Source organism: Sipha flava, unplaced genomic scaffold, assembly GCF_003268045.1.
Source record: "Sipha flava isolate LNK unplaced genomic scaffold, YSA_version1 108_pilon_pilon, whole genome shotgun sequence".
NCBI classification, from domain to species: domain Eukaryota; kingdom Metazoa; phylum Arthropoda; class Insecta; order Hemiptera; family Aphididae; genus Sipha; species Sipha flava.
This window is the reverse complement of record NW_020271725.1, coordinates 169,225-305,884: the sequence shown is the minus strand read 5'-3', so window position 1 is coordinate 305,884 and position 136,660 is coordinate 169,225. Positions and strand designations below refer to the sequence as shown.

Sequence of the window (136,660 nt, the reverse complement as noted above, 5' to 3'; positions counted from 1 at the left end):
ATATATTTATTTTGTTAACATATTTCGAACAAAAAGGAAAAAAAGACACAAATGTTATTGATGCCAAAGGCTCATGTTCCTCATAGTTTATTATCATATTATATAAATATTATTATTATTATTTATTGTAACTGTATATATTGTATTCATATTTTATAGTATTTTCCATTTTTATTCAGGAATAAAATTGAAATTTTATATTAAAATGTAATTATTGTTGCTTTTGTAATCTGGTTGGGTTCAACTGAAAGTTGGTATAATACTAAATCCATTTTAGCTTTATGCAACTTAATATACTAGTACACTAATATCATTATCATACCCTTTGCTTCCTTATTCTGTTCTGTATATAAAATCTGAAATCAAAGCCTGATTCAACGGTGTATTCAGTTAATTATTCTTTTATAACAATTTTAATACTTTAATTTCTAAAGAACAAATTTTTGAAAACGTTCATTAATTTTAGAAATGATTATAATGTATTTTATAAAGACTTGATCTCTGAAAAAAAAACAAATTGATGTGAGGTTATACTAATATTGAAGTAAAATATTATTAAAAACTACAATATTTTTGTAAAATGCATAAGCTATCAATAGTTATTTTCTAAGTATTTATTGAATATCAGATTTAGGATTATAATATGTATGATTATTTGTCACCATTGCTGTGTTAATAAAAATACATTTTAAAATTGATGAAAATTTTTTTATTGTCAGTTGAACGAGTTTTATATAAATTAATCCTCCTTAATAGATGAAGACAATTATCATAAGTATTAGAGTCGCAGTGAAATTAACTATTTTTATAAATAAATAAACATGTAATAAAGTTCGTTCATTGCTTTTTTTCACTTCTTACATTTTTTCATTGTTTTTAAATACACAATTTTGTAGTGTTTATAATCAATAATCTTATACACAGTACACATAGTTTATATTCTTGTTTGATAAGCAATCACATTAATTGTCTCTAGGGGTTCAGATCCCAGGTATTTATGATTTTATACAGAATTGTATTTAGATATTGTTATTCTTTTTCCTTAAGGTGCGGCCCCACTGGAAGCGATTTGCGTTTTAGCGATAACGTGTAGCGATTTTGCGTTTTAGCGATTTTAACAAAAGTATGTAACTCATTTATAGTGGGCCCACTGAGCGCATGTCGTGTGTAATCGCTTTACACGCGCGGTAATCGCTGAAAGAACAAAATAGTTTGATACTCGGCGATTAATCGCTGTCAAAATGTCTTCCGCGTCGGTTGTGTCCGAACAAATAGCTGCCGCTGTCTTCGTACAGGAAGCTATTTGGAATCCTAGACACCCAGACCACAGTAATAGGACTAAGATCTAAAAATGTTGGTCCAACGTTAGAAAAGATCTCGACATGGATGATAATTTACTTTAATGTCAATTAAAGCAGCACATTCAGCCAGCAACATTTTTCTGGACGTCATCTTGGTTGAGAATCGAATAAACTAATGAAAAATAAAACGAACACGCGTGACGTAAAATTGTAGAAACGCATGTAAAATCGCTAAAGTGTCCCCATCAAAATCGCTAGTGGACATCGCACGTGTAAAATCGCAGAAACGCTCGAAACGCTCGAAACGCTCGAAACTCAAAGTCGCTTCCAGTGGGGCCGCACCTTTAAGGGGGCTGGAGCGTAGCATGTTTTAAGGAGTAATATTTAGGCATTTTATATCACATGAACATTTTGGCTGTGTCAATGTGTGAGTAGTAAATGAACATTAGTGTGTGTAATCCGTTATCGCGTTTATCATACCACCGTACATCGAATTCCCGGAACTACAATAATAATCAAAATGAACATTTTATCTTTACATTATATTAATTTGCACAACTTCACGTTTTGATGATCCAATATTATTATAATATAGGCAGTAGTTAAGACAGTATAGTACTATAAAACATAAATAATACTGTGGGAGCGCATATAAATCTGGACCGTATATATAATGGAATTTAAAATCTGGATTGTATAAATATGGACTTTATTTATTTGGACTGTACAATCGGATGTACAAATCTGGATTTTATATATACATATATATTATTATTTTAGTACCTACCTCACCATTTAAGCCTGCTGAGAGCTGGTCGTTTTTTCACAAATTCGAACCAAAAAGCGGAAGAAAAATTCATCCGGTAACTAAATCCTGATTTTAATTTTGAAAACACATTTCTTTATTCTCTTGTCTATGTTTTGTAGGAAATAATTGTTTTAATTTCTTCATTTTTTATAAGCATACAATAAAAGAAAATTTAAAAAAAAATGTATTTGGTACTATGATAAATATACAATACAATATTTATACCATTTAATATACACGAAGAAAATACTTTTGAAATTTAAATGCTTATGAACAAAAATTGTAACTAACGATTTTTGATTTTTTTTACTACAATAAGTAAAACTTATAATAAACCTTTTATTATTATTATTTTAATTAAGTCACTAAGTTAGCTAAGGACTGACCAGAGGAATTTTCTATATTGTAATCAAATAATAAGATATTGACAATTTAAAAAAAAAACAGAAATTCATGTATTTTAAGTATTTAAGTACGCTATCAATTTTTGTAATAATAAAAATTCCTTCGAACAAGTTTTAGTAAAGATGTTCAAGATTTTTAATTTGTTTTCAAAATTAAAATCCGTCAAACCCAAGTCCCACAGTTTTGTCTAGCTTATGACCTGTTTTACGTGATTTTTTGCATCGTCTACAGCCCCCTTAAAGTGTAAAAACAAAGTAAAAGTGTAAAACAAGTGTCGTCAACTATTCATAAAAAAGCCTCTTGCAATTAATTTTCCCCGTTTCAGTAAAATATTACATAATATTTGTAATTAATATAAAATCCAAAATAATTGAGTTTTAATTACCTAAATAAAGTTGTAGAAAATTGTCTTTTATAAGACTAATTAGTGGTACCTTTTGGTCTAAATATCCTATCCCCATACAAATCAAGATTAAACTAATTACTATATCTCAATAACATATCATGTAAAATAAAATACTCTTAAACAGTTATAAATTGTATATGTTACTAATAATGTAGATCATTTTACATTATTACATTTATTTTTCATTTAATTTTATTTATTTATCATTCATAAATAATTTTCCATTGAGTATGTAAAAATCGATTTGTTTTTATTTAGAATTGCCTTAAAAATTGTGCCACTCCCTTAAATATCTCAGAGGAGCAATTTCCTCCCCAAACCGTTCCTTAAATACGGTCTTGATTGTATATCTGAGAGTTGCTCGTAATATAGTGTTTAGAATTATATTATTTTCTATAAATAATAATAATAATAATAATTTATTGTATTGTTTTATTAAATACTACTATGAAATTTTAATTTTGCGAAAAAAATTTTAAATCTTAAATTATTCGTTTATGTTTTTTATAAACATTTTTTTTAATGAAAATTGGACTCGCAATTACCCATTTCGAATAAAGTCGTCTACATGCGATAAGAATTTTTTGAATTATTTTGTTCCTTAAGTATGTTTTTATACGTTTTAACGGTGAGAAAGATCGCTCAGCCGTTGTAATCGAAACAGGTAATGTGGCCAGAATTTCAAAGAGCTTGAATATATATAGAAACTATTACATTTAATATAGAAAATATGGATGGAATTCCTAAGTCGGATGAGACAGGGACGGACGGGTGAATAATATTGCTGTATTGGTCTTTAAACTTGTTCTCGAAAAAACGATTTTAAGTGATAGTGGTCAGGTGGATCTGTTCATATTATTAAATATGGTTAATATAGTAAAATAACCAAATTACTTAATGAGGTTAGTTAAGGTTAAAGATTAATATAGGTGGATGAGTATTCGATTTTGTAAAATTGTTTGTACTCATAAATCGAGTAAATATTTGACTATTCGATTTGAATTAAACACTCCAGCTTATTTCATTACTTCATTGAAAAATAAATGTATAAACTAAAAATAACTGGGACGAAATCGACGGTATTCACCGTACTCGGGTGTTTCAATAAATTTCTTCTTACCATTATCATCCTGATAAAATAGACGATATTGTGGATATTATGATAGCATATTAATAAAATATTATCCAATATTGATATAGTATATCCTATAGAAAAGAGTTAATTGTTCCCTCTCTAAAATAGACACCTATTTATGTACCTGATAACAAAAGTAGGTTAAATGAGGTATTATAAAAGGTAATTAGGAGAGGGGGAATACTTAACGATTATTAACATGTGTTAACTTTTTGAAATGAGAGAGTTACGGGAGTATAATTACCTTTGTGCGGAAAGCATCAATTTTTTTTTGTAGATCCTACTAAAAGAGTTATGCCTCGGGCCCCACAAATTTTAGACTTGTAATTACATATATTTTAGGGTTCTCCTACAAATTAATACAGAAGAAAATTAAATCATTTGAAAATTCACCAACTTCACTAACCCCTCTCTCGGGTATTTCTGTAGGCTCCTCTTGTTTGGTGTACAGTGCCCTGCTAAAGATTTTACACATTTACACATCGATGAAATTATAAAATAACAAAGATAAAATTCAAACATTTACGAACCATCACAATACTTATGATAAGTCAATAGAAACTAAATTGGTACACTTTTAATATAATTTTATCTATCTATCTATCTATCTATCTATCTATACTATATATAAAATTGTAAGGGTTTTTCTTTGACCTCGCTAACCGAGAAAACTACTGAACCGATTTGGCTGAAACCCGACACTCTGCTGAAGGTTTTGGTACCACTTTTGTCAGTAAAAAAGTTCATAAAAGTTCATAAAAAATTAAAAACCTATATTGTGCGTGTACCTATATTATCAATATATATATATATTATCTAACCGAGATTGATTATTTAAATATTAAAGTACTTCAAATTGAACGAATGACTATATTATGTCCTAAGTGCCATGCAAAAAAATGGAAAGATGAAACCCATGGACTTTGCTGTGCTGACCATCAAAACAACTACGTGCGGATGATTATGTTCACCTCCGAGATGCAAATATTAATGCTAATAACGTGGGGCAACAAGTAATTCTTCCCTCCTCTTTTACTGGCTCCCCACGTTACATGCATGAAAAAAATCAGAATGCCATGACTTATGTTCGTAAATTTGGCCGTCCAGATTTATTTATTACTTTCACATGCAACCCGGAATGGCCGGAAATAAAAAATGAATTATTTCAAGGCCAAAAGTCGTTTGATACACGATATAATTTTAAGAGTTTTTCATCTCAAACTAAAAAAGTTTATGCATTTATTAAAAAATAAATATATTTTCGGAGATGTAAATTGTTATGTTTACAGTGTTGAATGGTAAAAACGAGGTTTGTCGCACTGCCACATTCTTTTGTGGTTACAAACGAAAATTCAGCCAGATGAAATTAATAAAATTATTTCTACCGAGATACCAAACAAAGACAGAGATCCTATACTTTATGAAACAGTATGAAAAAATATGATTCATGGCCCATGCGGCGAATTAAATATTAGATCGCCATGTATGAATAATGGAAAATGTAGTAAGAAATACCCTCACAAATTGGTCAAGGATACTCAAACTGGAGATGATGGTTATCCGACTTATCAACGGAGATCACCAGATGATGGAGGTAATACTGCAATATTAAAAGTTCGTGGTTGACAACCATTGGGTTGTACCGTATTGTCCAGTGCTATCTAGGTGCTTTAATGCGCATATTAACGTAGAATACTGTCATTCGGTTAAAGCGATAAAATACATATGTAAATATATTAATAAAGGATCAGATAGAGCTACTTTTTCTGTTAATCGTGGAACGATGAGATTACAAATTATTTGAATGGTCGATACATATGTACTTCTGAAGCGTTCTGGAGAATTTTCAATTTTGAAATCCATGATAGAGATCCAACAGTTCAGCACTTGGCTGTTCATCTAGAAAATGGACAGCATGTTTTCTTTTACCTGTTCGAAATGAAAATGCATCTGATCCTTTTGAATTCTCAATTTTGCGTTCTTACGATAATAACTGATTATAAGAATTTGTAGAAATCAATTTACCAAAATTAGTAAATGATCAAAAATATTATATTATATATATTACAGAAAGCGTAATGAATCATCAAGGAAGAGTTTTTTTTTTAGATGTTCCGGGTGGTACAGGAAAAACATTCCTGATTAATTTGTTGTTGGCTCAAATTAGATCCTCAGGTAAAGTTGCATTAGCAGTAGCTTCATCTGGTATAGCAGCAACTCTCCTTAGTGGCGGCAGAACTGCTCATTCGACTTTCAATTTACCGTTAAATGTATTATTTGATACAGAATACGTTTGTCCGATACGTAAAAATGGCCCTCTTGGAAAAATTCTTCAAGAAACCTCATTCGTTGTGTGGGGTAAGTGTACAATGAGTCACAGATCACATATCGAAGCAATTGATCGAACATTAAAAGATCTTAGGTGTAATAATAAGTTTATGGGTGGCATAACATTTGTTTTCGCTTGTGATTTCCGTCAAACCTTACCAGTAATCCTTAAAGGTACTCAAGTTGATGTCGTTAATGCTTGCTTAAAATCTTCCACTATATGGAACTATGTTGAAAAACTTTATTTGCGAACAAACATGAGAGTTTATTTATGCGAAGGGGACGATATTTTTCCAGCACAGTTGTTGAAAATTAGAAATGGAACTTTAGAAAATGAAAATGGTTACATTTCTGTAAATCACACGATTGGACGGGTTGTCAATAACGTGGAAAAGTTGATTTCTATAGTTTTTCCTGACATTTTTAATCTGTCCAATAAATTTTATCAGTGGTTATATGAAAGAGCTATTATCTCTCCGAGAAATGTAACAGCAGGAAAAATTAATAATATCATCCTTCTAAAATTCGATGGATACTCATTTGAATATCTATCTATTGATACAGTTATATCAACAGATAATGCTATTCATTATCCACAAGAATTTCTCAATTCTCTTTCTTCTTCGAGATTTCCTCCTCATAAGCTAAAATTAAAAATTGGTGCTCCAATTACATTATTACGTAATCTTCAACCACCGAACTTATGTAACGGTACAAGATTACAAATAAAATCGTTGCGAAATAATATTATAGAAGTCGTAATTCTTACAGGGCCAGCGAAAGGAGAAATTGCATTTATTCCAAGAATTCTCATGATTCCCTCTGACTTGCTTCAATTCCCGGTTAAAGTTTCTTTTGCCATTACCATAAACAAAGCGCAAGGTCAAACATTCAAATACGTTGGCGTAGATCTTCGTACAGAGTGCTTTTCACATGGGCAATTATACGTGGCATTTTCTCGAACTGGGGACCCGAATCATCTTATGATTTTAATTTCAACAGGAAATATAACAAAAAACATCATATACTCAGAAGTCTTATAAAATTCTTATTTTAATTCTTTTTTTTTTTCTTCATCAACTTCAATCAAATTCTTTATCAACCATAAATTATTTCTTTTTATCTGTATTTATTTTTATCATTTATAACGCTAGAAAAATTTCAATCCGTTTTCATTAACCGTTTTTTTATATTTACTTGCCGATCACATTAAACAATAATATTTGAATAAAAAATTCTACATATCATGATCCGAAGGCAAAATAAACAACCAATCACGGGCGAAGCTGTGACGGGTCGGCTAGTAACAATATATAATTGTAAAATATTTAGGAGAAATATGTATTTAAATCCTATTAAATACTGTCAGCTCAACTTATCTTTTACCTATAGAAATATAACGATGAATTGGACATACCATAAACTTCTCGTACATATCAAACACAATTGACACCAAAGCTGAATAGATTATTTTATTCCCAATCGCAATGTATAACTGTTATCTAAAACGTGACATTACTAGCGTATCGAAGATTTACTTATACCAATTTAAATTATTTCAAAGGTTTTTTTTTACATAAGCCTTCACGGAGAAAAGAGAAAGCCAAAGTGATTATCTGCAAAGGACAAAAACTTCAGTTACTATATAAGGATGCATATAAAAATATATTTACTATGTATGCAGTAAATAATATATAAATACAAACGTAAACTCTAAAAATGTATTCATTAACCATACAAAATATATACTGAATTTGAATTGACATTATCCTGCATTGATATAAATATTAAAATAGTTTAATGGCCTAATAATCATATATAAGTATGTGTATGTATAAAAATGAATCCCTATTTATTTTGGTCACGCCATCATGCGTGAACGGTTGGATTGATTTCGCTAATTATTTTTTTGTTGTGTTTGTTATTGTCAAGAGAAGGTTCTTATTTAAGAAAAAATTATAATAATATTTAATATATATTAATTAATTATATATTATTATATCTAATTAATATATCTATATAAGATGACTGAATTTCTTAGTACACATCACGATTAGTTCAGAGCCATCACACCTAATATTAACAAGTTGGCTGCCATGAGAGCTTTTTTGAGATCTCACTGAACTTCAACTCCTTGCCACGTGTTTTTTTCAAAAATTTCCATTAAATGATTGAGTACTTTTTTTTTAATTCTTTGACTTCAAAATTTTACATACACAATATTAGCATATAAATTAAGATTTTTTATTGGTTTATGGATTTTTAAAATATGAGATTCTAAATTAAATCTCGAATTGAACTGCATTCAATTATATGAAATATAATCGGAAATCGATTACAGTTTACACCAAATCATTGCTATTGGATCAATAAACATTGTGTGCCGATATTGCAAGGCATTTATTTTTAAAAATGAAGCTCCTAAATTGTGTTGCGCGAGCGGTCAAGTCAAATTGACGCTATTGGTACCGTCACCAGAGTCACTACACATTCATTGGTTTTAAGAAATGGGCCGGATTCTAAACATTTTTTGACTCATATCCTGCAATACAATAATTGTTTTCAAATTAATTTGGTGCAACAAAAGTTATTCAAGAAAATTGTATGCAAACTTTCAAGATTCAGGGTCAAATATATCATCTAACAGGTTCCTTTTCTCTAACGCCGAATAGTGAATACAAATTTTTGCAAATTTATTTTATGGGTGATTCAGCAAGACAAGTCGATTATGCGAGTCGAATTGCAGAACGACCAATCTGGAGAAGTTCTTTCCAAACAATTGTTCGATATTGGAAATGGCAAAATACCTGTTGACCCATCGTCTGGATACATCATATTTCCTAACAAATTTTGTCACTATACTGAAACTAAGACCGAACCCATCGAGAAGGTTTTACCAAACAATGCTCAAAATTACAAATATCATCATATTTTCAGATTCAAAATAAGATTGATGGAAAATTATGACATACAAATCGATTGATTCCGTTGCTAACCAAGATGATGTTGTCAACTATTCAACGGAGTTTTTAAATTCGCTGGAATTGCCTGGATTACTATCTCATAATCTGCAATTAAAAATCGGATCGGTAATCATTATGTTGCGGAATATAAACCAGCCACGTTTTTGTAATGGCACCCGACTTGCAGCGAAGAAATGAATAAACGACGTCATTGAAACCACAATTTTAAAAGGGAAGTACAAAGGCGAAGACGTTTTGATTCCACGGATTGTTTTGATTCCGAACGGCATACTATTAAATGGTTGCAATTTCCAGAGCGGCTAGCATTTGCAATATCAATAAATAAATCTCAAGGACAGTCGATAAGTGTTTGTGCCATCAATCTTGAAAATCCATCTTTTTCACATGACCAATCATATGTCGTCTGTTCCCGTGTCGGAATACCAACAAAACTATTTAGGTATATACGCGCAAGAAAAAAAACTAAGAATGTTGTATATCATAAAGCATTAGAATAATAAACACTTTTTTTTTAAAATATTTTTTTTATTAATTATACCGATTTGAATTCAATATTCATAATTAAGACAGGACAACATCTGTCGGGTCAGCTATAATAATAATAATAATTATAAATCAATACATTTTACTTTTCCATAGCATATGGTGCATTCAAATTTATTATAAATACTACTTATATCCTTTTATAACTCACGTGATTATATTTATATCCAATATTTATCTGAGTATGTCATTATATTATACAACTCTCGTTGTTGTATTATGACGGTCAAGTTAATCACGATCTTAGAAAAACATTACTTTGCTGTATTTACCTAATCATTACTTTTTTCATACTACTGAATACATAGAATTAGGTACATCATTATTGAGTGTCTTTTAAGTATTTTTTATTGAAGTTAAATTTATTTAATCATCAGCGATCTGTCATACAACACAAGGTACTTTAAAGATCGTAGGTAGTACTTGTCATGAAATCGTGTTGTTTGAATTTACTTACGATTTTTAATGATTTTAATATCTAAAATAATTCATATATGTTATCAAAAACATGTTTAACAATCTACAAGCACGATGATTAAAAAAAATTGTCATTAATATCTATTGTACTTTAAGCTTTAATCTGACTAGCTTCGAATATTTATTAAAAAAAATAATTTTCCAGATCAAATATATACTACATTTAAGGGGACAGGGAAAAATTTTATACATTTCTGACTTCGATCGAAATTTAATACGGTTATTAATACTCGTAATTGATGAAGTCAGAAAATTCTAGATACTCTTAGACACTTTTACTTATTCTAGGTACATTTATACTAATGGAATTGTTAAAACCACAAGTAATATAATACAATTTAATTTTGCACTGATAGTTAATAACACAGATAGTAATATGTACACGATACATCTTTAGTCAATAATTTAACGTACATATGTTTAACCAAACTACCAGAGCCGCTGCAACGTTATTCAAATTATCAAGTACTCTGCATAATATTTACAGTCACCTAAATAATAAAAACATGCTACAATACACGTCGGTCGCTTGTTTACAAACAATGATTTTGATGAACATGTTAGCATAAAGACGGAATCATAGGACAACAATTTCAAAAAAACGTGTTCGGATTGAAAAACGCGTTATGGTCATTCGTGACGCTCGGAAATGGATTCTATTACAACAGAATGTATCCACAGGATGACGTAGTTGTAAATGTTGATCCTTTGCTGTATAATAACTGCAAAATGTTACGCTATATAGAATAATACGTGCATAGTTCGAAGAGATATTTCCGTAAAAAACGATTCAATAAAATTATACAGTGTTTGAAAAAGGACAATTTTTCATTTGATTTTTTTTTAGTCACGCATGAAAACTATACTGCATTATAACCGTTTTACTACAAATCGGTCGCAGAATTTGGCGATACACCTACATGTTTTTCGCGAGGAATGGAATGTTTTATCTGAAGAATTTATCACTCGATTGCGTTTCGTTGTTTTACTAAAACATTTTTCCTTTTTATACGCACACTGTAGATGGACGTTTAAGTTTTCAAGTCTGTGCGACAAGGTTAGGAGGTTTGATTTGTTACGTGATCATTTTCACATCATATTTTACGATTAGACAAGCTATGTTAGCATGTATACTTGTTCATTTTCGATGTATAGACGAATTCTTGATTTATGTACGTAATATTAGTAATTCTACTATAGGTACCTCAACCATCGTCGTTGAACATGATAGTAAAATATTATTTTAAACTAAACCTACATACATCGTTCACACATACTAATTGCAAATTAGTTTTCTGTAATGTTTAAGAAGAAAAATCTAAGAATAATGTAATTAAACTTAATCATACTTTTTATTATTACAACAACACAATTCACTGGTTTCAGGTCAACAACATAACCATATTAAATATCGACTTACTCTGCCTTACGATGTTTATACATTAATGCTACTTAGTATATAGATTAAATGTATACAGTATAAGTAATCTATATTATATGTATAATATCTAAGTAGTAAATTTAATTTATGATACGTACTATATTGATATACCTATATATAATTTTTACTTAAGTTGTTCAAAAATTTTGTGATTTAAATTCTGTACAAGCTAAACGTAATTCGTATGTACATTATAATATATTATATAAGAACGATATTCGACTAATAAATAAACATAAACACTTATAGTTATGTTGTAAAAAATAATAAATCGCCCAAGTTCCAGAACTGACGTATGTAAAGAATAATAACATTTACAATAATTGATCAACGAAATTTCATTGTCCACTCTGTATTATATTTTTTAAATATTTCGAAATGATAAACATTGATTTTATCATACAATAGACCTCCTCCAAAAGTGGGTAGTTCGCTAGTAAGTTGATTACTTTGAAGTTACCGCTCTCTATTCGGTAGCTGAACTAACTGAAAAAAAATAATAAAAAAATATATGGCTGTAAAAAGCAGTTTGATTTTTACCGACAGTCAACTAAAAAAAATGTACAAACTTCAAAATTAAAATGGATCCGCACTGCGTTATTATCAGTATTAAAGTAAAGCGTTAATAAACTCACTATATTTTCTTCAAAAGTATGAGTATTAAATTCGTATCGATTTTTAAATGATATTAAACGTGGATCATTAATTATGAAACCAAATACATAATTATTTCATGATTGAAACACAGGTACGCATTTTTTCTGAAATATTTATGTTTATTTCTATTTTTTAATTGCATTTATAACGCATGAATCATTAAATCTGTCGCCCAAGCTAATCTAAAAATAATTTTAAATCCTTAAAAATCATAACCCAACAGTTAAGTACGGTTATGTACAGTTATGTATCTAATAGAGTAAGCGCAATAGATCACACTTCAAATTTGGTTCTTTAAAGCAAAACAATAATTTTTTATTCTATAATTTATATACAATTGTTGGAATTTTAGAATCCTTTAAACTAGTCCATGTTTTAGAATCGGAATTATGTAAAGCTTGTAAAAAATAAAATTATCACTATGTTTGATAATTTACGACATTTAGTGGCGAGAATGTAACAAAACTAAACGAGATAACGCTTAAGAGTAATATCAAAAATTAAGAGTTACGATATAAGCATGAAAAGTATCATTAAAGATTAACGTTGATATTTTTAATAAGCTAGAAGACAGCGATGTACCAAATTACAAATATAACTAACATGTGGTATACAGGTTGTAACCGTACTAAAAAAACGTCGAATTTCTTAAGATTATGAAAAGACGATCAATAATTTTGAGTCGTCGATATTTCACTCGGTTTAAAACATTCAGAATCTAACAATAATGTTGAAAGCACCGATGGTGAGGACTTGAAAATTAGCTTTTAAAACTAGCTGCTTTTTTTTTTTTTGTCCTGCGCTGTAACGCAATCGCCAACATAGACACCGCAAGTGACAAGTCCTAATATGGTTAAGAAATCTGTATTATCCATGTTTTCATTACGTCAGACCTTAAGTGTTCTTAAATAATTGTCGTTTCTTTTGAATATGTATAAAAATGTATATTATATTGGTACTATATCGCGCACCACTGTACATTCGGATTAGAAGATGTTAGTGGAATGAAGAAGAAACCAGTTCTGCGGTCCGTGCTCGTCCGTTTATATATGAACACTGCAATCGACAAAAACCCATGTCCGTGCACGCGCGCGTGTGTGTACGTACATCAATAGGTACAATCGATGTGACACCTGTCATTCGGACGGTTATCGGTGGTGAAGTCCGAGGAGAATGAGGTTAGTTAGGCACGGCAGGCGAACACAAGCCGGACCCCAGACACGCTGGAGCCGAGGATATACCGTGCACATGGATCTCTCTCCCTCCGTGACTCCGTCTCTCTCGCTCGTGTATTCTTTCTCCGTCTTTGTCACCTGTCCCGATCGTTTACGCACATACACACGCACACACGAGTGTTGAACAAAGAAGAACGATCTGACCAACCTCTCTTCGTACGTTTGTATGTGAGAATGGTGCGCAGTGTATACGCCGTTCTGTACGCTAGAAACCTTGGAGCTTCTCGGAAGGAAAAAACGACATACACACGATATAAAATAAAATGAAATAAAGTGTACGTATATATGTATAAAAGAAAAAAAAATAATAAATAAATATATAAACGTGCGTCGCACAAAAGACTATATCGTCGCGTATTCTCTCCTCTGGGGAAAGAACGTGAGAAACATCGTTATTTTTAATATTTTTTTTTTTTTTTTTTTTTTTACAAATAATAACTAGATAGAAATATTGAAGCAAATTATGTGACGCGTGTGCGTTTTCGAAAAATCTTGTCATTATTTTTACTCCCGGCCAATACAACAATCGATCGCATGATCCACGAGTTTAATTTATGAATGTTTCTACACGATCTATAGAAAATGTACGCGAGGACGTCTATAATATTATTATTATTATTAATAATAAAAGTGTCCGTGTACAATGTATATGTGTTAAAGTGATTATGTGTGTCTAACCGAGACACACATGTTAGAGTGTTGCAGCGCAATACATTGATTATAAAACGCACCATATTGATTCGAATTGGCGTAAACACTGCAGTTGGTCACTGGGTTATCACTAATCTATAATGGCAGGCACATTATACTAGTAAAATATAATGGAAGGACTATAAATATAGATTCATGAAATAAATATTAACATAAAAATAATTTAAATAGTGACTGATGGTTGTACTACAATTGATTGAAGTATAATATTTTATACAATATGTACACATATGACAGTAAAAATCTTTGGCCATGTTTAAGATTAATCACATTGTAGGTGATACGTCCTATCAGAAAACATCTACATATTTTTAGTTATAACGTAGTTCAATCGATATAAATAAAATAAGAATAAAATATTTACTTTTGTCATACTTTTAAGAATTTTAAACATTACTATTAATTGAAAAATATTTATCGAATAAAAAAGGTAGCTCAAAGGGAATATCCCTTCCAAATACACCACTAATCGCCGACGTCAAATAATAAATGTTTCATATACTTTATATAGTTTTTATATGTTATGTACGAAGTACGCTTGGTACGAAATCACTTTTAAAATCGCTTTTGAGCAGTTAGATTGTTTATTTGTTACACTAACTGCTAAAATAATACATTAGATTTTTTAGGTATACCTAATGTATACATTAATAATTATTGCCTGTACACCCTCTTTAAACTAATTAACGCTTGTTTTGAAAGTAATGAGTTCTTAAAATAGTATTTTTCATATATCTTTGTTGGAATTAATATGTGAATGCATATGACAGATACAGAAGATTATAGGCATCTTACGTCTAAGTAATAAGAATTCTGTGAAGGGTTTCAGGTAGAAAGTTCGTTTAAACAACTTGCCTTAAATGTTAAAAACAAGGTTGTCAAACATATCGAGAATAATGAATATATTAATTCTAAAAAAAATACAGTTTTATACAAACATAAATTCATCACTGAAAGTGCAATTAAATTTCTGCTTACATACTTCTAAAATCAAAATGTATGCCAAAATACTAAATATTATATTTAACGAATTTCTAAATCTGAGCAAACATATTAAAATATATTAGGGATAAACATCTACATAACATAACACATAATATATTTATTCTATATGCGTAATAAGTATGTACATACAATTTTATATAATTTATATTAAATCATAGTTTTAGCAAAATCACTTTTATAAAAAAAAAAAAAACCAATACCATATAGATACATTTATCATATTCTTACAATAACAATTGTGCATTATATAAAAATTTTAAAATGCAATGACGTCCTTGTTAAATTGAGTCCTATAGTTTTGTACATAAAGTTTAACCCATAGGTTCACCTACATTTAAGTTTATCACAAAATTAGCCTTGTAAGTAGTCAACACAAAACTTTAAAATGTTTATATACTTATATTATAATATCCTTTTCGTTTAATCTCGTTTTCTGGCGGTTATTGCTTTCTCTTTATTTTTCTGTACATTTAATAATATAAATAATTAGTTACTATTACACTACGATGTTGTTATAAACGAAAGAAATTTAAAAAAAAAGGCCTTTGTTTTATTTTATATTAAGATTCTCCCTATAATACACATACATATTTTAAAATGAATTCCTGATTGTTCATATAGAGTACATGCTAATGATGAATTTCACAGTTTTGAAAATTTGCCAACCATGTCATCAAAATTTGATACACATTCAATAGATTTTATTTCAGTACAACTTCTGCAGAGGATTGCACAACAATAATGATTCTCGGTATAAGACAATAAATTAGGTATTAAAAACAAAACTTATGTTCTCTCTTCTATGGATATTGAGTTAAGTTAATTAATAATATGTATTATGTAATATAATTAAAACGTTTAAGCAGTTTTATAATTATGTGTAAAACGTTATGGATAAAATAATGGAAAATATAAAAAAAATATATGGTGAAGAACAGAGAAAAGTGGAGAAATCATTTGTTGTGATTACATTTAATAAAAATATATCTTAGAATTTTAAGAAAAATAGAAATGGATTGCATTTATATAGCTACATGAATAAAGTACCTATCTCCCATATAAGAAATACCATAAGTCCTATAATTGTATCAAAAATGGGCGTAAGAACAAAATTTAAAGTGGACGGGAGCCAAAATATGACTAATAGTGCCGTGGTGGTATATAATAGTATATTATAATATACGACTAGTTGTGGCATAACAAATAAAAATTAAACATACAATAATAATTAATATTAAATATATACACTAAAAAAATCATACAATCGTTGCCAGATAAATTGACACGGCAGCGGTGGTACGATAACGAAAAACCACGGATTCTCCGTATTTGAATATTATTACCAAAAATATATAAATAAACAATAGCCTTAAACACTTTAAAACTGATTTTACGTTATTAGTTTAAAATCATAAATTCTGATAATGTTTTTTGTTTTTTTATTTTATAATAAAAAATTAAAATTGTATTAATTAATATTAATAATAAAAATAAAATAATAATAACATCTTCATACATTATAATGTTTTAAATCAAAATAGTTTGTTATGGCTGTAATGGTGTCACACCCAAATCATAGGCTTCATCTTCATTACTACTTGTATTATTATTATATTTGTACTTGTACTATATTCTCCGTACGTTACTATTAAATCAACAATTTCGATATCCATATAACTTTCATTTTTCCACATTTCTGCTTCTAACTTTTCACGTTTTCACAAATTACTCTCCACTCAGATTTATTCATAGATTCCATTTTTTGTTTATATAGTTCTGCAATTTTTTTGATGTTACCGTCATGATTTTCTTTTGCAATGTACTGTTTTACTTGTGACCAAATTATTTCAATGGGATTTAAATCTGGATGATACGATGGTAGTCTAATAATATCATATAATATCAATAATATGACCTTCTTTATTTAATATACTATCTAAAGAATGTTTAATCGAAATTTTTTTGTGTTCATGTAAAGCTTTATCGTAAAGTTTTTGTTTTAGCATATTTGAATCAAAACTTATGTTTTTTAACCTAACCTAACCAATTGATCATGTCATTTTTTAAGCTATTTGAGTTTGGAGTACGGTTTAATTGATGACAATGATAAGACGCATTATTCAATACCACAACTGAATTTTTACTTAAATTTGGTAGAAATTTTCTGTGACCCATTTATAATAATTATCTTTATTTATATTATCGTGGTAATCACCACTACAGCTTTTAGCTTCCCATGTTATATTAGGAATAAAACTTTCTTCTCCTTCAATATGAACAATTATTAAACGTTTTCCTTTACTTAAACTCTGTTTCATTGTATTTTCATCATTGGTGGAACTCTATGATTATAACTATGATTTATTAACAATATGTGATGATAATATATAACTTTCGTCAGTATACACTATTTTTTTTACTTTTTCTACAAAACTCAAGTATTTTTTTAAGTATTCAATTATTTTCAAACGCATATGATGTTTTTCAATCAACAATTTTCTATTGGTTTTAGTTTTACGAAATTGAAAACTCATTTCCGAAATTATTTTGTTTAATGTTCTAGTACTTCCTAAATTCATAAAATTTTTTTGTATTTCAAAAATAAGTTTAACAGTATGTAAAATTTTCTCAATCGTATACATATCTATGATGATTTGCTTTAAAGCAAATCTATCAAAATCGTCAACTGAAGCTTTTAATTTGAACATATTATTCCTTTTTTTTATCAGGAGAAATAAATGTAGCCAATTTAGAATTTCCAATTAAATCCGTGTTTTTTTTTACCTTCATAGACAATACGTTGAACTGACGTGGCAGAATAACCAGTAGCTCCTGCAGTCATAGTATACAACCTACACTTGGCTATATATTCAATTTTGTTTTGAAAATATTTGAAAACATTCCAAATTATTTCTCTTGGTGGACTGTGAGCTTTATGATATTTAATTTTTGAACTCATTCTGAAAAAATTATTGGTAAAAACATATCAAAAACACCCAATACAAAGCTATAGGTACCTATCTATTTTATAGCGTACGTATTTAATACAAAAGTACACGAACACAATACTACTAGCGTGAATGAGTAATCCATCTATAATAATAATTACTTTCATATCACATTAATCTATTAATAAAACCGCGTACTCGAAACAAACCACGATTAGTTTGGGATACACCTATCGAAAAGCGCCGCCGCCGCCACCGCCATGTCAATTTATTTGGCAATGACTGTAACATATATTTTCTATTCGGATATATTAATAATATGTGTGTAATAAGAATAATATTATTATGATTATATAATATTATTATTATCATTTAGCTTTTTGAATTTAGGTTTTACCCATATCAAGTTGGTAAGACAGATTTATTAAACACATGATATTAGTGATACTACATGCACTGTTTATATTGTAGGAATAACATAAATTGTGTTCTTTTAGTTGTCACTCAACAGGCTTTCTGATGAAGCTATTATAATTATTATTATAATTATTGGAGAATCGTTCGATAATGAAAACTTAGCCACTGAGGTAAAATCGAAAAGTGGTGTATCGTAAAAAACGAACAATCAAATCGATAAATCCACTTAAAACGTAACAACATCAAATCATGGTGGTCCTCTAAAATGCTATTGCCATATTATATACGTGGCGAGTGACATTTTGCCCAATAAGGCACAGATATGTTTATATTCGTGTAAGTTCATTGCCACATTATTATTGAGATTCGTTAAAAAAGTGTACCCAGAATTATAAGGCACCTCAAATACGTAGTGGATATCATGAATCTGATACGAGCAGTACGCAGCAATGACCTGTTATTAAGATAACAACCTATATGTATATATCCTTGACGATGCATTAATGTAAAAATGCATCTCTGACTGTTTATATAGGTATATATATATATATATATATATATAATATTATTAAATACATGTGGTGATGCTATTTTTACTCAAAACGAAGAATTCCAAAACATTTAAGAAACACTCTGACTATGGGCACAATAGTATGTTAATTTAATTTTAACGTCCAATAATATAACACTAAAAATATATAGTATAGATATATAGATTTTTTATGGAATCACGTACTTCTTTATCGTTTTAGCATATTTATAGATTATGTTTTTTATTTTATTTTTTTATATCAAAACCAAAAATCATGTAATAGTCTGTCACAAATTATAGGCACAAAATTTACAATGACAACATTCAAGAATATATACCATATATTATTTTCATTTATTTTAGTTTTAAATTCATGTTTGTAATTTATATTCATTATACATATCACTAAGATATTTTAGTTTTCTTATGTATTTATAAAATGGTATCCTATAAAATAACTTACGTCATGTGTGCTAAAGTTTTTTTTATTTCAGCTTATTACTATTATATCTAGACGATTATACTCAGATAACCAAATTATGTTGTTAAAGAAGACAGGGCACGCCATAAATTCTTAGATGGTCACCGTTAAATGACTCATCGCTTGTAGGATATTTATTTACATAAGTTGTGTTTCTCAGGACCTTGGTTAGGTTGATATTGTAGTTCAATACTCTTCAACTAAAACTAAATCTTATACACAAGAACAAACTACTACAGTGGACAAAATCGTTTCAAATAATATGTTCACTTACGTTTTTACCATCTATAATAATATTTGTGTTTAATTTTTGTGTACCGGTAATATTTACGCTTTTAGACTCAATGTGTATACAACTGAATATAATATTATTTAATTTTTTAATTTTAATTTAAACTCCAACTATCCGCTATACTTACTACTGATGTATTTCAGATTCGGATTTTTTAGGTAGCGAAATTTCACGACTAAAGATGTTCACAGTAAACAAAGTAATTAATTATTTTAAAAAATATAGAAACATCTTAGTACGCAAATAAACTATCATTTTTATATTAAAATGTTATGTATACAAAAAAAAAATGATTGGAACAATTTTCAATTCTTACTAACAAATATTAATAACTTAAAGTGCATTTAAATTAATTCGATATCTTATAAATAGATAATTATTTGTACTTTGGTTGACGATGTTGCTATTACATGTATAATACATAGTTTACTCTTCTATACTCATTTCATTGTACTTATAAAAACTTCTTGATGTTTAAATAAAGATACTTAATACGGAAGTTATAGTTAAAAAAACGTATTATGTGTTTAATATGTATCCGATGTACTCGTATGTAATAGTAACTGATTATCTTAAAAAATAATAAAATATCAAATACAAAAGGTTAAAAAATTTTTCATTCGATTATTATTTATGCCTTCATATTTTCATATATCTTAACTATCATATTAAACAAAAATTATTTTATTATATAAAAAAAAATGATAAAGCTCAAACTTTTGGATTATATAATTAAAATCCGGATCTATGTCACATCACTAATGTCTACGTATATATATTAAATTCATATAGACATAAACGTGTGCAAATCATAAAGGCAGGTAGGTACTACGTACAAGTAGCTATGGGACCACCTTTAATGAATTAGAACACATTTAGCAAAACCAAAATTAACAGATAGTACTTACATGAACGGGTAATATTCAAATCAGCATTCCTTACATAATAGTTTTCAGTTTCTGTAGTGTCCTTACCGAAATACCAGGTACTTCTTCAATAAAAGAAAATATTGTTTCAAACAAATATCTAGTTTTTCTAATTATACCTTATTCCATTGTAATTAATTATTATTATGTATAAATCGTAAAACCTTTGTTGGATACTGCATTATAAAAATAGTATATTATAGTTATTGAATTTAACATACCAATACAGAGGTTAACTTTCGTAAATATATTTTCAAATCCTACTTAATTATTAATTCATTCTCTATATTTTCAATAATTAATGATTTGGTAACCTTTGTTGAACAGCACCTAGTTAAAATAAATTTAAAATTGACAGTTAAATTTTATTCCAATACAAATAGTAAATTAAATAGGGTCCTTAGAAAAATGCATGATCACACACTCCTTATATAGCTCATAAACTTTGACATTTTATACTAATGGGTTGATTGAGATATTTTAAAATGCAATTTTCTGGAATGGGTGACAAAGGTATTTTAAATAACAACAGATATAAGTTAATTTCTAATTAATGATTTACAATTTATTTCTCAACAATACATGTGTTATATATTTAAGTGCTCAATAATAATTTATACAAAATACTTTAATTTTTATGAAAATATTCATTGACTATATCATAATCTTAACTATTTTATATTTATAATACTCTATATACTCTATATACTCTATATATCTATATATATAATCGATAACAATAGTATGGATAGAAAATATACTTTGTTAGCGTAATTTTTAATAATTCTACAATATTATTAAAATATAATGTACATCTTAAAAATTGTAGTAAACTAATTTAACTATTATGATTTTTACATTATTAATAATAATGATAATAATAATTAAGATATAGGATGTAAAATGTAATTAATTAAATAATTTAGTGTATGAAAATATACTATGATGAAACGTAACATTTTTTAAATTACAATCACGACTCAAAACTGTATTAATTAAACTATTACCTTTTACTCCTCGTAGTATATTTTTAATTCATCTCATCTATAAAAATGGTGCGGCGTCTACAGCATAAGTATACAATCAAGAATATCCATCAATAACACTTTTCAAAACAATGATGCAATACAATATGATTATTAAATAAAATAAACAGAAATGTATTGTTCCTAATATTTTTGTACGTTATTTTAATTTAAATTAAAAATAAATAAATACACATATATTTAATTAGATCAACTGAATTAATGATGTATTAAAATATGTTAAAATATTGAGCAATAGGTACAAATCACAGTGGTTAAAGAATTTTATGCTATTCGTCAACTTTTCTAAAAAAAGAAACCTGTTTTGTTGCTACTTACTGTTGGTAGTAAAGTGAGTAAAAATAAATACATTTTTATTGAGTTATTATTTAAAAAAAATCCTTTTAGTGGACATTGGAATACATATATTTTTTTTTTCGCTACTATCCCGTTTGATAAATTCAATAATAATAAATTAAGTCACAGGACGATAATTTCTAGGTTATTTATTGGCAATATTCATTAATTGCAAACGATTTTTCTTTTGTCTAGACATTCGGTAGTCGGGTCATTATTTTTCCCTAGATAGACCAAATTTCTATTATTCAACTCCGGCACGTATCGTTGATAACACCGTCGACCATTATTTCACTTCAACTAACGACGTAGCCAAATGGTCAAGTTTGGCGCCACTGAACAAAATTTAAAACGATCTTCGCCTTCCGAGTAAATCTATAAGGCTTCTTATAAAAACATCTTTATAGCAGACAATGAGAGTGTTAATGTCGCATGGCGCCTAAATTATAAGAATGTAAGACGGCTAGTGTATACTATGTAAATTGAAACTATTCCATATTAATTATATACTATTATAGTATCCGTTACATTATTATAATTTACTAATAATCGTGAAAATCTGTTAAGATCAAAATGTGTCAACTACTTATTAATGAGATAGGTGTTCCTAATGAGTTTGGTTAATGTAATTTTATCATGTATTCATGTATTTGATTTTAATTTTTTCAATGACGTCAACTACATTTCTTTTTCTTTTTAAACACATAAAAAAAAACTTGCTACGTTTCTAACTTTAAAAATTACATCGATTTAATTAGTGGCATAATAACTTAATAAAATTAGTTTGAAAAGTGTAGTGAAAAAAATAAAAATATATATATATATATATATATACAAAACATACGCACGATTATTAATTGCTAACTGAAAATGGCTATTTGTACGATACTACTATACTATAGTATACTACTTTTATACTATACTACGATGTACATTATACGTATAGTCGTTTATGAACCGAGAGTAGGTACCTTACCTACCGTAAAACTTAACGTACGTATAATAGTAATGTACATTCTAATTGCAGATCCTCGGGCAGACTAAGTCTGGTGTTCGATTTATTCGTGTCTATTAAACTCGTATAACACAATTTATTTGCACACGTAAATAAAGGGTCGAGAATTATATAATTTAATAACACAATTATTGATACGATACATAATTTTATAAAACGAATACTCTTCTAGAAATTAAAGTCAAAAATCGTGTATAAAAATAAGAGTAATTATAACTATCATTCAAATATTAATTTAGGATACGGTCCGAAATCACGGGAGTTGGAATAAAATATTTTTGCGTGTCATATGTGTTGGGTAGTACGTAATCAAAATTTAAGAACAGCTACAAACGTGCTTGAAGATCTTCTTGGCGAGTATTATATCCTAGTTAGAATGCTTTACGCCTACGATTCTATAAACTGTTACGCGCGATGTTGACTGCGAGTAAAAAGGGTGGTCGCACGAAAACGATTTCAATGATAATTTCACTCAGTGCCGGGTTAACAAATTTGCCGCATGGAGGAAGATTTTAAAATACCATCCTTCAACCCCCCTCCACAAACCAATATATATATATATATATATATATGTATACACAACAAGTAACAACATAGTTAAGAATGTTTAATTAATATATATATATATATAAAAATATTGTTACATGCTGTGACAATATATTTATAAATATATAATTTACATAACGTAACTTACTTCAGTAGTTTTAAATTTATAGACCTTATGAGGTACTAAATATAAACATTTTAATACAAATTTATTCGATATAAGAAATGTAAAACTATATTCTAGCTTTCTGTGCAGCAAACTCTTTAATAATATCATTCCAATCTATACTTTTTAGGACAATATTCTCAATAGACATTAAAGCCAACAATGATATATTTTCATTAAATAACTATGTTCTCTGGTATATGCAATCTTCAATATATGCATTTATATGCTATTTTCACTTGTATTGATTGAAAATAAAATATTAAGCACGTTTGTTTTTCAGTCAATCGTGATTCGTGAATCGAACTCGACAACGACGACAACTATAACCACGAGACTCGAGAGAGATCTAATAAAAACAATTGCTTGATAGTGTATAAATAAATTATTTTAAATTATTAATATCAAATTTAATAATCTGAGGATTATGAATTATAATACACACATAGAGATATTTAAGGAATACAACAAACACAATTGTATGTCAGTGTAACGAAAATAAAAATGCATAGGTCTGAGTGCTAAATAACAATAATATGATTTTACCGTTGAACGCCCACTGACGAAATAACTCAGCGGTTTAATATAATATTACTATTGTAATTTGATAAAATTGTTATTTATATTTTTCAATAATAAATTAAGAAATTTTCCTAAAAACTAGTATATATATTAGAAAATTTCAAAACTTTTGTTTACCTTGCCGCCCCTAAAATTGTGCTACCCATGGCAGTTGCCCCCTTTGCCCACTCCCTTCCTTACCCCGACACTGGTCTCACTACAATGGCACTCTTATTCAACATCGTGAATATATATATATACATACTTGTTACTATTATTATCTCGATGTTATGTTATACGCAGAGACTTATTATAATCGAAATAAAATAAAATAATGATATTACATTCTCCGTTTTAGGGATTCAACGCGAAAACCGATTGTGTGCAGTACCCTCTTGTGCGCGAACAATTGTTGTTATTTTCCCCCCACCCTCGTGGTGGTCCGCGGGACGTTCTTGTACCTAAATAATAATAATAATAACACATATATAATATAACGCGTCTATTTACGACGGGGGCGGTACAATAAATTTGTTGTTTAATACCTACACAGCACATACATACTCGGATAATACATATATATCCATAAATATCAATTGGGTCCGTGTGAGAGTGTGTGTGCACGTGTGCGCGCGTGTATAGGGCTCCGACACGGTGTGTGTAGGTACCTTTTTGATGCCGATCTGACCGCCACCGACCCGTTCCGGCAGAGCGGTGTGTGTGCTGCGTTTGTATATATACGTATACGGTTGGATACATTATGCGCGCAGTTCGGTTCTACTAGCTACACACGTCGTACGCGTCCCCCGACCGACAGTCCGCACAGCCGAGTAAACCACGACCGGTGGACACGAGCCCATTTTTTCCACCCCTCCGTGCCCATACTTATATAATTTTTCGTACGATTATATTTCGGGCCTACAGAGTTAATATGACTGACAGCAATCGTAAAGGCACGCACGTTGCTGTCGTATGACGATTTTCGATGATCTTTTTTTTTTCTTCTGTTTTTCTTGAGCTTCGTACATTCTACTGGATCCGTGTACATGCGTTTAGCTGATATCTTTCTTCTCGAGATAGAAGACCGTTTCGTTTCGTGTACGCGTGTGCTTCGTATTCGTGTGTGTGTGTGTGTGTGTGCCCGATATCGCAACAAGGTTTCTTCCATTTTTCCACCCTCTGCTGCAGCACTGTTCAAGATCATTACCACGCTATAAAAACTACACAAGTTCGATGTGGTGTTCGGTTCTACGAAAATCAGGTACCTACCCTAAAGAAATGTTAATATCTCGCAATGCTATATTAGATAATTATTATTTTCCGAGTCCGGTACACCTATGTATACGACGAGTTTTTTATATATTTAAGAAACACAAGCGTATTTAAATTGAATACTCGAAGATTTTTAAGCTTTTAGATTTACATACATTTTCTGTCATAGAATCGCATGAATGGAGTATAAAATAATTTACTAATATTTATACATTAGTAAATAATATATATATATATATATATACACACTGTAAATTATACATAGAAAAATAAAACCTACTCATCAAACTGTGTATTATTATAAAATGTATTTACATGGGTTAAATGAAAAAATTACCAGTGTGTATTATTTGTATCATAATAATAGTATTAACCATCAGGTGGGTACTCCTCAACTAGTAATGCAGCTAATTTCATTATCGTCACGATTTTATATTATTATTTTCTTTATTTTTATTTTATTTTATTTTTTATTTTTTTTATTTTATACTAAGTTTTGAATGTTACGTTGAAACTGCAGTGGACGATCTTATTAATTGATATCCAGTGAACGAAAATTGTATTGATATACAATATAATAATATGATCGATTGATCTGCTGTAGACATTAGACGGTGAAAGTTTTGATTCTATTATTTCCAAATCCTAATGACAATAACGAGTAAAACTAGGATAAAATACATCTTGGGGACGTATTAAAAGTAGGTAAAAGCCTACAAGGTACAGTGAAACAGTATATATAGTTGATATTCTGATATTCACAATAACATTGTAATATTGTATCTGTAAATGAATGCCTGTTGAAACATTCGGACGAGCAAAACCATATGTTTGATTTGTTTTTCCAATTTCAATAATGTAATCAAACGCATTATTATAATATGATCACGAATGTTTTTTACTTATTATTTTATTTTTTCAACTAGTTCCAGGCATGTGTCCCAGACGGTTCATAAGCACGTGCTAGCTACAGCTGCCAGTACATAGTCGCGGTGTATAGTATTATTCAAACACCCCTGAGGAAGAATGACACTACGATTGTCGTCATGAACTTTAATTCAATCGCCGAGCTATTGCCATGGATGTTGTTGTTATTCGTCTCGACCAGCTTATCAACTCACGTTCCCAACAGTAAGGTAAGGCGATTCGATTCCTATGCAGACAGTTATTTCCCCTATAACACACGCGCACCACTCTTCGGTGTAGCGTTGACGAGTACGAGCGGTTTCTGCTCACACTACATCGCTCATAAATAGGAAAACGAATATTACGATAAGTTTTCCAATGTTAACCAGTTGAATACAAATAATATATATTACATTATGTTTCTATGTACGTGACGATCGAATACTTTGCATGTAATTTAATGCAGCGCCGAACCGAAGTCATTATTAAAATATTCATATTCATATTTATACCTGTGCATATTCAAAGTCAATCAATCGAAATCCCAATTAAGTAAACAATCGAATAGTATTATCGTATTATTCCGATTTTATGATAATATAATAAACACATTATAACACCCTCGGTTGAATATAAGTAGGTTAATTATTATCCGCTTGTTTCTTTTTTATATAATATACTTGACGGGTGCATTCAATGATATTTCAAGATAGAGAAAAAATACCCTCAAGGATTTCGGCTTACAGGCGGCATATTGTCTGGTGTACGTCTTGGAATAGTTTTTATGAGGTCGAGTGCATATTAGCTGGGCGTGTCTCAAACACCTTTTCATTTACAATCCCCCGCGGGTAAAAGAAAAAATATACGTGTATTGGGTATAAAAAAAAAATTGGTGCCGGCAAGTCTAGGGTTGACTTCACAATAAGATCGGCGCACCTGGCTCGGACTGCTCGGAGAGTTGTTTATAAAGAACCGCATTATTTATTTTTATTGAATTCTTCGATTTATCTCTTAAATAATTTATGTCAATTGATTTTCTTTTTATATTAATACACCAATACTTTTACTTATATTTATGAATGTTTTCATACCAATCATATTTCATCTGAATATGCAGATGTGTATCCAGTTACAGAGTTAGACGGAATACTCGACACATATTTATAAATATTCAGTACAATATAGCCTTATGATTGACGAAATATTATATTAATTATTAAAAACTAAAAATTGATAATTCATTATACTTTTACCGTTTAATCATTCAATAATATATATTTTTATCGCTATAAACTTATAAATATTGATTAGTTTTTTTTAAACACTATACAGTATTTTATCATTTATCGTTTTGAATTTAAAGTTGTACGCAGTTTTTTTCATGATAATTTGTAGCGCCTGTCGTTTAAGAAATTCATTATGTTTGTACTGAAAAAATTTCACACGGAATTAATCGAAAGAAAACATATTTGAAAAATGAAAAAACTGATAAACAACTATTTACGATATAGTGATACTGAGTACAATACTATTCTCAATGTCTTTATTGTGTTTAATATCAATACACAGTCACATTGTATTGTATTACTAAGTTTTAAGTTATAACATAGGATATGATTGTCGGAGACATATGTCGATTATAAGACGATAACGGACAACCTACAACTGTAGGTGAAAAAAAAATTACCATATGCTCAAATATTATAATACGTTTAGATTGTCGATCAAAACTACTGCAGTCGACACGTTCGATAAAAATTATTATTATTTTTCCTCCATTGACCGACGTATTACATAAACGCTACGCACTTGCGCGCGTGACTAAAATATAGCAAAAAAAAAAAATTTTACAAATCATTTTTAATCGGATTTCAAAAAATACGGAAAATAATCGACGCACCGGCTCGCAATAATTGTTTCCACGCGTACGAGTGTAAACTATGTGGCTAGAATCTTTATGCAGACACGTCGATTAAACATTTATAACATATACCTCTATATTTAATCTATAACAGACATAATGAAAACTGGTGTACAATCACGTCGGTAAATTACATGAATTACACATGGTTAGGTACGTTTGAAAAAATGTACACGTGCACGCTTAATCGAATACTTTTGTAACGATCGTGTTACCAGATACGACACTGACGTCTGATGGCTAAACTCCTGGGCACACGCAGCACCCACAAGTATTAATTATTGTGTTAACGTTTGATCTGTACGGAAAATGTTGACCATCGTTTCCGTTCGAACTCTAATACGGTACGACGCGTTGTACACTCGGAAACCAGTTTCAATCCGAATCCGGAATAGGTACGCGGCAAATATCCCGAACCGAAACCGTTTTAGAACACTGTGGTACGTTAACGTTTTAAACGTTATCGTCGATTCTGCGGTCCCATTGAATCCGTTCACATCTCACACGGGTACCCGTTGACGTGCAACGCCCGATCACGCGCGCGCGTGTACATGTCGAGGATGATATAAGGTGGCGAGTACAATTACAATAGAAACCTTTGAAAACCCATGTTGTTTGTATTACAAAGCTGAACCTTGAAAAAAATTACCAATACTCACACGTGCGCGCATCTACACACACACGCACACACGCACGCACGAACATTTATACATGTATTATTATTATTATTATTATTATTATTGGACTCGAAGAAATTATCCGAAACGGTCGAAGTTACAGAAAAAAAAAAATTAAATGAAACTCGTTATAAGTTTTTTATGACACGTTGAAGTCGAATAGTGTATTTATGTACGTAAAGAGGTTCCGAACTAAGTGTACAAAATAAGTTAATAATTTATATCTGTATACAGAAGAAATAATCTATATTTCGTTGCTTTCTATCTTTAAATTTCTGTGAAGCTTTTAGGTCTTCTCGAAAAATCAGATATTATACTAGGTCTAAGAGATAATAAATGATTAGAAATTATATGTACATTTTTATTTTGTAAACGTACTGATAAAAGAGAATTTTTTAAATGGCCTAACTAAAGTAAAATTAGTTTTTTCATCACACCTAAACACACAAGGTGCATATAATTAATAGGAAAGTTATCCACTATATCAATATTAGAAATATCAGTGATCAAAGATATTTTGTCAATTACATTTAATTTAAGTACAATTTGAATTGTTAATTTTTCAATATATATATATATAGTGTACTAAATTTAGTATACTAAATATAAATAATATATTCCAATATAAATGTGGTTAAACGATATGTTAAATTATAGTCGTATACATTTTCAAATGTTAATATTACATTTCTTATTAAAATTTAACATTTATGCAGCCATTATGATTGAAAACTGTGGGTTTGCATGTACAATAACTTGCGATAGACAAACACTTTTTAAAACTTTACTACAAAAATAAGAAAATATTATCTATACAAGGATACACAAGTATATTATATTTTATACATTTAATTTATATACTATATAAAACATTTTTTTTTGGGGGGGGGGGGTGATTAAATATTAAAAATTTTGATAAATAACATATATATAATATAGCATATAATGTATATATATATTTTTTATTTTCAAGCCTCATAGGCAATTTTGAAATTACAATTAAATTTGTAGGTCAGTTCATTTTTCTATAACATATTTTCTGATAATTCAAAGGGGAGATCTTGAACCCTAGCCCCCCTGCGTTTGTGCCTGATTAAAATATTATCTCATTTATGAAATCAGCTGTCATCACTGCGGTAGCGATAGTAGGTAGTTAATGCTATATTTTTATTATTTGCGCAACAAACGATGCAAACTCAATCGGTGAAATCGTGCGGCTGGCGCAGTATTTCGGAATTCTGATGGAAATACACACCGTAATGTAATGCGTGTCCGTGAAACATATTATATATGTTTACATATGTGTATATACACATTACAGAGTATAATTTTTTAGCTTTACCTAAATATGTACACATGAGTACAAAGCTGTAATAGGTATGTATACAACGCGCGTATTATACACGCTCTGCACAGACACATGGACTATTCCGTGGCGTTTATCCAATTAATATCATTCGGAAGTGAGACCGGTTGCCATGAAATTATTATCTTCTTATGATAATATACCTTTACGGAGTTATTAATAAAACCCCTATATTTTTATGTTGTATATATTATGTACACACATTATTTATATGAAATGATAAAAAAAAACTCACGGCGCTAAAACTGGTTTGTTTTTCACAGCTCACCAATCGGATAGACGCGTACCGGCGGTGTAAGTAGCCAGTGTGCATGAATACGATTGGTAGTTAATGATATAATGTTTATTTTAATTCGGCAATAAATCGTAACTCGTTACACCACCATGATCGGTTAACATATCGTACGGTAAAAATTTCAAACCTCGTCGTCGTGTACCTACGGCAACAATATTGAACCGTATGATATTATTGTAACGTGTTGTAGGAATAATTGCACGATCGACAAAAGTTTGACAAACCGAAAAAAACATTTGCGTGATCGTTGCACGAAAAGCGCATAGAAGACGATTTCCTCTCGGGGATGTAGGTGTAACATTTTGTCACGAGTTCGCCAATGAAAATTAAGATTTTTTTATTCTCCTATCAGTTTTCCTATCGTTCTACCTTGTGAAAGGGAAATTACAAAACATACACGAGCAAATGCACGTCTGTATGTAGATACTACGTACATGTAATTCAATAACATTTTCACGACGAATTTCGCGTTTTCGCTTCCACAGTAATAATACAACACGTAATAACAGTAACAACCATAATATATACTGCAGCAACGCATGTAACATATATTACAGTCTGTGAACCAGTCGGTGGCGCCAGACTGTGGATATAAGAGCCAAAATGCATTATTGCGGGATACGTCGTTTTTTCCTTCCCATGTGTCCCCATAATATTCAAAACTAGTTTGTCCGCGACCACGGCGTTTCTGCAAAATATAATAAAAATAATAATAATAACATTATTATAATTATTATTATCATCATTATTATTATTGTTTTATTTTCGTATTCATTCGTCGGGCGTTTGTAAATTGTGTCCACGTTAAGTAGGTAGTAAAAATATAGTAAATTGCGCCCTGGATTTTTCGGGGTCTAAAATGAGTAAAGTAAATTGCGTCCTGCTATCGAAGTGACCTTGAATTCATTATTACCTGGTATTTTTAGAACCAGAAAATGCGATTATTTTAACTATGAATTAATACCTACGAATTGTAGGCTACAATGTCTGAAGATAATCGATAATTTTCTTGCTATATTTTAAACACGTATATTTTATTCGCTGACTTTCCTCCGAATATTTGGGCATCAGCTTCCGCAACATCGATTCGGACAACTAATGCTTGTAAATCTTTCCACAGTCATTTTAATAAAAGCTTTGATACACCTCATCCTCATATTTATAATTTTATGGATAAAATATTAGAGTTACAATCTGAAATTTATATAAAAATTAATAATATAAATTAACTTTATAAATTTCAAAACACTAAATTATTCAACAATACAATGAAAACACTATTATGAGGGCTGAATATGTGAAGATGATTTCTCATTACTATGCAGATAACTTATCACTGTATTTTTTATTATCAAAATTTTTAACCTAACAAGAAATATTTAAAAAAAACTATACCTAATTAATACCATGATATTAAATAAAAAAATAATTTTCGAATTTTTATTAATTAATTTATTCATGTCAAGTAAACTAAAAAAACATTTTTGGAGGACAGTGATAGTCGCCTCCTCGTGGTGTCCTCTGGGTAATGCTAAATGACTATTACAAAAATAATATTTCTATTGGGCGCAATTTACTATACAGAAATTAGTATCTGAAAAATACAGAGCGCAATTTACGTTTGCCCCATTCGTCGCGTATTTTCACAGCCGTTTTATAATAGTTACAACGCCGCGCGACAGGTCGACCGGTTTTCGAAAATGCACGCGTCTTCGCAAAACATAGTACCAATAAAATAAGTTTTATTTAAAAATACGTATACGAATTTATTAGACTTTATAAGACTTATTCTCGTGTCTACCCTTCGTTAGTTGTGAGCATGAAATCAGTGTAATCACTAAGTATAATTACCAGTGCCGGATTAAAGATTTGTGGGCTCCTAGTCAATTAAAATTTTGGGCCCTACAACATTTTTTTTTACATTTATCTTTAACATTACTATCCAATAATTAAAATAAAAACAGCTTTAACAATAACCAACTATTGTTAATAAATAAAATCATGTTTATAACATTTTCTTATTTGCAATAAAAATGTATTAACTATTATATTATTTCTAATTTTTTCATTAATACTGTTATATATACATATATACATCAATAATTGTATTATTATTACTGCATATAACACTTACAACTTAATATATTAAGACAAAAGTCATTATGAAATATAATATATAATATATATATATATATATATATATATATATATATTATATTTCATAATGACTTTTGTCTCGTAAATTCGTAAATAAAATACAGGTATTCTTAAATAAAAAAAACAATAGTTTTCCGTTTTCACATGGTCTCTTAAATGAGTGAGGCCCTAAGCCTACTCCGCCTAATGGATAATCCGGCAACTGATTATTACAATAATAATTACGTTCATCTAACGTGTTTACCCGTAAAACCGGGTGAATATGACATATTCATTGTGTTCCTACACGAGAGTAGTAGGTACAAAAAATACGTACGTTAGTTCCTACACGGTAAAAACTAGGTAAAAAAAATAATATAACACAACGCCACGTATTTTCATTTTTTTTTTAATTTAATTTAAAATTTTAATTTTTAATTTAAAATCATTTAAAACTAGCAGTTGTTTGCCTTTTTCACTTAACATGAATGATACATTCTCGCTCATTGTGACTGATATATATGGATATGTGCGGACACACGGATGATTCGAACAATATTAACAATACTTTTAAGCTAGATGTACATTTTACTGTGTATGGTTATAACAAATTATAAGATTTCAAACCATAATCAAGTTCTGTATAATTTTTATCCGTAATGAAAAGTCGTAATAATAAGATATTTTATCTTTCCTACGTCAAGTCGTGATACTATTATCAGCCTGTAGCTTGTATTTTTCCGTAATTTCATATACGTTTTTCAGATACTCTAATATACTATACTCTATATATATTCTATACTATTACTATTACTATTCTATTCTATACTATATTATACTCTAATATAATATTTGAATATTTCGAAATTTCAATAAGAAATAACCCAACATAACGATACGTCTGTTGATGCTGTGGCACTTCTATACATTGTTTTTTATGAAGATTTTTATATATGTAAATATTTAATTTTTTCCGTCGTGCAGGAATTAACGTATGTAATTGTTTACCTACTAATCTCGTGTAGGAACTTACTATTACCCGTAAAACCTGCGGTGGTAACGATAACCGTAAATAACAAATAACGTCAATATAATAATAATATTACGTATGTATAGAATATTTCGTCCGTTACGAGACGGTAAAAAAGAAGAAAAAATGATTTTATCGTAAAGTCAAACCGTATACTATATATGTACAATATGTAAATGTACAATGAGTATAATGTGTCTGCGCATATACAGTATTATATGTGTGTGTGTTGTACAATATGTGTGTGTCCGTAGGGGTTCGATTGCAAAGGTCGAGTGGAACGGTGCGAAAGGAAGAAAGCGGCGGTCAGGAGACCCGTGTGCGGCACCGACAACATTACCTACCCAAACAGATGCGCATTGTTACGGGTTCGATGCTTCAACGACTCTCTCTTGCGCGTCAAGCACAGAGGACGGTGCAAAGGTGAGTGTCCAACTACGTTCAAATGGATATCTACAGGATAGGGTGGTTTAAAATAGTATTTTGAAATGAATATTATTAAAAAAAAAAAGAAAAATTACTTGTTTACATACCGTAATAATATTACGAGATTACGGCTGCGGTGCGGGAAATTATTAAATGACGAATTCTCAACGCTAAGGTGTAGAAATTCAAACTTTTCATTGTTAGAAATTGGCTTGAAGTTGTCAAACTTGTAATTCAACTCGCGCGCAATGGCAATAGAAATAATTCACGGGGAAAAACCTGGCCGTCGCTGAATTCTTATGAGTCATTCTCACTCGTAATATAAATTGCATTTCAGCCAGAAGTACAACACTACAAAACAGGTGCACGTTTTCTTTTCGGGCGTTCACAAATCGCCGCGTCCTCACAATGGCGTCCACGTATTTCAACGCGATCTAAAGTTAGAATCAAAATACAGTTTTTCCATCTATACGACCTGTGTGGAGTCCACCTGGCTGCGGGACACCTGTGACGGGGCGATGTGTCTGGGTGGTCTGCGCGGGTGCAAATATAATATTATAATATTATCATGATTATTGAAATCATAAAAGTTATAGAAAAAAAAAAATAAGAAGTGTACGTAAAGATCGCGAATATTGCTGAGCTATATCTAATGTATTCCGCATCAACGAACGATACAATTATACAATATTTACGATATTGCACGGAAATGTGTATTGCTAAAAATCATAAGAAAATCGTATGGCCATCCTGTTATGTCATCCACCGTTTTCGTAACGCTTAGTTCTGACCGACCTGAAAACTATACGGTAAAATTTTCTAAAAACAAACACTCCTGACATTACGGAAACTCGTCTATAATATGGAATATTTGCTTTTGCCCCACTCGAGTGGTAACGATTTTCCGCCTATGGCTTATTTTTTAATGCATTTAACTTGTAATAAATGTATAAGTAGAGAAACCGCAACGTCGTGTCTCACTATTTCCAAACTTTCTCAATTCACAAATTTAGTTTTCGATTTAAGCATGGTATCTCGTAAAGATAATATTGATTTGGCCTTAGGTATTTTAGACATGGTCGTCGCTATCAAATATTGATTTGGATGGGGGGGGGGTAATAAATATACAAATTTGCCGATTTTTTTTCTGAAACAAAATTTTACGGTACTTATATTACTACATTTTTTGATGATTAACGACTATATAAATAGGTCATTGATAGGTAGGGGATGGTATTTCATCTTCCCTAAAGCTGTCCCTGATATTAGATTTTAGTATTAGGATCAAAAATGTATTTTATTCTTCTAACAGATATCATGCCTAATTAATATATTTTATAAGACATAAAACTTGAGCAACTAGTTGGATTCTGTTAGCTTTCAATATTATAATTTATGATTTATAAATAGCTTAATATTATAAATTATGTAATAGAAAAATAGGTACGGAATAATCACAATTATATTTATTGATTGACAAAACTGTTGGTTTTATCTGTAGAAAAACAACCCTGTTGGGTAGACCAGACCGTTAAGACAGTCGATCCGACCAGAACGCCGGACTCGTACATGCCCAGGTGCAAAGCAGACGGCACATACCTCCGGATCCAGTGCCATAAAAAGGATGGATATTGTTGGTGCGTCACACCGGCGGGAAAAGTGGTGCCTAATACTATTGTTAAAGGACAAAAACCTAAGTGTGACATTGGTAGAGGTTCGTATCAACAGTTATGAGTTATTTACATGTTCTCACGCTGTTTAACAAGTCTGCGTTGGCTATATTATACTATATATACCAGTGGCACACACAGGATTTTTTTTCAGGGGGGGGGGTCAAGGTAAAAATATAACACATTTTACAATCAACAAAATTATGCAAATCCTTAATATATTTTGACTTAAATAATAGCATTGATAATAGAATAGACTATTCTATAATCAATGATACTAGGTATTCAATATTAGCTCTTCATATTTCAACTTGTAAAATTTGTAAATTTTAACCTAGACATCGGAGAAAATTTCGGGGGGGTTACAACCCCTTAACCCCCCCCCCATGCGTGCGCCACTGATATATACATCGTCAGTAGAAGAAAAAGGTGTGTTTTTGCACCGCCACCTAATTTTTTTTGAGAGAAAGTATAAAGGGGAGGTTACGTTTAGCTAAGATTTGTTTTAAAATTGTATTATTATTTTCAAATAGTCGTATAGTAGTCGGATTGGGAATATATGTGCTATAATAGTCTAATACATCTGATTTAATTCTAATCCAGATTATTATAATTTTTTTCTTCAAAATAATTAGACGGAGGTACAATATAGATGGGTGATCAACATAAAAGAAAAAAAAATTCCGGCATTTTTACCTTCCGTAACGTGCCTAACATTTTTTAAGCCATTTACATAATTTATATATATTATCTTTTGTTTCAGGTAAATGGCGCAGAGGTTCTTCACGGAAAGGAAATAATTCCAGAAGAGGTAATTATAGTTATTTTTATATTATATTATATTATACTACTCGTATACACGTATAGGAAATATTTTAAAACGGCAGTGAACCAATTTTTAACCATTCTTGAAATCGTGCAACGGTTTGGTATTATTTTTCATCGCGCAAAATGTACGATATCGGCGTAAACCTTTGAGGTCAAGAGTAAAATAATAATTACGTAAACAGTGTGGCAAAATATGTTTTTAGTTACACGTATTATAGCAATGGACCCGGAAATATGTGCCGTTCGCTTCGCACCTGGGCGTGTATGAGTCCGTACTCTTGGTGTTTATATGGATTACGTATGAGTCGAATACTTCTATCTCAAACCGAATAATTATAAGTACAATAAAACTCGCTTAAGACGACCTCTTTAAGGGACCAACTCTCTAGAGCGTTTTAAGCGGGAAAGCGTCTTATGCGGGAATGAAAACAAAAATGAAGTGATTGAAATAATATTTCAATCATATAACTCCATAATATGGAGTTAATTTTTTTATCATTGAATATAATTTAACGGTCAATACACTAATAAATTATGTATGTATATGTAATTACTAGAACCCGGATTTATATGCATTTAAAACGTGTCAAATATGATGCAAATATACAAAGAAAAAGTGGCTTAAGTGGCAAAAGAAAATATGTAATTATATGCACTATGTTACACTTTATAAAAAATTTTTTTTTATATAAACCACACTTTTATACCAAATAAAATTCTAAATATTTTATCAAAAACAAAAAAAAATTATAATATTCAATGCTTTATATTTCAAATCATTTAAATCAATCTACAACTTTTAGAAAACTTAAAAACGAGAATACAAAAAAAAAAAAAATATTTTAGATTTTATAAATATTTTAGATCATTTGAAGTTACCTACTCTCAAAAAAAAACTAATAGAAAACTTAAAAAAAAATTAAAATCTTTTAAAATAATATTTTTGAAACTCTGATACCTATCATGTCTATTCGTGCTCTATTCGAAGCGATTACAAAATTTACTGTAAATTAAAATAATTAATTTATTGAAAATCCATTAAATATGCATGTTATATTAACAAATATTCAATAACCTTTGAAATATGTAAAATATGCAATATAAAATTTGGTGTTTAAATTCGGTCTAATATGAATCGTGGACATTTTAAACCTCCTTAGGCGTGTATATATACACTATATATACACTGTATATTATACTAAGTGTATACACTTAGTATAAACATGCAAATGTATATTAATCCGGGCTCTAGTAATTACATACATGTGTACATATATTTTTTGCTACTGAATTTAATTAAAAAAAAATTTCTATTAAATATTTTATTATTGTTTATTAAAAAAATTGATATATTTTTGTTTGTTTACGATGCTGACAATGTGTTTCAGTAAGAAAGTTTTCTATTTTATTTAGACAACCCAACATTTCTTCAGAATTTTTTACAGAGGACAATACTTTTCGAATTTCTGTTAGATGTTGCAGACCAGCAATAATTGTAGGAGTAGATATTGGATAATAATAATAGATAATGATAAAATAGGTATAGCGATAAAAAAAAACGATACAACAATAAGAATAAGCAAACAAGTAAAATTTCTATTTTTATTTCCACAAACCTATTAAAATTTATCATAATTTGCTAAACAAAAGAGCGTTTTATCCAATGAGATAGTTTTAATAGGTGGTTTTTACATTGACTAGTATAGAAAATGTCTAGGGACCGACGGAAAATAGCATCTTATGCGGGAAAGCGTCTTAAGCGAGCTACTATATTTCTTTGAATTAAGAAAAAAATAAAAAAATAAAAAAAAACTGTAGCCAAATTCACATGTCATTTCAGCGACATAATTACGAGGGGTATTTGGGGGATCAACCCTCCTTGGCCTTTTTTTCCTTAGGAACATCTTAACGGACTAGCACTTTTATCAGTTTATCGGACAATAGACATGAATACTGATGAAGTAATCGATAAACTGGCAACTAAACAAAGAAAACTTGATTTTGTATTATAATTGCAAATAATAAATAATTGTAATAAAAATAAATATTTGTAGTGTGTAATTATTCTTTAAAGAGTATACTATTTGTATTCCGTAAATAAAATATTAATATTATTATTATACTACATTTAGTATTTTTTTTTTTTTTAAACTCAAAGGGGGGTGTAGGAAACGAAAATTGATTGTTTAAATATTATAACGTAGAGTAAATAATGTCGACAAAAACTTTGAATTGAAAATACCAAAGTGCATATTACTTATTATAACAATGAATATAATATAAGGTTCATAACATGAATTTTTTTTTCTTTAGAATGTAGTAAAGATGATAAAGCAACATTTGTCAGTAATTTAGTCAGAATATTCCGAACAGAATACAACCGGGAACAATACACGGCATTAATGAGCGGTAATAACTATTCAAAATTATATTATTTTGTATATTGTACATTTGTATTTTAAACACTTAACTAGTAATTTTTTTATTCAATCAGTAATGGAAAATTAATGAGTGTGTCGCTTTTATTTATCAAATTATTATGTAAACTACTAGTTTCAGCATTTATAAATATTAGTCATACCATTATTTATCATAGAAACTATCGGAATTTTCTATGAACGATGACATTTATTTATGATCGTATTTTCACATTTTTATACCTAAATTGTCTGAAAAAATTTAAACTTTCTTCGGAAATCTCAAGTTGTTCACAATTTAATCCACAGCGCCCTCCCTGAAAAAAAAATCTTACCTTGATGACATTATTCATAATTGATACACGTGAATTCACGAAATTCACGTGTCACGTGTAAAATCCAAAATAAAAACGTATAAACTTTACTTAATACTCGTACTGTACTAATAATATTTTATTAAAACTTCAAGTACATAATATAAAATTACTAATTTTACCATTATAAAAACGGATATATATTTTGGATAAACACGAATTTCACGTGACATTGTTTTAAGAGCTCTAATTCATAGTTCTTCATCGCTTCTAAAAAATTCTGGTTCTGTCATTACATGGTTCCAACCCACTCTGAATATATTCAATTTAAACAAAAATATTTGTTGACCTGCTAAAAAGAGGTTAAATTAAACGTTTATAAAATAATAAATATAGTTCTTCGATTATACTTATATTTGATTTTCTTTTAAATCTTTGACAACAAATAATAACTTTAAATAATAAACTATAAAAATGTAAACTTATATTCAAATGTAATTAATATTTTATAATTGAGACTATAAATTAAGTAAGAATGTGAAGTTCCTTCATTTCTTACATAGGTACTTACATATTTATTATTATTTGTTTAAAATAAATATACTCTTTAAGTATTTAATTAAGTTATTTTTAAGTTTTTTGCTCAATTCTATTACTGGCAGCAACCATTTATAATACAAATGGTACATTATTTTATTAACTAATAAGATCAAAGTTAACTTTTTAACTTTTTTTTATTGCTTTCAAGTACTTAGCTATTATATTTATATATCAACTATATAACATATTTTTTTAAGTTAGTTATTAACAAAATATTATATATTATGTATGTAAATACTTTATACCAATAGTTTAATAACGAGCGTAATGCATTCAAATGTAGTGAGTGATCGTTCATTAATGGACCCAATGACGTTGGACAAACGAGCCGCTGAATGGAAATTCGGTATCTTGGATATCGACAAGAACAACAACTTGACCAAAGTGGAGTACCGAGACCTGAAACGTCTAGTTCGTAAAGTGATCAGACCAAAGAGATGTTCTAGGACGTTCATTCGCATTTGCGACACCGATCGCAACAGCGTAGTATCGAAAACCGAATGGACAAACTGTTTATCGATAGACGGTAAGCGCAATGCTGAACATTGCTTCAATAGTGTTTTAATATTTTGTTTAGTAACGTACCTATCTAACTGAGAAGGGATGGTTTATGTAATGGTTTATATTGTAATGTCATTTATTGAAAAAAAAACATTTAAATAGTATATGTTTATGAATAACTTAGATATTTTTTACTTTTAAATTTTAATATACCTTCAGCTTATAAAGAAGCTAAAATATACTATAAACGTTTCCATGCTCGCACTTTATATCATCCCAATCCTCTAATCAGAAATATTGCAAATCCTACAATTCCCGGTAACCCCCAAAAGCGGTTAAAACGGAAATGGTATCATGACCTGTTGTCACCCTAATGTAAATCAAATAAAATATAAAATAATATATATATAAAAACAATTTGAAAAAATAATGATTGAATGAAAAACGAAAAAATAGTCATGCAAAAGTGTCATTAAGGGTTGCTCTTAATACTTAGTATATTTTTAACTTGTATCATATTAACTTATTGTGCCCAAGCGGTATAGATTATAGATTTCATTTAAGAATAAAAAATAAATAAAAAAAACATTTTAATGTACATTATGACTTAATATATTTATTAAACTTAATCGTGACACGACATAATTTCTATGGATTTTCATTTTTTTTTTTTAATATTATTCAAGTGTATGATTATACGGTGGCAGGGAGGGGAGAGAGCTGTGATAATTTATTTTCTGAACAGGGTAAGAGGAACAAATAATTGTTTAAAATAAGTCAATATAACATAATATATTTACGAGTATTTACATAATCGATTAAACCATAAGCATGCAAACACTTCTAATTCTTATATCATACGGAACATGGGATAAATGCCCTATAATAACTGTATGTATGTAACGGCATACATGTCACAAAAGAGATTTTAGATTTTAGACAGACAAAAAACAATAATCTGTGGCGTCGAATACATGGTTAAAGTCTGGGAAGTGCTAGACCTAATTTTGGGGTGGTCCGCTGATGGTTGGTAGGTGTCTATATCAATCCCGATAGGTTCCAAGTGATGGAATCATTAATGTCTATCCATCGATTAAAATCGGCAAATTATAAATCATTGACGTTAAAACAAGGTTGTGCAAAATTATTCTATCAACTTAACTTCCTCTTGTATAACTGTATAACAGGAATGGGCGGCGTGTATTTAATTTAACTGAGATTTTCCGGGTTTATATAACATCTAAACACCCATAGCCGGGGGAGGGGCAATGGAACTATTTTTCCCCAGGCTCCAATCTAGGAAAATGAAAAGGAGCCTCCTTTAAGTTCAGATTGATTAGAAATACTCGACGTTATCTATTAGAGATTATTGATATTCATATATTATTTCTAAACTATTTTTCTTTATGAAATATTATTACATTTAATTCAATAAAATTAACTTACATTTTTATTTAAGCGCTATTATACGGGTTAAATTTTCAGTTAATAATAAATTAATTTCTAAATAGTTTTAACTGTAGTTTATTATAGTTATAGCTGGAGTGTGATAAAATGACTATTTTATTCAAAAGTACGTCGAAATCCGCTATAGCACGTATCGATAACATCCAAGTTTTTATTTTCTATAGCTTTTTACAATTTATCTAGATAAATTTAATTTTAATTAAATGTGGTAACTGGTTATACATTTTTGAAGTTATTAAAAATCTAATTTACTGTATCGATGTATTTAAATTACCTTGATTGGTTTAAGTTTAGAAAATTACATTTTTAAATGTAAATGTAATTGTAATTGTAAATTAAATACAATGTAAATACAAACTTGGTTTGTATTTTTTATTATACCCGTATATTATGATGATTGAGGGGTCCCTGAATTAATTTTCCCTAGGCTCTAAGAATCCTTAGGACGGTTCTGTAAGCACCTAACCTCGGCACTATTCTGAACTTGTAGATACCCATTTTATCGCATTCAACAGGCGTTATCTCTAATGTTTAATGCAAATATCATATTGAAGAAATCAGGCGCAGCAGTGGTGGGGTGGTAAAGGCGTATCAAAACTTTACCTATTTAATTTATTTAAATGTAATATTTTGTGTTATTCTATGTAAATTATTGTTATATTATTCAGTCAAAAATCTTCGTATTTTATTTTTATAAATTTATAAATTGTTAAAACATTATTATTTTGACCGACTGAGCGACGATGACCATCGACTGTCAGCTGCCGAGTTCAAAGGGTTTTTTCCTAAAATTGTCTTCCATATTCGACTGTCTGAAATATATTTATATTTATTGATTATCCGTTCATTACAACCCGCATAATACTAAAATAATTTTTTAATAATAATGATAATAAATAAATATTTTTTTTTCTTTATTTGAAGTATACAATCTATACCTAAGAGGCACAATAAGTACATGTGATGAGGGTGGTTACATATATATATTGTACATTAATACTACTAGTACTAACTTAACATATATATTTACATGAAACACGGGACATGAGAAGCCATCCATCAATGACCCACACTAGAGTTTTTTTTTTTATTTATTTTTATTTAGCATGGGGAATCAAGAAGGTCACGACACCAGCTACGTTTGAGACGTCTAGGTAGATTTCCTGGAATGGTTGGGACTGTAAGATTGAGTATTAGTGGATTTTTATTGGAGGATATACGGTTATGGAAACGTTTATAGTGCGCTTTTGCTTCTTCCTGAACGGTTTTCATTTTTAAATCTGAGTGTATAGTGATGTTTGAGACATAAGGTGGGGCATTAAGTAGCTTTCTGAGGGTTAAGTTTTGGAAAGTTTGAATTTTGTTGAGGTTCGATATTTTAGGCATTACCCCATAGTTGGATACCATAAGTCCAAACTGGTTTCATTAGGGATTTGTAGATAAGCAATTTTGTGTTAACGTTAGTGTATATATTGTTATTGATGAGGGTTTTTAGCAAGCAAAAACGAACGTTAAGATTTTGGCGCTTAGATTTTGTAGGTTGAGCCCAAGTTAACCTGCGACCTAGGATTAGGCCGAGATATTTGACCTTTGTGAGTTGGGAATTTGAGAACCAAAGATGGAGACAGTAGGGCAAGGTAAGAGTCTAAGAGTGAACGTAGTATGCAAGGATTTTGATTGATTTATTTTTAACCTCCATTTTGTGTATCAATCTTCCATGAGGGTTAGATGATTTTGTAGGTAACTAGAAGCTAAGATGGGATCAGGACTTAAGGAGAGAATTACCTATCATCAGCATAGTCGGCGACTTGAATGTGAGGTGTGGTTGGATGATCTGAGGCAAATATGTTATAGAGCAGAGGGAAGAGAATTCCCCCTTGGGGGACACCCGCAGAGATTTTGGCTATGCTTGAAAAGGTATCACCGATACGAGTGTTGAAGTATCTATCAAAGAGATAGGACTTGATGATTTGAAAGAAGACCGGATGTAAAAATTTCTCCAATTTGTATAAGAGCCCGTTATGCCAGACCCTGTCAAAGGCTTGAGATATATCTAGGAAGGCACACGTGCAGTATGCTTTTTTCTCAAGTGCAAATTAAATTGAGTCAACAACTTTATGTAGTTGATGAATTGTTGAGTGGGCTTTTCTGAATCCAAACTGGGAGTCGGGAAGAATGGAGTTTGACATCACATTGGACAGAATACGTTTTAGAAAGAGTCTTTCTATGATTTTACCAAAAAAAGGCAATAGACTTATTGGTCGAAAAGAGGAGGGGGAGTCCGGAAGTTTGTTGCGCTTGGGGACCAGAATAATCGTTGAGAATTTCCATATTATTGGAAAGTAGGAAAGTCTAAGAATCGTGTTGTAGATGTGTGTGAGATGAACAATTGCTTTTTTGGGCAGACATCTGGCAACTTCGACTGTAATAAAATCAAATCCAGAAGATTTATTTAGGGAGTATTTATTTATAGTGTATTTCACTTCACTTGGGGTAAAATGTTTGACAGGGAGAGAGACTGGGAGTGGGGCAATAAGAAATTCTTTTACAGAGTTTAAGTTTTGAGGAAAGTAAATATCAATATGAGAGACAAAGATTTCCAAAAGATGTTGTTTGAATACTTCAGCTTTATTCGAATCAATAATTGCAAAGCTACCATCAGATTTTTTTGATTGAAGTATTTTGGGGTTTAGTTTTGCAAACAAACTTTGTTGCTCTCCATAAACTACCGTCTGTTGGGGAGAGATTTGTTAGATAACTGGAAAAAGTATTTGATTTATGTTTGGCCAGTAATTTTTTGAGACTATTGGATAGTTTATTATACATTTGCTTATGTGAGGGAAGCCGAGAGTGCTGATAAAGCGCTCTAGCCCTGTGTTTTTTAATTATAATTTCACGGATGTGGACCGGGGTAAAAAACGAATTTAAAGGGGGAGTGATTGGTTTTGATGATGACCAGGCCAATGATTGGATGATGTTAGTAAAATTGTTTATAGCTGAATCTAGGTCATCTTTCGATTTAAGTTTGACATTAAGTTTAATACGATGATCTACAAGATTGTGAAATTGTTATTTATTAGTAGTGCAATTAAATAACTTTGGAGATATGCAACGTAGAGGGGGAGAGATATTTAGAGTTAGGATTACTGAGGGAATGGTCGGAATTTAGATCTAAGATGCTAGCAGTATTAGCATGTATGTTATTTGGAATTTTTGCCACAAAGATATCCAAAATATCAGGATTTTTACGAACTGAGATCGGCTAATATGTTAGTTCTGGAGGAGCGAGAATTTCAAAATGTTTTTGGGTTACAAAATCATGAAGAGTTAGTCCGTGTGGATTGTTTGCCCGGCAACCCCAAGATTGGTTTTTAGCGTTAAAATCTCCGCCGATTATGAAATTGTTACTAGTTACTGTGTTAAAGTAATCAGACATTTTTTGAAATGTGATTTTATTTTTGGGAGGGGCGTAGATAGCAACTATAGTGGTAGGAATATTATTTAATTTTTATATTATAGCACAAGATTGCAAATAGTCTTAACAGAAGTTAGGGAGTTGTCGAAAGAGGATTGAGGATTTTATTAAAATTGCAACACCACCATGAACCTTGTTGTCAGGATGGTTTGTTTTTAAAAGATTATATCCAGGGATATGTATTTTTGAATATTTCGTGAAATGGGTTTCTGTAATTAGAGCTAAGTCATTGCGTTTGTTATGTAAAAATGTTTGGAACTCATTGACATGGTTTTTTAAACCATTTGCATTGAACTGCAATATTAGAAGTGATTTCGAAGTAATTGAGTTGTTTGACATCTTAATTAATTAGTAGTTTTTCGATTACTTTGGTTAGTAGTGACAGTAGTGGGTTAATGAGGGATTTAAAATCATCAAGGAATTTTGTGAGCATGTTGTTTAAATCGGGAATGGTTGGAGGGACTGAGTTGTTAGAATGACTGCCTGAAGTTACCTGAGCGTAAGTAGAGTTACAAAAATGAGATTGATTTGGGTGAGTGTCATTTAATGGATTACTATCTTTGACATTGAAAGAATTAATTTTAGAGTTATTCGTTATATAATTACTTTTGGTGTTTGGTTTTTTGGCACGCTGTAGATCCTTGTAGGCAGAACAACCTTTATAACTAGCTGGGTGGTTACCTGAGCAGAGGGCACATTTTGGTGGATCCGTACGTTGGTTTGGACAGTCGGGAGATTTGTGGTCATCACCACATAGGACACAACGGGGAGGGTAGCACCAGTATGTTTTCGTGTAACCATAATCCTGGCAATTGTTACATTGGCTGATAGTTTTTGCTTTGTACGACTCTTCAACTTTAACTTTAGTATGAAGGAACGAAGACAGTTGAAAATTTTCTTAGACTTGATTGATGGCTCAAGATCAACGAAGAAGAGTGGTAGTGGATTTTTCGTTACTTTGTGAAGTACATTAGTAACATTTCTGACTTCGAACAGACGAAGTTCAAGTTCTTCATTAATTTTATTGACGTCTGTCGAGGGATGAAGATTACGTAAGACAACACGAATAGATTTGTCTTCTCTTAACTGATATGTATGAAATTGTGCGTCTTGATCTTTCAAGTAGCGAACAAGTGCTCTATAAGATTCTGGGTAAGCAGTTTGTATTTTCAACCGGTCAGTGGATGCTTTACAGAAGAATTTGTCCATACCTATGAGCTCATTAATTTCTTTGCATACTTCTAAGTAATTTACGAAGTAATTATATAACACCTCTTACGAAGATCGGAGGAAGAGGTTTGAAAACATCGTTGGTGTGTTATTATTTGGCATATTATTTTATGACAAAGTCGAATTTGTGATCGGTTCGTCATTTTGAGATAAAATATTGAAGCGATTTGCTGTTTTGAATAGGTTTTTTTTTTTTTGTGCAGTTGCTGATATAGGGGAACCTGTAGTGGATGTAGAAGAAGAAGAAGAGTGATTTCTTTTATCGGTGACAACAGTAAAGTCATCCTTAGAATTATTAGTCTCCATTGTTTTGACAGACATAATATTTTTACTATGTTTCTGTGGTTTATTGATTACAGTTAAATTGTTTTTGCCGATTGTTTGGTTCCCATTTTGTGTTGTTTTTCGATGTATGCATTATAATTAACGTTATCGGTTAGCAGCGGTGGTTGATTTTAATTAATGAGACCGCCTAGCGGTGGCCTGCAGATAAGACGACGTCGTGCGAGACGGTTACGTGATTTACTGTATTGCGTAATATTACGTATATATATATTGGGTATGCGGTTATCCCACGAGGATTTACTAATTCCATATTCCACGTGTTGTCAGTTATGGACCACACACCCCCTTATGTGTACACAAAAAATTACATGAACTATATCGAGTGAATCTTTGAGGAACGCCCCGCAGCATAAGCATTGTGCAGAATAATTTCTACACAGTGTTTCACTATATTGAAAAATATGAAATAATTACGATAATGATTAATAATTTTTCTTCCTTTTCCTTAATACTTAGGAGAAGGTTCTATAACTTTTTTAAAGTTCATATTATAGATACACCGTATTGCAAGTATTGCAAATTTATACCGATTTAATAATTTTATTTTATTATGTCAAAATAGCGGAAACGTTAAGTAAAAGGACCACAACGAGTGCGCCGTCAACAACCACAACAACGACCACGACAACCACGACAACAACAATTGCCCCATTGGATGACTACGATGATAAGGGCGACGAGATTGGACTTGAGGAAGCTGATCCTGAAGACAGTAAGTATAAAAAATTCCTTCTTGACGAAAGATTGACAAATTTAAAATGATAATATTAATAACAATAACAACACTATTTTTACTAACAGTACTGCAAGAAAGCGTAGCTACACTGAGCGGTACCCTTCCGGGACTGATGGCCGAAGGAGATCAAGAAGAAGAATCCGAAGGTATTTATTTCAAAATAGTTTGTTCCCCGATAGTTGACTACTGCTCTATAAGTACTTTTGTGAAATGTTAATAAGTTAACGTATAATATACGTAATATACGTGTCATATTATGTATGACACGAAAAATTAAAAATCGTTACAATTACATGATAATGTACTAAAAAAAAAATAGTCGTTGGAAAAGTCCAAAGTTACGAGACCTTGACGCTAGTCGTATCTCATTTAAGATCTAGTGATTTACGGTTTTTTTTTTTTTAAATGAAACGCTAAAGAAATAGAACTCCCCAAAACGTTCTTGTTGCACACTCACAGATATTCAGTATAAATAATGCGTTAACATATAAATTTATGACCTAAAGTAAATTTAAATAAATTTGCGTTAAAAACACGAAAACGATATAAACATTTAATTTACCTATATTTCCAGCACACTCGTAATAAAAATCATTTTCAAAAATATGAAAGGCTTAAATTATTTGAAAATGGACCTTTGGCCTCACGTCATAATAATTAAAACGTATATGATAAACGGCCACAGCAATTAAGAGATTAATAATAAAATATTACCAAGAAATATAGCTTTTAAGTTACAATTAGCAATACAAAATTAAGTATTCAAATCCATAGTATATGTTGCATACATTTAATTTCCATTCCAGTTAATGATTGTTTAACTGACCGACAAGAAGCTTTAGACGATTCAACGGCTTCGTCCCATAAGTACATACCAGAATGCACATCAGACGGTAGATATAAACGAGTTCAATGCTACAAATCAGTAGGTAAGTTAATCGATATTCCATTATATCGTTAGATTATATTAATTTTTTGAACGTCCAGGTTACTGTTGGTGTGCCCAAGAAGACACGGGAAAACCAATACCAGGGACATCTGTAAAAGACTCTAACCCTAAGTGCGATGGGGTTCCATTACTTTCGCGACCAATGAAAGGCTGTCCGGAACACAAAAAAAATATTTTCTTAAAAGATCTCATGGATTATCTAAAACAAAAACACAGGTTTATTTTACATAATTATGTTTTATTTTAAGCAACCAATAGATAATAATTTCGCTTGTTTTAATTGTGTAATGCTTATAGTAAAAACAACACTTTGTTTCCGAATGACTATGAATCTATTATATCGGACATTTTTCATTATTTGGATACAAACCACAATAAAGTAAGTAAATGTGATAATTTCAATACTTATTCTACATTGATAAAATAAATAATTCATCACTATTTTAAAAATTTGCAAATCATAGGTTTTGGAACGCAAAGAATGGAAAAGTTTTCGTGAAGAAATGTCAGGTGAAAATAAATTAAGACGATGCGGAAAAAAATTACCTCGGCATTGTGATGTAAATCATGATAATAAAATTAGTTTTACCGAATGGTTAAACTGTTTAAATGTAAACCATGTTCAAACTCAGACACAACTGAATGGTAAATTTCTAGGTAAATCATAAAATTGCAGAACACATTTTTCATTATTATTATTTTTTTTTTTTCAGAAACCAGTACAACTATAATTGCAAAAAGGAGAGGTCCTAATCCTCTTGAGTCATACCTTAAAGGTGATGACTGATGATTGACTGAATGAATAAAAAACAAATAGAATGCAGCAAAATGAATTTATTAAGACTGTTTGTAAATATATATATTGTAACAGCTTTATTAAAACTACTACTATTATATATAATATATATTTTGAAAATACTATATTATTGCTTGATTTTAATATAAATATAAATGTTTATACTATAAATTTTTGATTTTTATAAAACTAATTTGTAATAAAATAAAAATATTATTATTAATAGTGTACATCAGGATTTATAAAATATTTATTATACTTAAAAATAATAAAAGAATATAATATGAACTTTAAAAATAAAAAGATAAGTAGTAACAGGCTATGTTAAAAAAAAAAAAAAATGATCATTATTTTTATAATATATTATATTAAAATATATAAGGCCCAATTGAGTCATAAATCTAAACATTATATCACAGATTATACAAAATTAAATTTTAATGAATTGTATCAAATTGTTAGCTTTGGCTTAGGATTTTATTACTTAAGAAGTACCATTATTGAGTTAAAACTTTGACTCGTTGATTAAAATAAAACTATCACACTTTAGCTTACTTACAGTACAAACAAAAGAAGAAAAAACAAGTATAAAAAATAAATAAAATACGATTATTTGTTCCATAAACAGACTTAAATAATAAGTGAGCTAAACGTTCCTGTTAGTTAAAGGATTTTTCGATGTTTTATCTAAGAATGCATAATATATAACTTGTAAACATTATATTTAATAGCTTATAACTAATGAGTAGTTGATATATTATTCCATTCATCTGTGAAAAAAAAAATTATTATTAAATTTAATAGGCTACTGAATAAAAACAATTTAAATATTAATAAAAATAGGTATAATTCAAATATTCAATAAAAATAATAAATTATTTGATAATAATTATCAAATTGGTTTAAAAATAAAACGCAAAATTGTTACATAATAATGTTTTCAATAGTTAGCTAACAAATTTATATTATTTATTAGTTTATGTATAATATAAAAGTAAGAAAATATAAAACTAAAATTTATATTTAAAATATTTGTCAAGTTTTTTTAAAAATGTAATTAATTTTAATAATTACATTTTTATTATATAAAAATAGAAACTATAAAAATGACTTTTGATCACAAGACTTATAGCATAAAATAGTATATCAAATAAAATACTATATCTATGTAATAATAAAGAACTATTATTTATTGGGGTATTTTTAAATAACATAATTGATATGTATTAACCTATTCTAGCTGCTATCAAAAATTTACCAGAGAAATTTCAAATACAAAAAAAAAACTATTTCATCTGATAATCAAGAAATAAACCCAAATATACATATATATATATGAATTTTAATGTATACACCCGATATCTACTTAATTATTCAAAAATTATAAATATTAATTATATGAGTTGATAATCATAATATACTATAGTATAAACTTACATACATAAAAAAAAAATATTAAAGATATATGCTTGAACTTTTCCTTGTATTATATATTATTTAGGGATAATGATTGAAAATAAAAATCATAATTCTACAGTTTGAATTATGTTTACAAGAAAATGAAGTAGGCTTACCATGTTGATGGTTTGATGACTATAGCGTTGTGTATTTAAGTTGTTTGGTTTGTTGGTTACCACGTATTTTTTAAGGATCAGAACCATGTTTAATAGATTTTTATAACAAGTATTTACACTATCTTATAGTACATACATGCCACCATACCATTATTTGAAGAAAAAATAACTGACATATGTGTTTACAACTAATGATAGTAAATAACAATTATTAAACTAAACACATACAAACATTTAATACTACATATTTTTTTTCCTATAATGACATCAAATTAAATTCTTAGAATATCTAATTCATTTCTGAATAATCAACATTTATTAATGAAAATATTGTTTAAAACGGTGTTCCAAATATGGAGTTGTCCAATATTATCCAACATAAAATGTTACATAAAATTAAAAGATAATTCCTATATTATAGTATTTATAAACATTTAAATTAACTACGAAATAATTTAAAATTGTGTCAACTGCATTTTTTTCTTAACCATTGGTTAATATATAATTTATAATAAATAAAACAGTTTAATAGATACAACAATAATTATGTTAAATTTTAAGACGTTAATAAGTAGATTATAAAGTTAGTTATTAATTTAAATATGGTATATTTTCAATAATTTAGGACCTAGCAATATATATTACCAACTAACAAATACACAATAAAATGGTAATGTACAATTAAAAATTATCAATAATAATAATTAAATATCGTAAGAACTAATAAATGGTATTAGTTATCTTAAATAAAATATTTTGATAAATATCACATAAACATACATTCATGTGTTATTAAATTAAAATAAAACAGCAATTTTTTTTTCCAATTACATGTTAACATTAAATATTTTATTTTTTAAAAATGATAAAATGTTATCGATTTTTATATATATTTAATTATATTTATCTCAATATTCTAGAACTATGGAGTAGGTATAATAACTATAGAGCCCAGATTTATATGCATTTGCATGTTTGCGCTAAGCGTATGCACGTCTATGGAGGTTTAAAATACCCATAATTCATATCACACCAAATTTAAACATCAAATTTTATATTGCATATTTTGCATATTTTGAGGGTTATTGCATATTTGTTCATAAATGCATAAATCATGAAAATTTAATGGGTTTTTAATAAATTAAATATTTTAATTTACAGTAAATTTTGTAATCACACACAATATACAATATACATTAAATGACAGCCTGAGAATATTGTAGCCTCATAGAGGGGTGGGAATGATGAAAAAGTATTACTTTTTTGCTCCGATGCAGTACCATATATGATTAAAACTGGTAAAACACTAAACGTATATTATATATATTATACACATTTAATATCTTACTCACATGATCCAGCATCTAGTAGAAAAAGTTAGAGAAATGTACCCCAATGTAAATACTTTGGTTAGTAATTTAAAAAGTTTTTCTTAAAGCATCTCAGAGAGTAGATATATACTACAAAAAAATAATGCCCAGTGTGCCTTTGCCGCCAGAACCAGTACTAAGAAGATGAGGGGCATGGATTGAAGCCACTAATTATTATATAAGTACAGACTATTTTGATGATCTTAAAATAATTTTACAGAAATTAGAAGATACAACTGTAGAAGAACAAGAATCTGTTAAAAGTGACCTTACATTTATTCAATCTCATTTTTTTATACTAGTTAAAAATATAAAAAATTTGGAACATTCTAGTTTAAATTTATATGTTTCTACTCCAAAAGTAAATAATGTTATTTTGGCAATGGAAAAAGTATTTAATTGAAAAAAATGTTTGATTCCAAACTACAAAGCAGATAACAACAATTTTGTCAGGGAAAAAAAACAGTATCATGCCTCCAAATGTAATTCCTTCTATGTGTTCATGTGTGAAGTTTGCACCGATAACTTCGGTGGATGTAGAAAGGTCTTTTAGTACGTATAAGTCAATTAAAATTGAAAAAAGAACTTCAATGACATCAGAAAATATGGAAAAATATATTATTATTCACTGTTATGAAAATTGTTAATAGAACCTATTTTAATATTTTAATTTAAATTTATATTATTAATGTTTAAAATATTTAAAGTTTCAAAAATGTTATTTTAAAAGATTTGTATTTTTTTAAGTTTTCTATTAGATTTTGAGAGTAGGTAATTTCAAATTATCTAAAATATTTATTTTTAGTTTTTCTTTTTTATTTGTATTCTCATTTTTAAATTTCCTAAAAGTTTTAGATTGATTTAAATGATTTAAAATATGAAACAGTGGATATAACCATTTTTTTGGTTTTTGGTAAATTTAGAATTTTATTTAGTATAAAAGTGTGGTTTTTTTTTTTAAAAACACATTTTATTAAGTAAATAATGTATATAATTGCATATTTGCATCATATTTGACACTTTTTAAATGAATATAAATCCAGGCTCTAATAATAACTTATTTAAAGTACCATATAAGATCAAATTTAATTAATTGATAAATAGTAGATTGAAAATAATGCTTTTTTTTCTAAAAGTTCTTTTACTTTTTAAATCTAAATTATATACCTACATAATTATAAATATAATAAAACTGTTACATTTAAAATAAAATACAAAACCAAAATATTAAAAAAAATTAATTGACTGTATAAAAATATTAAAAAAGGTCTTATAAAATTGGTAACTTTCATTATTTCAAAACACAATACTACAAAAGGATTTAATTTATTATTATTACTATTTTTAAATTAGTTAAAAATGTTATTAAAATATTAGTCAAAAATTAATACTTCTAAATTATTAGTTATAATTTTATTATACAAAAATAATTGATCTACAATATATCATTAATTTTAATTAATGTTTTTTTTATTATTTTAGTAAGTGTATTCCAAGAAGGAATACTTAAATTTTTTTGATTAATTAATATAAAATGAATATTAATTACTTTTTCCTAGTTAGTTATAATTAGTTGTATATAACCAACTATAATAGTTAGTATAGTATTAAATAATTAAGGAGATGTGAAGAAGTAGAAGACTATAAAGACATATATGGGAAATAATTTTATAAGAACATGGTTTGTACGGCGATTTCTGACCAAACAATTGATATCAGAGCCAAACTCTGTAATTTTATAAAACGATATGAGATCAAAATGTTTTTAAAACGAAGAGTTAAAATACATCATTGCATTTTTAAAAAACGTTAATTACTATTTAATAAATAAAATTATTCATAATTACCATTGTTATTAACTGTTGTTTCACATCTTGCAAGATTATCTTCTATTTCTAACTCTTGTGCTTGTAATCCTAATTCACGTTCTTCTCTTCTTAATCGATTCACTTCACTCATCAATTCACAATAAGTATGCAAAAGTGATGGTTCATCTTCATTTTCTTCATTTCCTATAAAATCAAAAATTAACCATCTCTAAGAAAAATATATTTTTTATAGCCAAAAAGTGAGTTAAAATATCATAAATATAAAATAATACAATTATTAAATTAACTTCCAATGCACAAAATATGCAACTAAGGAAGAAATAAAAAAAAATAAAAATATTACCTTCTCCTCTTAGCTTCTTTTCAACTTCAACACCTTCAGCTTCTAAAGTTTTTAGTTTAACATCTAATTCTTCTAATTTTCTTTGAATTTCTTGCGCAATACGTAACCTTTTAATAATTTAAGATAATAATAAATAAACATTTGAAATTATTTTCATCACAAACCTTTTGTATTGTGACTGTCTAGCAATTTTAATTTCAGCCTTGGACATTTTACCATCTGCACTTAGAATACTAAGATCATCATTAACTTTATTGTTTTTGACTTCATCATCGGTAATAACTATTCAAAAATGTACATATATACTTAAAAACATACAAAATAGACCAGAGTATCCCTTGTTTTTTCATGTCAGATTTATGTTATGACATATAAATATGATTTATATTATAAATAGTATGTATTTAAATACCTAATGATTGAGGATCAATAATATTATAACACGATGGTAATGGTGGTATAGGTGGAGCCAATGAATCTATTAAGCGTCGTCTGATTTCTGATTCGCTATTTGATTTATATTTTACAGGCTTGTCTCCAACCGCTGGAATTAATTTTTTATCCTAGAAATTAAAAAGTTAAAAGTAAAAATGTTTATTACTTAACAAAAATGGATCAATTATTCTTTAACAAATAGAAAACTTAAATTATGTTAATTTAATACTACAATTGTTGAGTAAGCTCATGGAAAATAAAAATAAATACTAAATGTCCACAAAAACTATATGAGTAAATAATCAAATGAATTAAAAAATAAGCAATATTAACTATTATGTGTATTGTGACTACTATCTATCATACGTGGTTTTTAATAACTAAAACTAGACAAATTGTTCTACAAATCATTTAGTAAAACAATTAAATAAAAAATTATTCTTAGAGAACATACATAATCTCCAATGAAAATAGCAACATTATCTGCAGACTGAAATTTAAAAGGTAAAATGAATTATTAGTAATCAAATTGTATATTTTTTTAACTATAATTATTATTAAATAAATATAAAATTAATGATTTTATTCTAAAATTTAAAATCAACTGTCAATAATTGAATAAAAAAAAAATTATCCTTGTTTGTTTTTTAACTATAAACTTTTAAATATTTATTTTTAGTGAAATACATTTTTTAAACCTATCCAAAATTATTTCTAAAAATAGGGTTAAGACTTAATCTATTTAAACAGTTATAGTTAAATAAAAATAAAGTATTATAGCTATATAATATACACCCACACATATACTATATATATATACAAAAGTTATAGTCAAATCACAATTTTGCAATTTTAATTTTGGAAATTAATTATTATCACATAAAGGGCAATAAGTTAAAATTAAAATGTAATACATTTCATGGCTTTCTATAAATTATTGAATCTCCTATATAAAATAAAAATTCAAAAATTCAAAAATTAACAAAATTATTTGATGACTTGCGTAAGTTTCAGTATTCTCGATTTTAAAATCAATTGAATTAGTAATTATTAATTAAATTACTGCTGTATAAATATTTTTAAAATTTGTGTTACATCTCTTCAGTGATGTATTGCTAAAATAAATCAAGGGTATACGTCTTATTTTACTTATTTTATATAGTAACTATCATATGGTAGGAACCAAAAAACTCACTCATAAACTACACATCTTTAATTATGATCGTTTGATAACAGAAACCTGTTATTCAATGATAACAAATTTGAATTTTTCATTAAAAAAAAAATAAAATAAAATAATAATAAATCCAATACCAAGTCACGTCATAAATGTAACCACAAGTTAGGTTAGTCAAGGTATTATGTAGTTATTTGTCAAATTACAAGCTATACGCCATAGATAAAAATAGTGTATTAGGTATACGCTGTATACCCCCGTATACCCTCCAATACATCACTGCATCTCTTTAAGAACCATAACTAAATAGTTAGAAAGAAGCTATTGCAACATATAACCGGATTTTCGTTGCCAAACAAGACATTTTTTTCAGAATCATATAACTTTATACTCCATTCACATGAATTTATTTAAAAATTTGAAAATGTTGGTATCCTATTTAAATCTTTTCTGATAAAACTATATAAAAATATTGATACACATCATATACTCTAAACTGTATGGTAAATAATTTTTAGTAATTATATTGCTTATTTTTTTTTTTTTTTAATATCCTCAAATTATACGAGGTTAAACTTTGGTCGCACATTCCACGCGCCGCTTCATGTGGTCTTCGGTCAGCTGTTTCGGCACCCATCGGGCAGAAACTTTGTGATACTGCAATTTGTTCACAAGGATATGACGGATTGTTTCGCTGCTACACACTCCTCCAAGCTTCTCTTCCAAGTCCCTAATTGTCGCACGGCGGTTTTTGAGCATTTCTGCCTCCACTGCTTGAACAATCGCATCCGAGACCGACGGTCGGCCACTTCTCTCCTCGTCGTGAACATTAGTGCGCCCGGAATTGAACTCGCGGCTCCACTTACGCACGTTTTTTATGTCCATACACTCTTCCCCGTAAACTTCAACTAGTTGACGATGGATTTCAATAGGTGTCACCTTTTTCGCACTCAAAAAACGTATTACAGAACGCAATTCGCACTTGGACGCTGACGCGAAGGGTACCTCCATCGTTGACGGCTGCTCAGCCAAGACTGAGCGGTCGGGGAAGCCTCACCCAGCAGCAAAGTGGTAGTGGGGGAACCAAGGAACACGGCGGTGTTGCCAGATTTCGCCTAGCGCGTGATCCGGCGAAGTTGCAGCGTTGGAGACCTTACTTTATTGTCAGCCCTCGTATTATTTTGAAATTTTTTTGTGACACCTAAATGTCTATTGTTATCCACATTTGAGTTGTGACCCGTAGTTTGGGAACCAAGTCTGTATATTTTTTAGACATTTTGTAATGCCTGTTAATTTTTAGCAAAATATTCAATTTCTATATTACTTTAAACTAAACCTAAAAATTTGTGTTGAGTATTAATAAAAATTGGTCAAAGATGAACATTTATTAAAAGTTAAGACATTTAGGTGTCACAAAAAAATAACATAATTTGAGGATATTTAAAAAAAAAAAAATAAGCATTATAATTACTAAAAATTGTTTACAATACAGTTTAGAGTATATGATTTGTATCAATAGTTTACATTCAATTATATAGTTTTGCCAGACAATATTTAAATAGGATATCGACATTTTCATTTTTTCATTGCATTTATAAAATGTTTGGGAATTTCTACCATAAATTAATATTTATACCAATATAATATGTATGGGTGATAAATTATTACATTTTATTATTAACAAACAAATACCTGAGATTTTTCTTTTGTTTTGCCACTTATTAGAAACTTAAACTTCGATGGAGATGTTTGTTGACTAGGAGAACGTATTTTACTTGATGAGGGTGTTTTCTTTTGAAAAAAAGCAGCCATGACCGTTTGTGTAATACTTCGTTTCCTTTCTGGGCGATCATTTTTCATTTGATCATTTCTTTTAGGTGTGTCACACTATATTTGATGGAAATTAAAATATATATTAGTATATAATAGTATATATAAATATATAATTTACTAATTACACTAATAAATTATAAGTTTAACTCACCAAGGCTATATCAAAATTAAATTCATCAATCGATTGGCAACTTTTACTTTTAGACAGTATTGAAAGTCCATCACATTCACTTTTTACTGCTCTTCTTCGTTCTAATTTTTCTCTGAGTTGTCTAATTTTATCTTCAGGACTTATACCTAGTTCAGAATCACTCTTTAGTCTAGCTCTGGCCCTAGCATTTTCACGTATTTCTTCAGTGGATTTCAATATTTCAGCAATACTTGATGTTGGGGTCTTTTCATCAAATAATGCTTTTCTAATATCTGGTAAAGAAAATGCTTCTGAAGAGGAAATTTGTTTAGTGGAATTGGTTTTTCGTTCACTCAAAGGACTTTTAATGGGAATAAGAAGAGATGAAGGGCGAATTTTTGAATCTGTATTATATTGATTAATTGATAATGGTTTTGTAAATTCAAAATTTTCTGAATTAGACTCTGGAGAAAAAGGAGAGCTTCTGTTACGGCGTTGTTTTCTTTCATTTGGTAATTTACTTGGTATTTTACTCATAACCATATCATGAATTAAATTTTTTTCTTTCATTCTTTCCTGAGTTATTTGTTGAAGCTTAAATATGGTAGAATTTTGTTCATTTATATTTCTTTCTTTTGAATCATTGATTTCTAGTTTTTCTCCTTTACTATTCTTTTTCATTTTACGTATATCAATGGTATCTTTTATGTTGTTAAATGGAGTAATTTTCTCTTGCAAACGTGTTACATACTCCTGATATGTTTTATTTGTGTCTACATCAACAATTGGAGTCAAAATATCATCTTCAACATTATTTATATTATCTTTAAAATCCATTACTGTGACTAGATCACTTGTTGTTGTAGTATCATTATCATCCTTATCAACTGACAAATTATAAATAGCATTCAAAGTTTCAACTACAGGGGTTTTTAGTTCATCATCCATTTGAGGATTAGTTACAAATTCTACATAGCCAGTATTGTGAATCAATGTTTGATTTAATGCAGCAACATGTTCATTAGAATCGTTGTCACTTATGGTATCCATAAACTCAATATTTTCACTGTCAATTTTTCCACATATATGACCATACTCATCTAAATCTTCATTAGGTCTTTTTTTTGGAGAATTTCGAGGTTTACGTTTTGATTTGGGCCTCTGATGTTTTCTATAAGTTAATGATTTTATTGGTACAGGTACAAAATCATCCCATGCTTCAGATACTCCAACATCATCATCTCTAGCCCAATCAGAAAGTTCAGTTTCAGTCTGTCCTTCAACAGTATGATCTTCATCATTATTACAATCAGGTCTATGATCAACATGAATATGAGAATCTGGATGAACTATTTCATCACTATTAGTTTTTGAAATATCATTCATAAATAAATCAGCAGTAGTAGAAACATGTTTTAATACTTCACCATTTCTAACATTTTTATCATTAATCGGACTTGGAACAGTAATAATTTTATTAAATCCATTATCTGCGTACTTTTGCATACATTCTGATTCAGTAAGCTGTTCCTTTTGTTCTGCATCATTCATAAGTTCACCTCGAGAATTATGGATTTCCAATTTTGGTAAATTATGGTTTTCTATGGGAATATCATTTTCATCAGATAATACATTAGGAATTTCCAAATCATTTTCTGTATCTATTGAAGTATCTGTTGATAAAGAATCAGATTCTATTTTATTTATACTTTGGGAACGATGAAATTCTGGTACAATTATAGAAGTTTCGTGTACTGGACTACGAGGACGTGATTCAATATCATTTACTTGATTATGAGCATTATTAACTTCTATTATTTTATGATTATTTTCGTTGTTCTCATTACAGCCATTATCTTCAGAGTGTTTTAAACAAACATGTTGAAACTCATTAGTTTCTGATAGTTCTTTTGATTTTTTTTCATTTTTATTAACAATAGGATTTACATTTTGTGAAAATGTTTGTACTGTGGGATTGGTTATAGGAGCTGGGTTTAATTTTTTTTGATACTCTGATATTTGATCAACAAAGCTTTTGAATTTTGTATCTAAAGTTGTAGAAGAGCCAGATTTTTTTACAGCCATTCCATTGCCATTACCAGCCAACAAGTACAATTTTTTCAGCTCTAATGAACGTTTAGTAGCAATACCTTCAGTAGATTGTGTTCGATTAAGCTCATAACCAGGGTTAGCAAATGGAATAAAATTAGGACGATTTTGGGCTCTATTTAAAATTTCTGCTATTTTTGGATTTTCTGGTACTAAAGGATCTACTTTTGTTTCTTCAACAACACGTTTTGATTGAATGCTTTCACTAACGATTATATTTGGAATACTGTGTTTTGTTGGTGTTTTATCATCCCGTTCAAATTCAGAATCTGTAGATATTTCTGTCGCAGAATTATTACCTGAACTTGTTGAATAATAATCAGTTGCAATCTGAAAAAAAAATTATTTTAAATACAGTTAAAAATATAATTATTATTGTGTACAGAAGATAAATATATAGGTGATAATTTAATTTTCAATTTCCAAATTATTTGAATAATATTTATTATAGTAAAAAGTTGAAGAAAAAATGGTTGGATGTAATCATATATATTATATTGTTGGGTAAATTATGGAAAATTTTAAAAATATTGCATGCACAACAATAAAATTATCATTAGTATAATAAATTATTTATAGATAAAATGATCTTAAATTATTTACATTATACATAAAATATAATTAAGAAGTTTTATGAAATCTTAAGGAGGAATATTTAATTAATATTTGTATAAGTAAATGAGAATTTACAAAATATATTGAATTATTTACTTTTGAATTAATATCACTTGGATTAATTTTATTCTTATGAGTTATAAAAATCTGAACTTAAACCTTAATAAAAATAAGACAGTCGAAAACAATACTTAAATTCATAACAATATAATCTTTGTTATATAATTATAAAATTATGGATAATATAAAACTTCTTAAAAATATTTAACATATATATTTGTACATATATTTATTGATAAATGTAAACAAAATTCTATGACCTTGATGTTTTCTATTTCTTTGTTGTATTTATTAGATATAATTAGTTATTAGACCTATTGGAAAAAAAAAAATCATGATCCCCCAAATATACAAATATATGTGGTTCTAAATTATAAAAATATATGTTATTATTACGAATACACACATGTATGATTAATATACTTATACGAAAAATCATCCAGTATTAATAAACAATGATATATATATATATATATATATATATATATATATATATATAATTTTGTAAAAGACAAATAACAAAAACAAGCCTTTCTCCATAACATTAAAAATTCAAACAGCTAATTGAAAAACAAATAAGAACACATGTTGAAATATATATTCGGGTATATTTCCTGTTATTGCTCAATTCATTTATATTAAAAATTGAACTGAATAGATAGTTTGTTAGTTCATCTTCTTTTAAGATCTGAAGAACATAAATATGTGTAATATATTAGTTAAATTCACAATAGTCATAAGATATAAATGACATAATATAATATTAAATACAAAGCTTTAATACAATTACTAAAACACAAAGAAATCAAAAGAAACACAAAATTCCCATTGTTTTTACCTGATTTGTAAATCCCATTATTTGAAACATCAGAGAAAGGCTTATCATGTATATCTGTGAACATTCTGTACTATGTTTGCTAGCTTAAATTGTAATATTTATTTATACATTAAATATAATGCAAGTAGTTAAAAAATAGTATATTAAGATTTACATAACAATACATTCTTTTTTAGGTTGTTTATTTTCATATTTTTTAATAGCCTTCTCAACTGTTGGTGTATATTTTGGAAAAGGTTCTGTAGTAACTATATTTAATTTATTTGGGTTATTAAAACTTTTAGAAACAACAGTTTTTTCTGATAAATCAGAACCATTTGTATAATTATTTAACTGTATAGTTCTATTATCTTCAATAAAATCTTTCAATTTTGGCTGATTTAATTCTTTTTCAGTTTTATTTGGTAAGTAGTCTGATGAAGTCTCATTATTTTCTATATCATTAAATATATGAGAATGTTTATTATCACTGAAACATATGTTCTTCTTTCTTAAATTACTAACTCTTGCCATCGATTCATTAATACAATTTATATTATCTGTTTTTGTACACTTAGAAATTGGGCTTTCATCATTTTCTAGTTTTTGTACACATTCAATGTTTGGAAAAATGATTCCGTTATGAAGATTATTAGAATTCACAGATAAAGATGCATTATTTATATCATTTTCATCATCATAATTTGATAGAAAATTATACTTTTCTATAGAATACGGTAAAATAGTATTAACCACATTAATATCGGTACTTTTAAAATTACTATTGATGCTACAATTATCTGGAACAGGTACACTCAGAGATATATCAATAGTACTATTATTGGTTTCATTTGATATTGAACTAGCACCATTTGTACAAATCAAAGATTTATTATGTTCTAAAAATATGGATGGAGCAAAACATATCACCTCTGTATCAGATCCAGTATCTGTAGTAGCTGCTGATATATTAGGAATACGTAAACAAACTTCCTGTTTTCTGATTTCCCGTGCTTTAATTTCTTCTTCTCCTTCAGTTGCAGTGTCACTTTCATCATCTAAAACACATTCAAAAGTTTTTAACTTTGATCTTTAATTAATAAAATATATCATAAATAATTGTGTAGAAATATAAATATTTAGTCAAATTACCACCACTATCAAATTCTTTATAACTGAAACGATCCTGTGACTCATCGGATTCATTTTGTGAACTCAAGCCATCATCTTCTATGTTAATATTAGATAAATTGTCATTTTTAATATTATTTGGCAGTGGCTTTTGTTCTTGATTATCAATATTTAATTCAGGATTTTGATTCTCATCACTTTCACTATCACTAACAAATAAATAAAAAGTGCATGTAATAATGTAGTTCTAAAAAAATTAATTTACTAACCTAAATTCAGATAATTCATCAGAAGAGAGCATTTCATTAGCTGAAGCACCAAAATTACGGTCAGTCCATTCATCTTCATCCATTTCACTTTGAGCTAAATCTTCTTCTATATCTAAATTTTCGAATTCTACACGTTCAGGTGTTTCACCCCGATCTAATGACTCCATTGATGCTTTTGTCTATTAAAAAATGAATGAAATATATATTAACAATAAATTGACAAATAATAATTAACATACTTTTTCTACTGTTTTATCCAAAATGAAAGGTTTGATCCCTAAATCTGGTTCAGTCTTTTGCTCAAGTTTTCTTCGAGATCTCATTTGTTGTGTTCCAGACATTCCAAAATGTTGAGAACAATAAAAACGATTGTCAAATTTACCTTCTCGGTCATACATGTAATTACCCAATCTCAGGGTTGTAAGACAATATTCACAACGGAAGCAACCACGATGGAAAAATCTTCCTTCTGCGCTTAACCGTTCCATTAAATAAACACGGTTGTTACAAAAATGACATGTTTCACTTCCACCTTGTGGAATTATTACTGTATTTTTAGCACCCTAAAAAATACAAAATTATATTTAAATTTTTTTTTTTAAACAATGAACTATAGATTAATTTGCAATTTATGTGAATTAGACCTAAAATTAATTGCAATATGGAATAATATAAAAATATTAATAAGAAATCAGGAAAAATATATAAGAAAATAAAAAGTGAACTATTTATTTTATTTTAAGATAATACTAATAATTAAATAATTAAATAATAAGATAAAAGTTGATAATGCATGATGTAAAAAACAAAATTATTGTTTAGTGTATGCATAGAGTGCCAAATACATTAATCAATCAACTTTTACTTTAAACATTTTAATGAAATGATTTACTAGAATAAAAAAAATCATATGAAAAGGGCTAAATATAAAATTGAAAACAATTATTCTAGGAATTTGAAAGAGTAATGAACATTGATAGGATACAGTTTTGAGGTTAATGTAATAAAATTATTTGAAAAATAAAAAAAAATTCTAAATTCTTTTGAATTTGAATCATAGCTATATGAAAAACAATATTAATATTACACAGTACAATAAGAATAAAAAGAAAATGTTCTTACAGATCTCTGGAGTAAAGGCTGTTCAGGTTGTTTATTTATTGTAGCTAAATGAGCAGCCATTGCTGAAACTTTATTAGCACCACGTTGACCTTGATCTAAAATATTTCCATCTTTAATTTTTCTATTTAGTTTATTTAAACTATCATCAATTTCCATATATTTTTTGTCATTATTGTCATTATCATATCCTTTCACGTGAAGTTTCTTTTTGATAGCACTTACCTAATATTTAACATATGTATATAAATTAAATTAAAAATACTATAAATAAAAATTGTTTTATACTCATAATACTTTATCATCAAATTGAGGTCGGCTCCATTTTGGTACTTTTTCAGTACCATTTTTAATGTGTTTAGTGTGCATTTTATTTTCTTCTATTTTTCTTTCTATTTCTTTTACATTCCAATCGCTTTTATCAATTTTTCCTATATAAAATAATAATAAGTATACTAAGTACAAGATACATAGAAGTATACATACCAATAGCCCGCAAAAGATCTTTAGGTTTTTTATCAATGGATGGGCCACCTTTAAGTTTTGCTTCAATTTCTTTAGCTCTAACTGAAATGTCTTCCTCCATTTTATAACGAGGAGAACAGTCTCTTTGAACACGATTATCTCGTGGCTAAAATATTACAATTATTTTTTATGAATGTAATACAAATAAATAATTTGTTAAGATTAAAAATTAAGACACAATATTTACTAAATTATATTCTTCAAAAAAAAAAAAAAAACCAATAAATATTAGAATTCTAATATTCTTTTTTACTCAGATGAAGCTCAACATTTTAGTTATAAACTTAATTAAAAAATTTAATTTAACATTTCTAGCCACCTACATTTTTTATAAAACAACACATAAAAATGTTAATAAATTTACTTTACTGCTTATTATTGAAATTTAAAATTAAGTTTACACTTAAGTATTTGGAAATTCAAATAATTTAATGCAATAAAAATGGTACATATTAATTTTTCAAAAGATAATTTTTTTTTCGTAATATACAAATGAATATACTTAAAAATTTAATAAATATATTTCATAGACAATTTAATCAATAGTTATATAAAAATCTCAATAAAAACCAAAATAATATATTATTATAATTAGTAATTACTACCACAATTAAGACATATCAAATTATTAATAATATTAAATATTAATAATACACTATTTAAATAGGCATTTATTTAATTTACTTACAACTTGTATTTGTATATATTAACCTTTAATTGCACAACTTTTTTTTAATAAAAAAATTTTTTTTGACTAATATTGATATGGCGAGGTTGTTATAAATAGTTAAACAATTTTAATTGTAAACAAAACCTTGTAAAGAACAATTTTTATGTCCATTGCACAAATGCAACAATATATGTATCAACTTCAACATTCATTTTTAATCATCAATATAAATATAAAAGTTAATTTGTTAAAAAAAATATTCACACACAATCAATATACAATAACCATATTTTAACACATTCATCTTACACTAGGAAATAATTTTTTCTCCAATTCTCTAGCTCGTTCTTTAAACTGTTCTGGATTATTATTTTCTAAAAATTCATCATCTTCAGGTTCTCTTATATAAATTTGTTGCATTTGTATATGCAGTCGTTTTTTTATTTGTGCCTTATTTTATCAAAAATTAATTAAGTATATAGTTTTAATACATTTCTGATGTAAACTAATTTTTTTTTATCATTTACAATTTTCGAAATATTTATTTAAAAATTAAAAATAATAAAAACTTAATTACCAATGATCCATTATTTATGTTTGTTCGTCGTTTTCTATTACGTCTTTGCATAGAAGAATTGCTTTTATCAACTGTAGATACACTATTAACACCGGAACGTTTTCGTGACTGTGAAATGGGCTTTACTAGAATAGATGGTTTTGAATAAGGGGTAAAAATATTATTTCTAGCAACATTAATTCTAAAACGACTTTCAGCGGGTGTTGGACCATGATCACTCTCTTCCTAAAAAAGATTAGAAATAATCAACTTAAATAATTTCAACAAATTTAATGTACAACTTTGTATAATAAATTTATTACCAATTTTGGATGTTTTATATGTGGAATTTCTCTTCTAAAAGTATCATATACTTGTGACAAATAAGATAATATGGCCAAAATATCAGGTACATCACACTGTTCCATTTCAATACCAGACATTATCTGAAAAGAAAATATTATAAAAATGTATTAAAATATTAGTTCAAATAGTCCAGTATAATAATATCTTACTGGAGGAATTCCAAATTCATGTTCTAATATATCAAAAGCCAATTGATTATTTTTTGCTACATCTGATTGAGAAAGAGAAAAGAAATCTATCAAGTCTGGGCGGTACCTATGAATAATTGCACATAATGCTAAGCCATTTTTAAACGATTTAGCAAAATCATCAACAGATATTGTATCATAAGGTTCAACTTGAGTTTTCAACCAATTATGTAAGGTTTCTTGATGTACTTGACTTTCTAAAATATAAAAGATATAAATAAATAATTTTTCAAGTATTTTTAAAATTTTTTGTTTATAAATATAAATAAAACAGGCACACATTGTTAGAGAACAAACACTTATAGGATTTGTATATTTTACATTATTCACCCTTTTTTGCAGGATCGAGAGCAGCCAAACGGACTGTTTTCAAATATTTAAATAAAAATTATTTTTAATAAAAAAAGTAATAATTTACTAAAATACAATTTTTTTATTAGTTAAAAATTACCTTTCCGTCTTCTTTTTTTTGGAACATCTTGAACTGGCGTAATTGCTTGGCGAGGAGTTTTTAGTAATTTTTCTATAATACTCTTGTCATCACAATCAAATAAATGTACAACTTGCAAAGGAAGAACAGCATGTGTATTCAAATTAGGATATCTCGAATGAGGATCAACAGTATAGCTAGCTATATTTTTATGTAAATTTTCTGGTGTTGTTTGACCAAGAATATGATAAATTGATTCCCTTTCAGCTAATACATCTAATGGATTAGAATCTGGAGTACCCCACTGCCGAATAGCCCAACAAGCATCCATGGAACTTAAAAAACCACGAGCACAACCAGAACCAGTAGGCCAAAATGGCTAGAACATTATACAATTTTAGTATCATAAAAAGTCAACAAATACAAATCTGTATTAATTTAAAAAATATATTTTTAATACCTCTAATAAGCTGTCTCCAACTAATGTGGTTAGAAGCTTATGACCATTTCTTTGAATTACATGACTAGAATTTTCTGCAGCGTACATTGAAGTGAAATCAAACATAGCTACATCAGGTTGACCATAATGATTAACAGCAAATTCAAGTTGAGGCAATGAATAATTTGTTGAAAAATTTGCAGCTTCTTTTGCATACTCTGTTAATGCTTCTTTATTTATATTTTCTAGAGCTAACAATTTTGCGACATCAGCATAATCCTATAAATAAAAATTATCATATAAAAATCATCTGCGAACTAATATAATTTAAATATTGTATCAAGTTATAATATTTTTAATAAATATAGTTCTACAGAGAATTATAAGTTATATTATATTGTGTTTACTATTTTATTTTTAAAATACATACATTTAATATAACTCCTTTATCGATCAAGCTATGTTTTTTGGCAGTCATTACAAAATAATGAGTTTCATCTTTATAATATACAATATTTTCTAAATCAATTCCAGTTTCTCGATAAAGATCTTTAAAAAATTTTTGATTGAATATAAAAGCCACTCCAGATATTTCTTCAACCCTTGCTTCAGCTTCAGTGTGTTTGTTAATGAAATTTGCAGTTATAGCAATCGCTAATCTACCACGAAATTCTTTTCTTTTAAATCCTAAATAATAAATAATCATATAAATTGAATTCAATAAAAAAGGAAATAATACTTCAAAAATGTAAGTATTTTAATTTTTTAACATATACCTTCTAATGTATTTCGTTTACCATCAGCTCCAATAAGAACATCAAATTCATACTGAGAAACAGGATGATCTGCTGGACTAATATTAGCTCTCCAACCAATTTCTATTATTTTGAAAAGCACGTATATAGTAATTTTAGATAATCAACAAAAAATAAAATTCAATACATGGTTTTAATTATTAATGCAATAATGTATTTGAAATCAATAATGCAAGAATATGATTAAAAATCTCTAAATAGAATCACAATAAAAAATTTTATTTTTCTAATTTAAGAAAACTGTCCATTTAATTATTTAGAATCTGTTTTAAACATACTTCAATGATTTAACTTAAAATTATATTTGATTGATTTATTACATTTCTTTAAATTAAATTAAAAAAATATTTATTAAATAGTTAGTACTTTAACAAACTTTTTTATTGATATTTGCATGACTTTGTGTATTAAAATATTATATCAATGAAATAAATGTATGTCTTCTATATTATCATACTAAAAGTATAAGAAGTATTAATTATATATTATTTATAAAACATACTTTCATCTTTTTCAGGAGGAGGAGAAAGAGCATCAAAGCTAACACCTTCATGAATTTCAACACCCAAGATTAAAGAAACTTTTAACAGAATACATTGAAGCTGCCTTATACCTAAAATAATAATTATTGTTATTAATATACCATATTCAGTGTAAGCTAATATTAAGATCTTACTTATATGATCAATTGCGCCAGCACAAAATTTACCAAAAAACTTTTTTGCACCAAGCCCTTTTAAGTCTTGAATAACAAAAGGCCAAAGATGAAGAACATTATGTCTTGAAAGCCGATCTCTTTTTTCCACTACAACCACTTTAGCACCTAAGAGTTGAGCTTCAATTGCAGCACGTAATCCACAGGGTCCCGCACCAATTATTAAAACCTAAATTGTTTTTATTTTTGTAAAAAAATAATAAATGCATAATGTATTCAAAAACTTACCCTTGTATTCATACATGCTTTGCCTCGATTATAACATTTATGGCTTGCTTTTTTATCAAATTTATTCCATAAAGCTTTTGCTTTCCACGAACATAACATTGTCTAGAAAATAAAAAATGAATACACAAAAAAAATTAAGAATAGATTTTTCTTATGTTTATACATTTCCTCATAATGAATAATAGAAGTATGATCCTTCAAAAATAATTCATTAACACTTTCAAAACAAATGAGGTATAACTATTGAATGAACATTGAATACAATTTAAGACCCAAAGTTACTTACTTCGAATTATTATTCATAGTTTTTATCTAAATATATACAAAAAAAAAAAAAAAAAATAATAATCTAAATAATCTAAAAAATTGTTGGTTCTATTTAAGTATTATAACTAGCTACGATTCATTAGTTATTAAAATTCTGTTATCACCACATTCCTAACAAACAGATTACAGACTCAATATATATTAAAAAACATGATTTATTTAGATAGTTAAAATTGTATAATATAAATTATAGATTTACTAAATCATCAACCAATTATAACTTTACAATTAAACAATTATAACTTACCTTCAGTTTTGGATAAAATTGAGGGAAATTAGTAGGTTTGATGCGCAATATTTCACATAGATGTCGAAAATGACCAAGAATAGTTTTCATAGTGGATGCTGTACAGAAACGGTCAAAAACTTCAGACGCTAATGCAGCATCAGCAGATGGAAGAGTTTTTCGATAGTGTGAAGCCATTGTTCAAATTCTAAACAACCAATATAACAATAAATAATAAAAATAAGTTAGTAGAAAATTGAAAAGGAAACAAATTAGAGCACAAATAATACAAAGAGGTAATTTTGACACTATTTATTTTTTATGTCATATCTAAATTTATAAGTATATATTAACTACATTTAATATAGGAAATAAAATAAACTTCATTATCTATTCTATTTTAATCATTCATTAAATTTAAGCCATTGCCATAATTCTGTTTTAGTTTAGCTAATGACTATAAAATATATTTATTTTACATACATCTTTTAATATAACATTATTACGATTAAAAATGTTTTTTTATTTATTAATTAGAAAATAATATGATTACAATTCAAACACACATTTATATAGATAATTTGATTTTAATGAAATTAATAGTGAGCAGAATAAAAATTAAGAAAATAACTCAGTAGTACTTACATTGCTTAGTAATTTAGGAGTGTAGAGTACATTTTATTCTTAATTTTACATACATTTTAAATATTTATAGATATCTAAATAAGTGCTAGAATAAATAATACTTGTATTATTATACGGCAGTATAATTTATGATGGCCAAAAAGACAACAGATTGTAATTCAGAAGTCGTCCATCCCTATTATTATAGTTCAAGCTATACCTAATCTCTTTGGAGTATTAACTGGTAATATAGGAGTAGAAAACAGTTTATTTATAGTTTAAAGGCAGTGTTAATACATTTAAGTAAAATTATTTGAATAAAACAATTAAAATACATTTTAATGCATTGACTACTTTTTTAAATACTTTTACTTATGAAATATTTGAATGATATTTTAAATACTTTTTCATTTCTTATTATATTTTTAAACTGGTTTTGTTTCAATTTATAAAATTTAACATTTACCTATCAAAAAACTGTAAAAAATAATTTTATTTAACAATCATTGTTACGATTATTATATTATAATGTACTATGATTAGGGTTGCCATCCATCCCAATATATGGGGGATGTCACTTTTATTGAGCTCTCTGTTCCAACGTCTCGACAAGATACTAAAATGCCCTAATTGAAACTGCTTATTGCAAATTTTACTTTATTGTATACAAATATGCGACTGAAAGTAAAAAATTGTGTTTTTAAACTTGTATGACTAAATATATGGGAAAAGAGTTTTTTCATAAATGACGATCCAGTGGACTGATGAATAAAATTGTCTGCTTCCAGAGATTATGAGTCAATTTTAGTGTCAAGTTAATTATGAAATGACTTGTGGAGAATTCTACAAATATATTAATGGGAACAAAAGAACTGTTAAAAAAACAAAATCTTCTGAAAAGTATGGCCATTCAAATACCACTGAAATAAATTAAAAATATTTTTTTTAATGTAACCTATATAAATAAACAAGTATTTGAACTAAAACAAAAAATTAAATTTTTATTAAAAAAATTGAGTATTTTATACACTCCATCCTAGAATTATTAGAACGTCTCAGTCAAAGACCCTAGTCAAATAAGGTTACCCTAAATATGATTTATTATTTTTGGATTATTTAACGTTGATTTTTTACTTTTTTACTTGATTTGATACTTTTACCTATATTATATTTCCCATGAAACAATTCATCATAAACGACGATTATGTGGTGTAAATTTTATAGCTATGAATATATACTAAATAAGTAATATATTATATATATATATATAAGCTTATGTTTATTTATTCTTTCATTTTTATATACTTGTATTAACTATTTATTTATTTTTTTATACATTAAATCATAATAATTGAGCACACAATATGTAGTGTCCTTATATTTTTTTTATAACTTAATATATAGAGTGTCTCAAAAATAACGCAGGATTTAAAACTGCTATAAATTAAATTTACTTCTCTTAAAAAACATAAGAAATATATAATTCTCTTCAGGAGAAGTTAAGGTTTAACAGTGAAAAACAATATCAGACATATTACGCCCCCCTCTTCTTACTAGCCATACAAATGATTATTCTTTCCATAAAATTTACCATCACTCGATCACACATTACCCCATCAAAATATAATGAATATCTTGCTTAAGTTCCAAGACATTTCGAATTTTGTTTTAGTAAACTTATAACTAGGGAACGGATTTATATGTAAATACATATTTTTATTAAAACGAGATATTTAAAATTTGATAAGAAATGTTCATGATTTAAATCATTCCTATTAATATGATGCTACTTTTATTTTACATATTTTTACATATTTTGGTATAATTACATATTTTTACATATTTCACTAATTTGTAAATATTTTTAAACATATTTTATTATTTCATCATTCATACGTCTTCTTCGTACAAAAATACAAGAAATTATTTCAAATTTAGATCCAGAACTTCTATCGCTATTAGAAAAGCTCAAAATATTATGTAAAATGAAACATTGAAAACTCATTTAATTTTCATCTCAGTGAATTTTAGTTTTATTGCACATACATTTACAAAATAAGAAACAAAAATATGTCCTTGAATGAAAGTATGCAAATTGTCGAATCAACGATTGCAAAATGAAAACTCGTAAACGGACCAATAGGCGAAGTTGTAAAAAAGAAAATTCATGTTGTTACAGAAAAAAATTTCAGGCCATATTGATTATAAATCAATCAATGACATAGAGTGGCAGACACCCTTCTAAAATTTTGGAATTATCGCCTTCTAATATTATGCCCTTCAAATATGCTTAAATCAACCGATGTAGGTTGAAGTGGAATGATCATTTAGCCGTTTTAAAAATATTTTCAGATCTAATAGGCGATATTTAATATTTAATAATTTAAAATTGTAATAATTCAATGCAACAAATAATTTTGATAATTTAATAATTATAATTTTTTTTTTTTTATTAAATTTTTTTCCTACATATTTGGATGGTTTTAGCACATATTTTATACATTTTACTTACATAAATATGTACATATTTATGTATTTTTATTACATATAAATCCGTTCCCTACTTATAACCTAGTGTATCCCCATAAGGAAATATCACACGGCGTCAAGTTGCAAGATTGAGGTTGGTAGCTTTGGTCTCTACGCAACGAGATTAGTCTGCTCGGGAACTTTTTACGTAGCAGAGCGATTGTTTCTCTTCAAGTGTGACAAGTTGAAACCATAAATTTTCGATGTTTATTTGGTCCAAACGAGGCCAAAGAAAGAATAATACAAATACCTGTAGGACTAGTAGGGAGGATCATATGCCCCATATTGTTCTTCAATGTTAACCCTTAACTTCTCCTGAAGAGAATAATATATATATATATTATGTTTCTTTAAAAGAAATAAATTTAATTTATAGCAGATTTAAATCCTGCATTCTTTTAGACACCCTATATTTTTTTCTAAGTAAATTAAATCTGATTCAATAATGTTCAAAAGATAACCGTTATGAAATCAATTACGTATATGTGATTCAAAAACAGAATAAGAAAAACGAAGGCGTGAAATACTAAAAGCCCACACAGTATTAAGTATAGGTTGAAAACGCAGACAGATAATTTTGCAAAATATTTATTTCACGAAAAACGTAAAAGAAAATAGAATGAGTAAAGTTAAAATAATGGAGCCAAAAACCAAATTAGACTATTAAATCGGCTATGAATAACAACTTAAATTACATTAATATCATTAATCTATAATCTGTAGAACTATTAAATATGAAAACAATTAAAATGATTTATTTTTACAGTGTACTTTCACATAAATGGTAAAAAAATGATAGTATTAAGAACAAAAATATAGATAAATTCTCAAATTTCCAGCATTTAAGGAGTATTAAGACAAGAATAGTTTCCGGAAAAATGTCATCTGGCCTTGTGCCACATACACAGAAATCAATGGATGCCAAACTATCTAGGACATAACTGATTGTACTATTTTAACATTTTACAGGCTATAAGCGATATTAGGACTAATGTTTTATGTTTAATGAATTATTTTCTCCAACTGATTACTTTTATAATTAGTATTTTTTTAATCTAATAAATACATTGAAAATATTAGAATCATACGGTTTGTATTCAATTTTAAAAGCACATTATTAAATCATAAATATTACGTAAATATAATTACTAATTTTTGTTTTTAAAAATTAAAATATAATTTTAAACAGATTAATTGTAATAAATTAAATATCAAATAACCATTATACAACGTTAAATATGATAAAATCTTACTAAAAGGTTATCTTTAAAATTAGATACGTAAAAAAATGTAAAATAATACAAATCTTATTTTTCAATCGTTTATTATTAAAATACCTATTTATAATACTGCTGAAATAACCGAATATGTTGTATGTATAAAACATACGGGCTCAGGGCTCCAACGTATTGGGCTCAATTAGAAAAATTAAAAAATAAATAGAAAAAATAAAATAAAATCATTTTGTTTTAATATATAAATAAATAAACAAATATGTTACGTATATAAATAAATAAATCTAAACCTTAGCCTGAAATATTATTAATAATATAATAATAATAATAATAATAATAATAATAATCATAATTTATTATATTTGTATAGTAGGCCTCTAGCTTTGAAATAAAAATTCATCAACATGTATAGTGTACAAAGTTAATTAAATTGCGACCTAGTATAAAAAAATTAAATCAAAACTTAAAATAAAATATTAAGCTTTTATTTATTTATAAATTAATATACAATTATTAACCATTTATTAATTTTTAAATTTTTTTTATTTTATTATAATTATTAAGGAAGGTTGAACAATAATTGATAATCGATTTTGTACTGTACACATTATCGTACAGCAACATGTCATTTGCAGCCTATATAATCAAAATTAAAAATAGTTGGATTAAAAATGATTAAAGATATGGTTTTCCTGCAGCGTTCTGACGTGGGGGGGGGGTGCGTTCATTTATTTACACACGGCCCCAAATTAGTGTAGTTGCATCACTGATTAAAAATATTTATTCCATAATAAACTTTGTTTTATATTTCACATTTAATATTATTAAAATTATTTGTTTTCGCCAAAGTTGTTAAATTATTTTAAGTACAATATATGCACCATACAATTGTGGCTATTCGAGAAACTAGATGGCAGGAAACAGAAACCCAAGAGATAAATAATCATACCATTTTATTTGGAAAATGTGATGATCGACGTCAATTTGGTACTTGTTTCATAGTCCACAAGTCTCTTGTACCAGTTGTGAAAAAATTTAAGTCAGTTAATTCGAGAATATATGAGCTATATACAAATTATTATAGGAGATCAAGAAGTATTATTTAAGCCTACCATCGACCACTACAGTTTATATGAAGTCAATAATGATAATGGCCATATGGGATAGATTTTGCAACTATTAGAGGCTTAGTAATAAAGTTTACAATGTTTCCCCGTGAAAAGATCTATAAGGGAACATGAAAATCACCAGATGGAAACCAAATTAATCAAATTGATCATGTATTGATTAATAATAGATTTAAAAACTGCATTACAGAAGTAAAAACTATGCAAGGGGCGAACTGTGACTCGGATCATTATTCGGTTAATGTGAAAATGAAGAATAAACTAAAGAAAAATGTTATCTCGAAGAAAACAACAAATAATAGATATGACATTTCTAAGTTTCAAGATTTAGAATATCGTAGACATTTTAAAAATGAAACAAGGGGAAAAAAATAAGGACTTGAATATAAATAGGATTGACTCAATGAATGAAAAATGAGAGACAAAACAAAACTCCATAAAACAGGTACCTATCAGCTGAAGTTCTGAGAAAACCAAAGAAAACTAGTAAACCATGGTTTAACGAGAGGTTTGAGAAGGTAATAATTCTAATAAAGAAATTCAGAAATCTATACCTTAACGATCCCACTCAAGAAAAAAACAAAATAAAATATAATGAAAGAAAGAAACAAGCCCCGTATCATAAAGTACGAAAAAAAAGCCTTAACAAAAAATATTTTACAGAAAAAAAAAAGAATTACAAGGAACATGATGATACACGCCAAGTATACCAAAAAAAAATAATGCAATAAAGGTAGACTATAAAATGTATGACATTTTTTTTAAAAAATGACGATGGAACACTATTTATTACTCGATCAGATATTTTAGATAAATGGAAGATATATTTTGAACAGCTTTTCAACTGTGATGACTCCATAAATACTTTCTCATGGACAAATATGGAACCTAACCTAAGTGAACACTTAGCACCGCGAAACAAGACTGAAGAATCAGAAGTCACCAGAAGAAGACGGGATACAAGGGGAAATTATGAAGAAATTAAATGACAAAACAACAACGAATATACATAAATTAATAGATCATATCTGAGAAAAAGAAGAACTACCACAGATTTGGAGTGTTGCGATAATACTATATATCCAATTTATAAGAAAGATGATCCACAAATTTTTAATAACTATTGAGGGATAGCTTTACTGAACATGACTTACAAAATCCTATCTTATTGTATACTTGATAGAATTAAACCATTAGCTGAGGAGATATTGGGAGATTCCAAGGTGGTTTCAGACCCAATAGATCAACAACAGATCAAATATTTAGTGTGAGACAAATAATAGAAAAATCGTGGGAATTTAATAAAAGTGTATGTATTCTAATAATAGATTTTAAAAAAAGCCTATTATTCCATTCAACCGACAAAGCCCTTTTAACATACTAACGGAGTTTAATTTTCCAATTAAGTTGATAAATCTAATCGAGGTCACCCTAAAAATACAGAAATTAAGATGAAAGTGGCTTCAAAAGCGTCAAGCCCAGATAAAGTAACCACTGGCCTAAGGCAAGAAGATGCACTATCTTATATTACTATTCAATTAAGTATTGAAGAAAATAATCAGAGAAATTAATATTAATGTTAATGACTTAATAGTACTTTGAAATTCAAACATAAATCTCCTTGCCTATGCAGATGACATAGTATTATTAGGAAATATCGAAGAAAAGGTGAAAAGATTATTTTGGAAACTCCTGACTATGTCACAAAATGCCGGATTATATGTCAACGAAGAAAAAACGGAACACATGTTAATATGTCGTCAAGATAAAGAATATCAGCAAGGATAATTTATGAATGAAGAAGGGCATACATTTAAGAGAGTGACATTTTTTAAGTACTTAGGTAACACCTACTAACACAAGACAACGATTTAAAAATTAAAATCAGTACTAGAATACAAAAGGGTAATAAGAAATTTTTTGGTCTGGGAAAAATACTGAGCTCATGGACAGTATCAGTTAACAAGAAAATACAGAAATATATGACCCTAATACGACTTATAATACTACATGCCTCAGAAACGTGGCCACTTAGGAAAATGGAGGAAACAAGATTAAGTTTTTGAAAGGAGAAATCTTAGAGTATCTATGACCCCTGCACCGACACCCACACGGGAGAGTGGTGTAAACGTCACAACTGTGAACTCGAAGAATTGTTTTTAAGACTGGATATTGAAAAAGAGATTAAAAAGAAGAGGCTGACGTAGGCACGGGCCATGCGTAGAAAAAATAAATTCAATAGTTAGAACAACTATCGAGGAGAATCCTATCGGTAAGAGACCATCGAGAAAACTGCGTGAAAGAGGAAGTGAGAAAGATTCGATCAAATACATCATGGAGCGTACCAGCAAATGAAAGAGATGGATAGAAATGTGTTTGGGGATATGATCTCAATGACCGAGAAACCCCCCCCCCAAAAAAAAACTAAAATTAAAGTATGAATCATAAATCAGCTTCAAGTGATAATTTGATAATGGATTAATAAAATGCACACATGAATAGAATGTGTAATTTGTGTTCAAATATATACTTTATAAACTATTTAATTTTAAGTTTATAAATAATATAAGTATTATATATATATATATATCCATCAGTTATTATTCATCAATAAAATTAAAACCATTATTCAAATTAATATTTTGGATATTTCATAATCATGGTGTAAAAACATAATATATAATTAATTCACATATTAAATAAAAGTAATAAAATGTAAATTTTAATAAATACATTTTGAGACTATTATATAGCCTATCCTAAATTGGAAAAAAGGTAAATTATTTATGAAAACTTAATTATAAATAAATATGTATTTAGTTTATTTCTAAAAGATGTTTTGAAATATTAATAAATAAAATAAAGTCAAAACTAATTAATCCAAATAATCTAATAAAATATTTGATCAAATTATTAAATAAGTACTCTATCATAAGGTTAAGATAAATATTTCAATCAATAACTAGAATCAATGAAATTACTTTAAAATGAAAGATCCTTTCATAAATTCATAAACAAAAATGAAAAAATAAACTCAAATCATAAATAACATATTTGTATCAACTTTTTTTTGAGAAATATAAAATATAAACTAAATTTATTTTAATCCATTTAATTAAAGCATTTAACCAACATAACGGGAAAAAAAACACTAGTGAGTAATCAGACCATATAATGAATGCTTTTTTATACCTAATATGAATCGTAGAACTATTTATATTTTAATCATAATTTTTAGTAATTAGTTCCATTAGGATTTTTTTAGTACTCAAAGATTTTTAGTGATAACTTTGTTCAGCTTGAAAAATAACTCGAAAACGCAACAAGAAATTAGGATATCATTTTCATTCATCATTTTTTTACGTAGTTATAGAACCAGAATAAAGAGAGATCCGCTTCAATATATACTAATAATGCGACTTACTTTCTTTTTTGCAGATAAGAATTAGATCCTGCAAGTATGAGTTTTAAGTTAATTATTAAAATCGTTTATACTACAAATACATGTATTAACTTAAAGTATTATTTATTATTAATAAATTATTAACTATGACCTTGAATACAAATCAATCTATTTTAAAGAAATAGAAATATCGTAACTATAATTTTGTAATAATTTCATAAATAAAATTGTTTTTTTACTTTGTATGAACTTTTATCAAAATCAACACAAAACAATGATGTATTTGAGGGGGGGAGGTTAAAGAGGCATTCGTCCCCCAACGGCTCGCATTTTTTTTGAATACAATACATTGATTTATTTAAAAAATGTAATGTATAAATAATTAAGAATATAAATTACTAGTCTATCATTATAATTTGTTATCATTTTAACAGGAACATGAGCTGTAGATAATGAACTGTAAATTATTTTTAAGTTTTTATTAAAGAAAAATTAGTTTCCCCTCCCCCATGGCCTCAACTTAAATACGCCCTTGACACAAAATATAATTAAAATTGAAAATAATTTTTAATAAAAATGTAAGACTATTTACCCTTAAATGTAGAGCAGTTTGTATATAGATACTATATCAATATAACAGTAAAAATGCACAATTTCAAGAAACGATAAAAACAAATCGTTCACACTACTTTTATTTAGCTAAAAATAGAGAGTTTTTATTATTTTATTTTGTTCTACTTTTTCTTAGAACAATATTTCAGAAAATTAATCAAATAAAAACATTTCAAAATTTAATTTATTAACAAAACAATTTCGGAATTATTAATCAATATATTTGTTGAAGATAATATTAACTTACCTTTAAAATGTTCTGATAATAATTTAATAAAGACATTATATAATTTATAATTTCTTTCATATATTTTTTTTTTTAGTATTATTAAAAAAGAAGGAATTTTTATAAAAATAATTATACCTACTGCATTATTCATTTAACATGTGTGCATTTCTATTATGGTATCTCAAGGTCAGCAAAAAAAACACGCAAAACCAATACTTTTCTTTGTCCAGATCTAAGTCAAAATGGTTCATAGGATTTATCAGGAATATAACAATGAAGTGCAAATTGTTGGCACAAAATCAAATACGCTCAATGTTCAAATGTCCAAAACGTGTATTTTTGTCATTATGAACAAAAATAACTGATCTATTGACTATTAAACAAACATTTAAAATCTACATTTAACGATTTCCTGTAATACACCTATAACCAATAAAACATAGCGGTATAATAGAAGCCTAGTTCTATTGTGTATCGAAATTGATCAGGACTGGAACATTATGCAGGAAGGTTTAGGGCAGTATATATATATTATGATATGAGAGCAATTACATCTAAATGAATGGCGTACTGATGTTGATGACCCCTGTGTGGTTGATGATGTCATACAAACCCTCCTACATAGCAGACGTTATTAAAGGACAAAAGGTTACCAACCTACTGAAAAAACTAAAATATACTTAATAAAATAATATTATTTAACAAATCAAAATGTATTAAACAAATAATGTGATTTTTTATAATACAGTAGAACCTCGATTATCCGTGTTTGCGATTAACCGTGCTCACTCTTCCAAAAATTTAAAAATAAGTATGGACTGTAGATATAAATGTAGTTATAATCGAACATTTTATATTACATAATACACGATATCGACAATTATATTAATGACATTTTTGACGATAATAATATGAAGATAAGCAATATTGTATGTACATCGATTATTATATTTATCGAATCACCTTCAGTTTGCTTTTTTCCTTCGCTATCGCCGAACGTAACGTGTGGTTAAGCCAACGTTATTGGCTTAAGAAAAATTAGAAGCGAAGAAAAATTATTTCAAACCAAAAAAAACAAAGACTGATAACTTCATATTTTAAGCCCTAATAACTTGTTGTATAAAATTATTGTATGTATATTATGTATATTTCTAATTATAATTGAATCAAATTTTTAAAATATCATTATTATATAGTCTCGATTAACCGTGATTTTCATTTATTCGTGTGACCCCCTCCCCATCATTACCCCGGATAATCGAGATTCCACTATAAACTTTAATGTACAATACAATTAAAATTGTATAAAATAAATAATTTAGAATTACCAAGATTAACATAGAATTTAAATTATCAATTAAATTTATTAACAAAATCAAATAAAAATAAATTCTGAATTATTAAGAAAAATTAACTCTTATATAGAAAGGGAAAGTAATCAAATAATAACATATATAGTAAATAAATAGTTAAAATAATTAAATATTTATAAAAATAATAATAAATAATATTATAAAATGCTTTATAGTAAAGATTAACATATAGGTTTAACCTATTTTTTTATAATCTTGATAAAAAAGTTTATTTTAGAATAATAATTCAGAATGTATGAAGAAGAATATATAGAAGAAATAAGAAAATAAATATTGTTTATACTTGTGTTTGTCAATGAAAACTTAAGAAAGTCAATCAACTGGGGAATTTTTTCATGTTATTTTAACCATATTTTTCATATTTATATATAACATTGAAAGTGATTAATTAATTGTAAATCCCTAATTCAACGACTAAAGATTAAGATTGTTATAATATAAATAATTATTGAAAATCTAATCTAATATCACTATTATATAAACTCAAATGTAGACAATATATTGTATAAGTTTGTAATAATTAAAACAAATAAAATTTATATTTATTTTAAAAGTAAATGATATTTCTCAATACCAGTTAATACAACATGAGATTAGGTTAAAATTAAATTTGAAAAGCTAAAAAATAATATCAATAGAATTGTTTGTTAAAATAAATATTAACGTTTGCTACATGGCATTTGAATGTTTTTTATTCATTTAAATAAAAAAAAATGAAGAATAATGAAAACTGACTAATTTAAATGCTGCTTTTTAGACATTTAGAAATCAAATTTATATACATTAATTTTTACAAGATTATTAGTCTTAAATGTTAGATTTAATGAAGTGATACAAGAAACTATTTATATAAAAACAACACATTCCACACTTCTCAGAATCTAAATTAAAAATAACAAATATATTAGTCTAAATAATATAATGCAACTCAAGAGTGGTGATCAATGCATAAAGTTTTAGCTCAATAGCCTATTTGTTGTGGCAACTATCTTTTAATTTTAAAGATTGGACTTACAAAACATAGATACTTCTTACTTATATAATAAAATATAGTCAACTGATATTTTTTTCCCATAAAAATATTTAATATTATGTTACTAAGTTATTATGTGTTTTATTATATTTTTGACTTTTTTAACAAATTTAATTTGAATTTATACGAACATGATTAGAAGTTGTACATTTTTATATTTCTGTATTTCTGTATTAACTATAGGAATGTAAAAAAATTAAAACTTAGATATATTTACATTGTCCATGTTTTTATAATAGCCTACAATTAATATTAATAATAGCAAAAAATGTAATGTAAAATTATAGTAATTATAGTTTTATTGATTTAGTTATTAAATCAATAAAATTAATTAATTTATTAATTTATTAGTTTTAATATTATCATTTATTGTCATAAACAACTTCTTGATGGTTGAGCAAAATGATGAACAAAGTTTTTTGTTTATTCTGTATTTTCTATTAAAATTTACTGATTTACAAAAATAATGTCTTCCATACTCCATAAAACACATCTTATACCATTATGTACTATTTTAAGGTTTAAAACTACATATAAGTACAAGAAAAAAAATGAAATATTTTTATTTACTTTGATATTTAAAATTTTTACACAATATATATATTAGGTATAATAAGATCTAAGAAGACCATGCTTCAAAAGCAATATCATGGAGATGTTTTTATATAAAGGTACTCAATATTTTACATTATAATAGGTTGAAAAATGCTTATTGCTTCAAATTTATAATATTAATGCAACAAAGTCATAACTATTGTTTATTACTGAAAAATTTTGATAACTATTTTATGGTATATTATTTGTTACGACATTCATTAATATTTTATTTTACATTTCCAATAAATGCATTATTATTTAGCATTAATCAATATAAAATTATTCAGCAATAAGAATTATTTAACATAATACAAACATAATATATTTTTTATATTACCTAGTCATCATATTACTATAATATCAGATACTTGTATCTAAGGTTAAATCCAAAGCAGTAATAGCTGAAGTCTATAGACTGTTAATTAAAACATAATATGTTTTTATATTATAAAAGGCACCATCATATTCTTACCAAATACCAACTAAGAAAAATTACATGCTGTTTTTTTGTAGCCTTGAAGCATTTTAAGTCTTGGCATAATAGTTTTAGTTAAATGGATGATTATTTTTTGGAACTTATATTTGTTTCACTAAAAATTTTTTATAGATAATTAAAAATTAGTATATATATATAATTAATATGGAAAATAGGCATCACCAATAATTTTGAAAGAGTTTCATTCATTTTTTTATCTGTAATTTAAGTTCCTTAGAATAAAATGCATACATCTTATCTTTCTTAAGTTAAAGAACAAATAATATTTTTGAATAATTCCAAATAAATAAGTGGAAAAATTATTTTTGACAGTATGAAATAATAGGTCTAATTATATTAACCATTGTTAAGTGCTACACTAAATGCTAGGTATCAAAATTTTTCATTTAAACACTGTAGCCATCATAATAAAAGTTTAATTATAAGAAAAAATCAATTTACCTACTCAAAAATAAAGATGAGAATTGACTGAAAGTATACTATAACTATACGTGTAACGTTTTTATTTATTTTCTCTTCAAAATTTAAACTAAATGCTAAAACTATCTTTTATTTGTCTCAATAATATTGATGAAATTTATAAGTAAATAAACAAGAACAATATCATAATTGTATTTCATACCAACTAACCTGTTATTTGTAGTTTTTAGGCAACTAGATATTTAAAATTAACTTAAATTTAAATTGACACATTTTAAATAAAACTGATTCTTCACTTGACATCTTTGTGAATTCCAATTATAGTATGCATTATAATGAAAATTTTATTATTACTCAAGTATTAATGTAGTATAGGTATATATATATATATATATTTTAATTGGAAAATTTAGTGTTATGATATTAAAAGAAAAAATTGTATTTGATAGATAAAAGAAAAGCTGCATACAAAAAAGGAATCAAAAAATTTTTTCCAATGAGAAAAACAATTTTAAAATTTGGTAGCAAATGATATAAAAGACATTTTTAATTTATTACTAATTAAATAAATAAATCACAAACCGAAGACAACGATCATTACGTACTAAATAGTATACTGTAATACGATGTGATAAAATACAATTTACAAGAGAAAACAACACGCTGGGGCGGCACGAGGAAAACTGCAGTGCAGCTGAAATGACCAAAATGTAGTTTGACAAGTTTGCCATTCTTACTGTTACATTTCTTATTACATATGACTACACTGTAAGAATTGTTAATTTTTTATCACGACTATAGATAACATTACTAACAAAACCTTAGATCATTTACTATGGATGGGCCAGACTATATCTTTCCTGTGTAAACAATTTGAAGCACATATAAACGACGAGTGTTTCATTGAAATGCATTATCTACGCATGCGCGAATATACTCGTCGCATATTTTATAAATAAACGCGGTATTTAATATTCAAATAAAATAAATAAAAATTCTAATAAAATATAATTTTTTAGTTATCACTCATGAATTCCCAGGGAGAATGCAACAATTTGAATAAATATACGAGTATACTTGCACATGCGCAGATAATGCATCTCAACGAAAGACTCGTCACTTATATGTGCTTCAATCATCAGTACATGGCTCCATCCATAATTTATGATCAGATTTATGATCATCATTTATGATTAGAAAAAAACAGTTTTGTTATTATATTATCATTGATTATAGAATATAAACAAGGTTATATTGCTATACCGAGGAGCCGTACTTCCTTTAAAAAATATTATTTTTATTATAAGTATGAATACATAAAATGTACTTATCAACATAATATATTCACAAGTTCTCTAAGTTTTTCATCACGGTAAAAGAAAATAAATTGGAAAAAATAACTTATAATGTATAAGACATAAACGTAAAAAAAATTTTATTTTATTTTTATTTAGAACGATAAAAATTAGTCCGGTACACACATCGATTATGCTCCAAACAACCATGTATTACTAACCGACATGTCTAAACATGTGGTAAACTTTTATACGGCTGCCTGGAGCACAAACGCGTGCTCCGTTAATATAGACACATTTTCAACACAAAAAACTACGAAAACTTTTTTTTTAACAAATATTTTTGTTAATTACAGACTATATGCATTATAACCGATTATAATTTACTATAATAATCTAATAATTTTTCACGCACTCCTGTGCACTAGCACGAGACACTACTGATAAGCAGTAAGTTTCAAACTAATATATTAAATACATCGAACATGTCTAACAAACTACAAACGTTAATTAATACAACTAGAAATAAAATATTAAAATTAAAAGTATATTAATTTATTATACATAAATATGTTACGTCGATTTCAAAAAATCAGGAACGTTGTTGTACATGAATTCGGCAACCATATCAATTTAAAACTACCGATTGTATAAAGTCGACTAGACTTAAGTAACTAAATTTTTTTAATTTTCTTTATATATGAACGTTATAAAATTAATAGGTAACTTTTTGACTAGTAAAATATTAATTATTAATTTATTTAATCTTTAACTCATTGACAGCAATAAAATATAAACACCTCAAATGAGATCATATAATGAAATATGTCTTCGGCGTCTTCAGTTATTTTTTAGAAATTACTTAGGCAAGTTTTGAAAGTATTTATTTTATTACATTTTAAACTTGTTTTTAAATTGTGTGATTTTATTATTTAAAAAAATTATAACTACTATTATTAAAACAATTATAGAAATATTAAGGAAATAAAAATTAAATTTAAAAATAATAATTATAGTAATAAAATTTAAATAAAGTAAAATAATAATACGAAAAATACATTGCAAACAAAAATATCATAAATAAGTTATCGTATAACTATAAATCAATACTTTTTGTGTCCAATTTTGATTTTTAGCAAATTTTCTTATGAAGGCAATAATACCATTCCTATTTTTTTATTGAATTCCTAATTTGGCCGATGTATCTATTTAAAGACATACATATAAATTATAAACCGTTTTGGGACAAGAATTGCCGCCAACATTCCCATGCACAAATGACTACCTTCAACATGTACAATGTTGCGTCATCGAATAATACCGAATTCATGAGTTCTATAGAAAATATTTTACCTAATAAAATGCATGAATTCAACGTAACATATACATATAACTATAATTAACATTATTTTAAAGAAACATTTTAAAATTAAACATACACAAAATTATAATATATAATAATAATTATTGTATAATAATTACATATATCTATAGGTATTAGACATTAACGCTAGAAAGGTACATAAACATCGATTGTTCAATAGATGTAAAAAAATATTTACCTATCTTTTATTAAAGCTGTTTATTTTTCTAACTATCAACAGATTGAAGAATATTTAACAAACGTGTTATTTGAAAATCAAAGTAGGGAAAATCGTTTTTTAATCCTTCTACAATACTTATTAAATCTGCATTTTTTTTCCACTCAGCTACAAATTCTTCATTCATTTTTGATTCATTTTTTATAAACAAACGGTATTTTCCATTATTAACTTCATCTAAGAATTTTAAATAATTTTGTTTGTAGCTTAATTTATGAATGTTCTAGAAAAAAAATACAAATATAAATTATACTTTCCTCCTATCGAGGATTAGAATATTAAAATTTGGACACATTTTTTCTGCATGGAATTATTTTTAAACTTTTCTGGTTATCATAAATTATTGGTCTATATAGTCGGCCATAAAATTGTCAAAAAATAACATTAACTGTTGTAAAGATTAAAAAGAGTGTCTACTTCATATAGGTACTATTCTACCTACTCGGAAAACTTTTTAAAAAAAATTTAAATACTTATTTCAGAAATGTATTTGAATAATTGATAGTTAAAATATGATATATGTATCAGTTAAAAAAAATTTCGAAGACATTTTAAATAATAAAATTAAAAATTAAATAAAAATTAGTAAATGATTAATACTTGTAAATTAATTTGTAAATAAATAGTTTATAAATAAAAATAAATGCTTAGTATGGAGAATTATTATATTTGTAAAGTATGACCTATTACAAATTAAAGATTCATTATCAAGAACATACAATGTTAAAAAAATCGGGACTCATTTTCTAAGTTAATAGTAGGACAATTTTTATTGGCAATTTTATAGTTCTAATCATACATAAAATATTATGATTTTAAACTAGTTTTGTATTAATATATTTATGTTATTGATTTGGAATTTTCATCAAATTTTAACATCTTTATTATTATTACCTTCATTATAATATTATTCTTAATTATACTTATTATATTATTATTAATTTATAATTGTATGACCCTTGTATTACTATAAAACCAGGAGTAATTAGATAGGTATCTAACTTTTCAGTTTATTTCAGATTAGACTAATTTCATCTTCTAACTACAATTAAAAATTATTTAAAATTATTTGTTGTTAAACCTTAAGTATAATATCTAATTGTTATAAAATGGTTGATAATTCACACATTTATCTAAAATACACTTGGACATATTCAAGATACTTATCCAGCTAGCAATGAATGACTATATAAATTGGTGGGCCTTTCAATAAATTAATTAAAAAAGCGTAAGAGTTATTAAACAAAGTAAGTAAACTTAGTAATTATCTTAACCATTAAATAGTAACAAACAAAATATAACCTTTAGTTTTTTCGCACCAGTATCTTCAATATTTTCATTTAATTCATTGATATCTTTGTGAACGTAGTTGATTTTATCATTTAAACATGTAAGTTTACTTTCCAATTCTTTTTTATCAAATTGTAAATCATTAAAAGTTCTATCAAATTTTTTACATTCCTGTAAAATAATTATAAAAAATAATGTTTTAATTTATTAAAAAGTTGGTTTTTAAATATTTTACTTATAATTTCCATATACATATTAACTGTTAAGTATGAACAAATATGATGTATTTTGGAAATTTTAAAATTATTTTTAAATTATATATCTTCCTTATAAAATATAATTAAGATTAAGTGCTGCAGTAATTAACATTGCCAAATTTACATTTTTAATATTTTTTATATCCATTCTTAAATGATCAAGTTTCTTCAAAAATTTTTGTTTGGTTTCATTTTTTCCCTTTAAACGAATATCCTTGGCTGCAACTTTATTATATATTATTGCACGTCTTGATATGCTTAATTCTAAATCCGTCATAATTTTTTTTAATGTTTTTTTTAATTGACTTTCTCTTATCTAAAAATAATAATAATTTGCTAGATTAATTTAGCAAAGCAATGATATTGTCTATCACACTTAACTGTTAAATAATGAAATAAAGTTTACCTACATTACCTGCATTCTATGGATCTCATGTTTCATAGCATCAATATCACCTAAATCACCTTCCTTATTTTTTATTTCGTTTTTGATATCAACAAGCAACTGAACTTTTGCATCCCATGATTTACTTTCAAGTTGTTTTTCATTATAAGTGTTTTTTATTTCGTTTAAATCATTTTTCAATAATTTTAATTTATCTATATATTCTAAATTTTGTTTTTCATTTTCCTATATAATATAACACTATAGTTATAAATAGTAAAAATATGTACTTTGTAAGTTTATTAATATGCATTATGTGAATTTACTAAGTAAAAATGTATATTAAATAAGTTATGTCATGGCTATAAATACTAAGTATTTTTATTAAGTATAAATACTTAGTATTTATAATCAATGGTTGTATATTAAAATGTTAGTGATCACATTAACCTTCAATTCAGCTAAATAAGAACTATGTAACCAATCATTTTCATTCAAAAGTTGATTACTTTTCCCTTTATTTTTGCTAAAATTTTCATTCAGTTTCAAAATTGTACTTCTCATATTAGTAAGAGTTCTTTTATACTGATCAACTTCCTTAGATAAAACCGTTATTTCTTGTTCTAGTTTTATATTCTTTGTGTCCATTACCAAAGCATCTAAAACATATATTTGTATACAATTTATAGAAACATACCTGGTTAGTAGATAATTATATAAAACAATTTAAACTTTGCAAATTAAAAAATGTTTTTTAAAATATAGGTATGTCAATATCTCAAATAATTACTAATAAAAATAGAACAAAGAAAGAAAAATTTAAATTTTTCCATTGAAATTTGGAAAAATTATTATATTTATAACTATTATTGCAGCAATAATTTTGTAAAATTATTAATAGTTTAATAATATTATATGTTATAATATTTTATTAAATTTGAGAATTTAGACCCATTGCAATATAATGTACCTATTGTAATTGGTTGTGGCGCAACCAGGATTGGTTTTAGGGGATGGGGAGGGGGGTTGTGAATTTGGAAAAAATAAACAGGTGTTTGGTGGGGATAAGGAAGTAAATTTAAGTTAGTATTATGAGTAAAATATTTAAATTTATAATTTAAGTTAAAATTTTACATTTTATATATTTAAGTACAATATATTTACTTACATTTACGTACTTTATTGAGTTCATTTAATTGTTTATTACGCTGATCAAGTAGTTGAATATTTTTATTTTGATTCTCAACCCAACATTGTTTCAATAAATCAGTTTCTTTTTGAATTTGATCAATTTTGAGTTTAACTTTATCAATCTGCATCTGAGGAGTAACCATACAGCCCTCCTAAAATTCAAAAAAAATAATTAAAATAAAATGTAATAGAATACTTATTAAATTAATTATTTTTCTTGCATCTTGTTTTTTCTTTATAGTTTCCATCTGTTTATTTTCCAAATCAATTTGTTTTGATTTATTTTGTATATCAATATAGAGTTTTTTCAGTTCTGAATCTAATGTAGATAAGGCAAATCCTAGATCATTCAAAAATGTTGTATTCTTTTCTATATCATTTTCTAAATTTGAACTAGTAGTACGATATTGTTCCAATTTTAATAATGATTGAGACAAATTGTTTTCAAAACCAACAAGTATTAATTCCTATATTTAAAAATGAAAAACACATTAATTAATAATATAATTTTTATTAAGTGAAATAATACATGTTCTTTATTTTGAATTTTAAGTTTTGATATTCTGTTATTTATTTGAACACAATTATTATTTGCAAATAATTGTTTTTTCAATTCATTTAAAACATCTTCTTCATATTTTAATTTCAAACTCGATTTTTTGTCAAGGAAATGTAATGATGTATTCATTTCATTTTCAATTGATTTTTGATCCTGTAATAAAATAAACAAGTATTTAGCATTTTATAAATAAGTACATTTATAAAATACATACCAATATAACTTGATTTAAGTTAAGGTTTTGAAATTCGGTTATTTGTATAATTTTGGAATATTCATCTTTTAAACAGTTAAATTTATCTAAATTAATTTTAAAATTATTTTGTAAATTATTATTTTCTTGTTTATATTTATTTAAAAAACTGAGTAGATCGTTATTTTTATGCAATTCTTCAAGGACACTGTGCTTGAAACTATTTGCTTCCATTAGTAATGCATGATATTTATTTTTTGATTCTCTAAAAAAATATTTTTCTATGTATACAATGCATATAAACCTTAAGTATAAGCTAATGTATTTTATAATAAATGTTTGGGTTATTACTGGAGATCAATTTTTATCTTTTGAAAACATTTATCACGTTGTTGAATACTAATTAAGACTTCGTTCCATAATAAAGTAATTTTTATATTATCTCCATTAATAGCATCAAGATCTGTTGAGCTATCCATAACTTTTTGTTTTAATAATTCTCTTTCATTATACTTTGTCTCCGCTTGTTCACTTAATTGTTTCATACGATCTTCCAATCGAAGAATCTCTTGAGTTAAAGATAACAATAACAAATCCTTATTATAAAATAAACAGTACTTAGTATACAATACTAGTTGAATTTATAACTATATTATTGAGATAAAGAAATAATAACTTGTTTTTGTTGATCGTTTAATAATTTTTTTTTATAATGCTTCGCTTGAGATTTTTTTTGATTACAAATATTAAATGTAATTTCTTGTTCTTTTTCATATTTTGTAAGTTCTTTTAAAAGTCCTCGACTACAATCTAATTGTCTCTTTAGAGCTAAAACTATAAATGTGTAAAATATAAAAATTAATTAAACAAAAATTAAAATTTCTATATCAACTTTTTTTTGTATGAAGTGTTGTTTTTGTTATAATATCATTATGGCGTTGTTTTCCTTGGCTAACACTTGTTTCAACTTCTTTTTTGGTTTTTTCAAAATCTTTTTTCATTTCATGGAATTTACTTAATAAACCATGTTGGGTTTCTATACGAGAAGTTGTATTGTTTATTTCCTTTATAAATGACAATTTTTCATTTTGTTTTGATTTAATTTCTTTTTCCTAATAAATAGATAATAACATTTTTAACAGAGCAGAGAAATATAGAATAATGGATGTTATTATTTATTTTAGATATACTTAATTAAACTTACTATTTTAAGTACTTCTTCCTGGATATTATCTCTTTGTTTTAATAAATGTTGTTTCAGTGTATTTTGAAATCTCACCATAACAGGATTATTTGGTTCAAGTACTATTAGTTGGTTGTTTATTATTTCATTATTGATGGATGGGGGAATAATAGATGTCATATTACTATTCATACTTTCAACATCTACAGAGCTATTTTCTGAACAACTTTGGTAAGTTACTGATTCTAAAACATTTAAAAAAATGAATCAGTATTTTCTAAACTGTACCATATTTACATATCTTCATACTTGAAAAATAGTATTTTTATTATATTAAAACCAAAATGAATTATAAATTAGTGCTGTCATTTCATAATAGAGACCGGTCCAATAAGAATAAAATTTTTAATACTATAAAAAGAACCCTTGTTGATCATCCAACCATAACTAAATACTGTTTAGTAGAATATATATTAAGCAAACTACATACATTAACATTAACACTGCTGTTTACATATTCTTATATATGTATATATACATATATCCTCATTCAAATCAACAAATAACCTTCCATAAATTATACGCTGAACAATTAAAATACCTATAATATTGATAAAAGTTTCCAAAAATGTATACATCAAACACAATTATTATACTAAATATACCAACTATAAATTATAATAATTTTATTGAAAGTGTATAAGCATGAAAGAAATTAGCAATTATAAGCTACAAAAATCTTTATTTTTGGTAGTATATTATTGTACATTTAAATCATATAAAAACAATATCTAACCATATAAATGCATATGTGCAATTAAAAGATCAAATAATAAAAGCATATGACATCAGTAATTTTAGAATTTGATAATGACGATTTTTCATACTTGCAAAAATGTTGAGTGCTTTATTTAGATTAATTATTGATGTTTTAACTCTTTCTATAGTAATAACCAATAAATCTTTAGATGATCATCACCCATAGTATGATTTTAGTTGTTTAAAATACGAAAATAAACGTTAACTATATCTAGTTATAGATACTGTGGAAACAGGTAAAGTAATAAGGATAGTGATTATTTTTATTTCAGAGTAACTTTTAGGCAATCGATATTTTTAAAAAATAATAAATATCATGAGAACCATCATTATTTGTCTTAAAACTTTAACCAATTATTGTTTTCATATAAAACGCTAGATTTTTATTTAGACTAATTGATATAGTTAATATATAGCTAATTATTGTTATAATTTATTTTTTTAGTTATAGTAGATTGCCGATAAGATATCATTTACTCTTAAGGTGTACTCGGCAGCCGGCTCAAAGCTACTTTAAAATTTAGACTTGGGCAAATACATACTCATAACCCCCTCACCCCTCCAAATAATGCTCAGGTTTAAATTAGTCAGAAGTAATTTTTTTCAATAGTCTATAGTAAAAGTACAAAAATGTAAGTGTAACACATCAAACATTTTCAAATTTAGAACTAAAAAATGATATTTTTCACACAGGTAATTTACTACAAGTACATTTTAATATTTTATTCTAAGTTTTGGAGACAGCGTTTTATTTTTATATTGTTAAATATTAAATGATAATTTAGAATTCAAATTATCTGTGAAATTCTTGTGACTGTTTATTTATAGTAGGATTTTGTTTTTATTATTTGTGGTTATCTCAAACGTAGGTCTATAGAACCCTTTAATAAGATCTTTTTGTAATAATTATTGTTTTCTACATTTATCATTATTTTATTATCACGTATTACTAAATAATACAACTATATTAAAGACTTCTTATGGATTTCTTAATAAAAAATATTCATTAAGTTTAATTAAGGTTTTTTTTAAGACCAAGTTTATATATCATATTTCATAAATTTAAATTACACATTAGTATCAAATAAGGATAGCATTAACCAACAGGGTAATAGAGCTTAAAAGCTAGAATAAGTATTTAGGAGATATTAGATGTATTTTTTAATAGATACTTGTAGTAGTTACTTAATAATCTATTAAGTATAACCCACAATATTTAACTTAGTGATTCACTAGGCCTATCCAATCCTTTATGGTATTATATTACATTATTTTCTTACCCATTGTATTAATACTTCTGTTACTATCACGATTTAAGACTTTATCAATATTAACATCACTATAGTTTTTAAACAATTTTTTTATCATAAATTTACTTATTAAAATGTTTCATATAATTAAATTCTCCAGGTTGACATTTCAACTTTAAAAAAAAATTATAATTTTAAATAATGCTTACAATGTATGTAATATTACACATATGCTGAGTACTTTACTATATGTAATATTGGTTACTATGACAATATTCATAAGTATAAATACAAAGTATTTGTGTAATTGTTTCAATGATGTAGAAGCATCAGTTAATAAAACCTAATAAATAAATATACACAAATAAAAAATGGGAAGGTTAATTAAATTCCTATTTTTCTTTACCTTGAGTACTCCATTTATAGATATTATTTTGATTATATAATACCTTATAATATTAACACAAAGGATGATGAAAAATAAAAATAAAATTGTGTACTTATATAGTTATATACTTATTTATATGTATACATGAGTTATTTTATTTACATATGTTTAAAATAGTTATAAATATTTGTATTATATATTCATAATTACACATACATTAGAGTAAGGTGAATTGAATTAAAATATAACCAAAGGGTAGTGTTATTTAGCTAATTTAAAATATTATTTGTTTATATTTTTAATATTCAATAGATAATAACTATTTCAATATAATACAAGTTATATAAACAATGTAAGAAATTATAAAAGACTGATTTCAATACATAAATGTATATATATTGTTAAAACCTAAGTTATTTCAATAATTTAAACATTCAAATTGAAAGAAAAAAATGGATATTTTTTAAAAATAAAATCACCAATCAATCATCAAAATGTAATATATAAGAATTATTTTGATAAAACAAAAATATTCTTACTGAGAATAAATCTAAAATGTATACAATATTTTAATCACAATATAAATAATAAAACACACAATTACAATTATTCTTCGGTTCTATATAAGATTTGTTATTTAAAAAAATCTTATAGCTACCACTTCCAACACTATATTAATAACTATTATAGACAACAAATATAATATAAAATAAAATACTATAAGTTTCTACAATTTTCACAAATACATTTACATTTAAAATAATAAGAATATTTATTGAAATAAAATTGTGCAATCTATTTTATAATTAGACAATTCAAATTAATTCTACATTATATTTGATTGATATATTTAAGCAAACCATTATGTGAAAAAATAATTCAATGTATTGTATAAATAAATATTTTTCTATTTTATACTTTATAAATATAAATTAACTTAAGTAGAGGCTGATTGATTTATAAACAAAATACATTTTTCTGAAAAAAGTTATGGAAAAAAAAATAGTAAAATCAAAAATTAAATTAAAAATATATATATAAAACATAATATTTGTTTGTTTATTTTTACTATACATATATAATATGATCCAGTTTTAAAAGTTTTTGACATAATAAGGAGATCAATAATCAATTTTTAGTACAATTATTTTTAATTTGCTGTTTGAATTTAAAAACAATCAACAGTATCATAATATATCATGTCTGTTAGTATGAGATACAGTTTTAAAGGACATTAGGTTTTTTAGCAAATAAATATCACGAATGCATAAATAATAATATTAAATTTAATTAATAAAAACAATTATAGTTGTTATAATAGTAATACATTTAATTTTATAAAAAAAAAAAAAAAGAAATTTTAATAGAATTTATTTTCTACACAAACATAACTCAAATATTAGAGTAAAATAATTTTTATTAGAATATACTTCATGTTAGTAATTTAAATGATGGCGTTAATCAATAATTATCTTAAATATTATCCCTAAAATTAAAAAAAAATTATATAAAACATTTGTAATTGATCTCCTATACAAAATATTTTTTTTTATAGAAATTATTCAATCAAAGTGGTAGGTTTGCATAAAAATTAAAATATTTAAAATTAACCACTTTTAAAGTCAATTGTGTTATTAATATGTATTCATAGCTGTAATTTATTCCTAAATAATCTAAAAATATCTCAATAATTATTTGTTATTTTCTATTTGATGATGATAAAGTATGATAAGTATCTAAACTAGATTGAATTTGTTGCATGTGAATCTCTACACAATTTTCAAAAGATTTTTGGTTTGACTGACTTAGTTTGAGTTTTATTTCAACCATAGTTCTTTTTAAAGCATCTAACTCATATGCAGTAGGTTCATTATCAGTTAATGTTTTCACCTGAAGCATTAAAGCTAATAAATCTTTAATTAAAGCCAACATTGGTTGGTCGTCTGCCTTAAAACCAAAATCGGTTATTCCTATATTATGCTCAATCATCTGTTCTGCTTCATCAAAAGATTGATTCTGCAAATAATCTGTGATCAATGGCCAGGTTTCAGCTTCTTCAGGCGCTAATACTTTAATTTCTTCACTAAGGACACACATTATTGATGTTAAATTGAGGTTTAAATTATCCAAATCTAAAACAATTTTAGCATAACGACTTTGAAATTCAGGTGTTATATCTTCATTGTATAATATCATTCGTTCAGCTTCAGAATTCATATTACGTAATGCTTGTACATATTGTTTTTTGGCAGTCAAAATTTTTCTAAATTTTACTGTAGATTCTAAAAGTTTCATTGAATACTGTGGAGCTGTGTTATGGTCAGATTTTAAAGTATCTACTTTAGTTTCAGGTGATATTGAACGGTTATGGTAAGGTACACGTGGACGACACATTTGTAATAATAAATTTTTTGAAATTGTTTCTGGAGGTTGATTTGAACATACTTCAAAATCAGGGACAGAGTGAGTACCTAAACCAGGTTTATCAAAGTGTATTCTATAAGTATTATTAGAAACATCCAAGGCTTCAATTGTACCATTAAATAAACCATCTTCAGTGCTAATCCTTAACATAGCAGTTACTTTGGTACCAACAGTAAGCTGTAAGGGTATTTCATCAGGTATATCTTTAAAATATACTTCATCTCTAGCTTTTCTTTGCTGTAACAATCTTATTTTTTTTCTTCTCCGATCTAATTCTCGAATTTCTTCATCAAAAAAATTTTGAGAACATCTTCGAGGTTTACCCATCATTCGTCGTAACATACACCACTCACTTCTAGTCATGGTTTTAATTTTAAATGAAGGGAAAAAATCTTGTACGCACATCATAAAATCAGATTCGCATAAAAGAGGTTTATCAATATTGCTATAAAACCATTCATAATATATCCAGTTTTTAGCTTTTGGCAAGTGAAATATTTTTCTTAATCTTAATCCAACATTTTGACAACGTTTACGTTCAAGAGAGTCTGATTTTGGTTTTGTTATTGGTACTATATTTTTGGGAGTTTCAACTTTTAATGGTTTTTGTTTTGTAACACCATTTTCAGTAGATTTTTTTGGTGTACTCTTATTAGGAGTTTTTAATTTAATTGTTGGAGTTATTGGTTTAACAGTACTTTTTGGAGTTGATAATTTTTGATTTATAATTTTTTCTTGTTTAGGTGTTTTAGGGGTTTTTAATTCAAATTTAGAATCAATTGTTTTTTTGGGAGTATATTTTTTTGGAGAATTAACATACATCATGCGTTCTTGTTTTACAGAAGGATTTTTAGATGTGTTAAATACTTCTTCATCAAAAAATAATTTATTTTTTTTCCTTATACGAGCAGGCATGCCTCTTCTATTTAGTTTATCTTTTCCTGAATTTAATGTATCTGCTGCTTTAGGACTATTTCTTTTATTTACAGGCTGTAAACCTAAAACAGCTGGACATAATTTTGTTTGGCCACATTCATCATCCATATCCATATCACTACTATCTGAATCCATTTTTAATTTATTTATAATATATATTTATAAATACCTCAGATTTATAATAATGAATATATTTAATAAATTACAATGTCATCAAATATTTTTCAAATGTATGAGAATCGATAATATACCAAATTGCAGTACGACCATAATAAGCTGAAACAAAAAAATATAAATTGTTAAGAATTAAAAAAAAATGTTTTTGTAGAAATAATTGGTAATGAATAAAGGAATTAAGGAAATATTTTTCATGAAAAGCTTATTGTATGATTTTGAAAATAGATAGTATATATTATATTAATGTATCATTCAGCAGCCCATTTTACTTCTTAAGTTTAATCCTGCATGTAATATATTTTAATAAGATAATTTTATCAAGGTAAATTTAAAATATGTGGCTAGAATTTATTAACATATATTTTTAATTTAGCATACAATTATTTAAAATAATTAAGCTATTTATTTATTTAAAAATTATTTGTACTTGTTTTTATGCAAATTCATTGTTTAAAATACTTTTAAAGTTAATAATTTTTGATTAATTAAAAAGTTTTTAAGATGGGTATTAAATACGATTGTAAAACAAAAATTAATAGGTGAATAAAACTATTCAACATTTTAATACAATCAATTATAAATACATTTAATTTATTACTCATCAGTGTTTTATAAATGATAAATCTTTTAAATATATTAATGTATTAGAAATTTTGTTTCTGGAATTAAAAATGGTGATACTTAAAAAATAAAATTTTGAAATGGATAAATAATAGTCTATTTTGATAACTTTTCAGAATATAACTAGATGATAAACTAAATTAATCAAAATATTTCTCATAAACAAAATTCAATAATTTAATAAAGTTAAATTAAATTAAATAATTTAAATAGTGCTTGAATAAATATATATACAAATACATGTCATTTTCTTTATCAAGCATATAATAGGTCAATAAATTCAAGTAATGTGGACAAATTGGATACAACTATCAAAATATATTCAACTACCTTTATGGGTTATTTATCAAAAATATAACTTTGAAATTTAATGTTATGAACTAATTAATATTTCATAAAGTATAAAGGATTATCTTATAAATATCTATTAATTTAAACAAAATAATTTAGAAAACTTAATATTCAAATTTGTTTCTTAATTAATGAAAGTATATTTTAATATATATATATTTTCATTGACCAAATAAATCCAATAAATGAATATAATACAAAGTTTGAAGATTAGAAGCATATCATTTTGCCACATCTAACAAATTCAAATACGATAGACATTAGTACAAACCAGGTCAAACTGTCAGCTAATTAATTTTAACACTAACTCAAATATATGGTATTTCAATTTTGATCCTACTCTCAGTTGAAAAAAAAATTGCAAATAAATAGGTATTGTTTACTTATCCCATGACCTTAGGTTTATAATGAAATTTATAAAACCAAAATAAATAAGAATCACATATTCAAACCATATATTTTTGATTAATATGATATTAATGCAAATAACTGTCACAATGGAAACGAGGAATGGATGTAAGCAACATTTTACGTCTAGAGTTCCAAAAGATATTTAAACGAACTATTATTTGAAAGGAAATGGCGCAAACAATTCTATCAGTTGTTGTTTAAATAATTTCTAAAACGATAGCAATTGTATATTAGCTGAATATTTTAATTGTACTTACAAAATATCCATGGTTTGGGTAATACAACGATGAAATTATTTGTAATAAATGAACACACAAAATTAAAATTTTAGCACGGAATCAAATGAATTGTGAATTTGTAAATTTCGTAAAAATCGCGGAGGAAAACATTTCCCAGTTTAAATTCCACATTATCGCAAGGTGCACCAATAGTATTTTTCAGACGCTTTACAGTGATGTAACACTTGAGAAACTAATCGTTATCACCAAAAGATTTTAAAAAAAATCAATACATTTTGTTGGTTATGTATAAAAAATATAAATTATGTTCAAAAGGCTCAACATTTCTAGCATTTAAAATTTAATAGTCATAAAGATTAAAATATTTTAAATATTAATTAACTTTTAACCCAAAAATGTATTAAGTTTAAATAGGTATACCAATGTATATTATACACTTAACTATTACCGTTCATTTTTTTAAGTACAATTATACATTTTATTCTAGTACATAAACCATTCTGTAATAATTATTTGTAAGTATTTTAATTATGAGGATTTAAAAATATAGTATATTTAAATTCAAACTTTATGAACAAATTTCATTTTTATTTTTTACAAAATAGAAACATACAATTATTTTTGTTACTTACTGAGTCTTGATAAATTAATATTGTACAAATTAGTAATTTTATTTTACTTTTTGATTAGATTTTAAGAAATATTTTTTTTATGCTATTCATTATTTCCTATGACAAATTCATTTTATGTTCTAGAAAATTATAAAAATTAAAATTAATTGAAAATTTTTCATTTTATCCTAAAAATTAATTCTATAACCATTATAGTTAATTCATTTTTAATGTTTGTGTATTCTGTATTTTTCAGATACTTAAAATGTCCTTAATTGATGGAAGTAAACCGTGGTTAAATGAAGAAACTGACAATGCTTCTGATAACACTGCATTAATTATAAAAGAAGAACGCAAAGGAATTGCATGTATAAAAAAAGAATTTATCATTGAAGGTCATATACCCAAGTTAGCTATTAATTGTGTTTCTGACACAGATAAAACCCAATTAAATGAAGATGAACCACCTTCTAAAAAACAAAAGTGTAGTAAAAGTGTACTGAAAGGTCAGAATAAGTCTAGAAATTGTACATACTATCAGATTCCTACTGAACATTTATGTTCACATCTTATTGAAGGTATTGATAATGGTTCTTGTTTATATGATAAATGTAAATTTATACATGATGTAAAGGAATATTTAGAAAAAAAACCAAATGATATTGACAAAACATGTTATGTTTATTCTATTAAGGGTCGTTGCCCCAGAGGACTTACTTGTAGGTATGGAAGTAGTCACATTGAAAATGGTAAAAATATTATTGACCAAATTAAATATGATACTTGGATCAAGAATGAAAAACTTTGTAGAACTTTAAGTAAAGAAAACATGTTAAAACTACGAAAAAAATTATATAATTTTGATATAAGTGACAAAGCAGTTAAAAAAATTGATAATGATAAAAATGTAGGACCTTTGATTGAAGAAAGTTCCAAAAAAATTTGTTGGAAAGATAAATTATACCTTGCACCTTTAACTACTGTTGGTAATTTACCTTTTCGTAGAATTTGTAAAGAATTTGGTGCTGATATAACCTGTAGTGAAATGGTTTTAGCATCAAGTTTGTTACAAGGACACAATCAAGAATGGGCATTGACTAAAAGACATGAAACAGAAGATATTTTTGGAATCCAAGTATGTGGCAATAACCCATATATGTTGAGTAAAAGTGTACAAGTCCTTCAAGAAAATGTAGACATGGATTTTTTAGACTTAAATTTAGGATGTCCATTAGATCAAATTTACAAACAAGGTGCAGGTAGTGGTTTGCTATTAAGAAGTAAAAAACTAGAAGTTTGCCTAAAAAGTATGAAAACTGTGCTTAATGTACCTCTTACTGTAAAAACCCGGTCTGGTGTTACTAAAGACCATAATATTGTACACGATTTAATACCTATGTTTAAAGATAGTGGAGTTTCACTTATAACAGTTCATGGAAGATCTAGAGATCAGAGATATACTAAAATTGCTGATTGGAATTATGTAAATAAATGCGCAAAATTAGCCAATCCAATACCAGTATTTAGTAGTGGAGATATTATGTCTTATGAAGAATATGAACATTCTAAAGTAGAATTTCCAGATATCACTGGTGTTATGATCGGTCGTGGGGCTTTAATAAAACCTTGGATTTTTAAAGAAATTAAAGAAAAACGTCATTGGGATATAAGTAGTAATGAGCGATTAGAAATTTTAAGAACATTTATAAAATATGGTCTCGACCACTGGGGCAGTGATACACGAGGTGTTGAAACAACCAGAAGATTTTTATTGGAATGGCTATCATTTTGTTACCGATATATACCTGTTGGTATTTTAGAACATGTACCACAAAAAATCAATGAGAGACCACCACATTATAAAGGAAGGGATGAGTTAGAGACATTAATGGCTAGTGGAAATTGTGCTGATTGGATAGAAATCAGTGAAATGTTATTGGGACCAATACCAGATGGATTTCAATTTCTACCCAAACATAAAGCTAATTCTTGGAAATAATTACCAGTAATTGATACTTGAAAATTAATTGGATTTTTTAAGTGTATAGTTTATGTACCAAATATTTTATTATTAAACCATGTATGTTGAATGTTTTATTTTTTGTGTTTTAATAAATGTTAGAAACATTTCTGAGTTAGTGCCACTTATTCGATTCTTAATTATTTTATAGTCTATTTAATATTTCTGTTTGTTAGAAATGTTGGATTCTGAATTAAGAAAAATTAGTTATTTTGGTTTTAAATTTATTTTTTATTTTTATTTGTCTACTAAAACATTGAATAATAAAACTGCATAAAAGTATCATAAAGCAACTGTATAATATTAAAAAATTGTAGTCTAGTACATACCAAATATTTCTTTATCGTATCCATATCACAAAATGGAACCTCAATTTTTATTATATTTCAATGAGTGCAACATCTCTATGTACCTAACCTATGTTGAAAACCCTCATAAATTTTTTTTAAAATTAACCGTTAATGTTTTATTAAATGGACGATAGTACAATATTTTATTATTGTAATAAATAAACCTTTGCAGATAATTTTAAATTAATTAATAAGTAAACGATAAAAAAAAATTAATTTATACAAGCATTCACAAATAAATTTTTTTTATAATCCAACAAATTAAATTTTTTATATTATACGAACAGTTTTGTTAACATTTTTATTGATTAATTCTTTTTCCATTTTTTTCTTCTGTTCTTTAAATGCTAAAGTGTTAGCCTTTCTTTCCATTCTCCTTTCCTGAAAACCAAGAAATTAAGTAGAACATATTATTAAAGAAAATTTAATTTTTCTTTCTAATCATACCTGTCTAAAATTTTTAAGTGCTCTTTTACGTAATAATTTTTGTTCGGGAGTCTCGTCTTTTGGTCTTATAGACAACATAGACAGAGCAGATATTACTGATTTGGAGTCAGATTTTGCTGTATCTTTATTGTCCAAAGACTTCAATGCTTTAGCTGTAAGTCTTTGTTGTATTATTGGAACTCCAGTTTTAGGATTTATTCGTATTTTTTGAATCTAAATAATATTTATTGTTATTCATTTAAAAATATATTCATTTTCATTCAAGATACATACTGGTGGGTCTTTAATAAGTGCAGGGTGGTTATAAATATTAGAATACGTAGAAAGAATACTTTCACAATCCCATTTTTTTTCACCAGAATTTTCAACAGGTACTTTATATGTAGGTTCTTCTTGATCTGAATCACTATCAAATATTAAAGCAGCTGTTCTATCTGTAGGTATTTCATCCTAAAAAAAATGTCTATACAACTTACAGTTAAAAAATATTCAACATTTAAATTTAATACTCTTTTCATGTTTAATTCAAATTCTTCAGCTGCTTTTTTAATCAGTTCAGATTCCATTGTTAATGTACCTTCAATTTCTTCAGTTTCTAATGCTCCAATATCTACATCATCATATGCAGAAAACATCTAATAAAATAATATTAATTTAACATTACATAATCTCATTATTTTCCTACATTCAAAATAAATTACTCTATGTGTGTGAAAATATGCCTCTGCATTTATATTGTGTAAAAATGAACTCTGCATGAATTAAGTGAAGTATTTCATTCAGGGTAATACAAATTTATAGAAATAACTATTGAATATTTTTTTTGTCTCGTAATATTTAAAGTTTAATATTAGCAATAAATTAACTATTTAAAAAAATTATAATCATAATATCACTAGGTAAATCACTGAAAGAGAGACTGCCCAGAAACCAAGAACACTCGTGTTCAATTTCTCCACTTAATCTCATTATTTTATTTAAAAATTTTCCAATACTATGATCTTTATATTGTATCATTTATAATTTATAATCTGTTAAATCAATTTACAATATTTTTGATGCAGACTCACCAACCAAAATGTAAATATTACAATCTATCCTTCAATATGGGAGAAAAAAAACAATTGTAGATAACAATCTCCCAAAAAATTTTATATAAAGATAAAGGTAATTATACTTGTTCAAATTGGTCATCCAATAATTTTAAATTTTCATTTCTTCTGATAATAGAACTAGACATGGAATAATCAGTAAAACGTGATTTTGTATCATCCATGTTTAAACTACCAACTTCATCATCAGCCTCACTATCATATTGATGATCACATTCTTCAATAACATCTTCTAATTCATTACTTTCATCATCTGATCTAAATTCCAGTTATAAACAATATAGGTACATCACTAATAATTAAAAAGTATAATTAAATTATTTACCCAGCTTGATTTGCTATGACCACAAAATCATCTTCCAACTCATTTTCTGGATTTTCAAAATCAAAATCATCATCCATTGCAGCAACAATATCAGGATCCAAATCCAAACGTAAACCTTAAAGATTTCACAATATAACTAAAAAATGTTCTAATTTATTATTATTTTAGAAGTTACTAAAAGTTACCTGATTGAGGTGCTGCTTTATTTAACATGCCAACTTTTTCCTCTACTTCAGACTCAAATATTGAAGAAGGTAACATAACCTTAGGTTTTTCTTTCTTTATAAAAAATTAAATAATACATTTTATATTTATTGAAATTAATAAGAATGATAATTTACTAAATGTAAATTTGTTATTTACCTTTTCTTTGCTATAGTTAGTCGGAGCAGGCAACAATACAAAATCATTTGACCGACATTCTTTTAAATGTTGCAAGTAATCATAATCATCATCAAAATAAATCCCATATTTTGCTTCTTCATCTTTATTTTTTCTCTAAAAAAATATTATTCAAATTTTATTAAATAACACAAATTTTCTTATTTCAAAAAAATAAAGGTACTAACTGCTCTTGATTGAGTTGGTTTTTGAGGTACCAAAACATTTTGTGGAGCTGTTTCGTCAGCAACAAGTGGGTCATGCTGACTTCTATGAACCACATGGAAAGTGACTGAGTTTTTCTTTTCAATAAATTTTTTCTTAGTTTTAGGCTATAAAAAATAAAAATTTAATTTTGATTAATTAATATTATAGGGATCTTAAAATATTAATTTGCACCTATATATATAAGCTAAATCAAGCTTATTATAAAAGCTTATAAAAGTTCAAACTATAGTAATCATGAGTCTTCTCCTTCCAATACTTCATAAAGTCAAAAAAAATATATATTAAGATTTCTTTAATTTAAGAAAATAAATATATATAGGATAATAAAAATAATACATATATATATATTTGAGTGTTTGGTTATACACTTCTAATTAAACATGAATTTTTATAAACTATAGATGATTATTATTTAGTAATTTTGTGAAAATCAAAAATCAAAAAATTAGGTATAGAAGCTGTTCTAAATATAACAATAAACTAATAGCTAATATCAAATAGATAAGTGTTATGGAATAATTTATAGACATAAATTTAATAGTAAAAAATTTCATAAATTACCAAGTATTATAAATTTAGAGGATAATAGTAAAAGTACTTTAAAAAGTAAATAGATTTGATGCATTTTTTATTTTAATAATGGATTTGGTGTGGTTGGAATTTTAGGGAGTTATTAAATATTTTGAAATATTTAAGTTATAGGACAAAGACCAATTTTTAAAATTATTATTGTAATATTTTATATTTATGTACTATTATTGTAATATATTATACTTGTTGAATAAACATTTAAAAATATATAAATATCTAATTCGAACTGATTATATATATATATAATGTATTACAATTAGAATAAAAATAAATTAATATATTATTTTTTACTTAAAAACTTTTGACTTACCATTATAATAAAATTTATATTCCTATGATTCAAATACCTGAAATGTTTGACCAGAAATTCAAGATTATTATTGAACACCAAAACTTTCAAAAAAAATATTTACAAGAAATAAACATGTTTATAGAGTAATGATTTATAGTGTCAATAGTGTTATCAAATACAGCCTTACCAGACTGACGCAAATTAAATATTGTAAGTCTTGAAATACAAACTGTACCTCTTGTTATAATAATTATAATTCCTAAAGACGTTAATATTATATTATGTAAAAAAATGGTTAGTCGTGTGTCCTAGTTATTAAGTTATTTAAGACTTAAATTTCTATTATATAATAATAATCAGTAACAATACCATTGGGCATACTTATTAGTTCTCCTGAAATGATGAGATCCCAAAAAAAAAAAATGCTTAATATTTATTTACTTCTAAATCCCAGCCCTACTGATAAGTATTCACAATATTTATTAACCATATTTTAGGATAACCACGCGACCATTATTTTTTATCACTTATCAGTTTCCATTTTGTTTTCACCAATTCTGTGTTATTATTATAATTTGGCATTTTTAGAAATCAGCTGCTTTTATTGTACAACTCAACCAACTTCATACTGCCTATGAACACAAATTTTTACTACAATAATTGTTATCATTTATCAATATGTTATTGGCTATTTGGTTTCTAGAATGAAAAAGTAGACGCTAAATTATTCTTATTCTCGTCGTTAACAATTATAAGTTGGGAATTTTATCAGTGGATCGTTAAGTCCGACAACAAATAATCTTCAATCTCGGATAGAAATGGCGAGTAAGTATCAAAATTAATTATATTTAAAACAGAGGTATATTTGTTTTGTATAATATTACTTAATGTTTATTCTGTTATAGGAGGTAATGCTAGAGATCTTGCTCGAGAAAAGAACCAAAAGAAACAACAGGAAATAGCCAAGAAAAAGGGAATAGCCGACAAAGGTTCCAACGCAGGATTAACGTTGGAACAAAGAAAACAAAGGTGTGTGAAACATTTTCAACATATTGTAATAATGAAATTTTAAAATAAATGCTTTTTGGTACTTCTTTAATTAAATTATAGTGTTTGTAGTTGTTAATTAATTTATTAGATGTTTGTTTATTAGATTTAATAGAAAAAATAATATGTATATTTGAAAAATAGAAACTGACCCAATTTTCTTTAAAACAAATTTACTTTTATTATAAAGTTTAATTGTATGCCCAAAAATCTATTTTTGTTTAGAAAAATCTAACCACTTCAATATTTGATTATAGACCAATACTTAGAAAACTATTTTAAAACTAAATACATTTCAGATAAAATTATGTTTGTTACCACTGATAAAATAAATAATTTGTTTACTTAAACCAATTTTAAACTATGTAATAAATATATTTTACTTATGTATATGTATTTATGTATTTATATAATTAATTATTTAATTAAAATATTTTATTTTCAGGGATGCTGATAGAATGAGAGAAAAACAACTAAAAAAGCAGGAGGGTCAGTAAAATGTTCAAGGATATTTATGTGCTACATCACAAGTACACATTTATATTTTTAAGCTCAAATTAAATCAATTTTCTATTGTGTAATAATCTATAATTTTGACTGCTTTTAGTCTTAAATATTTATCATAATACCCACCAAGCATTACTCTCCTTACTAAATAATTTTTTTTTTTTTTAAAACCCTTTTTCTGATTTAAATATGAGTATTAATTTATATAGGTATCTATATCTATTGAATAAAAATATTTAGATATAAAGTAAACTTGTGATCTTGAAATTTAATTGATAAACTGTGTAACAGTTTTTTATTTAATACTTTACAACTATACAATTTCATTTGTGACTTAATATAATACTAATAATAATTGTATTTTTACTATAAAATTGAACGCTAATAGTGTTTTAATATTTATTATTACTGATTATAATATAGTTAAATCAAGATAATTAAAATCTAAAATTATGAAAAAAGTAACCATGTTATCAAAAATTATCTCTTGTTATTTTATAAATTATCATTGAAGTATATCAGATAAATCTTAAAATGTAATTTTAGTCATCAAGAATTTTAATTAATTTTTACAATATTAGCCATTTTTTTTCTTTTAGTATAAATATTTATGTTTGGAAAACTTAATATTTGTCCTTTTTTCTTAATTATTGAGTAAATACATAACAAAACTTAAATTAATGTTATGAATTATTATATTTGTAATTATAAATTATTGTCATTTTATTTTATTAAGAGTCCCTTATTAGTTTGTAATGCTTAAAAATCTTTCTAAAATATTGCATTAACCTATAATATAAATTTGAAAATTCAATTCATATGGATATTTGTTCAATATAAGAGTATTTTCTCACACATATTTATTCATAAATTATTAAAAAAAAATGTCAACAATTTCAAGTTTATTCTAACATGTATGTCAATAGATTGTAATTTGTTTAATTAATTTAAATTTAAATTCAAAATAATAAGAAAAACAATTGTAACAATATATATACGAAACAAAAAGGAAAGAGAAGCTGGGAGCAGAGTCTACTAGTCTTTATAATAATAATATTAGTAATTTTATAGTCACAGAGATAAAAACCATGTTGTAGGTTATCAAGTATAATTGATGTAAACCATAAAACCTAATATTAAATATAACCTTATTATATCATATAACAAAATAGTAAATATTTTATACAGGATATACCTTATTAAGACATAGTTACTCATAAAAATAAACTATTTATAGGTAAGTTTAAAGGTATTTTTCTATTCATGTTTCGGTACGATTAGTTTTTTTTTCCTTAACAAATATTTTTATAACTGTAAAAGCTAACCATAAAATCTACTAATTTACAGCGTTGTAAAAAATACTTTTAAAAAGTTGGAGTTAAATAATTACTCAATATGTAATGAAAAACAACAAACAAGAAGAAAAATTAAAATGTGAAAGTGTCCTTTTTTTACTTTTGTACACGGGCCCATCTTTCATATTTATTCGCCATTGGTTATAATAATAAGCATTATAAAACTCTTTTCTAGTTATTATGTACACATATTTTTAAATTACGGAAATGATAACTTATAAAATGTAAAAAAAAATCTTTGGATTTGTATTAAAATCACAAGCTTATCATTTTATTTATAAGTATTAAAAATTCACACTCAAAGATTGAAATTGAAAAAAAAAATAGTGTCAAAATTTGGTGTACTAATAATCAAGGTTTGACATTTTATGCGCTAAAAAGTACTCAAATAAGCGCATACATATGTGTTAAAAACCATAATAATATGCAGGAAAAATTTGGAAAATATACGAGTTATTGAGTAAAATACAATTTACTTAAATTAGGTACATGGAGCAAAAAAATAAAGATTGCACACTTGTATATTGTTGTGTCTTAATGTTATATAAGTTACACAATCTTCATAAAACTAATCTTTTTGGGTATAAATGTATAATAAATACTGATAACGACCACTATATTATGTTACTTTAATAATGCTTTAGAAAATTTAGAAAAAAATTCGGGCCGGTTGGAGAGCGCTATTACGATTTATCAATTCAATAGAGATTGCCGCGCATATCTTATGCTCATATATTATTATCATATTGCCGGCCGTATCTAAAAATTTTTCTCGGGAGGAGTCCAAAACATGTATATTGTAATTTTATTGAATTAAGATTTTAACTTTTGATATTTGATTAAAAATAAGACAGAAAAAGATTTAATCTTCTTTTATTAAAATTAATATCATATGAAAATATGATATTATGATATAAAATTAAAATCAGTCAATGATTAATTGGAGCTTAAGTCATTTTTGACTGGAAATATTTATGTTAGTATTAAAAATAAATAAGTATTTTAAACATTCTTAAAATATTGAAGAAATTTCGGGGTGAGGGTCCAGACACCCTGGACCCCTCAGTTACGGTCTTGTGAGATTATAATAACACAGGCTTTCTAGTGACTAACTTTTTTCACTATACATTACTATTTTTCAATCAACTCACCTTTTTTCATTATATCCTGAAGTTTCTTACTTTTCTCACTAATTATTCAATATAATCTAGAAAATGTTATAATCTTCTACATTTATTTAAAATTGCTGAAATATTGAAAACAAATATCCACATTTATTGACAAACTCATTCTGAATACGAAATTAAATGTTTTTATAATACAATATAGGTACGTAGGTTTTAACGTATCCATTTATACATCACCACATAAAATACCTCTGGTCTACACAATGGCCCAGCAGATTTTGCCGCCAAATATAAACATATTGTTCCTTATATTCCTCATAAAATCTGGTTCAATAATCTCCATCTATCTAGATCAATCATTTTACAATTCAATCGTCTGCATTCCGGCCATACACTTTACCTGCCTATGCATATAAACTGGACTTAAATGACTCTAATCTGCACTTTAACAGCAAGTCTTTGTGATTTATCCCACATTCTTTTTGACTGTCCTTCCCTGCACATAAAACAAACTAATTTGTCTAAATCCCTTCAAGTCTTCAATATCTCACTAAAACTTTATTCTATTCTTAACTGCAATTCAGAAATAATTATCGCTCAAATCATAGCCTTTATATAGGAAACTGGCTTTAGCATCTATGTTAAAATATAAAAAATATATATATATATATACATATTGTACCATTTGAACTAATTGTATGATTGTCGAGCTATAGTTGTAAATACAAAAAACTAATATAAAAATAAAAAAAATATGAGTAACTGAAAAAGAAAAGTAGCTGTTTAGTATTGTTTAGTAGCAGCTCTTTTTATATAATACGTGTGACGCTCACTATTAGAAAGACGAGATAAGACTGTGTGATTATTTGAGTTAACTGCACAGTTTATGGGTACAAAGTAGAATTTATTACCTCCGAGCATTTTAAAAAGATTTTTTCTAGATCCAGGATCCGACTTACCACGTCTAATTGTAATCATTTATGAATTACGATTGTTTTTATTAATTTTATGAATAAGTTAAATGTATTCTTTATTTCATTTCGATATTGCTCATTTACAGTTCACAAGTTAAAAATTATATTCATATATATAATTAAGTTAAAAAGATTTAGGATAGAAGGCAGGATTAGTAAATACCTTCTATTACTAAAATAATTTTTATTTATTATAAAATCCACCCCAACTCTTTAATTTCATAATAAAACATAGGCCTTTATAATTATAATAGTTAGGTTGCAATAATCCAGAAACTTACTTGTTATGATCATAATTATTCTAATTTATAACATCCTGGCTTGTCTTTGATTATAAAGTAATGCATTCAATAACACTTCATTAGTTTGTCCTATTTTTGATTCATTACAGTTAATTCAAATCCTACAATCCCTATTCAATATGTATTAGTTCGGATTCACTGCCTACATCGTGTTAACATTAAATATATAACATCATGTTTATGGATAAAGTACAAAGGTTTTACACATGATAGAATCTCTTATTAATATTTTTAACAATTAGACCGTTTATTTATATTGAAAATGATTTAAATTTTAATTAGAGAAATATTTTTCTAATCGTTTTGGTTTTCAACGACTATTATATCAGTGGGATTTGCATCTAAACGAGTAGTGGACGAATGATAGATTTATGTAGTCATCATACATATAATTACTATTACAATTACTACACAATGCTGTATTATAATCGTTCATACTATGACGCGGAAATTATATAGTGCGTCACGTAAACAATAAACAAAAATAAAGACGCACGAGCTGTTCGTCCAACAGATTGACATTGTTGCGTTGACCCTTCCCCTTTAAGTAACACAGTATAATACGTTATAACGTGTTATAATCATCTATAACACACTCATAACACAACGCATGATTATATTGTCGCTATAATATATATAATATCATTTCGTATACAGGGTATCCTTAAACATCATGGTGACTCTTGTTTAAAAGATTTTAATGATATTTTTTTCGTTAAAATATCTCGTTTTTTATCCTGTAATATTTAATTTTAGGTTATAGAATTACACAGTGGGGAAGAGGGTTAAGGGATTACAACGTCCCCTGAATATCTTTTTCGTTTCACATGCAAAGAATTTAAATATATTTCCAAACTATTTATACTCTAATTATAAATTTCATTTTGTGTTTTTTATATCTTCTAAACAATTAAAAAAAAAAAAAAAAAATGGAGTTACACAGTGAACTAGACGTGAACGTAAATTAGCATGAGCGTGGATGGTAGGGGTTCAAATCCCCTCTCTGAAATATCAGAAAAAATGTAATAAAAAAATATCCTGACCGAAAAGTATAACAGTTTTTTTAAAGTCCCCCATAAAATATATATATACATATAACAAAACATCCTATTTATCATTATTTTACATTTTTTCAAACAAATCTCCCACCACTGAAATTTTTTCTCGCGTTTGCCACTGAATCTTACAGTTAATTCTTTTTTCGGTATAATTCATAAAATACGAATTGGAACATTACACACTTACAGATAGTGTACAAACGTAATAATGATATTGCTGAAATATACTTCAATATTTATATTAAAAAACGATCATGTCTCGATAAAAAGTGTCATCTGTAATTATGCAAATATGTAACATGTATGATGTAAACTATATGTATTATTTACTTTTTATGAACTCATACCTAACACTGTGAACGTGTGCACCTATTTAAATGTCAAAGGAAAGGTCGGTATTTAACATATGATGACATCATGCGTACGTGATAGGAAAGTATCGGCCGGAAAAGGAATTATTTGTATATTATGCCTACCTCGAGCTCTTCTTATTGTACAACTATTATTTATTTTAAATGTACTTTTGTACCAATACCGCGGAAATTGACAGTTTTTCGATAGAAAAAGTTGTGTCACCAATGAAAAATAATGCAGGAACGAAAATATTTTCTCTGTAGGCAGACGAAGCAAATATAGTGGAAGATTAGATTTTTAACACAAAGTAGATTACGAGTCGCTGAGATAAAACCGGTTAGCTTTTAAAGGTCATCCGCTATCGTGCAATGGTTATTTAATGATTATTTTTTTATATTATAGCCGTTATGAACGAAAACATCAGATTTACATTACTTTGCATAGGTAGGTACGCCAAAGGTTTTTTTTTTTTGATTGTAACGGTTTTATCATCTCGACCTAAGTCCCCGGAAACGATTTAGGCCGTTGTTTCAACGGTATTCATTTTCTCTCTCTCTCTTGTACTGTAGACTTTATTGGTAGGTACTGAATTCAGTTAGCTCGTAGTTGTTGCCGAGTGCTGACTATAGTGACGATCGTTTAGCTGCTGCTAGTACGGAGAAATTGATTTAAAATGTTCAAACCGATCGTATTCATCGGTTTTTTAATCTTTCATCTTGGTTATGGTGATGCCTTGTCACCAAAGATCCGAGTTCCTGAGGATCCATTGTCCGACGAGTTTATCGACCATATAAATTCTGTACAAAACTTATGGACAGTACGTGACGGTGAAACCGCGACTATCTGCATTACATTATTGTTATAATAATTTGTATTCTTGTGTTTCAGGCCGGCCGTAATTTCCACAAGAACACTCCGCTTTCCTATCTCAAAGGTTTAATGGGCGTACATGAAAACAACATGCTTTACCCGAAACTTGAAAAGCTGTTGTCTTATGTAGACTCACCAACCAACGAGTTGCCGGAAAATTTTGACGCCCGAGAGAACTGGCCACATTGTCCAACCATTAGAGAAGTTCGAGATCAAGGATCGTGTGGATCGTGTTGGGTATAATAATTATATGCCTATCATGGGCGTACTCAGAAATTTTTTTAGAGGGGGCAAAATTAATTTAAAAAATAAATGAAGATTTTTTTATACATTATTCTTTTTCCTCGAATATAAGATATATGATAAGATAAAATGGTAATCAAATTATTATTAAAGATAGTTTTCTTCTCGTATAATATATATGTTATATTAAAGTAATCTATGTTTACTAAATTGACGTGTTACAGTTAATGCTTTGGAAAACAAATCTAAAATTATAGAGGAGAACAAAAGCCCTACCTCGCCACCCCCCTGGGGATGCCATGATGCCTATGATTATTATAATATTGTAAACGATACTCAAGCCCGGATTAAGGGGGGCCAGAGGAGGCCATGACCCCGGGCCCACAACGGACATCAAACAATAATGGGCCCCTGATGGACAGTAGGTTTTTTTCGTTTTTTCAACTCTTTTTTAGCTCGTATAAAAAACAAGTATAGAACGAGCAGTTCTCAAGAAAATTTAAATAGTTTTATGATTTTGTGTTCAGACAGTGATGTTTTGAAAATAATCACTACCAAAGACATATTTAAAGGATTTGCTTTCCAAAAAGCAGGAAAAAATTATTTATACAAATAACATTTTTATTTTTGTATTTAAAAAAGCAAGAAATAAATTTATAAATTAGAATATAATATTTTTTTTGTCTTTAAAATATATTTATGTGCGGATCACCAATATTTTGATTATGGTTATGGGTTCCTAAAATGTTTGGTCTCGGGCCCCAAATTATCATAATCCGGGCTTGGCGATACTTAACTTAATATAGCTGGTGCCTGGTAACTAATTATTAATATAAATATACAGGCTTTCGGAGCCGTGGAGGCCATGTCTGATCGTGTTTGTATTCACTCACAAGGTAAAATAAATTTCCATTTCTCAGCTGAAAATTTAGTATCATGCTGTTGGACATGTGGTTTTGGATGCAACGGAGGTTTTCCAGGAGCAGCATGGCACTATTGGAAAACTAAAGGCATTGTCAGTGGAGGCCCCTATGGCTCTAATTTGGTAATATTCTTTATTATTTATCATAAACAAATATCTTAAATAGTATTGTCAATATTCATTAACAAAAATTAAATTAAATTCACATTAGGTATTATTTACATAGGTATTTTAATTTTTAGCTATAATGATTATTTTTTTTTCTTAGTATTACAAAATTTAGGTACATTTATGTGTATACATAAATCACATATAATATTAAAAATATCTTTCCTAGTAGGCACTCATGAGTGCACTAGGTCATTTTCAACTTTCAAATAATCACCATAAGCTGCATGAAATGAAAGTTACAACTAATTTCATGTGTATTATAAAGCAGAATATTTTCTCGAAATACATGTAATATATTAGTAATTTCATTATTAGGCTTTGAATTTAAAGTATACAACTATACAAATATTATAATAATTAAGTAATTATATTGATGGGTGTTTGAAAAGTTTGGTTAACTATGCGGTTTTTATATTCCAATAGGTAAACTAATTTACTGTAATGTAAAAGTAAACTGTAAATTGTTAAAAAAAAGTTGCATAAAATAATATCTATTTATAGTAGTTATTTATCCGTGGAACAAAAAAAAAAAGATAACGATTATTTTTGTTAAGCCCCCCCCCCCCTAGCCAGATTAAATTTACGCAACTACATAGGTCAAAGCATCAGTATTAAACAAATAATTAACTTAGGGTTGCCATCAGGGACTGGAACCTATAGGTTTTTTCGGTTCCGGTTTCAGTTTTGGTTGTTCAATTAATTTTTTAAGGGTTTCGGTTTCGGTTTTTTAAAAGAGTAAGGGTTCTAGAAACGGTTACCTAATTTCGGTTAATTTTGATTATTAGAGATTTATTAAAAAATAATATGAAATTATTTATTTATTCTTGTTTAAATTTTAATTGTTTCATTTTATGAAAATAGAAGGTATTATGAATAGTTAAAAAAAAAAAAATTATAAATATATTAAATATATATATATATTATATCAGCCTATTAAATTTCTTTGAGTTAGGTTAAATTATTTTATTCCAACTCATAGTAAGAATTTGTAAAATACTTTATAATATTGTGAAGTATTATGATTTGATGAAATAAATATCTTTAATTTAAAATTTAATTTTAATTAAGAATCAAAGTTAATACTGGCTACTGTTGTAACTATAAATTTGTATAAACAATTATATTTAACACTTAATAGACAAGATAGATGATATATATTCATTGTAAATTGTAATATATTAATAAACACACAAAAATAATAATAATATTAATGCTACAAATTTACTTATTATATGCATTACACTATTACAGTTTACAACACAAAATAATAAAAATATAAAAAGATTTGACTTTTATTTTTCTGAACCAAAAAATGGACAAACAAAATAGTCATTACCATAGTTTTACTAGTCTAAATAACTGACCTAAATTAACCTCTTTTATAATTAAGGTTACGGTTCCTAAATTTTAAAGGTTAACTGATTCCAGTACCGGTTCTTTTCGGTTACGGTTCTGATCCCTGATTGCCATACGTCCCGGAAAACCGGGATTGTCACCGACTTAGGACTTCGCATTCCGGTGTCCCGAAAAATGTTTTGGGGATGTCCATATGTCCCAGCGTATGGGGCATCATTTGCAAACAAATCATTATTTTTTTATCGTAATTTTTTTTTTTTTACGTTTCTAACGCCCTCACAATAAAAACAACATTATTTTAAAACATTTAAAAAAAGGTCTAGGGGATCTGACTTCCATATCTATCCCTTGTATACGCCACTGATCCCCTCAAAATATTAAAAGTTTTATATTATTATTATATATGTATATATACTCTGTTTGTGTTGTCCCAGTTTTGTTTTAAAAAAATTATGGGAACCCTAAATTAACCTATTAACCTAACTTGTTAACCTGACTTATTATTCTAACTCAATAACTTAAACTATTAACAAGCATTTAAAGTTTAGAAGAACTGTAGAGTTTATTGTTTATTTCATAATCATACTTTATATTTTAAAGCATAAAAAAATAACTATTGGCTTACTGTTGAATGTGTATTCATTAAAATGTAAGTTTATAATACTAGAATAAAAATGAAGATTGCTTTTAAAGAATGAAGTATAAAATCTAACAGACACTTGTTTTTTCTGTGTCAAAATTGACAGAAAATATGTGCTTTGGTTAACAAATTAATATTTTATAGTAGGTTTTTACTAGATATTAACTTAAATTATATTATTATCAAATTGAATACAATTTTTTGATATTAATTTATTATTTGAGTAATTTTTTTAAGCCCAGATTTTATTTTAATATTCAATGATTTAATTTTGAAGTTCTTATAATGTTTTAATATGATATTCTTTAAAAGAAATCATTTACTTTATTTACTTATTTTTGATGTAGGGATGTATTCCTTATGAAATTGCTCCTTGTGAACATCATGTAAATGGCACTCGAGGACCATGTAAAGAAGGTGGTAAAACACCAAAATGTGTCAAAAAATGTGAAAGTGGATACAAGATACCGTATGAAAAGGATTTACATCATGGTAATTCATTTTTTAATATAATCAAACACATTGGTATATTTGGTATATTAATGTTGTATATTTTTACTAAGTTATATAAATACATTATTTTGTAGGTAAATCTGTGTATTCACTTAGCAATGATGTTGACCAAATTAGACAAGAAATTTACAACAATGGTCCTGTTGAAGGAGCTTTTACTGTGTTTGAAGATTTTGTTTCTTATAAATCTGGTTAGTATTACCTACTCTTTATACTATATTTTTATGTATATTGTATATTTTCAAAACTTGTAACCTTAAAATATTTAGGTTAAAAATTATTATTTACTATTATATTTATGATTTGATAACATATAATTCCTGTAAAAATTAAAAAAAAATTCTTGAATTCCTTATTGTTAATATCATAATTTAATACTAATACTCTTACAAAAAGTTAAATCATTTTTAAATTAATATTTATTTGTGTAAGAATTTATAATTGTAAATGTTATATAGATTAGCATTGTATTATTTGAATATGTATGTTTAATTTACTTGGTTATCCTTATCTTATTCAATTGTTCATACTTGAATATTTGAGTTCTAACTATTAGTAAAAAAATAATAATATTTATATTACCACGTTTTATTAATAATCTGTTAACTAGAGTCTAGACAACTGTGCAAGCAGTGCCAAATCTAGGGGAGGGGGCAAGTGAATATGTTTGTCCCAAGCGCCGATGGTATAAGGGAGCTCTTAAGTTTACAAAAGATAATTAAGATAATAAAAAAAGTCATGAATATACCCCGTAGTTGTACTTAGATAAGGACGCTGCATTTTTATTAGCCCCGGGCATTACATTTTCTAAGTCCAGTATAGAGTATGAAGGGAAAAATTTTGATTTTTCTGATTTTTTTTTTTTCAGGTGTTTATAAACATGTTGCTGGTAAGGCTCTAGGAGGACATGCAATTAGAATTCTTGGTTGGGGTGTTGAAAATGATACACCATATTGGTTAGTGGCCAATTCATGGAATACTGATTGGGGAAATAATGGATTTTTCAAAATATTAAGAGGAAGCGATGAATGTGGAATTGAAGGACAGATTAATGCTGGGTTACCTGCTTAATAGTTCATACTATATTCAAATTAATAATTTGATGTTTCTCTAATATTTTCCCCTAAATTATAGTTACACTGATGTTTTAAAAACAAATAATTTTAGTTATTAGTTAATTTTTTAAACACAATTCATTTATCTGTTTTTAAATAAATCAAATAAATTAAGAAAGAAAAATAAACAAGAGTATACTATATTTATGTTGATTCAATGAATGTGACTATATTTATCATATAATAAAAGTTTTTGTTTTATTTTTCATTTATTTTCATTTAAAAAGAACATGTTAAGGTTTTAACCTTAATAAAAGTTTTGGTTTTGGTTATCAATTTTGATACGAAAATATAGTTAAATCTGCTATGTGAACATCCTAAACATGAGACATTGATCCAAATTTACAAATTAACTAGTTGGTGTCCCAATTACATTTGAATAGAAAAACAATAGAATACCAGATATTTATAAAATTACAAAATATAGTATTTCTTAGTCTATGTAACCTGAGATTGTTTAATGGATAACTAATAAACTTTACCCAGAGCACTGCAATATTTATTTAACTTTAAATCAACATTTCAATTTTAAAGTAAGAAAAGATTTTTAGTTGTGTCAAAGTTTAAATTTCATTTGATATAAGTTATTAAATTTAAATTAACCACTATAAAACATTTTTTGAACCAATTTTAATTATTTATATTATGTTTAAAAACCAACGTTGTATACAATTTAAAAACCAATGGTTGTTGCAATATTTTAATTACAAAATTTAATCAATATTTTATTGATATTTCTTAATATTTAATTAAAATTAAATAAATGTTCATGGTTTCAAAATTATACATTAATTAATGATTAAAATGTAATATATGTTATTAAATATTGCTTGTTAATATTATTATTATTTATTGACATATAGACGACCAATAGAAGATATGATAAATAATATACCAGTGTATATATTTTTGTATAACACTCTTTAAAAATATATTTAACTTAGTGATATAGTAAGAGGGGGAAGGCTGTAACCCCCTCTTGGAAGTTAAGTTATTTCAGTTATTTCATTTTTTATGGAAGTAATTTAATAACTCATAAATAATATTGTAAGTTACAAATTTTTAATAATTAGGGGGTTTGATCCCGTAAATTTCCCTACCCATGTTAATGGCCTTGAGTCTATTTATATTATTTTTACATATCGATAATTTATTTATTTATAAAATAAATAGGTACAACCTATGTTTTACGTTTATATGGATATTATTCAGAAAAGTTGAATAACGAAGTCCAAATATACAATATTGCGTATCAATAGGTATTTAAATACATGAAAATTTAATATTTATTTTTAAATCTATATAAACTATAAATTTAATTAAAATTATGAATATTTTGTGAATATTGAGAGTTAAGAATTGAATAAGTATTTAAACTCTCAAATTGAATAAAAGTTAATATATTAAGTTTATTTTAATAACTATTACCATTGAAAATCAAATATAAATATTAAAATATTTAATAAATATTGTAAAATATTTTATTTTTAAAATAAAATAACTATACATTTATTCAATAATGTATTAACTTTTAATTTCAAATATTTTAATTCTAATCAAAATTAAATATTTATACAATCGTTTTGATTAACAAATGCTGTGTGGGTATGTATATTATAATAGTATTGTTAAAAACCAATGTAATTTTTAAATTTATAATATTGTCGCGTCCCGTGTAGTCACACGGTAAAAAACATATCAAGGAGGTTCCCATGTACATCAAAAACTACAACTATGGATAAGTTAGGTTATTGTGTTCACGTGGTTATTACACTAGAGATTACAATAAGGAATTAGAATATCGAAATCACAAGCGTGGACAAGTGAAAGGGTTCACATAAACGTTTTTATGGGAAATTGAAATAAAATAGTTTATCGGAATGATGTGGTGACCACATCCTGGGCATTTGTGTCAATAATTATGTCACGGTCTGGAGATAACGCACACACACTCACAATTTATAGGAAATTATCTTATTTTATTATCTTATTCATTTACACACACACATTTGAGATTTTACACACACACATACAATATCACATATAAAAGGGACCCGAAAACAAAGGCAAATCAGACGAGTCTTGTCTATGCTGCACTGAGCACCTTCACGTCAGTGTATGTTATGGTCTGGACTTAGAAATATTTCCAATTATTTTATAAGTTACAATTGTTAGGACTTAAATAATTTCTATCACTAGAATATTTACAGAATTTGTAGTTAGGATAATTTTTATAAGTTAAATAAATTTAATTATTTTAAAAAGAAGTCTTAATTATTCCTGACTACACTTCCACTCAAGCGTTGACAGAGACGTTGTAACTGAATTAACGGATCAAACGGTTGGCACGTAACAATATAAATATATAGACAATTAAATGTTTAAAAATAATTTTATTATGTTATTCAAATATATAAATTAGTATAATTTTTTTAATTTTGTCCAAATTCAATATTATCTCAAAAATAATCCTTGATATAAAACTACATATATAATATAGACAATTTTAAATTTAAATTATATATAAATAATTGCATACAATTTACATAAAAAAATGTTTTAAAAGACTATCAATGATATAATATTTTATAAATTAAAATCTAAAAAATAGGAATAAATCATAAGCTGATTGAATATTAATATTGAGAGTAAACATTGAAATTAAAAGATACAGATTACATAAATGAAAACATGTTAAAATAAATTATGCTTTCATAATTAATTTTATTATTGTCAAGACAATATTATATATGCTTATAAATGTAAATTAGTGATGGTTTGAACCTCAGTTTTGAAAATTAAACATTTTAAACAACTAAAATTTGTTAGAAATTGAATCAAACCCAATATCATATTAAATAGAAATTGAATTTATTTATTTAATTTTTTTAAGGAAATAAAATATATAATACAATGTAACGACACCAAAAGGTATTTCAGTTGTGAATATGTAACTATAACAATCAATGAACATTAGCTATAAGAAAAAAAAGTATTACCAATAATATTAAAATTTTAATTTTTTAGGTCTTAGACTTAGTAAAACAATTATATTCTATACTCGCATAATTTCAAGATATATTATATAATTGTTAGATTAAAAAAAAAAACAGATAGGATAAACACTTTTTATGATTACTTAACATTTAATAATTTATTTTTAATTTTATTATTATTATTTTTTTTTAACAAAAACACATTAACAATAAAATATTTATTATTTTTATATGCGTGTATTAACTTCAGGCTACGCAGGAAGATTAACACTTATCTGATTCAGAATTTTAGATTTAATTTCTTTAATGATATTTTCATCAAGTCTATCTCTTTCTGATAATTCTTCTAGTACACACAGCTGTTTCTGAAAAAAAAAAAAAAAAACATAAACTATGTTAGAAACTTTATAAAAATACTGTATATAATTATAATTACTTGGGTATCAGCTAAAACAGAATATTTTATATTCACCGACTGATCATTTGATAGTTCATTAAAAACTGCATTACGAACAGAAATTAAAGCATCTAGATTAATACATTCCAAGACAATGGTTTTTGTAATTTCGTTGTCAAAAGTAATAGAGACTATCTTGTCAAATAAGTTAAAATACAATGTTTTCGGCGTACTAACTAAAATAGAAATACATTTAAAATTGTTTCAAAAATATTAAATAAAGATTTAAACATTTACCAGTTATATTTGTGTACAATGATTTTGATATTCTATGTTTATTTCGTTCTGTAATAATAGTTAAACATTCTGTTAAGGATAAATTATCAGGATATTTAAACACATATTTATGTCGATCTTCCATAGGATTAATTACTGGTATTTTTTCTCGCTTTTCAGCTTTGACAAAATATAAAGCATTCAATTTTACTGGATTTAAAGGAATAATCAAAAAACGATTCATTAATTCATTTTGTACTTGGCACACTAAATCGCAATACACAAAACCAGATGTACAATTTTCAGCAAGTGTAGCAAATAAATGGTGTTTCACTATTAATGGATGATTATTATTGAACAAATCTATATTAAAAGGATGTAAACCACAGTTTGATGATGAATTTTTACTATCTGTGACACGAACCAAGAGTTGCCAAATTGTAGATGAAAACGATAACCATGGACAGTCTGTAGACAATTTAATTGCTAAAATATATTGATCTTGACAAGCTCCTAATTTTACTGCTTTGGCACCTAAACTTATATAAATTTTATTTAACTATTATAATGGTTGGTATAAAAATGCAACAGTTTATTACCTGAATAAATTAAAACATCAAATGAACAATATTGTGCAATTAAATCTTTTCGTGCAACAATGGATACTGCATTGATGAATAAATCCATTTTTTCTTGTTGTTTTTCTATGGATTCGACATTTTTACATAGATCTTTTATTTTTTTTAGGACAATTTCTTCGTTGAATTTAAATTTATTTTCTTCTTGAGTGATAATTTGGTAGTTAGGAGATAACTTGTAAACTTTATTTAATTGGGTCATGGCAATAATGTTATTTAACAGAAATTTATGTAATGAAAGAACTCCTAAAAAGTTTAAATTTTAATTAAATATTTTTAAACACTGTAAGGTATCTAAAATTAAAAAAAATACCTTTCAATGGAGTTACAACTTGCTTTACTATTTTTGAAAAATGTTTATCCAATGTTATAATAAATAAATGAATACTATCACTCAAAATTATTGTACAATCAACAAAAAATATAGCAACTACTTCTGTAACTGACAAGTAAATGAATGATGACGCAACACTTTCAACACAGTCCATCACCGTAAGAATCCCACTAGATGATACTAACAGCATTTTTTTTGATTCTAAAAAAATAAAAAATGTATTAAGCTTACTTAATCGATTAATTCATTAAATAAATATAAATTTAATTAAAATATTAACAGATGATTCCATGACCTATATTATTTTATTATTTTGTATTTCTTTAGCTCAAAAATATTTAAATCTTAATTTTTTTTTTTTCAACCCCAATTAATTTTAAATAACTACCTCTTATAACCAAAAATTATGATTATAAGAGATAATTAATTAAATTTTATGATTCACAACATTTTAATTATTGAATGAGTTTTAGTGTTGTTACCAAAATCACAAAACTGAATGTGCACAATTTTTTGTGGACAATTTAGAAATAATGACACATTTTTACAGGTCACATCAGATGTTGAATAATATACTTTTGATTCTTCTGTGGCTAGTATAAAGATATCTCGACTGTTTATAACATTTGATCCAAAGAGTTCTTTTGCCCGTTGACAGGTAAACCAATCTCTCCAAGTACAAGATACAAAAGAAGTAACTACAAATGGAAACTAAATATAAATAAAATTACTTTAATTTCTTTTTGAACAATATTTTCATCAAATATACCTGTTTCTGTTGCCTAATTTGCTGACTACAATTATTGTGAATTACTGGTTCACCATCGTCATCAATGTTAATTTGCAAAAATTGAATGGTTATCCATTCATTTAATGTTGTAATCACAGCTATACCCTCTGAATAACAAGACATGCCAAAAATATTACATGGATATTTTTGAGAGTAAAAAGAAATCCATTTACAATCACAAGATTGTAGTTGAGGAGAAACTTGTACAGAAGAACAACCAAATAAGTCTGGAGAATCACTAAAACAAAATTTAATATTTAATATCCATTTAAGCTTTTGATTACATAAATCGTTACCGATGAATTTGTTTAAGATGATATACTGATCCATTTTTATCAATACAATAAATTTTTAAACCAAATGTAAATACTGATATTATTGGATTACTTATAGGCAAGATCTAAAAACAGACAATTTCTAATAAAATTATACATCCACAATATTGTATTTTTTATATAAGTAATCATATTTATTTTAGACTGAATAAATTTATTTATTTATTTATTTTTTTAAAGATTTCAGCAACTGAGCTATTTTAATCTCAACAATTATGTTTTGTTAACAGTTAACTTAACTAGTTAGAAGGGGGCAGTGACAGTTCTTTCTATTGAAAAATTATTCCTTGCCTAGAGAGTTAAACTGCTGGAAGCTTAAACTGTGTGTTTAACACATCCACCTTGTTCAACTCTGCTATGACACTTTCAATAAATTCTAATTAAGAATTATATTTCATGCAAGCATCATGTACAATGGGTTATTTGATTTCATAAGGCATAACAGAATACATTCAACTTAAAGTACAAATTATAACTAATTTTTAAATTAAGTTAGGTGCGACATAAAAGTTTTTAAATAATAACAAAAACAGATAATAAAACACAAGTACCCATTCAACTATAATTATACTTACCACAGGCTCAATAGGATTCCAAACACTAGCCTCATCTAAATTGTTTAAAGAGTATAAGACAGTGACACAATCATCCCATGAAATAAATAAAGGATTTTCTACATTTTTATGAAAGTGTGTACACCTAGGGTTGGAATGTAAATACTCAGATTTTAATTGAAGTTGTTCGATGTTTAAAGAGAGTTCCATGTTCAAAATTCAGTTTTGTAATCCGTGAAGTTTCATACTGAAGTATTACTTAATGATATGATCTTAAGTTTAAAATAAAAATTGAAAAAATAGTAAATACTATAGAAAAATTGAACATGGCATGGCTTTTTAAGTTTCAGGCAATTCAAACGTGCTGTTTATCAGTTAACTTATTATAAAGCCACAATGATAAAATAATTGGCGGTAAAAATTAAAAACAATAGAATAATAAAAATTTTAAATAAAAATTAGTAAATGATTAATACTTGTAAAATAATATATAAGTTAATAATTTATATATAGAAATAAATAATAAGAAAATAAATAAATGCTCAGCCTAAGGTATTATTATATTTGTAATATACGACCCAACAATGTTTCATAAAAATTCGTACTACACATTTTTTAATGTACAATGATATGATATGATATGATGCATAGTTCCCCTCTACTCTACTTCTATATGATCATAATTTTTAGTACCTACAATGTCAATAATAATTTTTTGGTAATAGTTATTTTTTATTAATCAAATATCACATTATAATTAGGACCCAAAAACCAATCTGTTATTATTTTTTAAACTAAAAATATACTTTTGTCTGGTATAAATTTGAAAACTATTAACAAATTATTTATTTTAATGTGGGGTATGTAATTTAAAATTTAATAGATATAGGTATGTAAGTCCTTGTCAGCTGTCTTGCTTAAACTGACTTCCTAAAAAACACTTTCATAGTAGTCTTACTCATCAGTATTTCGTAGGTACACGCACATTAAATATACAGTAGTATAACTATTAATCAAAATCAATGGTATAACTACTATATATACAGTAGTATATATAGTAGACATAACTATTTATTTTGATTTGTGGTTCTGTTTTGTGCTATATAAAAAAAAAAAAATAATATCACAGATTCACAGAGATAAAAAATTGATAAAAATCAAAAATGTAGTTTTCTTGTTACGACGAACTTACAACTGCTTGAGACCATAAACTGTTTATAGTACTGGTTATTAAAATGTTGATAATTGAATCACGGACATAAAAGGGACACAAAAAGGGACGAATTTTACATAAAGGACGAAAAGGAAGCATAGGTGAACATTTTAATTATATTTTAAAACTGTTTATAGCGTTAACTGACAACAATATTAGGGCTCTATAAAAATGCTCTACCGGTATATTTGTGATCAATCAGACTAACTTGCGATTTAAAAAATTTAAGTTCAAATTTCCATGATATACCTATTTGGTCTTTTGTAATTACGACTTTTCTTGTAGACACTGTAATTGTTTCAATCGACCATTGAGGTTGTTAGAAAATTTAATTCTGTGGAAACATTTAACAGTTTAAAATTGTCAGTCGTCGTGCGGCACATACGTTTCACAACCACACCACAAATAATATGAAAATATAAATAAAAAATACATTTTCATACAGCTGTGACCATATGCTAGTGGCGTAAACAGAAAATATTTTTGGGAGGGGCTACTATGGACAGAGTTAAATTGCCACTGCTATCTAAGAATTAATAACAAGACACAGTAGGTACTTATCTACATTTAATTTACAGAATGTCCTAAAACTATTTGACAAAGACAATAAAAATTGTCTTAACTGGTCACATTATTTACGTATTTCCTATAATAAGCTTAATCCTGTATATACGAACAAAGGATATATGATGTGGTACTTTATTATTTAATCTATATATATATATAAAAATGGAGCCAAAAATGTATGAAATTTCATCAATTGAGAACGGAACAGGTCCGAACAGGAACAGATTCCGCAACAGGTACCAAAATAAATAAGAATGTTAGTTCGAAGGATTATTATGCATATCGGTTGATGATAGGTTAGGACATTCTACAATGTCGTGAGCTTTGTCGACAATTCATGGTCGACATTTACGTAAAGATAGAGAGCGAACGATTTCGATACTTGCGATTCAATCAAAAAAGGTTCATGCGGAAGATTCATGGGAAAGTTACTACAGATGAAACAGGATGCATACAATTACCGACCAATTTCTGTACAATCATTGATTCGCAAGATCATTGATTCTCATTGACCAGAAATTTCCCAATGTACACAGACAATACACAAATCATGAGTGGCTGACAGAAAGAGCAATTTTAGCAGTAAAAAATGTGGACGTCAACGAATTGAATCTCAAGATACAACATTTGCTACCAGGAGACTTGGTGTCATACAAATCTATTGATACAGTTTGCGATGCTGCTAAAGCTGTAAATTATCCAACAGAGTTTTTAAACTTATTGGATTTATCAGGCAAGCCACCGCATAATTTACAACTGAAGGTTGGATCTCCGGTTATTTTGCTTCGTAATTTGAATCCACCACGGTTGTTCAACGGCAAGCGATTAGCCATTAAAAAGTTAATGAAAAATGTTATCGAAGCCATCGTTTTAAATGACAAATTCTGAGGGGAAAATATATTATCACCGCGAATCCCTATTATACCCACAGATGTGCCAATACAATTTAAACGCCTTCAATTTCCAATTGGATTTGCAATGACTATCAATAAGTCTCAAGGCCAAACGATGTCTAGCTGTGGCTTAGATTTGAGCACATCATGTTTTTCATATGGACAATTATACGTGGCATGCTCTCGAACCATCTAGTTTGTGTTGGTGAAAGATATGATAACAAAAAATATTGTACACTCGGTTGCATTAAGGGATTGATATTGTCATAATTAGCGATATATATAATTTTAATGGATCAATTTTAATAAATTATTAAAAAAAAATAAATGTTTGATGTTTTTTCATTTTTATACTTCGTCACCGTTTAGCACTCCATACCTTTTCCATTTATATACCACATCCTTACAGACCTATATTAAATTAGTTATTTTTTTCTAACAAAATATTCTCTAGAAATAATTTATATGTCAATAAACGTTTGTTGTGTAAGCTAGTATATATATTTATGTCTACTGGACTATTTCTATAATAAAATATGTTATGAATAAAATGTATTGTATGATTATAATTTATTTATTTATTATATAATTAACTCTTAATAATAAGCATTAAATCATAAATTAAGAACCTTATGGTAAAACATTTTAATGAACTATTGAAGTATAATTGAATAAAATAAATACAACCAGGTTAAAATCATTTTTCTATTTTTTTTTATAAAATGATTTTTAAATAAGCATAAAGCACCATTAAAATATAACAAACGTTTAGGTTAATTTTTAAGTTTTTTGAAACATTTCGGGAGGAGGGCTGTAGGCACCCCCCTATATACTTTTGTAGTTATAACTAATGGTTATGACGCATTATTTTTTTCTTATAAAAAAAGAACGATGCGAAATTGAAATTTTTGGTGGCACCGATGGCGGTGGAGAAGAAAATATAAATCTCAACGCTACTGTAATCATATTATACAAATTTTATTAGTTATGCAAATATATTAATACGAAAGAAAATGACCTCGAGATTTAAATGTGTTTATTGGTTTTAAAGTTGTTATTTGACGTAGTGTCGTTATGACACACTTGTCAAGCGGAACATGTGAACAAGTCGTCACTGCTATGAAGTCACGTACGCGTTTTGATGTTATTGTCTATGGTTATTGTTTACGTCGTCATAACCTTTTACGCGCCAACGGCAAAATTATAAATGAAGTGAGTACCGACAAAGCAAACGTGCTTCTTCTATCAGTTACTATCACTCCGCTTGCCTGTCCGTATTTGCCATTAAAACCGAAAAATTCTGAATTTTTACTTGCGTCAATTTTGTTCTTGTTCATTAGGTTATTCTTTGCATTATTTAAATTAATTAATATCTTTTATTTTCGGTTTCGAAAAATATTGTGATTCGCTTGAGAGTTAAGTTTTCTCATCGGTCACAGCAATGTCATTTGTTCGAGTAAAAAGGCGCTACAATGAAGATCCGTTCAATTCCATTGTCATATCGCACAAAAAACTTAAAACAATCGACTCCGATTTTAGTGGAGATTGTGTTTTTCAATTTGCTGCCACTATAAAACACGAAGTGAGACTCACAGCTATAAATTGTATTATTTGATTTGATTGTTCAATAGTTTTTAAATTTTTTATTAATTGAAAGACTATTTCTTTAGCTTTCACAGACTGTATGATACATTGATACCTATTATCTACCTAATATCTTATGCAGGTATTATTATTAGTAGTTATATTATATAAGCCTTCAATAATCTATATTCTAACTTTTAAATATGAAATGAATATTGTTACTTAGTAATAAGTTTGTCTTTGTTAAAATTACTTTGTATGATTTTGTATTAATACTTATTATATTTTTTCAGAATGAAAACTTATCTCAAATATTAAAAGAGGTAAAAGAAGGAAAATCTGTAAAATTTTTAACTAAGACTAATAAAAATAAAAACTCAAATAAAGTGATTGAGCATTCAAAATCAGAACGTTTAAAAGTATGTAATATTGAACCTTAATATTCATAGATTTACATTTAGTATATGTGTTCAATAGAATATATGTATAATAACTAAGAAATACTTATTTCAATACATCATTGGCTTAAATTTAATACAGAAAACTTTTAAATTGTCATATTATATTGATTAATTTTATTTATCATCCTATTGTAAATTTATTTTATTATTTTAGTCACTGTTAAAGTTAATTGTTTATTTTCTAGTTGGTTAATAATCTTAGAGCTGTTAAACAAGATATAGTACCAATCAAAGAAAAACATGGAGAAAGTTCTGAAATAAAAGTTGTTGATTTTATTAAGCATGCAGAAGATAATAGTAAACCGTTAATTGATGAAGGGATTTCAGTTGATTATGTTTATGACTTATATTATGCAAATAATGAAGACAAAGCAATTGATATACAAGATATTGATAGGTAATTTTAATATTTAAATATTTTCGTTGTATATGTATATATATATATATATATATAGTATATATGTGTATGTGTATATATATATATATATATATATATTAAATATGCATTAAAATATTAACAATCTTAAAAATATATGTATTATTTCAGTGTTCATGGCTTAGATTCAGACAAATTTTATAGTATTTGTGGTAATATGAACGAATACGATGATGATTCCTCATCTTGTGAATATGAGGATGATTCTAATGATGAAGGAAATTGGAGAAATGATTATCCTGATGAGGATGATATGGAAAATAGGTAAGAAAAAAACTGTGAACATTGAATATTAAAGTAAAATAGGTTCTCTGGTAAATTAAATTAAAAAAAAAAATCTAAAATTAATAAAAGTCGGTTTTATAGCTCTCTGCTCTTATAAGTTAAAGAACACTAATAAAATCACATAATGAGTATAAAGGGCCGACGTAAGGTTAAATGACATCCCCCAGGCCAAAATGTCAACTGACCTTTTTTCATATAACAACATGTAATATCATATTAATTAGAAAAAAATGTTGTTCGTAGACAGAAATACGAAAAAATGATATAATATGCTTAACTTTTACATATTTTGTTATCGTCTAATTTTTTAATCACGAATTATAATGGCTTGATGGGATCCTGATTAAACAATAACAAATATTCAGGAATTTTTATATTTATAAAGCAACATATATGATAAAAACTTCTATGCTAAACCATACTAAATATATTTAAAGTATACTCATATTATTTTAATACATGGCTAAACGAAATGGCCATTATAATTATCAATATTTCAATACAAAGTTATAGGTATTTTATATTAAAAAAAAAATAATATTACCAACACATATGCAAAATTGTAAAAATCAATTTCGGAGACCCTCTAAAAATGGCACCCTAGGCGATCATCTGAGTCTCCTTACCTTCACGTCAGCTCTGTGAGCATAGCTTATGTTTTTTGTTTGGTGACTAAGTATATGTTTACATTGTTCAAATAAGCTATTAATGTATAATAATATTATTTTTTTCTCATGTCAGGCCACTTAACATTTATAAAATAAAAATCATGGAGTTAAAAATTAAAAGTTAAAAAATTTTAATAAGTTATAATTAGTCAACATCAATTATATAAATAAAATAAAATATAAATAGTAAATATTTGTTAAATTCCTTCTGTTGTCCAAAAACGAGCGACTTTCACCTCTATTTCATTTGTCTGTATTATCCTGTATCTTCTGTGCATTTGTTGGGGTTCCTTGGGTATACTAATGTGTCATTGTCTGTTCTTGGCCACATCTGCATTTTGTGCCAGAGTTGTTAATGTAGCCCCACCTAGACATGTTGTCTTTTGATCTGTCTACACCTACTCTCATTCTATTGAGGGTTCTCCATATCTTCCATTCTAACTGATGGCCTGGTGGTAGCTGTTCAGCTGGCTCCATTCCCCAGCTTGTGTCTACGATTTGATCTCTCCAGAGGGTTATACTTCTTAATGATGGATCTTCTGTTAGGATCTCTGATATCTTTAAGAAACTTTCCCTTGACTTAGTGAGAAGGTGGGGCTCATAAAATAGTTTGAAAGGGGGGGGTGGACCTCAAAAGGTTGAGAACTCATGATCTATATCATGTACCTCAATCTGTAATCTTTTCAATAGTCAATAAAATATATGAAAACAAGTTTAAAATGCACTTACATGTATATTATATACCTAGTATATGTAACAAAATTATATTATTAGATTAATATTGACATGATTCATACTTTTATATTTGGTGTCCCATTGAAAGATAATTGTTTACCAAAGTGATCCGCAGAGGAAGAAAGGTAGGCTTTACTGTTTTAGAATCTAGATAAATTGTATGATTTGATAGTGTAAATATTATCAATTTTTCTTGTATATTTTTTACTTAAAATGTTGATAAAAGAAAAAATAAATTTCTTTCTTAACTCAGAAACTTAATTATTAATCAAAATCAAGTATAATTATTATGATTTATTCATTAAAAATGTATATTTATTATGTTTATTGAACAAAATTAAAATTTAATTTTGTAATATAGACTTTTCATTAAAGATTGTATAAAGTTTTATTTTATTAAAAACAATTTAAAAATTTTTGTAGTGCTGATGAACATGACTTTTTAAGTTTGATTAATCAATCAAAACGATGGACATTAAATAGTAAGTTAGAATATTGTTATTGTTTATATTAAATCTTTTATTACAGCCTTTACTGAATTAAAATTTGTATTTTTTAGATAGTAGTAATAGTAGTTGTAGTGACAACAGAAATACTGATGATGAAGACAATATTGATGATTATGATGTGCGTTTTGCCAGGTATAGACAACGTGTTAAAGCTGAAGAACATTTTTTTTATAATAATGTCATAGATGATAGTCATAGTGAGTCAAGCAATTCTGATGATTAAATTTTAACAATCTTCAATTATGTTATTACCAACCTTGTAATTTTTTTTGTCATGTATAAAATAAGAGTACATTGTACTCACAAAAATTATTTTGGCTTATTTAAATGATTATTTTATATATTAGGGTAATTTTTATTTTTCATATAGTTTATAAAATGCTTATATTTTGAAAGAAAATATTTTATACATACTAATAAAAATTAAATAATATTTTACATGATAATTTCTTGTTTGTTTGTCAAATAGTTAATCAAAAATATGTACCTATGATATTGTTATAATAAATATGAATTACCTATGGCAAGGAAATATTACTGTTAAATTAATAATAATTAAGATCAAATATAGTTTTTCTTCATAGATGTAGCCAATTTTTGAAATTCCTGACCCAATTAAATTGTAGAGGTTTTTTTATTATTTCTTAATGGTATATTTTTTTAATTTGCATAGTTATTAGCATATTATGTAATTTTAGTAAAATATTATGAAATTTAATTACTTTAATATTTTTCACAATTCATCAACATTTTTATCTTTTGGTAGTGTTGTAACTGTTGTTTTGGAACTTTTGGTCTGTAATTCACAGTTAGGAGACTTCTGATCTACATGGGAAAAAATTAAATATTTACTAAGTGATGAAAATGCGTTATTCGTATTTAGCTTTGGAAAACCATAATTAATAGTTATTAATTTGATTAAAGTGTATCTAAATTATGTTAATAATTCGGTAAAAAAAAATTAACAATTGTATTTGAAGCAAGCTTGGGATTAGAAGCATTTGCACAAACATAGTGTTGTATGTACACATTTTTTAATTAATGTTTGAATAATAATATTTACATCTTTAATTCATATTGATAACCATGGTTGAATTAATATTTTTGTTATGATCCAAACAAAAATATAAAATTAACATATTTTTTTGAATATTCCAGACTACCTAAGTTTTTAAGTTTATTTGTTTTTCATATACACATGATTTACATTTTATTCTATAATACTAAAAGATATTTTTATCTTGCTGTTGAAATAATAAAATATGTTCAGAAACAAATAGAATTTCAAAAAGTATGAAAATATGTAAGTATAGGTACATTAAAAAAAATATTCGTTCGGAACATATGAGTGAAATTCGCGTTTCATCATACTGTTGAACTTAATGAATATAAAAATGCACGATCGTTTATCTGACTCTCCAATCCAGATTTTCCGTTCGTTTTCATGTTCCGAGCAGTAAGTACCTACCAATAGATCATTGTGATTTTTTTCCCGCAGTTCAACTTCCGTCATATATTTGCAGTAAATCTGAACGAAAAAGTTCATATACGCTCTATTAGGTTAGGAGTCGGATGGTACATTTACTTATTTTCAAACTCCACTTTAGTTTTTGGAGCTTTAACGAAATATTTGGTACCTTTAGCTAATTATTTTTAAATTCATCCAAAAAGTCCTTGTATACAGTTTTGAAAATAAATACTATGTCGACAATAATATCATACGTTTTTATCTAGTATAAAAAAACGTAAGAAAACTAATGGTTTTTCATGAGGGTCGTGACCATTATTCGATTTCAAGCTAATGAGGACTTTCCTTTTAAATATCGAAACTTTTACTTGTGATTTTTTGTTAAATGTTCCCTTTTTGTGTTTATCGACGTGCAAGATATATGAAATGCAACAGCGTATTACAGAATACTGTTGCAGCGTGTCGTATGTTCTGTTGTTTACTAGAGACAAACCCGGCTCAAGTGTTTAAACAAACATAGGCGAAATTTAGTTTTTGCTGCTCCTTACGTGTGTGAGCCGTGAGCCAAGCCCCTCAGATTTATTGACAATGTTATCGATTAATAAATTAGTTCCGGAGCAAAACGATTTTTTAAACATTTAGCATCGCGGCAGGGCCTTTCCAAAGATGAAAATCAAGGGAGGGGGGAGTGAATACTATGAAAAATGCTGACTACAATTTTTTTACTTAATGTATGTAGTATAATTAACTATATGTAGTCGTATTTGTACTTTTTAACATGTATATATGTGTCTGTATCACACGTTCTTAAAATTGACAATTTAATTATATATATATATATATATATAATAATATTTTATATTGTATAGTAATTATGTAAATTTAATAAGTTTAATAAACTCCGGAATTCGGCTATCCCATTATTGGCATATGCCGATGATATAGTACTGATGAACGAATCTCAAGATGGAATTAAACGGTTCTGTGAAAGACTTAACGACGCAGCACAAAAAGTAGGACTACAAATTAATGAACAAAAAACTGAATATATGGTTATAGGTAGACAAAATTGGATGGATCAAGGTTTGGAGGTAGATCATTTTAAATTTAAGAGAGTCAATTCTTTTAAATATCTTGGCTCAATTGTGAGTGAAAACAATGATATCACCAAGGAAGTAGCCGCGAGAATCCAAGCGGGAAACAGGACTTATTATGGTTTAGAGAGTCTATTAAGTTCTAGATCATTATCAAGAGAGATAAAGCGACGTTTGTGTACTAGTCTAATACGACCAGTGGTATTGTATGGATCGGAAACCTGGGTACTAAGGAAATCAGATGAGAATAAGTTCTTGATACTAGAAAGGAAAATATTACGGAAGATCTTCGGTCCAATAAAAAATGACATCACAGGAGACTGGAGAAGAAGGAAAAATATAGAGCTACAATACATTTTTAATGAAAATAACATAGCAGAGACGATCAAGAAAAGAAGGTTGCGTTGGGCAGGACATGCAATGCGAAGCTAGAACTCTCTTCTAAAAATGGTGTTGGAACAGAATCCAGTAGGAAAAAGGTCCTTGGGAAGACCAAAATTGAGGTGGGAAGATATAGTTAAGAGGGATATAGAAGACTTAAGAGGCGGAGCAAACTGGAAGGATTTGGCGATGAATAGAGATGGCTGGAGGATTGGTTGTGAGACGGGATGGTCCTAGCGGCAAATTAACCCAAGAAGAAGAAAATTATGTAAATTTTATTTGTGTACATTGTATTACGAAATATGTAATATTTGTTTTCTGTAAGTAAAATTAGGTCCTTCTAGGTTATAATGAAACAATTCCAACTGCCGACTGGTGTTTTCGTTGGGGGGGGAGACCCCCCTTCGGGACGGCCCTGCATCGGGGGAAAATATAAGATAATTAAGATACAATTCCAAAATTATTATAGAAATAATATCAGTGTTCGATCACCTATAGTCGTGTATAGTGCGTTTTGTTTCGTTCAAACAGATCTATATACCTACTATACAATGTGACTAGGTATATTATATATTGACTATTAAAACATGATATTTTTTCGCATGTTATATTTTGAATTATTATAATTATTTAAATAAATATTTTTGTACCTATAATATAGTTCAAAATAAAAAATTACAACGTTGCAGAGTTTTTTATGCTCAACCGTGTTAAAAACCTCTCAGAAAACCTCTTTTGTATTTCAATTTTCTTTGATACGCCGACAATTTATGCTCAATCGTGTCGCAAAAGAGGTGTTTTATGTTTAATCGTGTCTCAGCCAACTAGATATACACTTAAATTAATGAAGTTTGTTGATAGATTGAATGTTGTATGTTATTTGCAGGGACGTATTTAAAATTATTTATAGGGGAAGGGGCGACTCAAATTTTTTCTTTAATTCAGGCTTAAAATGTACAAGTCAAATTTTGGTAATATTTAAATCGGGTGAATTCTTAATATTTGTGGGTTTTTTTTTTTAATCTAATCCACTTAGAATCGACTTTCGTGTAGTTATTTTTTAACGCCTGTCTGTGTTTTGAAAGTTACGCTTGTATTTTATTTGATTTTTCAATAAGTATGGACCCGACAAAAAGCCCAATTCAGTATTCACAGTCACGCGTAGTTTGATTTCGTTATAAAATGATCCACATTAAAAAAATTTGAAATGTGTATCTTACATACTCGTATAATCGATTCCTTAAATACGGATTCAGGGGAGATCGCCCCCTTCGCTACTGAGTATTTGCACTAATATTTGTAGGTAACATCTCTACTATGTTGCTCGTTAGTCATATTCATCGTTTATTCGTGTAATATTCTGTTCTATCTACGTATACTTCTATATCCATGTAGAAAGTTACGCGAAAGACGTATACTCGTACTTTAGAGGGGATCAATAGAAAGATCATACATTTTTTTGTTTGGCAGATTTAATTAGTTCAAATAAAAGAATTTCATTGAAATCTACTTCACTGCACCTTACTGCACGT

General features: G+C 26.9%; 10 protein-coding genes across 17 annotated transcripts; 5 read left to right on the top strand and 5 right to left on the bottom strand.

Moving 5' to 3' along the window:
• Positions 1-25,450: 25,450 nt before the first annotated feature.
• Positions 25,451-50,135, top strand: LOC112686706 (SPARC-related modular calcium-binding protein 2). Its single transcript, XM_025559124.1, has 14 exons — positions 25,451-25,963; positions 26,901-27,110; positions 34,560-34,728; positions 36,233-36,445; positions 37,165-37,212; positions 39,543-39,638; positions 40,844-41,086; positions 48,141-48,290; positions 48,380-48,460; positions 49,121-49,243; positions 49,302-49,479; positions 49,561-49,642; positions 49,728-49,908; positions 49,977-50,135. Exons 2-14 carry the CDS (start codon positions 27,021-27,023, stop codon positions 50,048-50,050), a joined length of 1,728 nt encoding a protein of 575 aa, XP_025414909.1. The 5' UTR covers positions 25,451-25,963; positions 26,901-27,020; the 3' UTR covers positions 50,051-50,135.
• A 241-nt stretch (positions 50,136-50,376) lies between these two features.
• LOC112686580 (F-actin-monooxygenase Mical) lies at positions 50,377-84,406 on the bottom strand. 5 transcript variants are annotated; one of them, XM_025558964.1, is made up of 29 exons: positions 84,244-84,405; positions 70,377-70,563; positions 69,803-69,904; positions 69,536-69,743; positions 69,362-69,472; positions 68,821-68,922; positions 68,475-68,731; positions 68,066-68,323; positions 67,627-67,984; positions 67,506-67,538; positions 67,137-67,372; positions 66,945-67,067; positions 66,643-66,867; positions 66,375-66,515; positions 65,357-65,501; positions 65,168-65,301; positions 64,874-65,095; positions 63,991-64,314; positions 63,752-63,930; positions 63,504-63,691; positions 63,282-63,409; positions 58,772-61,189; positions 58,480-58,674; positions 56,065-56,100; positions 55,588-55,738; positions 55,340-55,457; positions 55,176-55,282; positions 54,851-55,015; positions 50,377-50,829 (listed from the first exon to the last, which is right to left on the bottom strand). In XM_025558964.1, exons 2-29 carry the CDS (start codon positions 70,551-70,553, stop codon positions 50,798-50,800), a joined length of 6,873 nt encoding a protein of 2,290 aa, XP_025414749.1. In that variant the 5' UTR covers positions 70,554-70,563; positions 84,244-84,405; the 3' UTR covers positions 50,377-50,797. The 5 variants fall into 5 exon arrangements, with proteins under 5 accessions (XP_025414749.1, XP_025414725.1, XP_025414741.1 ...); XM_025558940.1 differs by lacking the exon at positions 50,377-50,829 and adding an exon at positions 54,573-54,731 and having other exon boundaries at positions 84,244-84,406; XM_025558956.1 differs by lacking the exons at positions 50,377-50,829; positions 56,065-56,100 and adding an exon at positions 54,574-54,731.
• A 2,512-nt stretch (positions 84,407-86,918) lies between these two features.
• LOC112686609 (coiled-coil domain-containing protein 40-like) lies at positions 86,919-94,163 on the bottom strand. Its single transcript, XM_025558984.1, has 14 exons — positions 94,087-94,163; positions 92,009-92,232; positions 91,697-91,916; positions 91,481-91,638; positions 91,156-91,400; positions 90,826-91,069; positions 90,582-90,764; positions 90,274-90,519; positions 90,030-90,204; positions 89,312-89,520; positions 88,892-89,107; positions 88,601-88,792; positions 88,232-88,390; positions 86,919-87,152 (listed from the first exon to the last, which is right to left on the bottom strand). Exons 1-14 carry the CDS (start codon positions 94,088-94,090, stop codon positions 86,919-86,921), a joined length of 2,709 nt encoding a protein of 902 aa, XP_025414769.1. The 5' UTR covers positions 94,091-94,163.
• A 1,919-nt stretch (positions 94,164-96,082) lies between these two features.
• On the bottom strand, positions 96,083-99,771 carry LOC112686391 (protein lin-9 homolog). The gene is made up of 2 exons (XM_025558631.1): positions 99,622-99,771; positions 96,083-98,080 (listed from the first exon to the last, which is right to left on the bottom strand). The coding sequence occupies exon 2, from the start codon at positions 97,937-97,939 to the stop codon at positions 96,143-96,145; it is 1,797 nt and encodes a 598-aa protein (XP_025414416.1). The 5' UTR covers positions 97,940-98,080; positions 99,622-99,771; the 3' UTR covers positions 96,083-96,142.
• On the top strand, positions 96,137-102,362 carry LOC112686397 (tRNA-dihydrouridine(47) synthase [NAD(P)(+)]-like). 2 transcript variants are annotated; one of them, XM_025558653.1, is made up of 2 exons: positions 96,137-96,141; positions 100,471-102,362. In XM_025558653.1, the coding sequence occupies exon 2, from the start codon at positions 100,480-100,482 to the stop codon at positions 102,211-102,213; it is 1,734 nt and encodes a 577-aa protein (XP_025414438.1). In that variant the 5' UTR covers positions 96,137-96,141; positions 100,471-100,479; the 3' UTR covers positions 102,214-102,362. The 2 variants fall into 2 exon arrangements, with proteins under 2 accessions (XP_025414438.1, XP_025414429.1); XM_025558644.1 differs by lacking the exon at positions 96,137-96,141 and adding an exon at positions 100,079-100,118.
• Positions 102,363-102,845: 483 nt separating this feature from the next.
• LOC112686221 (protein LTV1 homolog) lies at positions 102,846-106,105 on the bottom strand. The gene is made up of 10 exons (XM_025558425.1): positions 105,979-106,105; positions 105,038-105,181; positions 104,832-104,966; positions 104,654-104,747; positions 104,469-104,583; positions 104,209-104,401; positions 103,541-103,666; positions 103,305-103,481; positions 103,032-103,244; positions 102,846-102,965 (listed from the first exon to the last, which is right to left on the bottom strand). The coding sequence occupies exons 1-10, from the start codon at positions 105,979-105,981 to the stop codon at positions 102,855-102,857; spliced, it is 1,311 nt and encodes a 436-aa protein (XP_025414210.1). The 5' UTR covers positions 105,982-106,105; the 3' UTR covers positions 102,846-102,854.
• A 407-nt stretch (positions 106,106-106,512) lies between these two features.
• On the top strand, positions 106,513-107,591 carry LOC112686246 (putative SERF-like protein). The gene is made up of 3 exons (XM_025558452.1): positions 106,513-106,785; positions 106,866-106,989; positions 107,453-107,591. Exons 1-3 carry the CDS (start codon positions 106,779-106,781, stop codon positions 107,502-107,504), a joined length of 183 nt encoding a protein of 60 aa, XP_025414237.1. The 5' UTR covers positions 106,513-106,778; the 3' UTR covers positions 107,505-107,591.
• Positions 107,479-118,717, top strand: LOC112686231 (cathepsin B). Of its 2 annotated transcripts, none has more exons than XM_025558445.1 (6): positions 107,479-107,496; positions 113,573-113,791; positions 114,642-114,842; positions 117,234-117,378; positions 117,474-117,590; positions 118,268-118,717. In XM_025558445.1, the coding sequence occupies exons 2-6, from the start codon at positions 113,624-113,626 to the stop codon at positions 118,468-118,470; spliced, it is 834 nt and encodes a 277-aa protein (XP_025414230.1). In that variant the 5' UTR covers positions 107,479-107,496; positions 113,573-113,623; the 3' UTR covers positions 118,471-118,717. The 2 variants fall into 2 exon arrangements, with proteins under 2 accessions (XP_025414230.1, XP_025414222.1); XM_025558437.1 differs by lacking the exon at positions 107,479-107,496 and adding an exon at positions 113,190-113,501.
• Positions 118,718-121,715: 2,998 nt separating this feature from the next.
• On the bottom strand, positions 121,716-125,286 carry LOC112686300. Its single transcript, XM_025558517.1, has 9 exons — positions 124,856-125,286; positions 124,242-124,345; positions 123,925-124,183; positions 123,638-123,866; positions 123,135-123,356; positions 122,783-123,067; positions 122,205-122,717; positions 121,947-122,143; positions 121,716-121,875 (listed from the first exon to the last, which is right to left on the bottom strand). Exons 1-9 carry the CDS (start codon positions 125,042-125,044, stop codon positions 121,762-121,764), a joined length of 2,112 nt encoding a protein of 703 aa, XP_025414302.1. The 5' UTR covers positions 125,045-125,286; the 3' UTR covers positions 121,716-121,761.
• A 3,441-nt stretch (positions 125,287-128,727) lies between these two features.
• On the top strand, positions 128,728-132,473 carry LOC112686359 (probable RNA polymerase II nuclear localization protein SLC7A6OS). Of its 2 annotated transcripts, XM_025558601.1 has the most exons (7): positions 128,998-129,089; positions 129,178-129,233; positions 129,385-129,510; positions 129,738-129,949; positions 130,100-130,252; positions 132,100-132,158; positions 132,236-132,473. In XM_025558601.1, the coding sequence occupies exons 2-7, from the start codon at positions 129,228-129,230 to the stop codon at positions 132,406-132,408; spliced, it is 729 nt and encodes a 242-aa protein (XP_025414386.1). In that variant the 5' UTR covers positions 128,998-129,089; positions 129,178-129,227; the 3' UTR covers positions 132,409-132,473. The 2 variants fall into 2 exon arrangements, with proteins under 2 accessions (XP_025414380.1, XP_025414386.1); XM_025558595.1 differs by lacking the exon at positions 129,178-129,233 and having other exon boundaries at positions 128,728-129,089.
• Positions 132,474-136,660: the final 4,187 nt, after the last annotated feature.

Excerpts from the sequence above, each read along its gene's own strand:
- LOC112686300 (XM_025558517.1), bottom strand. The coding sequence starts at position 125,044 with ATGGAACTCTCTTTAAACATCGAACAACTTCAATTAAAATCTGAGTAT. Across the intron at positions 124,346-124,855 it reads GGAATCCTATTGAGCCTGTG|ATCTTGCCTATAAGTAATCC; the intron begins GTAAGTATAATT and ends GTCTGTTTTTAG. Across the intron at positions 122,718-122,782 it reads TGATGTTTTAATTTATTCAG|GTGCCAAAGCAGTAAAATTA; the intron begins GTAATAAACTGT and ends ATATAAGTTTAG.
- LOC112686706 (XM_025559124.1), top strand. The coding sequence starts at position 27,021 with ATGAACTTTAATTCAATCGCCGAGCTATTGCCATGGATGTTGTTGTTA. Across the intron at positions 27,111-34,559 it reads CTCACGTTCCCAACAGTAAG|GGGTTCGATTGCAAAGGTCG; the intron begins GTAAGGCGATTC and ends GTGTGTCCGTAG. Across the intron at positions 41,087-48,140 it reads AAACTGTTTATCGATAGACG|CGGAAACGTTAAGTAAAAGG; the intron begins GTAAGCGCAATG and ends ATGTCAAAATAG.
- LOC112686221 (XM_025558425.1), bottom strand. Across the intron at positions 104,584-104,653 it reads TAAAGCAGCACCTCAATCAG|GTTTACGTTTGGATTTGGAT; the intron begins GTAACTTTTAGT and ends GAAATCTTTAAG. Across the intron at positions 103,482-103,540 it reads TTGAATTAAACATGAAAAGA|GATGAAATACCTACAGATAG; the intron begins GTATTAAATTTA and ends CATTTTTTTTAG.
- LOC112686609 (XM_025558984.1), bottom strand. Across the intron at positions 88,793-88,891 it reads ATGAGATCCATAGAATGCAG|ATAAGAGAAAGTCAATTAAA; the intron begins GTAATGTAGGTA and ends TATTATTTTTAG. Across the intron at positions 87,153-88,231 it reads CTGGTGCGAAAAAACTAAAG|AACATTCATAAATTAAGCTA; the intron begins GTTATATTTTGT and ends TTTTTTTTCTAG.
- LOC112686246 (XM_025558452.1), top strand. Across the intron at positions 106,990-107,452 it reads TTGGAACAAAGAAAACAAAG|GGATGCTGATAGAATGAGAG; the intron begins GTGTGTGAAACA and ends TTTTATTTTCAG.
- LOC112686231 (XM_025558437.1), top strand. The coding sequence starts at position 113,358 with ATGTTCAAACCGATCGTATTCATCGGTTTTTTAATCTTTCATCTTGGT. Across the intron at positions 114,843-117,233 it reads GCCCCTATGGCTCTAATTTG|GGATGTATTCCTTATGAAAT; the intron begins GTAATATTCTTT and ends TTTTTGATGTAG. Across the intron at positions 117,379-117,473 it reads TGAAAAGGATTTACATCATG|GTAAATCTGTGTATTCACTT; the intron begins GTAATTCATTTT and ends ATTATTTTGTAG.
- LOC112686580 (XM_025558940.1), bottom strand. The coding sequence starts at position 70,553 with ATGGCTTCACACTATCGAAAAACTCTTCCATCTGCTGATGCTGCATTA. Across the intron at positions 67,985-68,065 it reads TTGGAGACAGCTTATTAGAG|CCATTTTGGCCTACTGGTTC; the intron begins GTATTAAAAATA and ends ATAATGTTCTAG. Across the intron at positions 56,101-58,479 it reads AAACAAAAGAAAAATCTCAG|TCTGCAGATAATGTTGCTAT; the intron begins GTATTTGTTTGT and ends TTTAAATTTCAG.
- LOC112686397 (XM_025558653.1), top strand. The coding sequence starts at position 100,480 with ATGTCCTTAATTGATGGAAGTAAACCGTGGTTAAATGAAGAAACTGAC.
- LOC112686391 (XM_025558631.1), bottom strand. The coding sequence starts at position 97,939 with ATGGATTCAGATAGTAGTGATATGGATATGGATGATGAATGTGGCCAA.
- LOC112686359 (XM_025558595.1), top strand. The coding sequence starts at position 128,949 with ATGTCATTTGTTCGAGTAAAAAGGCGCTACAATGAAGATCCGTTCAAT. Across the intron at positions 129,090-129,384 it reads CTGCCACTATAAAACACGAA|AATGAAAACTTATCTCAAAT; the intron begins GTGAGACTCACA and ends ATATTTTTTCAG. Across the intron at positions 132,159-132,235 it reads AAAACGATGGACATTAAATA|ATAGTAGTAATAGTAGTTGT; the intron begins GTAAGTTAGAAT and ends TGTATTTTTTAG.